The 144,179-nt window shown below is 42.5% G+C and overlaps 2 protein-coding genes and 1 non-coding gene across 7 annotated transcripts; all 3 read right to left on the bottom strand.

The window, feature by feature from the left end:
• Positions 1-503: 503 nt before the first annotated feature.
• On the bottom strand, positions 504-67,660 carry MME (membrane metalloendopeptidase). Of its 5 annotated transcripts, XM_074963741.1 has the most exons (24): positions 63,580-63,700; positions 63,130-63,299; positions 62,016-62,051; positions 56,633-56,794; positions 55,380-55,460; positions 54,284-54,379; positions 54,057-54,175; positions 52,823-52,888; positions 48,095-48,229; positions 45,365-45,466; positions 41,257-41,393; positions 41,062-41,155; positions 37,963-38,091; positions 34,517-34,615; positions 30,142-30,222; positions 28,924-29,027; positions 25,500-25,558; positions 17,269-17,388; positions 16,381-16,514; positions 11,287-11,352; positions 7,916-8,011; positions 7,449-7,525; positions 2,801-2,938; positions 505-2,517 (listed from the first exon to the last, which is right to left on the bottom strand). In XM_074963741.1, the coding sequence occupies exons 1-23, from the start codon at positions 63,594-63,596 to the stop codon at positions 2,839-2,841; spliced, it is 2,280 nt and encodes a 759-aa protein (XP_074819842.1). In that variant the 5' UTR covers positions 63,597-63,700; the 3' UTR covers positions 505-2,517; positions 2,801-2,838. The 5 variants fall into 5 exon arrangements, with proteins under 5 accessions (XP_074819845.1, XP_074819842.1, XP_074819843.1 ...); XM_074963744.1 differs by lacking the exon at positions 2,801-2,938 and having other exon boundaries at positions 504-2,517; XM_074963742.1 differs by lacking the exon at positions 63,580-63,700 and adding an exon at positions 67,240-67,660 and having other exon boundaries at positions 505-2,938.
• Positions 67,661-85,093: 17,433 nt separating this feature from the next.
• On the bottom strand, positions 85,094-85,196 carry LOC141994278 (U6 spliceosomal RNA). The gene has a single exon (XR_012641067.1). It is a non-coding gene; the product is annotated as a U6 spliceosomal RNA (small nuclear RNA).
• Positions 85,197-124,105: 38,909 nt separating this feature from the next.
• LOC141993697 (uncharacterized) lies at positions 124,106-125,845 on the bottom strand. Its single transcript, XM_074963244.1, has 2 exons — positions 125,227-125,845; positions 124,106-124,647 (listed from the first exon to the last, which is right to left on the bottom strand). Exons 1-2 carry the CDS (start codon positions 125,807-125,809, stop codon positions 124,106-124,108), a joined length of 1,125 nt encoding a protein of 374 aa, XP_074819345.1. The 5' UTR covers positions 125,810-125,845.
• Between the last annotated feature and the right edge of the window lie 18,334 nt (positions 125,846-144,179).

Here is a 144,179-nt window from a genome sequence, read left to right on the forward strand (position 1 = left end):
ATGACCTTATCTCCAGGAGGTTTCCTGGAGTTGCATCTTCCATCTCCTGTTGTTAAGAGGCCATCCCCCACACTGGTTTGTCTGATGACTTTACATTTACATGCAAGGTAGACAATTTCATTGTCTCTCCTTGCTCAATTTACTTTGGAAACACATTTAAGCAGGCAGAACCACGTACCTTTGTCTAAGGTGGGGGTGTCTTAAACCCTGTTTGCCAAACACATTTTAAGAAAATATTTCCAGCACATATTTATAATTCTTCATATATCACCTGTACATACACCACAAAATAATATTAATGACCAGCGTGGCACCAGTTTAGATATAATATCTTACAGGGAACCTTTTAGGTACAGATTAGGACAATAGCGAGTTGGAGCAATGAGTGTGCCAAGCCTGATATGAGTTATATTATGGTGTGCCCTCTGCCAGTTGGCACTGAGGGGCTCCCTAGGTCACACATTGCTATCCCCTTTGCTGTGCCAACAGGGGGACCCAGATGGAGTGGAACTGGGATTAGAGTTCTCTTGTGCAAGGTGGGGGGTAGAATTTGGAAAGCCAGCTCAGGGGTCTACACTGGGAATACAGTGCAGAGCCAAGTTGTGTGGGGCTCTGTCAGGATCTCTGTACAATGGGCTTTGGCAGCGCAGAGCTGACAGATGGCCTGGGGGCTGCCACTACGTTGAGCCACTGCTGTTGTCCTTTGTCGAGTGGCGATGCAGTGGCTGGTGAGCTGCAGTAGCATCCACAGAGTATTTTTTCCTTTTGCTCCTGCACTAAGCCTGACTACTTGGGCAGGGTGCAGGAAGAGGACTTGGTGCTCTATGTTTTGATGTATTTTGTTTGTCAGCCTGGTGTGATGAACGCATGTGAGACAAAGACTAGCATAGTCCATTCTGGTGTAATTTCCCTAGGTTCCAAATTATCCCTTTATTTTTTTTAACTATCATCAAATAATTTGAGTTCTCATGTTAATCATAACAGGCACCCCAGGAGTTTGGAATTTCTGTACCTCTACTGCAGACGACACATCTTTGCTACTGCACATCTCCCACAGAAAACACACATACACTGCAGTCATTGTAGACAATAATGAGCAGTTGGCTCATAATTTCAATTTATTATCAAAAGGTTTTCCTCAGACGACAAACTTGGAAAGCTAAAATGAACATAGTTTTACCCATTACAGAAGTCATTGGAGGTATCTGGTGTTTATTTTTGGAAATCTTAACTAGCTTCGATACAAGAAGCAGTAAGTTCCTTGGCAACCTGCAGGAGGGCATTTCATATGTATCATAGTGTATTTAAAGCCTTTTGCCAGTACCAATTAAGGATCCAATCTTGCAAACACTTGTATAACTCTAATGACATAACCAGTCTCATTGACTTCAAATGGACTAGTGACATCAACAAAGTCAAAGTATTTACTGGATCAGGCCCTAAAAATTGAAAAAGTGAGTCTCAAAAGTTGTTTTTTGGTGCATCCCTTTAGAGATCTGTTTTATAGGCTTTGTCATTTCATATCATACTATGTGTAAGTAAATTTTCTCAATTATATGCAGCCACTGATAAAATATATAACAATAACTTCAAGTCATAAGTGTAGCTCAGAATTAAATATAAAAACTATGATTTATATATTATTACAAATCTTTTTAAAAGACCAAGTTTAGAGAAAGCAAGACAACTCTTAGAAACCTGTGAAGGGGTCTTTGATCACAACATTACTGATTGTAAACTCAAAAATTAATGAATTAGCTACATTTTCATTTTGGCTGGAAGGCGGTAAATAAAACCAAGTAAATAGCCTTTAAGCATTGGAATAATTACTGAGAAATTATTTAAGTGAATTACAACAGGTCTTTGGACTTTTCTCATATAAATCACTTCAAGTAAAAATGAAAACAAACATTTGGTAGAACACATTTATCATGACAGAAGAGGGTACAGAGTCTGACATTTTTTAGATGAACTGTTGTCTTATTATACTTTGATGTCCAAGCAGTAGCGTAGCCAGGGGGGGAGCAACCGCTCCCCCTCTGAGCACAAGTGGCTTTTTAATTTATAGGCTCCTTTTTACATTTTTACTCACCCGGCGGTGCTCCGGGTCTTTGGCAGCGGGGGCCTTCACGCGCTCCGGCTCCTTGGCAGTACTTCGGCAGCGCGGGCCTTCACGCGCTCCGGCTCCTTGGCAGTACTTCGGCAGCACGGGCCTTCACGCACTCCGGCTCCTTGGCAGTACTTCGGCAGCACAGGCCTTCACGCGCTCCAGGTCCTTGGCGGCATTTCGGCGGCGGGGCCCTTCAGTGCCGCCAAGGACCCAGAGCGCCGCCCGGTGAGTACAAGCGGGTGGTACCTTTTTTTTATGTCTGCTGCCCTGTTCGCTCCACCTAGCTACGCCACTGTGTCCAAGATAATGTGTTACTTAATATCTTCTTCCTCCATCTGATCAGAAATATCAGTATACATTCTCAAAGGAGTAGGTGATTAAGTGTTCCACAGTGAAAATAAAAAAATCTGTGGACCAAATGGGAAACAGAATTAAACTATAATAACAATGTTGTTTAAGAGTGAAGAAATAGGTAAACAATTAAGTGATTTATATTTTGCAAGGTTTGGTCATAAAAAAGCAGTTTATATATTATATTTGCTGCCTTGGCTATAAACCTTAATTTGAAGAATTGATTGTTTGGAATTTCTGATCTCACAGATATTGTTGGTTTTTTTGCCACTAACAAATGACTTTTGTAGCACATTTCCTTCCCCCAGTCCTCCCAGTAAGTTCCAAATTTCTGTTTGCCTGGGAAGTTTGTCCTTGGGGTGCCTGGTTTATAGCTGTCACCAAACACGGCACTTTTTTGCAGGGTCCATGTACTCTGTTGTGGTGCATGAAAAGGCCTCGGTAAACTCTGCAGAGTTCTGCAATGATCCTATGATCCTTTAAAACAAAAACAAAAAGAAGTTGGCACCACTAATTCTCTTTAAGACCCAACTTAAAATAAAACCGAACTGTTATTTTCTGCACCTCAAAATATTTCAGGAAACATCCATAAGCATTTTCAGGTTATCCCCCTTTCTCCTCTAAAATGGTAGTGGCCCACCTAAATTTTTATTTTTCCAGTTTGCACATTCCCTATCACATACAAAAGAAGGTGACCCGTAGAAACACAGGCCTGATATTATTTCCATTGATGTCTATTGGAGTGAAACTCTCATTGACATCATAGGAACAGGGTAATGGCCTTTTGTTCGTTTTGCTGACAATTTTTCTGACAGCTCCATTTGTGCTTTAAGTCCTCTGTAAAAGTAGGTAAAACCTAGAGCTGGAGGAATATTGAAGATGTTTTTTGTTAGTATTCATTCCATTTGACTATAGTCATGCCCCTTTTTCTGGTCACTGCCCACAAATATTCTAGTGAGCAAGTTTCCTGGAAGAAATGTTGACATAAACAGTAGATTTTAAGTGAATTTTGGGAAATGCTAGTCAAAAGCAATTTTCAGATTTGTATTGTGAAACCTGATTCTGAGAATTACACCCTTCCCAGGGCAGAAATATACCCTGTGACCTATACATCTAGTCAAAACAACTCCAGTATTTAATGTCAAATATCAAATAGTGGCACTGAATTGATTGTGAAGCAAGAATTATTTGCAGAAATCATTTTCTGAATAATTTCAATAACAATTAGATTCAATATAATCAAGAACTGTCTGTGGAAATTGTGAGCAGTAATAGAGGTGAAGCAGTTTATCAGATTACATTTGTTACAAATTACTGGATCGGCCCTGTAAAATCAAAAGGGGAATATTTGGTAAGTATTGTCAGGAGCCATCAGCAGCACATGGGACCAGACAGAAGAGAGAGAAAACAAAGATGGCTTTCTAGTAAGTGATCCAGCAAAGCCTTGACCAATCCCAGGGCTGGAGCTACTGAAGTAGGATTTTGCCAAAAACATAGCCAAAAATATTCTGTGTGTCATAAAATCTTACTTATAGCTGTCATTATTTTTGATGTATTGGCAGTGGAGAGCAAATCCTGCTTGCTTTAGTTATGTCACTAATACCAATAAGGTGAGTCAGATGAGCAGGATTTGACTTGTATCTGTCATTATATCTGATTTGTTTTAAAATGGAATAACAATCAAATGCAAATTATCTGAAAAATTACTTCATTTCTTTTTCCTCCTTTAGAGACCAAAAATCTAAGGCTTCCTTTCATATTTATTTTGTTATACTTAGATATTGTATTCTATTGCTACATTTATTCTAATTGTAACAAATGTAATCTGATCAACAACTTCAGGTATATACAAGCTTCTGTCATTCTCCATCCAGTGCTCAAAACAACCAATCCATACGTTAAAAACATATAATGGAAATAACAAAGCAATATAAAGAACTGCCCATCCCACCTTGACAGAGAAATAAATCAGCTCCAGCAAATGCAATAGGCATAAAATAAACCTATACATTTTGAGTCCATATGACTTTTTGATACAAAGTCATTAATATACTGGTAGTTTTATATATTTAAGTTAAATATGTTGTAGTTTTAGATATAATTCTAATATGTACAAAGATGCTTTAGATTTTAGACCTTTATGTTGGGCCTGATCCTGCAAATCATTACTTAGGCAAGCTGTCCCTGCAATATCAGTGAGATTTCTCATGTAAGATGACTTGTGTGAGTAAAGGTTTGCAGGATTAGGCACGTTTCGTTTGTAGCCACCTATATAGATATAAAAACAGTAGTGAGACTTAACATATGACATTGAAGCAAAGTGCATCCAAATATAAATGCATAAAGACATCAAGCCGATCACAAGAACGAATGAACTGTACAAATTAATAACACAAATATGAGGCAAAGCTATAACGAACTGCCACAGATCCTCATTAACATTGTGCCTAGATTCAGCGGCTTGCAGGAGTTTTAAATATAATTGCCTTGGGGAGAGGTTTGCAGATAACACAGAAACGCCCACACCAAAATGCCAATTAATGACAACAGCAGGAACAGTCACTGCTTTCACCAAATATTGAATATGTTGGATAAGCAATAATTCTCTGGTAAAGAGAGGGGGTTAAGAAAAAAAGCCCTTTGGAAGTGATGTGCTGAACTGTATCAGAAGATAATGCGATCAGCGGGAGTGCAAGTGCTGTAGGGTTCACAATGATTTTTGTGGCTAGCACAGGTATTGTGGCATCTACCATTCTGACGAGACTTAGCTGATCGGATATAGAAGAACAAACGCAGTGTTTTTATGTTGTTCAAACGGAATGTTGTGCTGGTTTAGGTTAAAATTTAAGGGTCCTAATCAGCCCACACCGTCTGTAACTTCTGGGTACCTAAGCCTCATAAGTAGGGCCCTATCAAATTCACAGTCCATTTTGGTCAGTTTCATGGCCAGGGGTTTTTAAAATTAGTCAATTTCATGTTTTCAGATTTTTACATCTGAAATTTCAAGATGTAATCATGGGGGTCCGAGCCCAAAGGTGGGAGGGTCCCAAGGCTATTGTGTGTGTGTGTGTGTGTCATGGGATTGCCACCCTCACTTCTTCCCTGGTGTTGGCAGGGGCACCGCCTTCAGAGCTGGGCAGCCAGAGAGGAAGGCTGCTGGCTGGGCACCCAGCTTAAAGCCAGCACCACCACAGAAGTAAGGGTAGCAGGGTATGGGGACATGGGTTACCATCTCTGTGGTTTTCCCAGCAGTCTCCCACCCGAATCAGGGGCTGACAGCTGGAGCTGCAGCCTCTCCACATGGGGGAGGGTGACAGCTGGAGCTGCAGCCTTCCCGTGTGGGGGAGGAGAGGTGACATCTGGAGCAGCAGCCTCTCTGGGTGGGGAGGACACAGCTGGAGACGTGGAGCTTCCTGCAGCTGGGGGAGACCCCAGAGGTGGGTCTGACCTGCCCTGGGAGCAGCCCCTGCAGGGGAAGAGGAAGTCAGGCAGCCTAGCTGACTCATTAGACTGTCAGGAGTACTGAGCAAATGCAGCTGCAAGGCCTTCCTCCTGACACCCCCTCACACACAGTCAGCTTTCTCCAGAATGGGTTGACTTGCCAGGAGGAAGGCCCTGCACCTGCTCAGTACTCCTGACAGCCTAACAAGTCAGCTAGGCTGGCTGATGGACCGCCCTGCCTGACTGGCTGAGGAAGCTAGCAGGATGGTCCTTAAGCTCAGCAGCAGCAGCAGGTTGGTGGTTGCTCAATGCACGTGTCCACAGAGTCTCTGCTTCCCTGTGCTTGTCTCTCTCCAAGCCCTTCTCCACCACTGCTCCAGCCTAGACCCTGCCCTGCACCCAGTCCTGTCCCAGCTTTGCTCTTGGCTCTGAGCCAGCCCTACTGCTGCCTTCCCTGACTCCTGGTAATGCAGTTCTGAGCCTTGGCTCTGATTTCTGGCTCCCACTCTGTCTTGACCCTTGGTTCTGGCACCTGGACTCTGATTTTGGTTCTGACCTTTGGCCCTGGTTCTGACCCTATTTCACCCCTTGGCTCTGGCATTTGGACTCCTACCATTAGGCATGATCACCTATGACTCAGTTGCCTGATGGGAGGAAAAGTAAACCAACTCTCCATCACGCCACAGTGCGTGGGTCTGTTGTTGCTCACGCGGTGGAGAATCTCTATTACCAGCCTTTTTTTCTTCCCTCGTGTTAGGGAGAGGGAGGGAACAGGGACCTTGTTTCCCTTGTGTTTGTACAGTGCCCAGTACAATGCTGCCCCAGTCCTGTTTGTGGCCCTTAGACAGTGCCTCAGTACAATTAAATAATACTAATGTAGGTCTAGGGATGCAGTCACACTGTCTGTGCCATACCAGTGAAGGAAAAGACCCAATCCAGACAATAAAAAGCAAAACAAAAGAACCCCTAGAGTTCTGGAGGGTGCTCCTGCTTCTGATTTGGTGTGATGCCTGCGTACCTTTAGGCAAAGAGCTCCCACCATAGAAAAAGGCCCATCCTCCTCCCTTCTATTATCCCTGTTTGTGGGGAGACCATTTGATTTCTTCATCTTTCCCTGGCTGAGCCCTCTCTCCTTAGAGCTGTCAAGAGAGACATACAAACTGAAATCCTTGCCCCGATGAAGTCAGTGGGAGTTTTGCCATTGACTTCAGCAGAGCCAGGATTTCAATCCTAGCCTTCAGGCCACGCAGCCCCTTAAGTCACTTCCTTGTCTGTCTTTCGACCATCTTGGGGAGAACCTTAGCAGAGGCTTAAATGAACATACATGATCATAGGAGGCAACAAGGAAAGGCCACAGGCCTGGACGTCTGCAATCTATTCCCGGCTCTGTCACTGACCTGCTGTCTGACCTTGAGATAGTCATGTCACTTCTTTGTGTCACATCCATAAAATGAGGATAATGATACTTGCCCTGCTTTGTCGTGTGCTTTGATATCTACAATGAAAAGCTATCTTACAGCCGAGGGTGATGATTATAAACACTGACCTGAATTTGCCTGGGCTATGCGTATCAGTTTTAATGGAGTTGACAGCATATTCTGGACGGTATGTTCCACACCATATCTAGAAACGTATCAGAAAGAAAGTGATTTGTTGTGAATAAGATTTTTCAGGAGAAGTGCTGCTTTAGTTTTATTATGAAACATTTAATGCTGGAGAACACATTTCAAATTGGACCACAGTGAAAAAATGTGGATTCTATAAAATCCCACATACTGTAGTACACATTCACAGGCATTTGAGCCTAGAAGACTGTGCCTAGCAGACTTACTCCTGCATGAATTCACGTGTGTAGCTAGGATTAACATCCTGTCTGCTTTGCTCTGGACACTGCTCAATTTAACAACCCTGCCAGCTCTTGTTAGAATGAGAAAAGTCAGACTGCTGTTCAGCTTACGGTGAAATTGTAACTCAAAATGACTTTCAAACCTCCAGTCAAGAAGGATACAATACCTGTGCAAAGTTCACGAAGAACAGCTGCTTATGGTTCATGTCAAGCCCGGGAAGCAGTTTTTCTTTTCCGTTTTTTTTGACAAAGTTTTCGTAGGCCTGCAAAATGAATGGAGCAGAAATGTTATGGTTTCCTATTTCCCTTATCAAAATGGCACTTTAATGAGAAGGAACATGGATTATTTGACATACTACAGCAAGACTATTTTAGGTATCCTCTCTGGCTGAATGCCACCCATGTGCAGAAAAAGAGTGGCCAGCATAGGAAAGAAATGCAATGATCTGATTGACCCAGGGCCTGATTCTCCTCTCAGATCAGTTTTACAGTGGTGTGGCTCCACTGAGTTCAGGTAGTTACTCCTGATTTATACTGGGGTAAGTGAGGGGAGGATTAGGTCAAAGGAATGCAATTTACTGGTAGAAAAGGAAACACAGCGATATCATTGTCTCAGTAGGACAGGTGTGATAGCTGGCAATATATCATGCCCTCGGCATCCAGACGTCATGCACCTTTTTATAGGAAAGATAATGTATAGGAGAATTGTGTTTGTATGACAATAACTGTAGAGACACAAACTCTAGACCAGTGGTTCCCAAACTTGTTCCGCCGCTTGTGCAGGGAAAGCCCCTGGCGGGCTGGGCCGATTTGTTTACCTGCCGCGTATAACCTCCCCACTTCAGCAAGCTTTACATTAGTTATTATTTTATCAGATCCCATTTAACTGTCATGTACTCATGCTGCATTTCCCAGCATTACTAATTACCTACGGCTCGATTGTCCCCTGCCATGGTTATATCCAGGGTTTACATTCTTATTGAGTATTTTCTGGAGTCCTCCCCCCACATCCCTCTCCCAAAATCCTATAAAAACTCCAGCGGGTTTGAAAATGTTTACCGGAGCTCTGCTCCGGACAGTACCAGCTGAATTTTAGCCCTGCTCATATCTCCTTGTGGACAGGGGGATTGAACTTCCACAGAAAAGAGTGAGGGGCCAACTTCCAAATCTGGCAGGCCCCATGGAAGCTCTGACCCTCAGCACCTTGGGCTTGTGCGTGTTCCTTCGGAGCCACTCTAACAGGGACTACCCCACCACAGCCCCCAGAGGGGCTATGTAGAAAAGTTAATGCAGCCTGATGTTGTGTTGTCTTCCTAAAGTACAGTGCATGAGCCCAGAATAAGGAGACGATGTTCATCTCACCCACCCACTCTTCCTCTCAGACCACCTGGACTATGCAGAGTGCTCCGCTGGCTAGGTGCATGGACTGCAGCATGGAGTGGACTGAGCCCCTTCTGAGCATGAAGGACCCCTCTGTGCCTGGGCTCCAGGGGGCACAATCTGTCTCCAAGATGATTAATGTGTAAACAGAGGCTTTATTCTGCTGTTTAATCAGCTGACATTTCTAACCTGATCCTTTCCATGATAACTACAGTTAGAGCTGTGGGGTAACAAGTTTCAGTTGCAGGAAAAATCACCATCTTCTCTGATTTCACACAATACACAAATGTGTCATTCTGTTCCCAAATTCTTTGTTTTCTCCATGAATGTAAGTAATTTCAAGTTATTTAATTAAATCCATAGGCTGTTACCACAGGAATTATGACAATGCTTCAGTTATAAGACCTCTTTGATCAGAATCTGGTCTGACTTACATGGTGTAAATGTGGAGTAACTCCACTGCTCTTGCTCCATATTTACACCGTAGGCGATCAGAATCTGATTCATTCCTACGTCTGGTGTAAAACTGATTTTGTGGTGACAAATGCAACATTTCCTTATGAAAAAGGAAATTTTCCCTAGGGCTACTTTTATGAAAATGCAGGCCATTTTTCAGGCTGTAATTAAGTTGATTTGCTAGTTTGTGGATTCTTTTTCTTTTGAAAAGAAAAAAAAGTGTTCATTGGCAGAAATGGTGAAACTTTTCCCTGAACTAAATTCTTGTAAAAAATCTGTTGTCATCAAGTGAAACTTGCTCCTTTCACATGTTCACAATACAGACCATATCTGTGATATCACAGTAACTCTGAAGACCCAGTTCCTTCTTGGTAGTACTGCTGACTTGCTATTATTCCCTGTGCTAGGTTTGCTCTGGGCTCCCATTGACTTGAGACAGGATAATATCCTGTGTATTTGTGCTTTCTTGTTTAAATGCTACATAAACCAGGTCTTGGATTGAGCTTGTATGTAGCAGTATGACATACCAGCTCCTCTTTCTGGCTGCTGCCGCCGTGTCCAGAATCTAAGCTTTCCAGGAACTCCCTAGTGAACTGAGTATAACTGATGCAGTGATTCCTGTGTTTGCAGAACTTGAAACAATAGCTCTGAGAGGTCTGAGCTGCCCCATTTGTTCCAGGGGTGCTCTGGTGTGGAGTGATATTACATAAGGTGTCAACATTGTGAAATATTTCACTCTGATTAAAGTGGAAAAGGAGAGGGCAGGTCATATTATGAGGATCTACATCATCTGCTGTGATGGAGAGCTCACTGTGGTGCCACAAGAGTGGAACTGGGAAAGTACTGCCATTTTACCATCCCAAACCCAAGAAGCCTAGAAGAGCCTAGCAGGGAATCTGGGCCTAGGGTTGCCAACCCTCCAGGATTGGTCTGGATTGGTCCAGGATTGGTCTGAATCGGCATCGACATCAATTTCCCGGTGACTACTGAAAGCAATCCAGGAGATTTTAATAGGGTATTTTAAGAAAATGACATTATGTCATGTTGGAAAAAAAAATCTCCAGAATAGCTTCAGTCAGAGTTTGCAACCCTATTTGGGCCCCCACCCAGGGGTAGCCTAGCACACAGAGCTGATGGGTGTATATGGACCTCAGTAAGGGGAAACCAAGCCCTGAAAGCAAGCAGGATCATATTTTGAACATCTGAGCAATCTACTGTGAATGGCGTTCCATGTGGGCAGAGACTGTTTTGTGGGTGGAACTTGGAAGACTACCATTACCTTTCGCTGCCATTCATAAACAAGAATGCTGGTGAACAGACATAGACAACAGGTCAATATGATCACTTCAGTCAGGTTAAAGTTTGTGTGGGATTGATTCACTAAGTGTTTTCATTCTACAAATTCTTTATGCCCAACCAGTAATAGTGAGAGAGAGCTAGAGAGAGCTGTAATGGGCAATAATAAACAAAAGAGCACTAGGAATAGAAAATCCCTTCCCTAAAGTGAGTAATATACTGAACAAAAGGTAACAAAGTTTCAGTTGTTTTAGAAGCTGACTTGGTGACAGAGAATTACAGTAAAGTGTCCTTCTGTCTTTGCCACACATAAAAACTGCTTCCCCCCCCCAAAGAACTTTAATAAATGTGTTTCAACAGTAATAATCTCAACTGTGAAGACAAAGAGAAAATGGATCTTTCTCACCTTATAAGCTTGTCTAACACCCCCGTTATCAGCAATGTTTTCTCCCAGAGTATTGATTCCACTCAGCTGCAAAGAGAGAAATGAAAAAGTTGCAGGTTTTCTTGCAAAAAAAGCTTCTCTATCCTGGGAATTACAGTGCTAAACTTCTGAATATCTCCTGTTTATTTACCCACTTTGGCCTTGACTAGCAGCCTCAGGTTCCAAAGCAGAGATGAGTGAATGGCAAAAGTTTCAAGCAAGCCCTCCCAAATTTCAATGTTTAACAGAAGATTTATGTTAATGCATCTGAACATTCTCTGCCTCCCTTGTCTCCAAACCCTAACTCCAAACTCCCTCTCGATACAATGAGCATTTTATGGCTGTCATATCTTTCTTGCCCAGACTCTCTGATGTCTGCTGATTAATTCACTCTTTCTTGTTCTTTGTGTCCTTAAAATCCAGCTTCTTATCTTTCTCAAACCCATCCCCCTTACTTCTGCTATAATCTCAACGGTGGGTCTGGCTGATTCTGTTGGGCTCAGTGTGGCTTTTGTCATCACTGCTCAAGGTCTCCAGGCCAGTGGTGGCCAGAATACACTGGAAACCCATGAAGCAGGGAAGATCCAGACTTCATGATGTTGGAAGACATCAGTTAACAGAACCAAGACCGGCAAATCTGCTGGAACCTTACTAGAAATTTTGCTGGATATCAGGCAAGGTGGGTGGCCCCTTAGCTTCATGTTCTAATCAACATGCTGGGACAGATCCTCAGTGGGTGTAAATCAACGTAGTAACACTAAAGATAATGGAGCTATGCTAGTGGAGAACCTGGCTCTTTATTTTTATTGAACAACTTTGCCAGTCCTTAATCCAAAACTGCATGTCATCTGGAGTCATAAAACTGCAACTCATCATTAGATTCAATTCTGAGAGTGGATAAGTATCAGGATAAAAACCTGCGCTGTCATTTCCCCAAATGATTTTAAAAGGATTCTGGTGATCTTATTAGTATAGCTGATAGATTGAAAACTCCTCTGGATGGGAGTTTGTCTTTTGCACGTTCTGTATGGCAATGAACTGACTTGTCAGCTGTCAACAAAGAGACAATAAGAGTCAAAGGTACAGCTGGGAGCAACCCCTCATTCATCACTTGCAGCAGGAGGTTCCATCCCATTGAAACTCTACTCTTTATACAAACAGCTTTCAACACTGCTGAACACTGCATGTGGTTATCTGGAGAAGTCCCAAATAAACAAGACAGATGTTGTAAGTAACTGGCCTTTCACAGTGGAATCAGGTGCTATTGTAAACACCTTCCACCCATTTACTGTCCAACAGTGTTTCAGGGGCTCATCCTCATTTGCTGCGTGGCCTTCTCTGTGAAAGAAACAGCAACACAAACTGCAAAGCACATTCGTGCCGTACAAGCCCTTACAAGCTGTCCACAGAGAATGCAGGCAGCTCAGCAGAAACTTCAGGTGAAAGAGAATTGAAACTCCGTCTTTTAAACGTGAGAAATGCAAGTTTGGAACTCCAAAGGCACTCAGTCTGTTTTACCTCTGTCTAGTTCTATCAGCCTTTCTCAGCTAGTCGAGATTCTTAGGGCTCTTTCTGTGTCAACATTTCTTTGCGCTGTTTGGTTAGGAGGATGTTTTTTTCCCAGTGCATTTTCAGTTTGAAGGAGGTTCACTGGGAGAAGTTCCTTGGGACAAGTCACATACTGCTGTTCTAGTGAACCACCAAAACAAGCCCATGCACATGTATGCATTCCAAACCGTGGATTGTAGATACTTGAGATTTAACACTTATTCATTGGCTTTTCTGTGGTGATATCTGAGTGCCTCACATACATTAATGAATTCATTCTTACAACATCCTGATGAAGTAGGGAAGTGATGTTATCTCGGTTTTACAGATGCGGACTGGGGACAAAGAGAGCTTATATGATTTCCCGAAGATCACACAAGGAAATCAGCAAATTCAAGATTAGAACCCACCTAACCCTAAATCCTAATCCAGGTCTTTAACTGTAAAACCCTTCCTCTATGAGAGAGCCCCAACTGTTTGAATGCCAACTTTGCTTAACTTCACGGCCTGTGAATATATGCAAAATGGTTCTGACAAATTCATGAAGCTGTTCAAATTGAACTTTGAAGGGTTCACAGCTCTGCTTAGACTCTAAGCAAATTCCAGACCAAAAGAGTAGAGGAGACTGCAGCAATGGAAGGAAAATGTGCCAATACAGGTCTCTATTTATAAGAGAAATAGAAATACACTGATATGACTGAGTATCCTTCAATACTTTTTCAACTGGAAATTTTGCCATTTGAGTTAAATGGGCTGGACCCATATTCAGTTAAAAAAAAGAAGACAGATGTTATCGTCACCTGCTTTTATGAGTTAATGGAACGTTAAACGTACACAAACAGACTGAGGGCCTGAATCTGCAAGCCTCTACTTATTCAGGACTCAAGAACTATAGTGATGAATACCATAGCTCTCTCCAGACTCATTGGAGGCCTGTCTCTACCTGGTTTGGGATCTGTGCTGCTGACAATGCAGGGGGAGAGACTGAGTGGGCCAGGGAAAGTAGCAGGTACGACGAGTTTAGACTGGGAGGTACATTTTCCCCACCTCCAGCTCCAAGGAAATGAAGCCAAAAATAAATTATCTTTCCTGTTCTACCAGGAAGTTTAAGTGGGAAGAGATGGCAAAATCTGCAGATGACTCACACATATTTAGGTTAGCCAAGCCCAGAAAAGACTGTGAGGAATCTGAGATACCTAATAAATCTAGGCAAATGGGCAATACAATGGCAAATGAAATTCAATGTTGAAAAATATAAAATAGTGCACCCTGAAGGGAAAAATGTAAACACTTTACAAAGTTCTAAATTAACTGTATCAACTCAGGAAAGGATATGGCATACATGTACACAGCTCAATGAAAACCTTTTCTCAGTGTGCTACTTCAAGGAAGTAAATAAGATGGTAGGAGGTGGAAGGAATAAGATGGAGAATACAGAAAATATCATAATGCCCTTACCTAAATCAGTGGTGAGTCCTCATCTAGAATATTGTGTAAAGTACTGGTCAACCTATCTAAAAAAGTATATCGAAAAACTAGAGGGGGTTCAGAACAGGGCAATGAGAAACCATCTCATGAAGAGAGATTGAAAAAAGATTGAATTGTTTATCTCAGATAGCTGATGAGTAAGAGAGGAGACTGTTCGTAAAATAATAAAAGGAATAGAGAAGGTAGATTGGGGGCTCCCTGTCTAATAACACAAGAACAAGGGCACATTCATTTAAACAAAAAGGTGGCAAATTCCAAATTAATAAAAGGAAATACTTTTTCACACAATGCACAGTTATAGTGTGGAACTTCACAGCAACAGAAAGCCATTGAGGCCAAGAACTTAGCATGATTCAAAAACAAGTTAGACACTTTATATGGAAAACAAGGCCATTCAGAGTTATAATAGTTAATTCTCACAAATTTAGGAAGGGATATTAAACCTCATGCTTAAGGGTTTAAAACAATCTCTAAATATTAGAGATTAGGATGAAACCTAATGTGGGGACAGATTATCTGATGGGTTCCTACTGCAGGGTTCTGTGTTCCTGTGAGAAACTAAACTACCTTTAATTACGTAGAGGTGGTCCCTCTGTGACATTCTGTACCTTGGGGGAGCACTCTGTAACCCTCATATTCCTCATTTTTATATAATCATGATCTTACATATAAAGCGTGCCTTGTAAGGTATCAGGGGAAATGTTATGATCTGCTGAAAGTCATTTTTCTATCCATATATGTATATCATTAATGCATATTAATGCATCAACAATCATTGTCCAGCAAGGGAGTTACAATTCAACGACTCACCTGCATCAGGAGAGGTATTTCCAGTAGGGATAAGGAAGTTTTAGTACCGTTATACAAGGCACTGGTGAGACCTCACCTGGAATATTGTGTGCAGTTCTGGTCTCCCATGTTTAAGAAGGATGAATTCAAACTGGAACAGGTACAGAGAAGGGCTACTAGGATGATCCGAGGAATGGAAAACTTGTCTTATGAAAGGAGACTCAAGGAGCTTGGCTTGTTTAGCCTAACTAAAAGAAGGTTGAGGGGAGATATGATTGCTCTCTATAAATATATCAGAGGGATAAGTACCGGAGAGGGAGAGGAATTATTTAAGCTCAGTACCAATGTGGACACAAGAACAAATGGATATAAACTGGTCACCAGGAAATTTAGACTAGAAATTAGACAAAGGTTTCTAACCATCAGAGGAGTGAAGTTTTGGAACAGCCTTCCAAGGGAAGCAGTGGGGGCAAAAGATCTATCTGGCTTTAAGATTAAACTCGATAAGTTTATGGAGGAGATGGTATGATGGGATAACATGGTTTTGGTAATTAAATATTCATGGTAAATAGGCCCAATGGCCTGTGATGGGATATTAGATGGGGTGAGATCTGAGTTACCCAGGAAAGAATTTTCTGTAGTATCTGGCTGATGAATCTTGCCCATATGCTCAGGGTTTAGCTGATCGCCATATTTGGGGTCGGGAAGGAATTTTCCTCCAGAGCAGATTGGAAGAGGCCCTGGAGGTTTTTCACCCTCCTCTGTAGCATGGGGCACGGGTCACTTGCTGGACGATTCTCTGCTCCTTGAAGTCTTTAAACCACGATTTGAGGACTTCAGTAGCACAACAGCACAGAGGTTTTTTGCAGGAGTGATGGGTGAAATTCTGTGGCCTGCGTTGTGCAGGAGGTCAGACTAGATGATCATAATGGTCCCTTCTGACCTAAATATCTATGAATCTATGGCTTTCAGGGCCCAATGCCGGTGCAGATTTGCAGTCACAAACCAGGGTCTTACAAAGGGGTGGGGGGTAAATCCTGACCCCTGCTGGATCAGACAGTATGTATGTGATCTTCTTGGAGATGTCATCCACCAAAGTCTCCTTCCACAGGTATTTCTGAGGGAGGCTAATCTGGGCCATACACCACAATGGCACTACTCTCATATATAAGAGTTTGTGGGATTGGGCCTTAAATGTCCATCTAATTTCATTTAAAATGACATTGTATAGACAAATTATGAATGACCTACATGTTGTCCACCTGCTAGGTCCCACGAAAAGTTTCCATATTGGTATACCATACACTGCGACTGATCCTTAAAATGTTTTGCTGATTCAGGAGTCCACCAGTCTATGAGGTCCCCATTCTCATTAAAATTTCTACCTGTAAGGATATGTACACAGAATGATGTATGTAAGAAACAAGCTGATGATGCAATAATGAAGGGCAATAAAAGTTACTTTCTCAGTTAGGAGAAAATATATTACAGTATAATTATCCATGCAAATAGGTGTTTCTGTAATGAAGCAATCACAGAAATGATGCCTTTTTCTTCTTTCAAAACAAGCCTGTGTTCTAGCCAGGAGGGAAAGGTACTGTTGCCTAGAACATAAGGCTCTCTCCACAACAGCATACAAAGGGCTTTGGGAATAGCTTAGGGGAAAAGCAGGAGATCCATTGGTCAAAAAACCATGATGGAGGGAGAGCATGTGCTGTGCTACCGCTCAGGAGTGACGGAAGCTTCTTAAAAGTGGAGTGGGGGCATCAGTGCCTGAACCAGGGTCCTGCCCCCTGTGGCGCCCTTTCCCCCCAAGGCCCTGCCTTCATCCTGCCTCTTGTCCCCAAGACCCCGCCTCCTGCTTGCTCCTCACTTTTAAAAGTGGTGGGGCCATGGCCCCCTGGACCTGCCTATTCTGGTGTCTCTGCTACTGCTGCAGCCCTGAGGCTACCCTAGTGCCTCTATAGTGCTTTGGCTGTTGCTCTCCAGAGAACACCAGTGCAAATCACAAGGAAATAGGATTGGGTCCTAGAAGCACCATCTTTTTATCTGCTACCTTGAATGACTAGACTGCAAAGTATGCAGTCAATAATGTAATGTCTACCAAAAGGATTATCCAATAAAAACCCTGAACCTTACCATTGTCGTCAAATCCATGAGTGATTTCATGGCCAATGACCATACCAATGCCACCATAATTCAGTGATTTGGATTGAGAGGCACTGAAGAAAGGTGGTTGCAAAATGCCTGCGGGGAAGACTGCAAAGGAAGAAAACACAGTAAGATGCTGATTCATTATTTCATGCATTCAACTTTAATAAAGTAATTCGTTCATATGGGATCACTTACAAGAAATGTACTTTATTACAGAATCATTTACATGAACTTCAGTGAGGAAGTCAAGCTGTTTGCCCTCAAATACAGCAAAAAGGGTAAATATATTTACATGCGGAAGCTCTGTGAGAAGTGAAGATAAATGAAAAAAAAATCAAACATGGGGGAAAGGGAAACATCCCTTCAAACATTTGCTTGGCAACTCACAACTGGATCTTCGCTGTTTTACATTGGATCTTCGCTGTTATGTGCAGCAAAAAGAAGTAATGGTACTTAGCTATTATACAGCATTTGGCACCCCCAGACCGATCTAGCAATGTTAATTAATCCTCACAACACCCAGTGAGGTCAGAGACCATACCAGGAGAGCGAATAAATTGTTTGACCAAGGCCCCACAAGGAGTCATTGTCAGAGATAAGACCTTATTCTCCCAGCAAAGGATATGAATTGATTCCATGAGAACCAATATGAGTAAGTTATATGCAGTAGGGGAAGATCTGGGCCACAGGGGTTCCTTTCACTCAGTTCTGTGTTCATTTCTTTAGGCCATTAACAGAAGAAGCAATGTCACAAATACATAAATCAATTAAATTAAATGCATGTTTCAATTGTGACGTGTTTCTGTAAAGATGAAGAATTAAAAAAATCTTCAAATATGAATTAGAGAATTCTGTTCTATTTTGTACTCTATGCAGGTTCTTGTTTTCTACACTCATCACTGGGGTTCCCCGAAAACGAGGGATTAATTCCCATTGTGAATGGTATGGTTGTGGAACTACAATATAACAAGGGTGAGGAATTAATGGACAATTTTCCCATAGGGAGAATAGATACATTCAGTATTTTGCTATAAAGCCTAGTTTGGCTCAAGTTCTTCCTCCAAATATTGAGGGAGAGGGAATAAGAAAATATTAAAAGACAAAATAAAAAGCCACAGTAATTGTCCATGAACGCTGCCTACTGAGAATAATCAGCAAATTGATTAATCAACACAATTTGTACTGTAGAAGTAATGTCCAAATGCTTTGATGTTAAATATTTTCAGGAAATGCAGTAGAAATGACAAGAAATTAATGATATTGCAGGTACTTTGTGACAACTTAACTATTGGCAAAACCGGGCAATATCAAACAAAGCATCAGCTGATTATATTCCTATGTAGAGGTGTGGCAGAATGCACCCCTATATTCGCACCCTATACCAGTGGTGGGCAACCTGTGGCCTGTCAGGGTAGTCTGCTGGCAAGCCACAAGACAGTTTGTTTACAGTTGCACGGCCATCCACAGCTCCCAGTGGCTGCAGTTCACCGTTCCCGGCCAATGGGAGCTGCGGGAAGCTGGTGTGCTGGCCGCCGCTTCCTGCAGCTCCCGTTGGCCGGGAACAGCGAACTGTGGCCACCTGGAGCTGCGGGAGGCTGTGCAAATGTAAACAAACTTTATGGAGGCCTGCCAGTGGATTACCCTGATGGGCCACGTGTGGCCCACAGGCCACAGGTTGCCCACCACTGCCCTCTACACTATTGTAATAATATTTGTACAAGGTATGCCTTCCGAGGTATCATCTGAAAAAGTATAACTTGCTGATCAGTAATATGGTAAAATGTGTGCAGCAGCATTATGTGTAAAGTTATAAATTTCCCCCTTTATGATATTAACAATACATGTTCAGACTCACATAGCATCAAACTGGTCAAACAGACCTGTCTTGAACAAAGGAGTATGTGTTTGCCTTAATTTGCATTTAAGCTGTAAACAGAGTAATCAAGCAGAAAGGAAGGGAGGAAACAAAAGAAAACCTGTATGTGAGCAAACACAGGTGGAAAAAAAACCAGCAGGGAACATTCTTCCACACAGACTCTTTGGTTCCTGGTTCTCAGCCAGAAATGCTTTTCAAGAGGGGGACTGAAACTCTAAAAGGGAAGGGCAAATAACCCAAAGGCACCTCTCTTTTCTCTCCCTGTCCATCTCACTCTTTGCACCTGAGAAGATAAATGAAGCAGCTGTTGGACTCTGGGGAGGAGTCCTGACAATACTGCTGGAAGCATGTGGTGAGAAACTTTGCTTGGATCTAATATAGATTGTTAAGTTAGGCACTAGACAGTGTTTTATCTTTATTTTTCTTGTAACCATTTCTAATCCTTATACCTCCTCACTTGTACTCATTTAAAATCCATCTCTTTGAATTAATAAGCTTGTTTTATTGTTTTATCTAATCCAGTGTGTTACATTGAAGTGTCTGGCTAATTCCATTTAAGGTGGCAAGTTGTTGTATATTATTCCCTTAAAGGAATAAGGGACTCTAAATACAAGAAAAATGTATCGAACAAACATGAATCTGTTCAGTGTTTTCACTGATCTCACAAAAGCATCTGATACAGTCAGTAGAGAAAGATTATGGATGATCCTCAGAAAACTTGGTTGCTCACCAAAACTGGTAAAGATCATTCGTTTATTTCATGAGGGGATGCAAGGTCAGATACTTTTTCTCACTGACTCCTTTCCCATTTCAAATGGAGTCAAACAAGGCTGTGTCCTTGCCCCTGTGCTGTTCAACCTCTTCTTCACGCAAGTTCTCAACCATGCTACAGATGGGCTCAACAGTGGCATATACATCACATACAGACACGACGGCTCAGACTTCAATCTTACAAGGCTTAAAGCAAAAACAAAAGTAACAGACTGACTAACAAGAGAAGCACTCTTTGTGGATGATTGTGCCCTCCTAGCACACACAGAGGGAGATCTGCATCGCAGATAGCTTCGCTGAAGCATCAAAATTGTTTGGCCTCACAAGCAGCCTGGAGAAAACTGTGATGTTGCACCAATTATCTTCACGGCTCCATGCCATATCCCCTAGCATGTCCATCAGTGGAATCCAACTAAAGCAAGGATTACCTATCTTGGCAGCAACATCTCCCATGATGGATCTCTTGACAAAGGGATCACAAACAGGATAGAGAAAGCTTCTCAGTCATTAGGAAAGCTATGTAGCAAAGTCCTGAAATCCCACAACATAACCCTCTCAACAAAAATAAAACTTTACAATGCTTCTGTGCTCACATCTCTCCTCTATGGCTGTGCAACCTGGACACCGTACAAATGGCATCTCAAACAGCTAGAGGCCTTCCATCTGCAGTCTCTGCAACTCATTACGGGATCGGCTGGCGGGACAAGATTACCAACTTGGAGGTTCTCCAAAAGTCAAAGACCACAAGTATCAAGGCCATACTGATAAAAGCCCAACTACACTGGGTTGGACACATCATTAGGATGTGTGAATATCAACTCCCCAGAAAAATTTTCTATGGATAATTGGCACAAGGACACGGGAATCAAGGCCGCTCCAGAAAGTGCTGCAAGGACAGCATCAAGAACAGCACACACTTTTTGGTGCAATAAAACTGGATGATGTTGAGAAGGCTGTGTTAAATAGAGCAGCATGGCAAGACACAGCACTCAGAGCTTTCCAAGCCTTTGAATAGGACAGAAATAATCGACTGTTAGCTGCAAGGGAAAAGCATCATACTACTGCTGAAGCTACCAAGACGCTCATCAATTACTTTGTCTGCTCGATCTGCTCACAAGCATGCGCGTCATGCTTTGGACTTCAGAGTCACTCCAGAATCCATAAAAAGAAAGAGCATGAAAATGTCATTGTCGAACTGATGGACTCTACACACACACATATTTGGACTGTCCAGGTGAGGGCTGGACAGTACAAAATATACCGTCAGGACTCATGGGTTTTTACTCACCCTCCTATAAGAGCATTGATTCCATGACTCCTGTTACATAACAAAATCCAGACTTAACTAGAGTTACCTGAGGCACTATTAAAGTTATGGGGTACATTCAGAGTGGAGATTTTAAGACTATGTGCAACTCCTGCTGAGCATTGAGAGCCTGTCTGTGCCCTGCTACTCTGCGGGCTCTTAGGCACCTCACTACACCAGCCCTGTGCACACCTGCACAACACAGCTCTAGTCCCTGAAGCACAAAGCTTGCTTCCTTGAGGCACTCCTAGGATGCAAGATACTCCAGAGACGACAGGGGTGGACATGGGTCCACTGCCGCCTTCCCATATATTTGCCAACAGAGACAACTGGCTGCATGGGGGGATCTATGGTGCACCTTCTGAAGGTCTCAAGCAGTGGACTATTCCCAGCATTCCCCCTGCACGCCCAACAGCTTAGGGAGAATTCTCTTTGAGGCAGAGTGCCTCCCAGAGGTCCTGCTGAGGAAATGTGGATCCATATCACCCCAGCCCTTGGCTGTACTGAAGCACCAGGACAGATCCCTAAATTCCCTAAGCACTGTGCTGAAAGCTCTGCTTTAGAAGAAATCTTCTTAAGTGTGTTACTAAGCTATTCAAGCATCAACTTTAAAGATCATGCTGCTTTAATTATAAAGTGACACGCCATAGCTCAAGGATGAGATAGTAAATATGAGCCATAAATTCTTGTCAGTCATTAGCTTCAAGCTTCCAAATTATGACTCCTGTTCCACTGATTACTAAGCAAAAGCTATTTTAAACAAAGCTCTGTGAGCAGATTTTTAGGCTGCATGTTGAAAGGTACTTTCAGAATGTTTATTTGACTTCAACACCCTTGGCCTCATTCTGCAGTCCTTACCCAAGTGCAACTAGTCAGTGAAGTCAATGGAGTGTTGTCTGTGTTAAGCTCTTACTGTAGTCTGTTTGTGGGAGCTCTTGTAGCTAATGATAATTGTGTGGCAGTTTTGCTTTGCCAGCATTTGGCTGATCGTGTACTGCTGGTTTCAATCTGTGTGGTTGGAACTCCATTCCCCCCACGTTTCATGTTCAAAAACCCCTACCGTGTCAAAGGGATGCTCACTTGGTGCAGTGCAAAACTGCAAATTTCACATGATTTTGATTTAAAGACAGAAATTGACTGAGGTTAACTGGAAAAATTTGTGAGCAAACATTATCTGAGTTTCAAGTGGGTGATGAAACCTGAAAACTGGTGCGTTTGGCATGGTTTCACATGTTCATGCAAATATTTCACACAACCCATCTAATCAAATTGCCATGGGCTTCTACATTGACCCTGGCTCTCATTTAGGTGCACCAGGTGTAGGGTGCCTGGAGGCTTCCTCCTACTCCTGTCAATCTTGCCTTCCCTGTGCCAGGGCCAACATTATTGTAGTCCCTGTGCACTAGAGACTACAAACTTCTAGTGCCTCTCTGAGTGCAAGCCCAAAGGTGATGGGGAGTTTTGGGAAAAGGTGGGGCCACATTTGCGGAGCTGCGAACAAGATATAAACTGGCTCAATAAAAACTATGGACCTAGGACTTCAGGACCATTTTGAAATTGTCTAATTTAAAAAAAAAAGAAATATTCCAATCAAACTAGCAACCTTCTTGGAAGTATTGACCTTAGAATTCCAATTCTCTTTCATTCTGGGTCTGATCCTAGACCTTCAAAATCAGTGGGAGCAGGAGCAGGGTTTATATGATCCAAGATGTAACATTAACTTTTGTTTTCTTCTGGGTAGAAAATACATACTCTCAAAATGTTAGCAATGTAAATATGCCCCAGAAAAATGAAAGGAAAACCGCATCCATTCAGCTCAGTGCAGCTGTGCTTACAGAGTGTGCAATGGGAATCACTTTTTGCCATGCAATGAATTGATATATATTCCTAGAATAAAGTTTCAAATTGCAGTTGAACCTCCTGCTGGAGGTGACTATGTTGCAGAAAAGTGACATAATTTTTAACACTAGCAACCTGAGAACCCAGTGGAAGAAACTGCACACCAGTCTGCATGCTGATTTAATACTTAGTTTGAAAATAGAAGTAAGATTGTAATAGAAACAATTTTTTAAATATTAAACAGCCCTGGTTTAACTGCAATGAAACCAAGAGTGTCAAATATTTTCTACAAAGGCTTTCCATATGTAAATCAGTAACACGTTATTTCTTCTTGTGCAACCAATGCAAGATCAGATCCTATAGTTTCTAAACATGGTACAGCTTTGTTTTCATGCAGTAATAAGAATTATATATGGTTTATGGTGTCTCCATAAGGGGTTATAAAGGCCAGAGTCTGTACCTGTGAGTGTCCCTTCTGTCTTGGTGTCGCATATGAAGCAAAATACTACACAGGGGCACCAAGATGAAAAAAGCAGAAATAACAGATGCTTGAATTGAAATAGACACAAGGGGCCAGGTCCTCTGCTGCACCCACCTAGCACAGCAGACTGAAGGGACTATTAGGGGGATAGTTATATGTGCCCCAGCCCCAACACAGGTTAGAGCAGGCTGGGGCTGCTCTAACTTGCCCTAGTTGCCTATGGCCCCCAGGGTGCCCCACCCATCCCCTTCCCTGTCTTCTTCCTAGTCCTTTCTGCTCCTGACATGCCTTAGCCCTCTTGCACCAGGAGTCATGGAAGGAAAGCAGAAATGCTGACTACACCTGCTCTGCACCCACTTCGGCTTCTTCCTTGCCAGGGGCAATCTCCAGCAGGGGCCCTGTGAGCAGTTTCTTGAATAGTGTAAAAGGAGAAGATCTTCCATTTGAGAATTGAACAAATACATAATAGTAAGGAAGCACCCAGCAGGGTTGGGAAATTAGGAGTTCTGGCTTCGGCACTGATCTCTGGTTGACTGAGGGAAAGCCCCTTCAACTGCCTGAGCTTCAAATTTCTCTAAATTTCTCTAAAATGAGGATAATAATACTTACTGCACCTATGGTATATGCACATTTGAGATCTTTGGATGAAAGTGTCTGCTTTGATGCAAAGTATGTTATTGTTATATAGAAGGGGGAACCTCAGAGGTTTCTCTCACTATTACTATATTCTTTTCTTCAGCCAAAGCCTATTTTTCCATATTCATAAAAATAATTTATCATCTTTTTATTGTTTCTCTTCTATTTCCAAATCATATATAACCAAAGGCAGGCCTGATACGCTGATACTACAAGGTTTCTAGCTATACCCAAAAGTATTGCTAAAGCTATTTGATGATTATTGTGTCTTCTTCTCTTCTTTAAGCTGTTTTTGTGCTGAGTTTAATCTGCCAGGTTGACATTTTCGTTTTTTCCAGTACAAAGGAAACCAGAATTAAAGAGAGATGAAGCATGTGACAGACCAGGAGTTTCAGGTCATCTGATGGATGACATGTGCTTAACAGAAATAGGAACCAAGGAGCCCCCAGACTTCACAAGATTTTACAGAGCAGTACTTTATAGAATGTGCCGTGTTGTAGGTTTAAGATAAAAAAATGACAAATGCCAGCTGAGCCTATTGCAGTGGAAACAGATTTCCTTACAGGCTAAAGTTAGTTACACTCGTATTTCAAGATGATTTAACATGGGGCCATCTTCTGTTACCTTGCCAAAAGGACATTTCTCTGAGAGTAGCCCCGTTGATTTAGATGAGAATACTCCCAGGGGAAGGTACCCCCATGAACGCAAGGGCAGGAGATTTATGGCCCATAAAAAGGACATGAAAAGGGATGTTAAGGGATTGTAAGGAATACATTCAGTAAGTTCATGCTTCCATTATTCACCTGGATGAAATTCACTGTCCCAACTAAAGCTAGAGTAAATAGGCTTTGTGTGAAGGAGCTATGGAGAAGGTGTAAGGAACAGAATCCACCTCTAATCTACAGACAGAACCCTGGGCAGCTCAGGCCACTGCTTCTTCTCTCAGGCCAGTACAGTTACTGAAACTCCTGGGCATCCCCTAGGCAAGGTTTGTGGTCACTGTAATCTTTGACCCCTAGGCCACACCTCTTTCGCTTCCACAGCTGAACTCCAAGCTCCCTTCCCTGCTGGCTTATGCAGAAATGGTCCACTTCCCAGTTCTTCCATGTACAGAAGATGTGGAGTCCCCATCCGTGAGTGAGAGCCCCACAATCACCTAATCCCTAAGTAATGAAACCTCTGTCGATCTGCTACACTGAGGGCCTTCTGCAGTCCATATGCTACTGGGTGCATATCACTTTCAGGGCTTTAAAACAAATAACCAGGCCATTAAAGAACTGTACCTTCAGTATGCTAGTAAACCTTACCTATCTGATTCCTGGTTGCAGAATAAAAGGCATTGACGACAGCAGCCCCACTTATCCACCTACAGAAAACACACAAGAAGTCTAGTTAGAAATGCAATTCTTAACAGCAAGCTCAATGGGGCATGGGAACAGACCAGGAAAGTGACCCTCTCCTTCACCTGTTACTGAAAATATTTAGATTTCCTTTTACTGGCACTAGAAGATTTCGCTGGCAAAATTTCAAACACAAAAAAACATAATTAATCCAGATTGCCTATCTTCAAGTAGTGAGACACACCAGCATAGATTATTGTGATTTCAAAGTATTTATGATTAATTAAATTTGTGTTTACAGTCTTATATGTCAATGTTTTCAGGATCGATCATCAGCTATAAGTCCAGAAATCTAGATAGCAGACTTGAGTCTGTGGTCATTATACAGGGATGTGAGGCCCACACAGGTCTAGAACCCAGTTCTGTAGAGCTACTAGGCAGCTAGCCACTCCAGGCTGTCACCCAGCAGCAGCAGCTATAATTGACTTGTGCTCCATTTCCCACAGCGCATGGAAAGTTTTGCCTCAAGTGTTTGACAGACAGCAGCCCCATGGCTCCTAATTGGCTCCCTTACCTATATAAACGCAAGGGGCATTCCAGGGAGTGCCTAGGCAACAGTGTGATTCTTCTGTGGCTGCCATGACTGGTCCTGCTCCTTGCTGTTGAATTCCTGGCTTGTCCTCAGATTGATTAGGACTTCACTGCCTGACTCAGACTCTGACCCTTGGTATTAACCCTGCCTTGGATCTGACTATGAACTCCCCTGCCACTCCCAGTCTTGGGTTTGTCCCTACTCTGACCCTTGGCCCTGATTGACCTCACTGGAATCCTAACAGGGCTTTCTTCCAGTGAAACTGATAAGAATTGTACCTCCATAAGACCACAGCACTGAACCCTTATTTACTACTTGATGGGTGGTTAGTGGGGAGAAAGGAGAATGTATTCTTTGGGAATGACAGACTTCATTTCTCCCATTGTAACTAACCTAAGAGGTACCTCTCTAAGTTAACACTTAATGAATACAAGGATACATGCTGCTGCTTTTGTGTTAGCGTGATTTTTATTCTCTTCTAAACAGACTGTGTTTTTAATTCTGCTTGAGTCTTACCCCGCTTGGGAGTTTCCTGCTGACCATCCCAGAGACATAAAACAACCTTCAACCTTTAACAAGATGTACTGAAAGAAGGGTGCCTGGAGCCTACTCTGGTCAGGATTCTTGGTCAAAGGGGCACAAACTAGAGTCCCCTCCAAGAAGGTGTATCCCATGCAAAGCTGCAGTCCGATGGATGCATAGGGAATACCTAGTGACCAGGGACAAAAACCAAGTGTAACGTGGTAAGATGACAGGCTGAAAAAGATTACCTGTAGTCTGTTGGACTCTGCCAAAACTGAGCTAAAAACTATAAATCAGCTACAAAGATAAACTGAACAAACCCACTTCTGCAGCTCTTACTTATGAGAATAGTCTTGCATTTTTGGTCGGTGATCCATTCTGGTCATCATCCCCTCTCTGCTTGGGTCCTGTAAGTGGCTAAAGTAGCCAAAAAAGTGGGCAGTGCTGGCAGGGGAGGGATGTGGCCAGGACAACCAGGGACTGGGCTGATACAGCACATGCTTGTTTCAGCCTTTGAGTGGAAAGTAAAGCTGCCCTCCCCCGTGGATGCTAGCCACCCTCTTCAACTGATGAATCCTCACCCCATTTTGCCATGGGTTTTGGTGGAACAGTCCTTGTATGCCAGCAAGGGGTAGATCCGGTCACAAGTATATTATCTCACAATAGGTGAGACAACAGAGACTTTAATGATGCATTAAGACAGTTTCTCTAAATCAGAAACCACAGAGTAAAATTTACAAAGAACATGAGAAACTGTGCTCTGGTCTGAAACAAGAAGCAGCATTAGCTAGTGAATCACAGCCTTTGAACCCCTCCACGACAGGTAAGTTCTTTCCATTCTGGCACTGGTCAATACTGAACATTTTCTCAAAAGATGGACAAAGTTTTTAAAAAGCTAAAGGCTGAAAAATAAAATTGTAGCTTTGAGATATGCTAGTGACAGCAGAGTTTAGCTGAGCCCAGACAAGAGAACTGGGTAATAGGACAGTCTATTGTAAAAGCAGAGTGTAAATGAAATTATAACAAGAGAAGTAGGTAATAGAGCACTGCAAGGGAGCCAGCTGGAGAGAGGGATGTGCACAAATTTAGTCGTTAGCTGCACTCATACAGTTGCACAGATGTCAATGCTTAGATCAATTGCTTTTAGTCTATAGTAGTTACATTCTATGTCATTAAATTAAATGACCTAAGTGAAGTATCATAGTAATATTTCAGGTTGGAAGGAGGCCCCCGTGACCATTTAGGGCGTTTAGCTTTTTTATATTAGCTTCTCTACCTCTAAGGGTATGTCTACAGTACAAGCACGACAGTGGGACAACAGCAGCGCGGCAGCTACACCACACTGTAGCGTAGGCACTTACTGTAGTGATGGAAGTGGGTTTTCCATTGCTGTAGCAAATCCAGCCCCTTGAGAGGCAGTAGCTAAGCTAAGCTAAGCATCACTGGAAGAATTCTTTCTTTGACCTAATGATGTCTACGTTGGGGCTTAGGTAAGCTTCACTACATCTCTCAGGGGTGTTAATTTTTCGTACCCCGTGAGCAACGTTGCTAGGTCAACCTAAGTTTTAGGTGTAGACCAGACTTGAAGTGTTTGCCTAACTCCTTTTTGTGACTTCTTATCTTATAAGATTTGCAAAAAATGTGTACAGTAATTAAGAGCCATTTCCTGCATAGCTAGGTAGACAAACTTCCCATTGATTTCACTGTGCTTCACAGCCGGATCGTATTTATAAGATAAATGTATACATGATGGATTGCATTTGTAATATAACTGCATTATGTTTCAGTTATTCCAGTATCATTCTCAACTCAGTACCTCACAAGCTCAAGCTCCCAAAAAACTCACCAATATACATGCTGCATTCTTTTATATTACCTAAATAAATGTAATCACCTTTCTTGTTTTGATAAACACTCGGACACCGATCTTTCCTGAATTCAGATCTATCTTCAAACACCAATTAATGAGAGAACATCTGGAGACCGTAGATCCCTGGTAACATCTGTGCTGATTTAGGGTGAACAAGCAAGTCAAAGTGCTAATGCTCTGCTTTCAGTGTGTGCAGGAAATGTTAGTACACTGCTCACATAGTGTGGAGAAATGTGCACATTGCTCAGCAATGGTAGCAAACATCTATGGCCATGTGGAACTGAGCCCTGGTGAAAAGAGGAGTGCTGGGGAGGAGTGTGGCCAATCCCAGGTGCTTACCTGAAAGCCAGTTATGTCTTACTTTAAACACACGTGATAAACAATACACAGACATTTAAAATACATACTGTTCCTTGTCCACCTTTTCTCTGAGCTTCTTCAGCCGCTTCCTTTGGCTAAATAGCAAACTTTGAATGATGTTCTCAAAGTACTCGTCCTCTTTGTAGTTCAGCTTAAAAAAGGAGAAATAAAAGAAAAATGATATTGCAGGTTTGTTACTTGACTGCTACCGAAGAGGGACTGGATTTAAAAAGTCCATTTCGAGCATGGTACTCAGAGTGATGAATTTCCTATGAAAATTTCTAAGCTGCAAAAGCAGATCTTGGTTTGCAGTGCTCTGTAACATCATTCCCTGGGTATCACAACTACATCAGCACCAGGATATACGCTAATGTAATGTTGCAGTGCAGTGTACCCCAAAGGATCATTATTTGCCACCACTATTTCGTATTTGTAGATTTAGGGCTGGATTCTGCCATCATTACTTGGAGTGAGTAGTGCCTTATTCTAGGAATCACCTAATTCAAATCAATGGTGCTACTTCCCAGGAGTATGCATGTCAGAATCAGGCCAGTAGGTTATTTTAAGAAGATATTCTGATTTTTTTTATGTCTCTCCATTCTTTTTTAGCTTTAAAAATATTAACAGCACTTTGGACTCCTACCCCACCTTCTATCTGAGGATCTCAACATGCTTTACATACTTTAATGAAAGTAACTCATGATATCCCTGCAAGGCAGGAGAGAATTATGAGCCACACTTTGCAGATGGACAAACTGAGATACAGTTTACACTAGGTGACTTGCAGAAGGTCACAAATGAAGGGCCAAATTCAACCCTGATATGGGCACAACTTCTTTGAATTCCATGAAACTGAAGTCACTTAAAGCAGGACTGTTTAATTCACACATAGTCAGTAGAAATACTGGGCCTGATTCTCCATTGCACTACTCCAATTTTATGCTGATATAATGCCATTGGAATCTGCACTTATGCACCATCCCCTGGGCATGTCTTGGCCTATACCAGCAGCAAATTATACCACTACCCATGCTGGATCAATCATCTGTGCCACACTGCATATCGGGGGGAGGAGGGCAGATGTGCAGAACCTAAACTCCACCCACTCCCTGACTCCTGCTCCCCTGAATTCAAGATCCAGGTAGCCCATGTGGAGGTGAAATCTTACGCCTTATATCCCTGCATAGGCGTGTAGTACAATCACAGAATAGTTCTTAAGAGCCTTTGCTAATCATTGTTTGCATGATGACTTTATGGATACTTACATCTTGGTATTCATTATTCAGTTTATTATTATCCGTTATGATATCATCTGGATAGCCGATCCTCTCTGTAATTGCTGCAGCCTAAAGGACATAATAATATTTAAATGGGTTTGCTATTACATGCCAATCCAAATACAGCTATACCTTCAAGATGATCAGATACTAGTAATGTACCAGATGTTTACAGGCACCTATTTGGAAATACCTGTGTAGGAGCCTTCAGTCTCATTGTACAGAGTTTTTGTTGAGGTATTTTTTTTTCTTTTCTTTTATGGATTTTAAGGATTGTAAAGTCCTATGGTTAATTACTTTATGACTCTAAAAGAATTAAAAAAATGTGTCCCATTCAACAGAAATACTATCATATGCTTTTTCTATAAACCTGTATGCTAGAGCCGGACCCCATATCTCAGCAGCAGTTTCAAATGCAATACTTATTTCAGTGAATGGAAGGTTATCCCAACATATCTGATATTTCTACAAGACAGAAATTAAATTAATAATTTTAATTTGTGTAACTTCAACACAAGGCAGGCAAAATAGTCTTGTTAATATTTGCAGGGATAAGTACATTATATGGAGAGATGGGATCAAACTGAAATCCTGAATCTGAACAAATCCCAGCTTTTGAAGACAGGAATTTTCAGAATCTGAATCTGGATCCAAATTTTAGAGCAGGCTTCTACATCTACCATTGACTGAACCAAACCCCTGTATTTGAACACCCCTGTATGTTGAGGGGTTTGTTTGAAATCCAGATCCAATCTTTTCAGTCCAGACCATTCAATGTCCATTACTTTGTGTAACTGATCAGTGTTTTTTATTTGATGACACGGACAGAAGTTATAAAAATCCTCATGATAGTAAAGGCCTCCTTGGCAATCCTTTCTCATATTTTCAAAATATAAATGCCACAGTGAATTTAACTGTTAAACCGTTAACTGATATGTCTGTAAGTAATGCTCTGACTGGCTATGCACACAAATAAGCAATATAAATAACTCATCTCAGTACATTTGGGAATCTTAAGGCTTGTCTACACTTACGGGGGATCGATGAGCGGCGATCGATGTATTGCGGTCGATTTAGTGGGTCTAGTGAAGACCCGCTAAATTAACCAGAGATTGCTCTCCCGTCGACTCCTGTACTCCAGATCGAGAAGAATAGGGGCAGTCAACGGGAGAGCATCTCCTGTCGACATCGCATAGTGTGGACCCCGCGGTAAGTAGGTCTAAGCTACGTTGCTTTGAGTTACGCTATTCACGTAACTCAAATTGTGTAGCTTAGATCGAATTTCCCCTATAGTGTAAACAAGGCCTAATACTAATTAGTCTGAAATGTAATGATTTGAGTCAAAGGCTCATCCATGTGAATCTGCATAGTCTTGCAAATGTTTCTTAGGCTGGAGAGGCTGAGCACATATCCAGAACTAATTATAGTACAGAGTGTACAATAAGTGCTCAATATACTACCTTGCTTAAAATACCATTCTTGGACTCAACCTACTGCATTGTTGAATTGTTGATATAGATTATAACTAACTATTCTCTACGACCATGGATGTACATAAATATAATATCGTATAATTGCATCTACATTGCATAAGCATGTAATGAAAGACACTAACATAAAGCAAAATGTGCAGGGGAGCATGGTTAAACTCATTGGGGAACATTAACTTTGAACTTCCTGACTGTAATGTTGCAATAATGACATTATTTTATATGTTGCAGAATCTAGAAAAACAACAATACATTTCACAGGAATTTTTCAAAAAAATTAATGGGTTTTTCCAAATTTTGAAAAAATACAATTGTCAAAAAAATTGACCAGCTCGATACTAGGTAGAAAAATCCCACCATTTTCAGGGTTTTCTTTTAAAAAAAATTAGAGAAAGAATTTGATGAAAAATGTCATTAAAATACTCAAAATTGGGAAAATTTCAACCAGCTCTAGAATATTGTTGATAAATGCAAAGTAATGCACATACTCCCAACTATGCATACAAAATGATGGGGTCTAAATTAGCTATTACCACTCAAGGAGATCTTGGAGTCACTCTGAGTAGTTCTCTGAAAACACCTGCTCAATGTGGAGCAGCAGTCAAAAATGCTAACAGAATGTTAGGAACCATTAGGTTTCAGAGTAGCAGCCGTGTTACTCTGTATTTGCAAAAAGAAAAGGAGGACTTGTGGCACCTTAGAGACTAACCAATTTATTTGAGCATAAGCTTTCGTGAGCTACAGGAAGTGAGCTGTAGCTCGCGAAAGCTTATGCTCAAATAAATTTGTTAGTCTCTAAGGTGCCACGAGTACTCCTTTTCTTTTTAGGAACCATTAGGAAAGAGATAGATAAGACAGAAAATATCAGAACACCACTGTATAAATCCATGGTACACCCACACCTTGAATACAGTGGGCAGTTCTGGTCAGCCCATTTAAAAATAGATCTATTAGAATTAGAAAAGGTGCAGAGAAGGGCGACAAAAACAATTGGGGGGGATGGAACAGCTTCCATCTGAGGAGAGATTAGAAAGACTGGGACTGTTCAGCTTAGAAAAGAGTCAACTAAGGGGGGATATGATAGAAATCTATAAAATCTTGACTGGTGGGGAGAAAATGACTAGGGAAGTGTTATTTACCCCTTCACATACCCTAAGAACTAGGCTCACCCAAGGAAATTAAAAGGCACTAGGTCTAAAACCAACATAAGTGTCAGGAATTAGGAACTGCAGCAGAGCTAGTCTCCAAGCAGCCTCATCAGTACAGCTGACCTGCAGAAGCCTGCCTGATTAGCGACACCACCTGATTGGCTGCTGAGGCCAGAAGGCTGACTTTTAAGCCAGCCAGCAGCAGCAGCAACTTGCTGGCTTCTCAGTGATCATACTGTCCTACCCGCCTCCCCCATATGCCTGCTCCTGCCTTCCACCCAGCCTCGCTTCTGTCCTGACCATGCCTTGAACCCCTCCTTGCCTGCTGCCCTGCTTGATCCAGTTCCTGACCTTGTTTGATCCTAGGCTCTGGCTCCTGACTATGGACTCCAGCTTGAACCTTGTATCTGATACTCAGTGTCTGCCTTCTGGTTTGACCCTTGGCTCCCGATGACTGACTATGGCTCAGACTCTGGCCACTAGGCTAGGCTGCCCTCATCTCAGTCTGCCGACAATAAGGATGTACTTTTTCACACAATGCACAGTCAACCTATGGAACTTGTTGCCAGGAGTTGTTGTGAAGGCCAAAAGTATAACTGGGCTCAAAAAAGAATTACCTAAGTTCATGGACGATCAGTCCATCAATGGGTATTAGCCAAGATAGTCAGGGATGCAACACAATGCTCTAGGTGACCCTAAATATCGGACTGCCAGAAGCTGGGACTGGACAATGGGATGGATCACTCTGAAGCATCTGGCACCAGCCACTGTTGGAAGATAGGATATTGGGCTAGGTGGACCACTGATCTGATCACTATGGCCATTCTTATGTTCTTATTAGAAATCATCCCATTTGGTTATCTCCCCTGCAAAAGAAGGATGGTCTCCTACAGTATGTTGTCTAGTGTTTAATTCAGCCTAGTTTTAAACGTCTAAAGCAACAGGACTTTATCTCTGCCCTTAGAAGACTGTTCTACAGATCTCGCTGTCCAGGAGTTTTTCACAATATTCAGCCTAAATGTTTCCCTTCTTAATTCCATCCCATTACTCCTACAGTCATTTTAGCTCAGTGAATTACCTTAAATCATTCCTTTCCATTTTGGTCTTTATAACTGTCTACAAATATTGTATTTGAAAGGGTGTCTACTCCCTTTGTCCCTGCTCAGCCCAGTGATTCTCAACCTTTTCTATACATGGATTTCCTGTTCCATGCCAGGATCCCCCAATGTAACTAGGACTTAACTGAGACCCCCTTCTATTCAGTAATATGGGAAAGGCAGGGTGGTTGTGACTGCTGCCCCCAGTTAAAAACCCATGGATTAGTCGAACCATGCATATTTATCTCTTTTAACCTTTCCTCATCAGTCATTCCCAGTCAATCTGAAAACTGCTAATGTAGCATGTGGAGCTTTAAAAACTATGATTATATGTGTGATTGGTACACTTTTAAGGTCTGGAAAAACTCCGTGTGGTAGAGTCTGAGTCTTATCAGTTGTAGCTGTGTTGACTGGAAACAGACCCTCAGAATGAAATAGGGTTGGATAAAGTTCATAAACAAGGGATCTCCATATTGTACTAACTTGATTGCTGTTATTCTGATCTAACTAAAGTAACAGTAGATAAATGCAATGGTATGACTGTCTGATTAGATTTTTTGGGTCAATTTAAGTTACCACTCTCTACAATAGGGTTATAAAACAAATCAAAACTTGTTTTTTCACTTACTTTTTGTTCTGCTTTCTTTTTGGTTTCTGCATCCATCCAGGTGAGTTCATCTAACGTTGTTATAAAAACCTCACGGATTTGTGTAATCATTTCTTGAACCTGGGAAAAGCCATCAGAATACAGTAAGACCACCCTGTCATTTTTCCCTAAATCATCATCTGTTTTGTACATTCTTGTTGTTACTCAAATGGCATATTAATTGAGCAACAAACAAACAAAATCTTAAGGCCAATTTTATCAGAAAGCAAAGTTTCCAAGTGGAAAGTGTTAATTATAACAATTACCTTTGTTATTTAAAGAATCAAAAATTAAAAGTGGCTATTACTTATTGCAGCAATAATTATTTGGGAAGATGTTATGGTCAGTGATCCTAAAGAATGTATGATTAGACAATAACCCTGTAATAACCACAAAGGAAAAATCATGTATTTTCACATCATTAGCCATAATAAAATACTGTTTTAAATAACTAAATTCACCCTCCTTTCATTGAGAAAATATACCTTACAAAATCATTTTACTTAAATATTTAATTCATCAATTTATTTTAATTAAGTTGATTTAAAAGAGTTGGTTTTCAGAAAAGGTAATCAAATTCAGTGCCTCGCTCTGTAACCTTCTCTGCTTTATGATATTGCCAGCTGCAGTTTGCCTAAACTGTAGATTGCCTAATCTTCACTGACATCCACTCTTAGCGTCATTTGCTAATTGCTTGTTTTACTGTCCTGGAAAAGGTACATAATCCCATCACCACAGATTGCTGACATGGGTGCTTTCCAGCGTATTGCTGAGTAGCATTTTCTTCACTGTTCTTAACCCAACCTGAACATGTGAATGTGGGAAATAACATTTTATGCTTTTGCAATTAGTGTTCCCTCTGTACTGGATGAGGGAACTAAATCTATTTGCTTAGAAACATTAGCAGAGTAGTACTGCATGATGATATACTGTGTAATGTTTGTCAGATAACTCAAAGATTCTCTTGAACTGATAAGCTTGCTTTTCCTTTTCCTGATCTAGCCCTTGGTAGCCATTAGCATGGGAATGAAACAAAGCTACTATATTTTCAAGGAACAAGTTCTGACACTGGATGAATGAGTGATGCAGCTCCCATTTATGTCAGTTGGAGCAGCTGCAAGCATGCCAAGGCAGAATTTGCCCTGGGCATCTGCAATGGAATGAAATGAATATCAGCAATAATTGGCAGGTTTCAGAGTAGCAGCCATGTTAGTCTGTATTCGCAAAAAGAAAAGGAGTACTTGTGGCACCTTAGAGACTAACCAATTTATTTGAGCATAAGCTTTCGTGAGCTACAGCCCACTTCATCGGATGCATAAAAGTGGAAAATGCAGTGAGGATGTTTTTATACACAGAGATCATGAAAAAATGGGTGTTTATCACTTCAAAAGGTTTTCTCTCCCCCCACCCCACTCTCCTGCTGGTAATAGCTTATCTAAAGTGATCACTCTCCTTACAATGTGTATGATAATCAAGGTGGGCCATTTCCAGCACAAATCCAGGTTTTCTCTCCCCCCACCCCACTCTCCTGCTGGTAATAGCTCATCTAAAGTGATCACTCTCCTTACAATGTGTATGATAATCAAGGTGGGCCATTTCCAGCAAAAATCCAGGGTTTAACAAGACCATCCTGGCCACTATGGATGTAGAAGCCCTCTACACCAACATTCCACACAAAGATGGACTACAAGCCATCAGGAACACTATCCCCGATAATGTCACAGCAAACCTGGTGGCTGAACTTTGTGACTTTGTCCTCACCCATAACTATTTCACATTTGGAAACAATGTATACCTTCAAATCAGCGGCACATGGCCCCGCAGTATGCCAACATTTTTATGGCTGACTTAGAACAACGCGTCCTCAGCTCTCGTCCCCTAATACCCCTACTCTACTTGCGCTATATTGATGACATCTTCATCATCTGGACCCATGGAAAAGAAGCCCTTGAAGAATTCCACCATGATTTCAACAATTTCCATCCCACCATCAACCTCAGCCTGGACCAGTCCACACAAGAGATCCACTTCCTGGACACTACAATGCTAATAAACGATGGTCACATAAACACCACCCTATACCGGAAACCGACTGACCGCTATTCCTACCTACATGCCTCCACCTTTCACCCAGACCACACCACACGGTCCATTGTCTACAGCCAAGCTCTACGATACAACCGCATTTGCTCCAACCCCTCAGACAGAGACAAACACCTACAAGATCTCTATCAAGCATTTTTACAACTACAATACCCACCTGCTGAAGTGAAGAAACAGATTGACAGAGCCAGAAGAGTACCCAGAAGTCACCTACTACAGGACAGGCCTAACAAAGAAAATAACAGAACGCTACTAGCCATCACCTTCAGCCCCCAACTAAAACCTCTCCAAAGCATTATCAAGGATCTACAACCTATCCTGAAGGACGACCCATCACGCTCACAAATCTTGGGAGACAGGCCAGTCCTTGCCTACAGACAGCCCCCCAACCTGAAGCAAATACTTACCAGCAACTACATACCACACAACAGAAGCACTAACCCAGGAACCTATCCTTGCAACAAAGCCCATTGCCAACTGTGCCCACATATCTATTCAGGGGACACCATCACAGGGCCTAATAACATCAGCCACACTATCAGAGGCTTGTTCACCTGCACATCTACCAATGTGATATATGCCATCATGTGCAAGCAATGCCCCTCTGCCATGTACATTGGTCAAACTGGACAGTCTCTACGTAAAAGAATAAATGGACACAAATCAGATGTCAAGAATTATAACATTCATAAACCAGTCGGAGAACACTTCAATCTCTCTGGTCACGCGATTACAGACATGAAAGTTGTGATATTACAACAGAAAAACTTCAAAACCAGACTCCAGCGAGAGACTGCTGAATTGGAATTCATTTGCAAATTGGATACAATTAACTTAGGCTTGAATAGAGACTGGGAGTGGCTAAGTCATTATGCAAGGTAACCTGTTTTTTCCTACCTCCCCCCTCCCCCGTTCCTCAGACGTTCTTGTTAAACCCTGGATTTGTGCTGGAAATGGCCCACTTTGATTATCATACACATTGTAAGGAGAGTGATCACTTTAGATAAGCTATTACCAGCAGGAGAGTGGGGTGGGGGGAGAGAAAACCTTTTGAAGTGATAAACACCCATTTTTTCATGATCTGTGTGTATAAAAACATCCTCACTGCATTTTCCACTTTCATGCATCTGATGAAGTGAGCTGTAGCTCACGAAAGCTTATGCTCAAATAAATTGGTTAGTCTCTAAGGTGCCACAAGTACTCCTTTTCTTTTAGCAATAATTGGGTTTCTACAACTCTAATATGAAGCCAATTTCTATTAAATCTTCATCTACGAAACTTAACCACTTGGATGGTGAACAAGTTAAGTGAACTGAAAACATTACCACATGTTTACTATCTCCAGAAAATGCTTCCTCTACATACAGTCGTCCCACTGCGTTCTCCATATTGCCATTGACATAGTTTGCACAGCGCCGCCAAACAGCTGTTTCTGATGTTGTGCCATAAAGTGCCTGTTAAACATAAACATTAGATAAAGGAATGACATCTGAGTCAACATAAACAGAAGGAGAATGGTGGCTGATTGCCAGACTATGAGTTTTGGAGGAGTCTAATCTACCTCACTGACTACATTTAATTATCATTCGTGTTAGTGGGGATGAGGGGTACTCTCTAAATTGAACACCGATTTGAGCAAACATACGGGAGTCACTGGCAACATTTCCTATCCCTCCAGCAGCCATGGAAGGGAGTGGGGGAAGAAAAACACCCCTAATAGCCACAAAGGGGAGAGATAAGGAAGGTGTTGCTGCACATTGCTGCTCTGGTGCCTATATTTGAACTGCAACCCCGTGCTCCACTAAGGGCCACTGTGAGGGCAAATTCACACCCAGAGGAGGAAGGTTGAGCTTTCCACCACAGCCCTGCCAGCAGCTCCATAAGAGTGCCACTGGTGGTATCTGAGCAGGGGATCCACCTAGTCAATACCCCAGATACATAGGCTATACCACCTTTCCAGCGAGAGCCACACATTTTGGGGGCAGCCCTGACTGTTTGAAGGGAGGCTGTTGGTATCTTGTACTATCAATGTACATGTTGCAAAGATTTTGTCATGATATTTCATTAATAAATGATGATGCAGAGATGTTGATGTGATGGTGTGACATCACAAAACGATTACAATGTTAGGGAGTCACACCGTGATTATCTGGTGGCTCCCTGGAGCTCTGTTCAGTGAGGAAAGAGTTATCCTTCTCTTTAAGATTGTAGATCTGGGACTTCATGTATTAAGAGCTACATAGTTGTTGCACTTTGCACTGAATTAATGATAGTGAAAAGGAAAACTGCTGATATTTCCTTTCACCCCAACAAATACATGAAGAATTAGGAGGAGAGGAAACGGCTTCAGTGGGACACAATATAGAACTGTCTACGACAGGCTTCCCTGAAGACCTTGCATTGTTGCAGCTTTTCCATGACTCTTACATGATTCAACACTGCCACTGAATAGAATTGAAAATTCCCCTATTTCTAATTTTGCTTCCTTTTTCACACACAGACACACACGTGTACCCTGCATCAGGGGAAATATGCACGTAATACAATACTGGCACAGTATGCTGGGACTGATTCACTTTAACCACAAAAAGCAGCAGACACAGCAAAAATAAATGGAAAAAAAATTATGCTGTCATGTTATGGTTGAGATTTTTTACTCAGAAATCAGGGGGCTAGAGTCAGTAGGTCAGCCAAGCTGTGCTCAGCACAAGTCCAATGGGAGACCATAAAAGTGACCTCGGTGCTGCTCAATCTTACACGAGCTGCCCACAAACCAAAGCGGAGTGAGAGTTGTTGCTGCAGCTGTTGCTCAGGTGCCCCCTTATACCTGGCCACACGCCACATACATGGCTAGAATAGCCAGGAGAGAGATTACGGTGCTCTTTGTTGCTCAGGGATTCTCCTACACCTGCGGAATCCTCAGGAAGCGGCTATTAAGTCTGTTTTGCCTCACCAGCGTGGCGCAATGAACTGGTGAATCTGGCCCTGGAAATCCAAAATTATGTTTCCTACAACAATGGAAACTCATCCGCTCTGCATGTGATTATCAATGGTGCTAAACTACAATGCATTAATATAGATTCATGTGTGTAAGGTGACCATAATGGGTCTATTAGAAACCATACCACTAACTTTCATTATTTTATCGTGCATAAACTCTTAATTACAGTGTTCCATTAATATAGCTTTTAACATTTAACTTCTGTTTTTTAAAGAATAATAATAATAGAAAAAAGAAGGTGCCAGTGACTTTCTTTAAAGGAAATAACTATACCCACAGTTGTACAGTCACTTCAACTCCAAGTGCTATGCATCACCATACTAATGAGCATGCCATTTTCACTGTCTTTCCAAGTCTCTCAATAACAGATCTGTTGGAGGGGCAACAACTGTGATGGTGCAACCTGACAGTTTGGCCTCAGGGAACAGAATGGAACTCCAGTGAGCTAGGGTCATAGTCCTGCCTTTGTAGCAGATGCAGGTTTATTTGAATATGCAGTCTAGCAATCTGCCAGGCTCCTTCTGCTGAGATTCTAAAAAGTGGTGGCAACAGGTTTGATGGCCTTTTTGCTAGGGTTCTGGCATCTTCACTTGCAAATTTCAAGCATTCTGTCTCCAGCTCCAGAACATGTGAAATTTTAAATCAATAACTGACTGAATGGTCAAATCTTCAGAGAAAAATGCTCAGGGTGAATCGGGGAAAGGATCTTAACGTGGTTATGTTAGGGAGGTAGATTAACTACAGTGATGGGAGAACCCCTCCCGTCACTGTAATGAGTGTTTACACTGACATGCTACAGCATTTTAAGTGTAGACACAGTCGGTACTTGGCATCTTGCAGGTTTGTGCCATTAATGACCGCAATATTGGGCCCATAATGTTTGGCTATGGGTAGGGTGACCAGACAGCAAGTGTGAAAAATCGGGACAAGGGATTGGGGGTAATAGGAGCCTATATAAGAAAAAGACCCAAAAATCGGGACTGTCCCTACAGAATCGGGACATCTGGTCACCCTAGCTATGGGTCATGATACTGTAAGGTGCTGAAAAGCTTGCAGCAAGTCAATAGGAGTCAAGGAGCCATAAAATATTAAATATTACTAAATACTAATATTATTAAAATATTACTGTACTGCCATAAAACTGATCATGCATTCACTTGATTGACTCAGATTCAGAATAACACAGAGACATACCTTAGAACAATATGCTTCCCACCCGCTTTCCAAGTATCAAGGATATATCATATAAATTATAAACGCACTCCAGCAGGAGCATCAGCAAACATCTACAGCTTTGTGTGTTGCAAAGTTCAAAATGTATTAAAAAATGTATATCGTGTAGCTGGTTCTCGGAAAACATTTACCTTTAGTGGGCGTTAAAAAGTCATATTTAAAATTTAAAAAGAGAGATGAATTTCTGCACCTTACGAAAAGCATTCCTTGTGTCCTTGTAGTTACGGCTTAGACTGTTTACAAGATCCATTACGTATCGCCAAATCATGTAATTTTGAATGTCTCTGTGTAATAAAACAATAATAATAAGCTGGTGATGTTTCTAGGCTTTTGGAACTTATTGGCAATAAAATGCAAATTTTAAAAACATACCTGACATACCTACCTGGAAGTATATTTATTAAGAATAGGCTTTAGTTTGGTCAGATATTCTGGAGCATAAACAACCACATCTTCTGCATTCTCAACATTAATTTTCACAGTTGACATTATATTATTTATGAATTCTGACCAGTTGAATTGCTGGAAAAAACATGCATTTTAGGGATAAGTATTAAATAAGATTAAAATAATGTGATTGTTACCCATTTCTTTTTGGGATTCGACTATGTTTGAGTGAAACAAATGTTTCAGTTAATCTTTAGTTTTCCTAATAGTGACACTACTGTAACTGGAGCTATCATGGTAATACTTGATTTTGGAGGATCTGAAATGATATTACTCCAGGCTGACAATTACTGTGCAGGATATGGAATTTGTTGTTTTTTTAAAGTACAGTGAGTTAAATGGTTATGGTACTATAAAATAAATCTGGAAAAGTGGAAATGATACTTTATGCAGCTTCAGGAGCTCTTTTCTTTTCTAATTTCTAGTCAAAAGTTTTTAAATTAATAATTCACTGAGAACCTTATTTTCATTTACTCTAAGGCCCCTCTGTATTGCTTTGGGAGTGTAATAGCATATATACTAAGGCCTTGGTATATATGATAATCTGGTCCTGTACTTTCATATGCACTAAGGTCCTGATACACAGCACAGTGAAATCAATAAGATGTATTCCAGTGGGCTTTGGAACATACCCCAAATCCTTTTACTCTTGCTCCCCAGCCTGTCATATTTTCACTAAAACAAGATACTTGAAAAGGATATGTTTGAAAGCAACACTGTTTTCAGTGTAAAGACGCAGTTAAATCTCAGATCAAGGTTAGTGCTTGTCTTTGGAGACCACATTATAATATCAGTAAATTAAACAATGCCTTTGTATTTACACGGAGAGTGTACAAGGAGACCAAGGCAGGCTACAATAAAAAAAAAAGTCAATGTGAATGGCAGGTACACACCTGCATAAAAGCAAACTGTTTGGACACATCTCTGAATGAGCACCCTAGAACATGGTCATCCCACATTCTGGCTTGTGCAAAATGTCTCCTCTCAGAATTCCATGTCATTCACATGTGAACAAGGTACACAGACTGAAACAGACCATGTCTATGGCTTATGTGGGTGAGTTACACTCTACCATTAGAATAAAGTGGCTTTTCTCCTCCTCTTCTGGCCTCCAACCCCATATTCGTTTGTGCTGCTGTTCACTATTACAAGGTCTTCAGAGCTTGGACGAACAGCTATCAAAGCAATTTTCTATTAAGCAAATTCTTATAGAGTAATGCCTAGGCAGTCTACACAGTGTGTTATTTTAAAGCGTGAACATGTTAAATTTGAAACTGTGTGAAGGTATAAGGGATACCATTCCTCAGGGATCAGAAGCCTGCAGCTGGCTGGCTGATTAGCTCCACCTGTTGCACTGGGGAAAAAGAGCTGGCACTTAATTGGTTGATCCTCATAAAAGAAGGCAGCAGGAAATGGAGGGAGGAGTTGGTAGTACCTTCCAGAAAACTGATGGGTTAGTGGCTGTTTGCAATAGACTGCTGCTGGACCAATTGTGTTACTAAGGCTGTGAGGTAAGAGGCATGACATTTTGGGTTGATGAATTTACTGGTGTGAGGAGCAGACTTGGGGAAGGGACTACTCAGCCTGCACAGACACTGCGGGAAGAGTCTATGAGGTTTTGTTTTCTTGTGTTAAGAAGGCTTGAAATAAAAAAAACAACTAACTGTGTGGGAAAATTGCTTCCCTGGATTCTATGAGAGAGCATCAGATAGAATTACGTTAGGGAATGAGCTGGCTCAGCAAGAGCAAAACCTGGCCTGGTAGGAGGAAGGTGCTGTAAGATAGGTCCCCAATCCTTCATGCTCTGTAATTGTGAACAAGCTTTGAATAAGAAATATCATTGCTTGCCATTATGTTTTCTGTTTTTAATAGCTCTTTGCTCAAGGAACTAGATGAAACTGAACTGGATGAAAGGATTGGTAAGAGGTTATACTATCTTTCACTGAACACTGGATTTGTCCCCCATACAGGCAGTAGTTATAAAAAATTGTTGACAGCTGGAGACTATTTTGTGGATTATGAAGAATGAGTTACTGGTCTCACTCTATTATGTAGTGGGACGGTATTTGTACGACTAACCTCACCAACATGGCATCTTTGTTCATAGTTTCATCAAAGAACAAGGTCTGAGTAAGAATGGAGAATATACTTCTACAACCTATACATGCTCCCTCTAGGTCAGTACTGAAGCATATTGGCAGAGTAATGGCCTTTTCCACAGACAGTTATATTGACAGCACTGCAAAATGTGTTACTTTTCACATGCATTACACTCCTATTGGCCTTATCCTGTGCTGCTCCGAACACTACATGGAAGATGCTTAACTCCTTCAACTACCAGAAACCTCAATGGAAGATGAGGGTGTTCAACACGTTGCAGGATTGAATCCTATGAAAAAACAAAAAACCTTCTCCATTCATCACTTTACCAAATGAGCTTCCCGTGTGAGTAGATATGGCAGTTTCCATTAGGAAAACTGCGACTATACACTGCTTTGTGTAGAAGTTCACATGATCTGTTAAAATCTGCATATTGGCCCATAACTCCCTGTTCCATTGTGCTGGGAATTCAAGATTAAAAGAGGGCTGCAGAGCCTTTGTGGGCCAATATGAAGACTGAGGGGGTGGAAATTAAAGAAGAAGATGGTTGTCATTGGAGACAATAATTGAGCTGCTATTTTCTGGTATTTTCCCCCTGTTCAGTTAAATCTCTTTAAATAGTTGAGGAAAGTTACTGTATCTAGCACAAGCAGCTTTGTACTTTGACACCTGAGGAAGTCTGTCACTCAAAAAGGTCTGCCTCTTATTTTGAAAAGTGGCTTGGTCTTGATTGGTACCTTCTTAAGGCATTTTTGGACAGACTTTCAGGAGAGAGGTGGCTGTTAATTTCCCCATGACATTAGAAATAGCCAGGGCAGTAATGTTTTATGAGCAAACTAAATAAATTCCTGATACCACAGTTTATGTATAGTCATTGTTTAATTGAGATCTGTGAGTGTATGTGATGTTTATGAAATCAGAAGTGCGATAAGCTGAGCTGAATTAAATTGATATTATTTAGGTTGGGACATTTAAAGTCATTGACAGTCTTTGAGATTAAGAAGGATACTATGTAACAGGCAGTGGCAGGAGGTGTATTTCAAAGGACATTACTGGGGTGGAAAGACTCAGTAATAATACACTCCTGCCTAGCATTCCAAGTTCTCTTCCAGTGACCATTAGCTAAGACTGTATGTCCAGAAGTGGCAAGTTTCACCCACCTGCCCCGCCAAGAGTAAATCAAGTCCACGGAATTAATTTTTAATGAGAATTTTCTCTCCTCTTCTCTAACCTTACCATAGGGTGGGTGTGGGTGTGAGATGGCAGGGGCAAGGCCAGCCATAATCTGGCTCAAAATAATGTGTTTAGCTCTCAGATATAGAGACGTGTGGATAACTTTATTTTTCAGGCTGCTGGCTGTTCTGAAAAATAAAAAAAACAACTTGCTTTGGGTCGAACAAAACATTTTGTTCAACCTGTAATGGAACATTTCATCTTGATTTCTGGATATATATATATATATTTTTACTCTGTTTTGAAATGTCCTTGAATTTTATTTTAAAAATGTAACTTTGAATCATTTAGAAAATGAACCAAAACCTTCTGTATTGGGGGTTATCTTTTCAATTGAAACCATTTGGTGAATTCGACACATGCATAAAACATTTTGGTTTACCAAGTCTGCATTTTTTGGTCTTCTCCCCTCCCCGCCGCCCCCCCCCCCCAAAAAAAAAAATTGGGGTTGAAAAATTTTGACCAGCTCTAGTCAATGCTCTTCCAGCAATCCTGAGTGTTGGCTTTAAAAGAGCACCTCCTTGTTTTTAATTTAGTGGCACCAAATCAGCCAGTAATAGCCTATCATCTTCAAGCACTTCATGTACATAGTTCAACTTTAAAATACCTCAGTTCTAGATAAAAGCTTTATTTCAAAAATAATTCTATAATATGACAGTTCCTCTCATCAGGAACTAATAGGACTTGAAAATATTTAAATATTAATCACTCACCTGATGATTGATCTCTAAAGAGAAGTTATTTTGGAGTTCTGTTAATGTCATTTTATTATACAGCAGAACTGGATTGTTTCTGTCTTCAGGTTTAGATGTAGCCTACACATGTTAATTACAGAAGAAGACTATATAAGTTGAGGCAATTTATAGCAATAGCAGGAAAAGGAAGTGACAATGATGAAAGAACTGAAGGTCTTATGGCTTGATACATTGATACATGTCTACTGTATATGGGCAGTATATATATTGCTCAATGTCTTGCAGGTACATGTTGTAGGCTTGAGTCAAAAGAGAGGACAAAATTACACTGACTAAATCTCTGTTAATACTATAGGTCTCTACTTTTTGGATTGGTTTTGGATTAGAGAGTCAGTATCACTGCCTTTTCCAAGAAGCTCTCTTGCTCTGCTAAGATACTTTCAACCCGTGGGATAGACTTCTACTCTTTCTCATGCACCACGGATATCCCCAGTTAAGTTGCTTAAACAGCCATCTGGCACATGTTCTCTTGTCCTCAAAGATCCACTTCATACCTGGGTTTCCATCTGTCCTTTCCAATGTACAGCATCCCCCCCCGAGCCAGATCTGCCCTAAGGGTAGGAGAGGAGCAAGCACTTGCATGATGCAGCACTGAGCAGGGAAATACTGGCTTTTTGCCATATTGCTACTTCCCCTCTGTCTCCTCCTATTGCAGCTTGTCTGACTAGAGAGGGGGAGGAAGTATCATCTGGTAGCATATCATCCTTGTGTCCCTTCTTACCTTGGCTCCCATGACGGTGAGTTGAGAACACAAAACAATAAGGATCCAAGTGATTTCTCAAAGGAAGGTGATCTATCCAAGGCAGAATCCCCTACCTTTATTGGCACTGCCAACTCTGCTGGTGTAGGGTTAGCAAACTTTGGCCTCTCCATTCATTTTTAATTTAGAAATTCTCTCCCCAGCTTCAATCCTTTTTAAGACTTCCTTTATATTTATTTTATTTCATTCCCTCTACCGTGCTCCATTATTCCTCACTCGGCTTCATCATACATTTTTCTCCGCACTCCTTTTCCTACAGGCTTTTCTAAGCCAAATGCAGATTCCACATCCATTACTGTTCAAACTGGAGCTGAACTTTCAAACTTAGGTCAAATGGGTTCAAAATTAGGCAACAGCAGGTTGCTCATCACTAAGCGTGGCATTTGCCAATAGAAATGCTATAGAGAAGCGTCAGATGTGACTTCGTTTCTAACTTCTCATTTCAATCCCTCACTCTTTATCAAATAAACTCCTCTTGGTTGAAAGTTTTCCATCTTTGGTCTCAGCCAGAGGTGACTTTCTCAAGATTCTGAGGAAAATCAAAATCATCTGGTTTTGATATATGGAAATGGGGAAATTACACTTCCTCCACACATGCCATTAGTCTGTTGGTGTGACTCAAATGGCTGAAGCTAGAAAATGCAAACTTGGATTGTTTTATAGTCCTCCTCATTGAGGAAGTAAAAACAACTCAAGGGTGAAGAAAATCAGTCCAGAATCTTCAAGCTGTGAATGTTTTGAGGCTATATTTTTGTGCATGAGTACCAGAATTTTCCATTTGGTTTTCCCCTTTGACACATTTAAATTCTGGCTGCCTGTGTTAGGGATGCTACTGTTGAAGAAAACTCTTGGCTAAGAATCTGTTTGGGACAGCTGACTAAGGGAGGGACTGAAAAGGTGGTGTGGGCCAAATATTACTCTGTTGTAATACCCCCCCAAAATCAAGAAGGGTAGGGAAGAAAGAGACCCCTAAAATGTCCCTCAAAGTGCCTTTTCTTAAGCAGATGGTATGTGAACCAAGTCTCTTCTGTCATTTTCCCACTCCCCACTAGAGCTATGGAGGGCTGAAGTAAACAATGTGCAGAGGGTCAGGATACTACTGCTTGGGAGGAGACACCTAATGATAATATCTCCTCTTTCTCATTGTAATAGGCACCTTCAGGTCCATGTGCCCTTTAATCTCCCATCTTGTGTACCAGGCCTGACCTTCTTCAGGATTGGCCTGGTGCACATCCCGTTTAGTCTCCTGTGTCTTATGAACACCATACTGCCATATAAGCTAGTCTTAGGATTTGGAACCTAAAGCATTGTATAGAGTTGCTGTGTTTAAATGAAGAACCTCTGTGCACACGAATCGCTTCAAGTGGTTTGCAGTAGGCTTGCACATTACATGTGGCATTCTCCTCCTAATTTCCAGCTGCTTTATCAAATTAAAAGACAGCTAAAAATATACTCAGCGTTTTGCTAATAATACTTTCCAGACAAGCAATTGCTATAGTTGCCACAAGGGTGTTATGAAATCCTAACTCATAGGGGAAGGGGTCCACAGGATTTTGAATGGGAGGGAAGGTGGCCCATGAGACAATCTTTCAGGTCCTCACTTTGGAAAAGTCTGACACTTCTGCTCTACTCTATACAGTTGGTATATCAGTTTAAGATTGTAAAATGTTTTGGGATCCTTTGAAGATGAAGGCCATTATATAAATGTAACATGGGCTGCGTTGTCTTGAATACAGCTTCCAGTTACAGGGAGACAATGCCTATTAATTATCTCAGGGCAGAATATGGCTCCATATCTTCTTAGTGTTCACATTTAAGGTAACTTCATAACTGCTTATAATGTTCTTTCCTAAGTATTCCTACTGCTTATCTCTTTCAACCGAGAATAAAGTCAGTTATGTAAAACTCACAAAGAAAAGTTTCCTTACATTGGCAATCTCTATCTCCAGATCCATAACTCTTTCCATTTCTTTAGAAATCTGGCTTTCATTGATGGTGAGATTTTTTTCTTGGAGAATTAACTTAGCCACAGAAATCATGAAAGACACATAGGCTGAACATGCCTGCAAAAAAGAAACCATTTCAAGACAAACCTCTTCAAAGTACTGTGTATCATACATATCTTAGACTAACTTTGATTTCTGTGAATTATTATTCTTTAGAAATGTAGCTAACAAGTGCCAAGAACAAAATCTAGTACTACATTCTGAAATGCTGTGTTATAACGTGGAAATTAACTTTAAAAATTTCCTTATGGCAAATTGCTATATGTTTGCAGCACTAATCAAGGCTAAACATTGCACTCTATTATGCCATGCACTCTATTTAAAATTATGATGTTTACAAGTTCATACTTAAACCCCACTCCTCATTTGTCTGGGAATTACCCTAAAGTTCCTAATCATCTTACTTAATGCCTCCAGGCAGCAGAAGCAGAAACGTTAACATCAGAGAAATGCTGATGGGCTAGTGCTGAATTAGCATTTGGGAAACATCACTCCCAGAAACAGTGATTCATTTTTTTTAGTCAAGTAATTACTATATCTTTCTTGTGAGTCTATAGGAACCTCTGTGATGGCCAGTTTCCTCAGTCTACAGTGATACATACTTTCTATCAGAACATCCTGAGGTCTGGCTAATGGCCGTGCACTCCGTTATGCATTCAAAGGCTAGGGGAAAAGTGTTCTGTGTACAGCTTTTTATAAACTGTGTTGGCTAAATAGTTTGTAGCAGGGACATTTCTGCAGCTCCTGTGGAATTTAACAGAAAATGATAACCTTTCTGTAGGCTTTCAGATCATCCTATTCAATGTAATGAATAATAATATCCCTGCTATGGATATCTATAGGGTGGCTAACATGTAATATAGATATAATTTTCTATTAAATTTTATAAGATTAAATTTCTATAGAACCCTCTTGGTGTCATCTGTTCAGTTCTATGGGACTTTTCCATAAAGGAAAGTAGGGCAGGAATTTCATTACAATGCCTCTTTATAATTCCCACTCACTTTGCTTTACCTTCTCCCTGATAGGAATCCTGCTTTCAACATGCTCCCTTAATGCAAATATAAATAAGTTAAACTAAATAGAAAAACAAAATTTTTAAAGCATATGTGCATTTAAGGAAATATATTGGGATGTTCTTATGTCTGCTCACAAGCTGACAGAATCTGTGTCCTGAAATGAGACATTCAGGTGGACATTTTAGTGACTACCACCAATGTCATTCATCTGCAGTTAGCCTCTCATATGTGTGTTAAAAGGCAGTGCTGGTAACAGTCTGTATGCACTTGGGGCTTAAACCTACAAAGCACTGGGCACCTCCTGAAAATGATGTTGACTTCACTGGGAGTTGGTGGGTCACTGCACCTCACAGGATTGGGCCCTCAGTGATACTTTTCATGAGTTAGAAAAGAACACTTTAACAGGGAGGAAATGGCATGAAGTTCCTGGCAGTTAACATGAAAAATTGTACCATGAAGTGTGCTTATCAAGCCCAGAAACACCACTTAAGAGTACACAGATATGTACACAAATCTTAAGCTTTCCAGGGGCCCAATCCAAATCCGAAGTTAATGGCCTTTAATTGCCTTCAATGGACTGTGGATCAGGCCTAACCTGGAGACCATTGCATGGCACCTAGGAACAATCAGAACAGCCAAGAGGACAATTCAGCTGATCTCTAGCTACAGTTGTAAATAGGTGCTGGATATACTGCAATCTTAAAGGGCATTCAGGGTCAAAAATAACTGTCAGCAGTGGGGTGATATGGCTTCTGAGCAGGGGTGAAAGTGGGCCAGTACGACATACGGTAAGAAGTGGCCGCCGATACCAGCCCGCACTCAGCCGACGTTAGAGCGCTTCTTAAAGCCGCAGCACTTTAACGTCACTGTCCCCTTTGCCCCCTGTGGGTTGCCAGTGGAGGGGTGGAGGCAAAAGGGGCAGCTGCCCCAGGGCCAGCAATTTAAGAGGGCCCGAGGCTCCCAGCCGCTGCTGCTACCGTGGCAGTGGCCAGAGCCCCGGGCCCTTTAAATGGGTGCCAGAGCCCTGGGCAGTGCGGGCCAGGCAGCGCAGATGGGCTGGCTCGGAGAGACTGACCCCCTGCCCCCAAACCCGCCCCTTCTGCCCGAGGCCCCGCCCCTTCCAGGGTCCCCGAGCCTGGCCCCTGTACTGGTAAGTGCTTAATGTTACTTTCACCCGTTTCTGAAGTACCATTAGTTTAAAAAAACCTCACATGTAGTTTTGGAATGAGAAACACCCCTTCTAAAGCTGAAAATGCTTAGGTTAAAGAACAGGAGATAGACTGTTTGTCTGTTTGCCACATACAGCTCAAGGATAAAAGCAGAATGACACAGCAGGAACCAGAGCCAAGAAAAGGCTGCTGGCAGAGTGCAGGTGTCTACTCTGTTGGGAAGAGACTTTTTTCATTTCTTTGAAGTCTTTGTGACTGTGGGAAATTTAGACTCTTCCGGCCTAGTGCTTACTCTTGGCATTGCTAAGAGGTTTGGTTGGTTTGTTTTTTTGGGGGGGTTTCCCCCCCAAACATTTGTCCATACTTTCTTCCTTATTTAGTGGTAGAATGTTTGCGGTTTTGATGGTAGACAATTTTTCAGGTCACAGTGTAAGACCATCTAACTTGTTCACTAGATTCTGTATCAAAACAAATACTAAAACCAAGTATCTTGCATTTAAAAGGCCCAAGAAATAGTTATTGTTACAGCCCAAATACATCCTTAAGGGGGATGGAATTTGGATTAAAATTTGAATGGGGTGCCAGCCCTTCATGTTAAACATTGTACAGATTTGTATATCTGAGAACTCAGTGGCCTGATTCTCCTCTCACTTATGCTTGTGTAAATCACAATTTGCTCCACTGAAGTAATTAGTGCTATACTTTGTAAAAACTATTGTAAGATCAAAATCAGGCCCACAGTCAAATGAAAATACCAGCAAGAGTCACAATTCATACAACTTACATAATTTCCTCATGACCTACTTTCTGGTAGGCTGTAAGCTCTTTGGGGCAGGGGCCATCTTCTTGTTCTGTGTTTATACAGCACCTAGCATAGTGGGGTACTCATCTGTGATGGGCTCCTAGGAACTATGCTAATATGCATAATTAGTGGTTATCTTTATTAGTAAGTAAACTCTCTAATTAAACATAATGTTACAATTTAAACTAGTTAAGTATCATATGTTAGCAAAAATCAACAAAACGCAATCATGCATTTCTCACCACTTCTGCCTTTAATTATATGATGGGAAAACTGGCTAATTAAAGGCACAATTTTAGCACTTAGATGACTTCAGTGAATATATATATATTTAATGCCTGGAGGATTAAGGTGCACCCATTGTTGGCAATGGGGGGAATATACAATTCTAGTAGCAAGGAGTTAATGAAAATATACATGCATGGTAAGTAAACATGAATTAAAGATCAGCTAGAACTATAAACAGCTTTAGTAATTCTAATGGCATGATGTAATGTGGCTGCTAGGCTCTTTGCTTACCTTCAAGCTTAAGACACTTTTAGATCTTTTCTGCTAAACCATGCAATACAATAGTTTGACTGGAGGCTCCTTTTTGACTGTAGGTTTCCTACTCTCTTCATCCCATTAAACATATCAGTGACAACTAAAATTTAACTTTTTTTTTCAAAATGATCAAATGTCATCTCCATCCTTAATCTTGTTTTCAAAAGTCAAATATAGACAGTGTCAATGAATCCACTACCTCCAACTCTAGTCTATAAGCTCCCGGGACAAGGATCTCAAGAAGGTGGCAGCAAATCTGTGAAGCCTGGCCTCCACTGACACCCTAGACTCTTTCCAGTCTTGCTTCATTCAAGATGTGATAGTACAGAAATGGCCTTGGCTGAACTGATGGGACAACCTCTTCATGATGATGGAACACCAAGGCTGAGACCAAATCTTCCATATTAAACACTTTTAACACTGCCAGTTTCAACTATCCTGGTTTATTTTTTGTGTCCTGGCAGAAGTTGATGGAATGATGCTACATTTATTCCTTTCCATTTTTGGCAACTGCTGCTGCTCCATAAGAGCTTCAGCTTGCATGCTCCCACAAGGCTCAGCCTCATCATTGCTCTTCTTTGAAATCTATGTGCAGCCATTAGGGACAACTATGAGGCAACATGAGCTATGTGTATCCTTCTCATCCAGCACAGAGTATCCCCACTATCTCAGTGCATATGGGGAACTTGACTTTGGATAGAGAACAGCTGGCTCAGAATGCACCCAGGAAAACAGAACGAAGTCCCTACCTTCACTACATCATATTCATAGCACCGCCACGGTCCTATGGCTCTTGTCCCCCTCCCCTACTCTAATTTATATCTCCTTGCCTTCTCACTTGCTACTCATTCATATTCAATGTTTCCTTTTTCTGTTCCTGATTTTTGTGCCTTTCTTTGTTTCTTCCACCTTTTTCTCTCTGCTAAGCACACTCTCTGCTATCAGATCAATCTCTTCTTAAAACTCTTTATACCCATGAACCTCTCTGTTCTCCCCACCAGTGTGGTTTCCATGGGAGTTAGATTGCAGGCTCTTTGGGCCAGGGACGGTTCTCCTTTCAGTATTGCCTGTGCACATGGGAGAGAATGTGCACCCCTACTTGTTAGCCATGGCTTACCTCCTTATATGCACCAGTACATTCATAGTAGTCACGAGAAGGCAGACCAAGCCCAGGTTGATCAATCTACAAAAACAATTTAAAAAAAAAATAGCTTACAGACAAAATAGTACCACCCTGTAGCAAACTAAAATTTTGGAAATAATGAAAGTATTCTCTGATTTCATTCTTAATATTGCAAATCCATAGGCTGACTGAGGTGGGTCTCTTTCTCTCTCTTCCTACCTTCCTCTTCTCCCCTCCCCCCCTTTTCTTTTTCCTCTCCTTTTTCCTCCCTATTACTGGAAAACTTTAAATCAAGACTGGATGCATTCCTAAGAGCCATGCTGTAATTCAAACACAGATATTGGACTTGAAGAGGGTTTATACAGGGAAGTCCTCTGGCCTGCGTCCTGCAGGATGTCAGACTAGATAATCACAGTGGAACCTTCTGGCCTTAATTTATGAATCATCTCCTCTTAGCTCTTTCCCTCTGCTGCTGCCCTATAAACAATACAGTCCATTGTGGCATTGTCTTCAGAGGTAAGCAGACAATGCAACTGGTGGCAAAGAATACACAGACAAAATCTATAGATGGGCACCATGGCTCTTGAAGACTCTATATAATGTGTAAAACAGAGTAGATTCACCATTGCTAAGGGTTGCATGAGAAAGCTGGGCTGCAGGTGGATTCACCACTGCCCTTCCCCAGATATTCTCCTAGGGGAGACTATTTTAAATTTATGGCCAGGGCAGGCTGCACAGCAGCTGCTTGGAAAATGTGCTATTTAATCAAAAAATAGACTGGTCACCCTGGCCACATCCCTTTCAGAGCTCTGCTGGCTGACTGCAGATCCCACAGTGGAGTAAGGGGTGTGACTGTCTTGTACAGCTGCAGCTCCCTTGTTGGTGGGTTTTCTGCCTTAGGGTCTTGCAATCCTGAGTTACGCTGGCTGAGCATAGTCCAGTGAATACAAGAAAATACGCTGCATGCATGCTATTTTCATACATATACAAATATTTGTCACAGTCCTATTAAGTGTCATTAAAACCCCTCAGTAACTGAGATTCTCTGTACCAGACTGATAAACCCTTTAAATACAAAGGGTACAAACATAAGATTTGCTATGGCTTAACTGCCAAAATTCAAATCAGTAAATTTTTCCTTCTGACTTCCTTTAGCTAATAATTATAAAAGAGTGAAATGTGTACGGCTATCAGGATTATTTAGTCAATGCCATCCTAGCAGACTTACATGAATGATATGCGCTGTGGAGTTCTTATCATTGGTGCCAACAAAAAAATTAATAAGGACCTTTTTCCCATATTGTGAATTCAGTTGTGCAATAGCTGTTTCAGCTGTCCAACTGGCACCTAAGGAAATGATAGATGCCTTTAGTCTCTTTATTTTTGGAAAATAAAGAAAAAATACAATCATTTAGAGATTTGAACAGAAAAATAAACAGACAAAAGTTGGCCTACCATATGCAGAGTCCCAGTTATCTGTTGCTACAGGCCATTCAGACACATGTGGCAATATATTGATTAAAGGTTTTCCACCTCTACTATCAATAGTAGCTTTTGGAAACAAGAAAATTAATACAGTATGAGTTATATGCCCAGATATTTTAAAACATCCAAATACTATATTGACTTGTATAAAAGGTTCTCCGTATTCCAGGATTCTGCAGCTGAAAAACTTTTCCCCAGAACATACCCACCAGCAGCACTGCAGATTTGTGCTCCAGAATCTGAGATTTCTTTAAAAAAAAAAAAAAAATTCTCTCATGAATGCAAAACAAACCAACCAACCAAACAACAAAACCTTAAAATGTGAGCCAGTGTAAACTGAAGTACAGTTTGCTGCAATCACCTTCAAACAATAGCTCTGAAAAGTTTGAGTTAACATTTCACTCTGACACCTAACAATGATAATTCAAAGGGCTACAGTTAGCTCTTTTACTGATGATCATTTTAGTAGAAACATCTGGCTAACACTCTTATCCCCAAAATCCAAAACTGTTTCCCCATGCCTTTCCTGATGTCAGAAGTCCCAAATGACTGCTACCCAGCACTCAAAATCTCCATCTTCAAGAATTTCTACAGTGCAGTTCTAAGTTGCCTACAAAAGGCTGCAGCACAAAGAACAGGGAAGAGTAATATAAACTGACATCAAAATTAATAACACAGTGGCTACTGTACTGAGGTTCATATTTAATTAAATACAAATCTACATAAGAACAGCCATACTGGGTCAGACCAAAAGTCCATCTAGCCCAGTATCCTGTCTTCTGACAGTGACCAATGCCTGGTGCTCCAGAGGGAATGAACAGAACAGGTAATCACCAAGTGATCCATCCCCTGTTGCCCATTCCCAACTTCTGGCAAACAGAGGCTAGGGACATCTAATCTAGTTCACATGAAGTGGGGTCAGAACTTCCAGTTTGCTTCCCGAGATGGCTCCAGAAGCTGGGGGTCTTGTAGCATTTAGTTACAGCCCCCATGCACTGTGCAGTATATGGATTATGCCCATATTTACATAGAAATCTTATGTACAGTAATTTGTGGAGAAACTTACTTTCATTTATACATGATCTGTACAGAGCTTTTGCTTTCTGCACTGCCAGTATGTCATTAGTGTTGTCCCTGTCAAGGACGTCTGAAACAAAGAACACATACATGGAAAAATATTACAGCATCTCATCTGCAATGGGAGGAGCCTGGAGGAAAACATGATAGAAACCAACTGGGAGCACAAGGATGGGGGATCAATAACTCTTCAGCATGCTCCCTGTTCAGAGCAAATCCCATAGAAGCCCCTCCACTCCAAGTCTGAAAGGACAGGGCCCTGGAGGTGGCATGGTTGGGTGGGGAGTGGTGATACTCTTAAGATAACCACTCTCCATGGTATCACCTCCAGCCTACAGATGTTTACCTGGCAAACATTATTGGGAAACCTTCTATGGAGTCCTCCTCTGTAGAATGAAAATTCCCTGACCCTGGAGGGAGAGTTTGCAGATGGTGGGGAAGCTCTGTGAGTAGAGGGAGCTGTGTTGCCATGCAAGAGGTGAAGCCTAGGAAACAGTACAGGAATATTGGGTTTCCCTGCAAAGGCCCCTGACCATCATGGATGCTTTGAGTTTTGTGGGTGGTGTCCCCCAAATGATCTGCTGGGGCAGCTGGGAAGGGTGCTTGCTCTCCTTCCGCCCCCCCCTGACACACACTGGAATGATTAGAAAAAACACCCTATCCGTGGAAACTCAAGGGAGGGATTATGTAGGCCACAATCCTGAATTTGGTCTTAATACCTTTTGACATCTTGATATGCCATGAACTTAACATTTAAAAAGGGTCTGCCTGCTTGGCTATGACTGAAGGAGTACAGACATGCTGAATGTAAAGCTGGCACAGAGCAACTTCTAGCATGTGGAGCAGTGCTCCAATGGCTCACACAGAGGGAAACTCCTTTTTTCCCCTCACCTGGGACAGCTGTCACTTATAGGTCAGGAGGGTAGTGAATTGGGTTTCAGCTGTTGTAATAGGTGGATAAGTGCACACACAGAATTCAGTCATCACAGGGCTCAGGTCTGGACAAGTCTGCTTCAGTGGTCAGCTACTATTTTTTCAGAGACAACCACATTACTACCAAAACTCAAATTACTATCCGAGCAAATAATCGGGGTTGATTTATGCTGAACTGAATACAGATCTTGACTAGTCTATCACATATAAACCTTTATTACATAATCTGTTTTGTTCTGATTACACACAAGCCAAAGAGGAAACTTTTATACGGTCCAGCTTTCTAGTACATGGACAAACTCCACTGACCTTTCAAAACAACTTCTAGTTCGTCTCTTAAAATGTCAAAGTTGCTGTAACGGGAGCTGGTCTCTGGAATGACATTCTTCTTTAACCATCCTCCACAGGCATATTGGTAAAAATCTTTACAAGGTTCTGCAGTAGTGTCCATATTCTCAATGATTCGGGCTGCTGTAATATGAGACAGATGGACACATGTAGAAACCTTAGAAAATAAATAAATCTGGATTCTGATGTGGAAAGGGACAAATATAATCCCTGAGTTTAGGATACCCTGGCTTCCTCCTTCCCTCTCCAAAACACATACACAATCTTCTTAAGTTAAAAGAATTTTTTTCTAAACCAGGCAGTAAATTTAATAATTTAACACTTTATATCTTTAAAGCCCTGTATAGACAATGACTAACTCATCCTCACAACAGCCCTGTTTGTTGGGTGGATATTATCTCCATTTTACCACTGGGAACACTGAGACAACAAGGTAAAGTAACTTACCCAAGGCAGTGTCAGTGCAAGAGCCAGGATTAAAACTTAGAATCACCTGACTCCCAACCCTGTATTCATTCTTCCAGACCACACCACCTTTCTAATTTATACTGTAACATGATAAATACTAAATTGATATCTGATATTGTTCACTGAAAGATCTTCATCCTCAAAGGGCAGTAGAGATGGACCCACATGTAGTGGTGAGTAGGCAGCCTTAAAGCAAAACTCCAGTGATCGTTATCTAAAAGGTATTAAAAAACAACCCCATTTTTGGGGCATATTCCTACTCAGTATACATTTTTAAATGTCAAAGCATCTTTTAAAAATCCTAGTTGCTTATTCAGTATCAATATTTGCTGGGCCAAATGCTGAAGAACTTTCTCGCTTTGAGTTTGAGATCCCTGGACTAAATTAAATCACCATGAGGGCCACATGAGGACTAGTACATGGGCCCAAGGGCCGCATCACTTGACACCTTTTCATACAAAGATACAAAAGCCCCAGCCCTGCCTCTTCCCACCCTTCCCCGCCCCCATTCCAACCCCTTCCCCAAAGTCCCTGCTCCAACTCTGCCCCCTCCCTGCCCCTATTCCAACCCCTTCCTCAAATCCCTGCCCTGGCCCCGCCTCTTCCCCTGAGCGTGCCGAGTCCCCACTCCCCTCCCTCCTGGAAAGTCCTAAGCTGTTTGGTGGCGGGAAGTGCTCAGAGGTAGGTGGAGGAGTGGGGATGCGGCACGCTCGGGGGGGGGGGCAGGGGGGTGTTGAGGGGAGCTATGGCGGGCCGCCGCGTGTTTGAGACCCCTGATTTACTCCTTACTCAGGTAAATCTGCCATTGATTTTAATGTGCCTAGATGTGGAGCCAAGTACAATTAAACAGCCCACAAAATGCAACACATACAATAACTTTTTTAGTTACCAGTTTTTTCTAATGGAAAAATTGATTTTTCTAATTGTATTTAGCATAACCAAATTGTCAAGATGATGACTCCGTGACTGATGATTTGTTTTTAATTATATACAAGGTACTTGTGTTTCCTTTACTCATTTACACTTCTGTGTAACAAAATGTGGCTAAAATAGCATTTAAATTACACACAAATTTTCCCTTTAAGGAGTGGGAGACATTTTCAGAGGAGATTAGAGTCTGGCAAATGAAGGAAACTAGAGATTGGAGGTGAGTGTTAGGAGTTAAGTCTCCTAGAAAGCCTGTGGCTCATGCCTTTTTTATGCTGTTGGTAAGTTGCATGTAGGGCCTAGTGTGTGTGTGTGTGTGTGTGTGTGTGTGTGTGTGTGTGTGGTGTTTTTCTGTTTTCATGGACTTTTTAATGACTTGAGACCTTTTTGAAGCCAACATCTGGTTTTTTCACAATGCCCCAATTCTTGGATCATGCAAAAACTATGACAAGAACAAATCCTGCATTATTTGGCCCCAAGAAATAGCTCCCATAAGCAGTAAAGGTCATGGAAACGAATAAAATACAGCACCTGATCTTTGTACCACTGAATACAACGGCAACACTCCCATTGATTTTTAAAGCATACAAGATTGTGCCCACCATACAGGGAAATTGAAGTTTGGTTGTGTTTCCCCATGTTTGGGTGTTTGTTAAGGTTCTTGTAGAATCCAAAACCCAACTCTACTATCAAGTACCTTTTGGTCAAAGGGTTGCCCACTTTGGCTGTAATCTCTGATATCCCGGTCACTGTCTAGATTTCCCACCCCGCGCCCTACTCCCCCAAGGTGTCATGAATGTTTTGAATTGTGCCTTTTATCTTGTCATGGCTCCAGCTTCTTTCTCTAATAGGTTTGGTAGTGCCCTGTCACAAGCTTGCAGTTCCATCTTCATCCATTCCTTCCTTTGTTTTTGTGGTCCACCATTCTGCCCCAGTAAAATCTCTCTTGCTCTCACTTTTTTTGTTTGTTTGTTTTTTGGTCCTTGTCCACCAGAGTCTAACATTTCACTGGCTTCCATTACTTGACAGCTTCTGTTTTAAGATAGTAAATTACCTTTTTTTTTTTTTTTTTTTTTTTTTTTTAAGCATGACTTCATGAGTTTCACTGGCTGGGCAGAAGCTCAATCCAAAAGGCAGTATTCTCCCCTGTATTAAGTTGGAGTGTGCTAGCATCACCAGGCACTTCACTCTTGGTTAGCCCAGGGGACAAGAAAGTTTTTAATATCCTAGTCTGCACCAAAGCTGGCTGACTTCCATGACAGTGCAAAGCACCAGCCATGTCGCAAAATAATTTTGTACTGGAAAAATCTCCTGTTGAAAAGAGTGGATATGAAACTTTTTTTTGTTTGCTTTTTGCAAAAGTGACACATCTACATCTTTCATGCATCCGGCAAATCATTAACAGGCTACATAAGAGCAAAGTCTGTTTCACCCTTGGAATTAAACTCCTATCTGCATGTATTATGACCTACCTGCTATTGAGATATACACTTAATCACAACACTTTTACTGAAAAGCCTATATTGGCCAATGTGTTAATCAAAGAGCTGTTCCTCTCTACCCCTGCATGGCTTTGCAAAAGTTGTTTTTAGGAGCAAGACTCTGTGACATGCAAATGGTTCATAACCTCCTGTTGGGCTCACTCACCTCTAGGCCCCCCTTACTTTGCAAAGCAGAACCACTATGGGGAGTCTCTACAGCCTGAATGATGGATTTGTGTCTCAGTTAAATTTGAACTTTATCACTTTCCCCAAAGCACTACTGCTCTTGTTTTTCCTTTATTTGTCAATACTGCATCTCTTGGTTTATTGGGCCTGCTCCTGCTCCCATTGAGATCAGTAGCTAAACTCCTATTAACTACGGTACGAGCAGATCCACAGAGCTCGGTTAATTGGCATATATAATGCAAGACTTTCATTTTAACCCTTTTCAGGGGCTTGTGCATATTGCAAAGTTTTTGAAAATGAACACACACAAACTGTCCCAGTGCATTGTTCATATCTGGTGTAAGTTCAAGGCTTTACCAGTTTATTTAATTTCTATCCCTAATAAAATTGTCCTGATTCAATTTCTTTTGGGACCTCTGTATAATTTCCTTGCGTTAGTAATTTGATCACTTTCCTTCCATGTGTGTACCGCTGCCACAGTACTACTGAAAGTAACCTGAGCAGTTTATCCAACTAGCCCTTGATACCAGAGCCCAATCAGATATTGAATGGACACCAACTGTTGATTTAAATACTGAACTCAGAGTTATGGTTCATCATAGTGGAAACATTAATACGTGGTAACTAATATGAATCGACAACTATTTCTCTGGTTTAAGGGTTTTTTTATTATACTAGTCTTTCACAACAGAGTGAATTTTATCATGCCATTGAATCACTTCATAACTGTGGAAAACCCATGAAAACCACTATATTGCCAAATCTTTTGAAGATCTGGGTGCCTTGAACTCCCATTGACTTGCCAATACAGAACACTGATTTAGGGCTGGAGCGTGGAGTCCCCATTCACAGTAGTGAGCATTTAAACCCAGGAGTAGTCCTGTGAGTGAATGAGTCTGTACTCACAGACGTGAGCAAGGACTCCACAATCTGGCCCTTAGGTCATGTGGCATATTTATAGGTCTGACCTCCTACATAAAATAGGCCATAGGACTTCCCTGGAAGAAGAATTCAGAATACATGATGGGTTATACAGTATAAGGTTTTATAGGTGCTTGCTTGGGATGATCTGTGTTATTCACAAGGCTCGTCTCAAATTTATACTAATTTTAAAACATTTTGTCTATGCTTATTTAGTCACATAGCACTGAAAGCATATGTAGAAAAGATGGAATGTTCTCTGGGTCTCTGTCCAGAAGAATCTGCAGTCTAACTCTCTCAAATATGATATATGGACAACAGTTCAAGGATGAGTAGGTATGGAGATAATTGTATTTTTGTATCTCAATGAAAACCAAGTAAAGGCGAGACTGCTGGACTGAGTTAGTGATAGCTCCCAGAAATATAGGGTTAGGTCCCAGAGACATTGGAGTCAGTGGCAAAACTCCCATTGACTTCAGCTGGGCCAGTATTTCACTAATTGTGCCTCAGGCAATACAATGTTTCCTGAAGCATTAGGTGAGTGTCCACAGCAAAGGCATCTGCTACTACCACAGTGCAGTATGTGCTTCCTATGCCAGCCAATGATGAAGGAATGATGATGAAATTCTATTGCTCCTCCTTACAGTATTGTCCCCCCAGTCCTTTTACTCTAAAGGGCCAATGACTGGCTATACTTAGAGAAGTTAAGTGGGGTACAAGGTTCCTTGCTTCCTCTTCACCCCAGCCTCTTTCGTGTATGCATGCAGGGCAGTGCACAATTTAGAAGATAGAGGATGAAATTTGGAAGATATAGGGTAAAATCCTGCCCCACTGGAATCAATGGGAGTTCTGCAATTGACTTCAATGGGGCCAGGATTTCACCCATAAAATATAAATCACTACCATGCTAGAGAGCTTGAAGGTTTGATCCTGATCTCAGACACTCAGAGAAGCTGATTGTTGACTGTCTTGCAAAAATGAAGGCCTGAAGGCTTTGAGATCAGGACTGAGGTTTTAATGTGCTTTTAAAAAAGTAAGTGAACCATTGTTGCTATATTTCATGAATTAAAAGTATGATATACAATTAAATCAATTTATTTTACCAAACATTTTAATTACTTAAATAAAACTGAAATTATAAAACTCCCATGAAAGTATCTACTACAAACACATAAAGACCATATGAAATCAGTACTCTCAGTGCCTTTGCTTTCCTGAAACAGCTAAAGTGTTACTAAATAAAGGATAGATTTGTGACGAGGAGAATATTTCAGGTAAGCAGGGTGACAGTGTAATGGATTCTACAAAGTACTAACACAGGCAAAAGTAGTAGAATCAGTTGAAAAGCTATATATCCTTACCTGATTTTACACAGTCTGAAGACTTGCAAACACCATCTGAAAAAAGTTATGGGAAAAAAATTCAAATCCTTAATTTCCATTTGAAAGTCTCCTTATGTACACTACTCTAAATTATTGATTTTCAGTGCTACCGTCATTTCAGAATTGAATTTAAAGGCAATGCAGAAACTAAACACCACCTAAAATTTTAATTAATTCAGGGCCTGATCCTTGAAAACACTTGTACATTTGAATATAATGCTAACTACTATGTCCTATTGACATCAATTGGATATTCACAATAGTTAGTGCTTCAACTGCTAAGTAAGTGTTTTCAGGATCAGGCCCTAAGATTGCTAACATCTTCATTTAGTTAGGGTCATGCACTGCTTTTGATCCTTCTGATGAAATTCCAATTGACAACAGTGGGAGCTGTACTTTAAATCAAGAGCCTTAGTTAGGAAGAATGGAGTTTTCATGCTGGGTACAGTAAGAATGAACAGAAAGCTTTCCTATTTCATTTATCTTTTCACCAGCATACTGTGTAATTAAATTATAGCATATACAGTAAAGCACAGACTGTAAACTACAGAATTAGTATATTAGAACAAATCGGTGTTTTTGTTTTAAAAAAAAAAAATGTAGCATTTGCCACATTCTGTTACTTGAAGTAAAAATTCTTGGAAAAGGAACGTTCATAGTAAATCAGAACTTTAAATGAAATATTAAATTTGGATGAACTTTTAAATTTCAGTTGACCATGTAATGCTGTCTAATGACTCTTTTATGGTCAGCTGCCAATAAATTGCAGCTGTTAATCAGCTAATTTTATACACAATACTTTATATGATTATAAAAAGTATAACATAGTAGTGACAGGCAATTTAATTCGTGGCTGAGCCCCTCTAGGTCAAACATAAAATGGTTTTTCTTTTATTAGCTAAATTATTTAGTTAGCAATATATATATGCACTCAGACATACTGAAACTTTAACATCACATTTGAGCCTACCTCACTTGAGTAGTGCTATCTCTTATCTTATTCTATCAGGTTCATTCTATTCTTGAAAACATTTTTTTGCAGACTATTAACAACTTTAACATTCAAATTGCAATAAGATGAACATCCACTTACCATCATATGTTGCATACAGAGCTATCATTGTGATAGATATAATAGTTAGGAGAATCACTACAACAACGAGCCCTATTTCGAGGGCGCTCCATCGCAGTTTTTTCTTTGGTTTTGGAGTGTTCATTTCAGTTATATCCATCTGGCTTTCCGACTTGCCCATAACCCAAATTCTGAAAAGGAAAAAGCCAAATTCACTAAGAACCTAATTGAATCGTATTTCCCAAATACATCTAGCCATTTAGCTCATCAGCTACCAGGATTTTTCCATGGTGAGCTTTCCCAAAAGGAAAAAAGGTTGGCTTGTTGAAAAATCCAAGTAGCATGTTAGTCATAAAATTAAAGTGACTATAACCACACAGCTTTTTGCCACTCACAGTTCCCAGGACAGTTCTTTCACACATACAAGCCACCAAAAAGGAAAGAACACAAACCCATGGTTTTAACACTTACCCTTGTGATTTAATCATATGTCTTGGGACAAGAGTTCATAGGCAAGCAAAAGGCAACTATTACTGTCTGAATAAAAATTAACTTAACATTCCACTCTTTGATCTAATGCCAAAGGTCAAATATGTTGTTTTTATCTCAGTGGCATTTTTTAAAAATCTTCTCAGCAATTAAAGTTTGTAGTGTTGAGGCTATGACTAAATAGAAGCAAGAAAAATGGGCTTTGTTCTGGGCTCAATCCCACTCACACTGAACTTAGTGGGAGTCGTTATTTTAATTTTCATGGGAGTAGCATCAGAACCACCCATCTAACTTTAGATGGGTGTAAATTAGGAATAACTCCAATAAAGACAAGTAAAACTAGTGGAAGTGAGATCAGAGAATGTGCAGGTAGTAGGATATGATTGTGGTGACAGTCCTTTTTGTTTATATTTCTTTAAGGGCAATTTTTGGTTTACCTCTTACAGTACTGCTGATCTTATACCCACTCCTTGCATCCTCATTTGAATATTGTCATTCACATAGGGCCCTTTCATTCCCTCTGCTTCTGCAATACTGGGTCAGATTCTCCTTGATGCAGGGTAATTCTCCCTGCCACAGAATGGGAACTCTAACCGTTTCAACTCAGAGTTTCCTTGAGATTCTTTTATTAGGGGGCAGAGTTCACCCCCTGCCCTTTTCACTCTACAGGGAAGAATAATGGATTTCTACCAGCAGGAATGGTGGAAATCCTCAAACTCTTTGGGTTTGTCCCCCCAAAGTAACCAACCAAGGGCACAGCAGTAAGTCAGGGCCTTTGAGTCCTCCTGCCTCCACCATACCGAGAGGGACCCACCTGGGGCATCTGGCCTAGTGGCCCCGCCTTCCCATCATCCAATAAGGAACGACAGCTGGTGGCGACCTTCTCAGCATCTTGTCATTATCACTCAATCAGCTCTGAGGCTTGTATTCTATCTATCTATTATTTGCTGTAATGCTATTGGTGGCTGGTTCTGCTTCATCCCTATCCTCTCCTACCACCATAGCCATTCAGCTGCCCAACCTCACTTCCTTCCCCATACAGATTGAAATTCTCAGTCATTCCCACTCTTTTAAACCTATGACCTCTTCCTCCCCTCCTTTCAATTTCAAGATCCTCATGCCCCGCCTCCCCCCCAGACTAGCCCTCTATAACTAGTATTTGTAAGTTAATAAATAAAAAAACATGTAAAAGAATTCAACAGCCTGGAGATACCTGTCCCATCACCCTGATCACTTTGTGTGAATGTTCCCCAACTCTTCATCTCTTTTAGACTGTAGGCTGTCCTGGGCAGGGCCAGTGTATGTTTGTCCAGCACCAAGCTCAATGGAGTCTGGGGCCCTGAGCCTGACTGGGGCCTTTGGGGACTAATAATAACAACAGTAAATAAATGAATAGGATGATATGCCCTCCCATCATCTCCCAGTTCTACTTGCAGTCCCCAGACGTCCCAGTACTTACAGGCTCTCCTGACTCACAGCTGTTCCCTTAAGGGATAGTTCTTGAACCACAGTGCAGGGAGGCACAGGTCATCCATAGGAGACTGAAATCCTGCATAGCCTGTCTAGCCCCTCCCTTTCCAAACATATAGACTACCAGAGCCCTACCTCCTGGCCAGTCCACATGGGCCCCCGTTTTACTGTGAATTACAGGTTTTTCATCAAATAAGTTACAGCTTGCCACACATAAGAGTGGAATCCCATAGAAAATGGATACAGAAGAGTGAGAATTTCCTATGTTTGGGAGAACTGGGACCTATATTAAACTGTGAAATCTAAATTCACAGATACAAATGTATAACTTTTTAAAATTGCTTTTATCTTTTCACCTCCACATACAGCAAGCAATAAGACTTGCTCTTTATTTATATTAAGAGCTGACCAATTCTCAACACTCTCCTCCTAAATTAGAATATAGTGCACTCTTCTGATTTTGGAAGTGTTTTTAGTGCTCTGGAAATGCTATATTTTTTCATGTGCAAATGTGCTTTTGCAGTCAGCAACTTTTTGCAAGTAAACTAGTCTTTCTGTTGCTACAGGAGTGTTCCTCTTATTTAAAGGTATCCCACTGATTCATTCTTACTTTTAGTTCTTTGTAAAATCTACAAAGAAAACCATTAAAGAACACCTAGTAAAAGCCTCTTTATGCGTTAATTGCAGACACAACAAAAGGGTAGGAGTAATTTAAGCAGATATGAGCTTAGGTATTATAGTTTCATTATGTTTCTCTCGGTGCTCCTGTGATCCTCTACCAGCTGCCCACTAAAGCTTAGACAAAACAGACAACCATAATTATTTTGACCGACTGTGGCCTAGGTGGCAGAGTGAGTTAATGCATTAGCTTTTCATTTCTGGATGCGTATGTTTAAAACTGACTTCTGAGGTGAGCCACATGTTCTCGATCAAATCTCTAAAGAAATGCGAGTGTGTCCCAAAAGTACCACACACTTCCACATGAGTTAAAACTTATGTCCTGAGGAATTGAGGAGTAGACACACCCTGGCTGTTACGATAAGGGTCGGAAAGGATTGACAGAGATGACTAACAAATGCCTTCAGCCATCGCTCAGATAAGCATGAACTCTTGGGCTAGGGCTACTATCTCTTCTACATTTTATCAGACATGTGAATGTGATCTTGGAGTAACAATATATACCTGCAAAAACCTTTACCATTTACAAATGTAATTTGTTTTTAATTAAAAAGTGAACACAAAGTATTTGTTACAGCCATACCACTTTGTGCTATGATTTTGTCAGCTCCAACAAGCTAAGTAGTGGCCTGGATCAGAAAAAGGATATCAGAATCTTATTGACACTACAGTTTGATTGGTTATGGCATCCATTGCTCATCCTTTGGAGGAGATGTAAAACCAAAGTTATCAAAGGTGTAAAACCAGAGTCACTTATGATCATTTCAGTAGGATGCCTTCCATAAGTAAAGGATGCAGGATGTGTCCACTGGAACACTAAGCTGGATCCTGCAGGGTAGTTAGCTAGGAGCTGGTACTTAGCATCTCACTGGTGGCACTAAGCTTCTTGCAGGTTCAAATCCATAGTGATTTAATACATAAATTTTATGAAATGTGTAACATCAACTTTTATGGAAAAGACAATGTGAAAAAATAACTAAATGCCATCAAAGCATAATCAGTATCACTGTAAATTACATTTGAGTCCAATGGAGGAAAACAGGGTACTTGAAAATAAGGTATGACTTCATGATGACAAAGGTAGCAGAAGGAGAGCATAATAACATAAATCTAGACGGTGTTAACTATATGCTGTATATAATTAAAAATCACAGTCCAATGAAGGCTTGGCCACCATAACCTCAATATCCCAGTAAAGGGAGACTCTGCTACAACAAGCTCTCGCGCACCTTTGTTGAAGAGGACAGCCAAGTAACTGTGTAGAGGGAGGTGTGATAAGAGTTTAGAAAACTGCATTCTCTCTGTGCCTATCTCCATAGCTCTGCAGTTGCATTTTCTCCCTGTCCTCCTCTTCCTCCCTCACCTCCAGAACCTCTCCCTGTCCGACCCCACTCTCACTCTCTTCCCCTTTTCCAGTCCCCGTCTCCTCGCCCCCCTCGCCCTGTCCTCTCCCCCTGCCAGTCCCGCTGCCCCGTCTCCTCTCCCGGGACTCACCAGCTGATGTTCGGAGAAGTTCGGTGCTGATGTAAATAGACACATCACCGACCAATGAAAAAGCGAAGGCAGCCTCGGGTGTCCCCGGCTGAGCAGTCGCCGGGAGCCGGCGGGAAAGCGGCTGGGGAGCTAGAGCGGGGCAGAGACTCTGCTCCTGGGGCGCCGGGCTTAGACTCCGGGTGCAGCACGGCCGGGAGCGAGGAGCTGCGGCATCTCCCAGACATCAAAGCCCGGCAGAGCTCTGCCTTCTTCCCGCACCGGCTGCGGTGGCAGTTCGGCGGCGGCGGCTGCAGAGCCAGGCTTTGCTGGCGGCGATAAACCAGCCCTGGTCTGCCGGCGGAGCCGTTCTCTGGGGGAGCCGAAGGCTTCCCCCGGGCGATCGCACGATGGGATGGGGGCAGGACGAAGGTCACCTCGCTGCCCCACCGGGCGGGGGGGTTACCCAGGCGCTCCCGCCACAGCTTGCTCAGGGATCGCGAGGGAAGGAGGCGCCTGCGGGTGGCCCTCAGCGCAGGGGAGCACTGATCCAATGGAATTGCCCCATTTCCTGACTTCGGACTGGAGGCTTGGGGCAGACTTTAGTCAGCTGCTCTCCCTCTCGCGTGTGGCAAACACACACACACACAGGCCGTATGCAAAGTGACAGCTGAGCTGCAGCGGGAGCTCAGACTGCACCTTCCTTCACGGGGTTTTCGTGTCTCCCCAGGCTCGGGGGGAGAGAGAGGGGGGCGGAGGATGCAAAAGCGGGGTTAGCAGTGGAAGTTCTGCCGTGCACAATGCCTGTTTCGTGCCGGCGCGTTGCCTTTGTCAAATGAATGCCGTCACACCGCTTCTCTGCAAGCTTCCCTTCCCCACGCGCACTTCATGATTTCTGAAGAGGGAGAGACAGACAGGGGAGACTTTTTGCATTCAGAAGGGGGCTGGGTATGGGAATGGCCCTGACCTGTACTTGTCTCAAGATTCTCTGGCAAAGTAAAGATAGCCATGTGCGTGTTTGGCGCCTTGCTAGTGGGAATCACGCTACTAGCTACATCGTTAACGGCAGTAGTTTGATTTCTGTTACTAACGTGCCAAACAGGCAACGGATAGATTTTTATTACCATTCCCCACACCCCCTTTCCTAGAAGCCCATATAGTGTTTCAGGGATGCAAGTGCCAGTTGAAATGTCTCAGCTCTGATATTACCAGCTCCGCAAACGAAAGTATCTGCCACCTCAGAGCTGCACCCTTTCTTTAATGGGGAAGGGTGAACATTAAGAACTAATTTCCTTTCTGAGCTGCACAGCAAATGGTCCCAACCACCCATCAGTAAGATGAGGGTGAACAGCCTACAATTAAGTAGGACAGCCTATTAAAGGAATAAAAACGAGCAGAAGTTTTTTATAGACTGAGCAGAAAGGCAGAGAAGCATCCAGTGAAGGCAAGAAAGGGGCACATTCAAAAACTAACAGAACAGAGATACCACATTTTCTTCCAGTGTAAAACTAAATGCAGAGTAATAACCACGCTACTCTAATCTTTTCTAGAGACTTATTAATTCAAACGTCTCAATTTCAACCTCTCATGCATTAGTCTTTCATTCCTGCCACTTCAGTTATTACAGCAAGCCATCTGCTTCCACGACTATCCATCTTTCTACTGCCTTAAAATCACCCTTTACACAGTCATAATTCCAAGCCTTCTACCCATTATCCTTCTTACAAATGGTGGCGGCAGACGAGCCATTTAAAAACATTTTAAAATGAGTCTGATTATGTGAGTGTAGTAGGTTCCCCCCCAACCGCCTGATATTTAAAGTACAGTAAAGTTCCAGAAGTAGAGGGAAATGGGAGTGGCCTAAGTTAAAATGAGCCCCAAGGTTTCATTTTTCAAAATGTTCTGAGGTGAACAAAAGAAGTGCCAATACTTTGGGGCCCATTGCAGAGGGAGGAAGAGGGGAAAGTAACTTTAAAATCTGCTTAAAAGAGACTGAAATACCTAAGTCTGCATCCCTTATTTGTCCAGTTGTTTTAGAGCCCCAAGTTTGGAGGGGATGGGGGAGAGAAGAGATTACAGGCTAGCAGATGTAGGGGTTAATCAGTTGTATAATCTGTGGATCAAATTCTGAAGTTCTTTCTCAGCCTTTATTCAGGCAAGAATCCCATATAAATGTATCCTGCTTAAGAGATGAGTGAAGAGGTAACAGTTTGGGCTCAATGGGCCACATCTTCAGCTAGTGTCAATTTGCACAGCTCCCTTTACTTCAGTAGAGCAACATCCATTTTCACCAGCTGAGGATCTGGCCAGTGCAGTAAAGGGTACCAATATGAAAGGATTGCTAAGACGACTTCAGGACTACATTCTCTAATCTTTTTATGCGCTGCATTTTTTAGAGATAACAAAAAGGTCATTCCATTCATGGAAAAATTAAATATGTTTATTAGATATGCCTCTACTGCCATGATGAACCAAAGAAATGACAGCATAATGCTTTAACTCATGTGATGTTCTCTCAGAATATTTGTGTGCATGATCAGATTCCTTACTGTAATTCAATTTGCTCATTTGTTCATGTTATTTAAAAAAAAAACAAAGAAAGAAAAGAAACAGAAACAAGTTCTCCCTAAATTTTATAATAGTTTATAACAGTTTATAATCCTAGGCATTTTAGTGTCATAATAAATGGCCAGTCCTCTCAAATTGTACTCATGTAAGTAACACTTAGTCTCTTGAGTAGTCATATTGGTTTCAGTGAGAATAACCACAGGAGTAAGGGTTTGCGGAATCAGGCACTATGTGGTAACTTTAATGGGATCTGGGGTTACTCCCTGATAACTTTCTGTATTCTAAAAGATGACTACTAAGTTGAAGCCGATACATGAAAAAGTGGTAATTTGGTAGTCAAAGAGAATACAGCATGCCACTTACAGAATCAGAGAATGGAAATAGTATTAATAGAATGGCACATTGCCATTGAATCAATGTCTCTGGCTTGAAACATACAGGTTTCTGTGCCAGCTGTTTGTCTAAGGGAGATCTGATGGCAGTCCTTCATACTAGTGACATGATCTCTTCAAAAGAAGAGGTTAAAGAAATCTGCTTCTTCTGAAACTTTACTTCCAGGTACTTTCCCCCCAGCCCCATGCATCACAAGTCATTATCTAAATTGTTCAGCCATCTAACTGTTGCATCATTGAGGGTAGTAAGGTGTTGCTGTCGACCATCCAATCTTCTAATTGTGCACTCCACCACATTTGACTGTCTGCATCACTGCCCTGCAGTCACACTGTGAAGACTGGACTAAGCCAAATTTCTGCATTGTGGGAGCCACTATGTCTATTCTAGTCAGTAGCCTATTAAGCCTAGTTCAGGATAAGCATCCCAGATTGTAAACTAGGGCTTCTGAAGTTCATCGGCATGCCTGTCTCTCTATCCCAGAGTTGGTGCCACTCCATAAAGTCATAGCTGTCGGCCGTGATATGTTGTTGTTCATTTGAGATAGGCACTGGACTGGCAGCACGGGACATGAATGCACGAATGGCCACCTCAAAAGAATATTGCAAAGTCAGGTGTGGAAAGTCAGCAGGAACTACAGGGGTAGGTGTTTTCCTCTGGAGGTGGGCAGATCTTCTTGTGGGAAATGTGAGTTGCTTATTTGCACGTATTGGAACCATTGTCAGGCCTTGTGTGTAGCAGATGGTTTCATCTGTCCTATCCCTCCATGCAGTTTTATGGGTGATGGTGTCTCTGTCACATTGCACTCTATATGATTTTATAAAAATATGCTAATGAGTGTGAAGATAATGTAATTGGAATATACTTCATGCAAAAGGTCTCTTGTAAGGTATCATTACAAAGCTTATAATCCACCGAGTGTGGTCATCCTATTTGTATAAATGTATCACTCTTGTGTCTGAAACTAGAAATGTGAAATATAACTCTGAGGTCCTATTGTAGTTATGCAAAGTGTGGGCCATTAATGGTGGTTTGGAATCTTAATGGGTCCCATTAACCAGGACAATTACCTGTCGATGGCTCTGTTTTACTTGTAAGTCTTCCTGTATACCTGTGGGCTGGCAAGTGGGTAATGAAGTGTTACAGTGACATGTGATAATGTCACCTGAACGGGAATCCATCTTTAACCTGGTGCTTTTCCATTGAGAAGGAGGGGCGGCAACCCAGAGGGACAAAGGATTCCCGCCTTATGCAAAAGATATATAAGTGGGTGGAACAGAACAAAGGGGGCAGCAATCATGAGAAATCCCCTAGCTACCACCTGAACTGGAACAAGGGCTGTACCAGGGGAAAGGATTGTGCCCAGACTAGGAAGGTATCTAGTCTGTGAAAGAAACTTATTGAAACATCTCTGAGGGTGAGATTTTATCTGTATTCAGTTTTTTTACTGTACTAGACTTAGACTTGTGTGTTTTATTTTATTTTGCTTGGTAATTCACTTTGTTCTGTCTGTTACCACTTGGAACCACTTAAATCCTACTTTCTGTATTTAATAAAATCACTTTTTACTTATTAATTAACCCAGGGTATGTATTAATACCTGGGCAGGGGGGACAGCTGTGCATATCTCTCTATCAGTAAAAAGAAAAGGAGTACTTGTGGCACCTTAGAGACTAACAAATTTATTTGAGCATAAGCTTTTGTGAGCTACAGCTCAATGCGTCCGATGAAGTGAGCTGTAGCTCACGAAAGCTTATGCTCAAATAAATTTGTTAGTCTCTAAGCTGCCACAAGAACTCCTTTTCTTTTTGCGGATACAGACTAACAGGGCTGCTACTCTGATCTCTATCAGTGTTATAGAAGGTGAACAATTTATGAGTTTACCCTGTATAAGCTTTATACAGGGTAAAATGGATTTATTTGGGGTTTGGATCCCATTGGGACTTGGGCATCCGAGTGTTAAAGACAGGAACATTTCTTAAGCTGCTTTCAGTTAAGTCTGCAGCTTTGGGGCACGTGGTTCAGACCCTGGGTCTGTGTTGGAGCAGACTGGCTTGTCTGGTTCAACAAGACAGGGTGCTGGAGTCCCAAGCTGGCAGGGAAAGCAGAGGCAGAAGTAGTTTTGGCACATCAGTTGGCAGCCCCCAGGGAGTTTCTGTGATCCAACCCATCACAATCTCATCAAAGTTTTGGGGGAGCTATGTGAGCCAACACATAAATTAGATGTTAATATATGGTTAAGGCAGCCACTAATGATATGGGTGACAGTGTTCAGCTCCAAATCAATGAGATGCTATGCCATCTTTTTCCCCACACTGCTGCACTGCATTCCTCTGAAGCGAACACTAGTACCAGAACTGAGGTTTGTAGAACATTTGCTTCTGCTTCCCAGGAGGTTCCTGCTAGCTTTTGGATCAAGGCTGTGTAGGAGATGATCTTTTTCTTTGTGTTCTACATGGGACCGTTAAGATAGACTACAGTCCAGTTTTACTCCTAAATAAGTGGCAACTAGCTAAAAAGGGAGTGAACAATCCTCAGCAGAGACTGTAAGCGGTAGATTGGTTATAATAGGTGAAGAGTTGGGCTGTTTTGAGGGAACTCTTGGTAAACCCAGGAGGGGGCAATAGTTGAGCTATTCTGGGGGTACTTAACTTCTGTTTTTAGGGTAACAAGTAGATTCTAAGATGGTGGCCACAATCTTCCATCTGAATGATTACCTGGCCAATCTGTTCTCCTCAGGTACGGGTCTCCAGGATGTCTAAGGAATTTCTTAGAGGATACAGATACAGCCCTCTGATAAATGATTGACACAAGCAGTGTTCCAAAACAAAGCACCCTTTATTGGTGCAAACACAAATAACACAAATCCCTAACACAATAACAACCTAACAACACCCCTTACTGATGCTATAAAACACAAATCCCTCACAACAAGCTAGAGAGCACCCCAAACTCAATTGCCATAGAGTTTGAAGTGATGCTACGTGGCTGCGCCTTGCTTCAGATGGCCAGTCTTCCACAGGTTGCTGACAGCTGCTGGTAACAGTCTTTCAGTGTCTTTCATGTTAAGTCTCATCTTTGGATCCTTCTCTGGTTTCTGCTCCTCCTGTTCCAACTTCTACATGCACTCTAGCACTCTTACTCTTTGCATAGTCTCTACACTCCTTGCACCTTCTCTTCTGCTATCTGTTTCTCTGACACTCTCTTTATATACTATGCTGACAGGCTTGACTGACAGTTGTTTTGCTTACTTTTGCTAATATTTTCCTGTCAGAGTTCTGCAGAGCACCTACCACATCACAATATTGTTTTTAATGTACCCAACCTCATGATCAACAACTGCCTCACCTCTGCTTTTGTTGCCAATTTCTCTCCTGCCAATTTCAGTGCTAAGTGACCTACAGCTTTCATCTAATGGTGGAGTGACTCTTTCTCATTCAAAATAGAGGCTAGGGGTACAAGATGGAGTCTGGGGACTTCAAAATGGAGTTTCTCTGGTATCACACGGACAAAGGTAAGTGGCCAGAGCATTCATGTCTTGGCAGAGTAACCCTTCAACATTGCGTAGAATGTTACCCCCATCAGTGGGATGGATGTCATCTGCATATACATACTAATTGGCTTAGGTGTTGGTAGTTTCTAAGTATTTATGTTGAAAAAGAGAGGAGCTAGAATGGATCATTGTGGGAGTCTGTAACAGAGATGCCTAAGCCAGCAGACTTTGTCTCCTGCTTGCAAGATGAAGCATCAATTCATTATGATGAACCGTACCCCATGGGCTTGTAGTCTGGAACAACTTGGCAGTCAGCCTTGTATGCCAGACAGTCTTATATGAAGCTAACATATCCACCAGAAGGGAAGCAACTTTTTTGCCCTTCTCAAAGGCATCTTCAATGTCTTGTATTAAGCAAATGACTTGATCCTCGGTACACCATCCTCATTTGAAGGCAGTTGTGGTTTGATAACCTCATTGATGGACATCAGAATCTGTCTCTCCATAAGCTTGCATAGGCACAAAGGAGAAGAATTGTTTGATAGCTGTTGGGATCTGCCACTAGTTTTCCTGGTTTCAGAATCGCTACATTTTTTTCCCTGCACCAGATTTTTGAGATGCAGTTGTCCTGGAAACATGTAATGTACACACAGTAATGTGCTTCCAGATAATCCAGCACTATCTATAATAGAAAGATGCACTTTACTGTATACTTAGAACAAGTTGCATCACAATAGGTCAACTCACAGTCACATGCAATCAATGGAAGAACAGCGAGTAACCCATTCAATATTGTATTGGCTCATATGACTAGGGCAGCAACAATCAGGCATTTTGTTGTCAAGGTACTCTCTGAATGACATTTAACAAAATGAGTACCCATTTAAAATGACTATGAGATAACGTTGAGAAAAGTTGATACATTGCATTTGAACGCTGGTCATTTTGATGAGATCTAATGTCCACCCTTTATATATAAATTATATTACAAAAAAGTACATCAAAAGAACATTAGGTTGAAAAGTCAAGCATTCGAAAGTTAGGAAAGGCCAAAATTAGGGTTGCCTAGACTGCTTCCTCTCAGGTCCTGCGTGCAGTGCCAGAGCGATCCGCATCAGCAAGAAACAGCTATTGCAAGGAAAGTCCTGCTCAGCCCTTGCATTCCCAAGAGGGAGCATGCTCAGTGCAGATGGAATCTTCAGAGAATGGAACTGCTAATCTGCAACAAATCTCTATTGAGCACGTGCAAACAGATTTTTCAGAGGCTTATAACTTGTCCAAATTTGTGGGAATTTTCATGGGGACAGCAAAAGTCACAACCCTGGCACCATGTCAACTCCTCCCACCCACCACTAGCCAAATTACAAATCTTTGCTCCAAAGTATGGAGGTACTAGAAATTCTCAACAAAACAGTTGTAAGAAATTTTAACATGGGAAAAACAACATATTGCTGAACTAGTTTAGCTGAAATTTGAATAAAATAAAATAAAGTCAGCCTGATGCAGTCACCTGGCATGGAAAATTTCAACTGAAATCATTAAAGTTTGGCAACGTTATAAACAACTGAAAATAGGGTCTCATAATGGAAATTGTCAAGCAACTATAGGCATTGCTGGCTGTGCTGCCTATAGTAATAAAAGTTTTCCACACTCAGATAGCATTTTCCACTTGAACCTCTCAAAACATTTTGTGAATGTTAATAAATTAATCTTCTCAGTGAGGTACGTTATTATTATTACAATATTACCTCCATTTTACAGTTTTGGAAACTGAGACACAGACAGGTTAGATTACCTGTCTAAGGTCACACAGCAAGTGAGTGGGGAATTGAATTTTCATCTCCTGACTTTCCATATCCCATTTTTTAGCTACTAAACCATGCTTCCTAAATGATCGCTTTCCACACCAAACTTAGGGACACAATTTCTCAGTAAGAAGCTGTCAGCTCACTCAGATAGTTCTTTCCCTGCTGTCCCCAGCACTGCAGCTTGTTTTGATTGAGGTTGATTTATTTATTTTTCTTTCCCAGACTTTAATTCAACTCCTGGCTACCGATGTTGCATTCTCCTACAATATTATATAATTGTAATGTCTCCTTTACTGTATCTAAACAAGTCTGTGGTCTGAGTATTTTGCTTTGTAAATTATTCATTTAAGAAGACGGTTTCCTCCAAATGACTCAGTGTAGAGTAAAGCAAAGCAGGTTTAACATTGTCTATTTTGGTATGAGGGCCTTGATTAAATCTGTCAGCTTCCTCTTGCTTCAGCAGCAGAGAAATTATCCAGGAGGCTGACGGACCCGATGATGGTTGCTGTAAAACAGATTGTGAATTCATGGCTCTAGGTTCATCATATACAAGATTCAGAATTCCTTTCTTTGTGTTTCATATGATTGCAGACTAACTGGGTTATAATCCCCGAATTCCAAAGAGATCACAGCTCTCAAAAGGTTTGTTAGAATTTCTAAATGATTCAGGCTTCAGTAGTAGAGTACTGTAAACCCCTCCAGGGCTGGTGTGAGCAGGTTGATATGTTTTATACCACAACTGATTCAGATGAGTTTGCAATCCTTGACGTTTGAAAAGGTTTGGCTGCAAACACATCTGGTTTGCTGTATGTTTGAATCTCACTGCAAACCCACAGGCAAAGTTTGAGTTAACATTGGCTCACTGGGACCAGAAATTGGACTAGTGACCATATTGGAAAATATGATTGTAAGTGTTTATTAGAAGACAACACAGAGGCTTTTTCTTTTGTGAGACGAGAGAGCAAATTAACTATAGATAATAAGTGACACACACACTTTATACATGGGGAAGAGGAGACACCACATTGGAGGAGCATAATATAAATGCAGTAAGAAAGAGAAGGAGAAAGCAAGCATTGTGGGAGATTGTAGTAATAAGGACAGTAGGCAGATGGAGTGATAACCTGGGAGGCAGGTGCTGTCTGCTGGGGATCAGATTAGAGTGTGGTCTGTCTTTGGAGACCATTTTCCTACGGGAGATACCAATCAGATTGTCACTCAAAATCAGTGCTGCAAAGAGGTGAACTGTGGTCTGGAAGGATTATAGGAACTATAGGTAAGTGGGAGGATAAGTAAATATATGAATATGTTACAAGGGTAGTGTGATTAGAACAGTGATCGTGGGGTGACAGAGCAACACCGTGGCCAAGGGAAGAAGCTTGTATGTGCACCTGCTGGGTAGCCAGAGCAGACAGCTGGAGCTGTAGGAAAGTTGGACCTGGTTGGCACAGGAAATAGTGGCATTAGCTGAACCAGGATTTTGAGTCAGAGAACTTTTCTCTTGCAAAGCTATACAAGTAATATATATAATTAGGCTAAATAATAATAATTTAATTTTCCACTAACTGATGGAATGAAGGCTAGTGACATACTGGCTTAGACTACTGCCCAAGTCTGAGTTGAAATGTTTATTTTCTCTGACTTTTCTGTCTGGACAAGCGACATAACCTTAACTGCAACCTAAGAAACAAAGTGATATAGTTTCTGCCTTCCCTTCTGAATGCTCACAGTCGACACCACTAGTCACGGACACTGGGGAAATGCTGTGTAACTTGTCTCACTTCAGAACTGAAATGCACAATAGCCTCAAAGTGTCTGTGAGCTGGGATAGAGTAAAGAAACTCCTATCCCACTTTGATAGAGCGTTCACAGACTCAAGCAAATTTGTGTGAATCATTGCTAGTTTCTGAATGCAGGCTGGATTTGATCAAAGGTTTATTTGTATGTGTGTGTGTGTGTTAAGGTTCAAACTGAATGTGTTGCATAGCTCTGCTTTTAAGTAGGCAGTAGTTGGTGAGTTTAAGAAAGAAACCAGACAGCTCTCATCAAGTGAAGGAGATTACAGTGAGAATGGGCCCTCCTACTTTTAGGATGGGAGTTGAGGGATCTGGGCATGAATCACTGGAAATATTTTAGATACACAGTAGCTTTGTCCAGGATAATAACTCTTCTTGGGATTATAACTCTTCTTGTGGTTGGGGGTTGACTTTTAGAGGTTGTGAAGTGTGATATGCAGTCAGAGGGTTGACAAATCCGTGAAATGAGACTTTATTCAAGTATGTAAACTGCAGACTTTGTCAGCTCCTTGCATCGTGTATGCTGACTTCATGTCTGCAAATTCAATTATTCAGGGAATCAGGGAAACATTTCATGATATTATCCATATCAATACAAATCAATTCCAAGTCACACTTACTCTGTACCTATTGGACATGAAAATTAGTTGATAGTAAAACATAAAAGAATCAGTTCCATTAACCTAGTTGAGAAGGAAGAAGTTGATGTTTCCCAAGGCGTTTTCTACTGAGGACTTACAGTACTGGCTGGTAAATGAAGCTAAAACTGTATAACGAAAAAACTGCTTGTTAAGGGAACATTATTTCTGCAAAATGCTAGAATTAAGTTCTAGAAGGTACCTTAACTCAGGCACAGAGGACTTGCGTGGTTAGACTTTATAATGTGCAACATCGCATGGTATATGTTTGAATGAGGAGAGTAGTTTTATAGGATTTTCATTAATATTTTTTATTTAGCTGCTTGGTATTCACAGGCGTGTGCTTAGTATTTTTCTGTGCCAGTCCTGTGGTATTATACATTGTTTGTATGAAAAATGAACAGCACTTCAGTATTGTATTTGCCCTTGGTTTGAACTGTTTTCATTTGTTTTATTATCACTACCTTTTAAACTTTAATATTTGCATATACGCGAGCAAACCTGGAGCAATGGCAGTGTCTTTTTTTGGTTAACAGTTTCTGGCATATCAACATTGCAGGGAGGGAGCTTGTTGTGAACTCTCTTTTATAGTAACTGGCTTTTAAATGCTTATCTGCTGTATACTAGTTTAGAGACACTTGCAGTGCTTCACCTAGTATTTTCAGTGCTTGGCATATTAAAGTTAGAGTCATAGAGTTTAAGGCCAGATCACCCAGCTTCACCTGCTATATATCACAGGCCACCAACACCAACCAGTACCCACACACTAAACTCAACAAACAAAACGAGACCAATGTATAACAGTCCACCGGAGACTAAACTATTATGTTCACAGGGAGCGAATAGGAGGGATTGGGGTGCACCAGTGCCCAAGGCCCCCACAATGGCAGGGTAATTATTAAGTGAGATATGCCCAGGTAATCCTCGCAAGTGACCCACATCCACACACTGCAGAAGAAGGGAAAAACCTCCCCCCAAGATCACTGCCAATCTGACTTGGAGGAAAATTCTTTTCTGAACCCACACATGGTGATCAAGTTGCATTTGTTCCTTCCTAGTTATGCAGTAGCTGACTGAATTTTTATATTGTCTTCCTGCTCCTCTCCTCTTTGCAATCAGAGGCCACTGTTATTTTGATGTTTGGATTCTATTCTTAATTCATTAATCTATTCTTATCTATTTAAATTATAATTTAGCTGTCTTGAAAGACTGTATGTGCATATTTTCCCTCCTGTTTATTTTTGGGGGTGGGGTAATACTTCCCCTTTTGTGCAATCTGTACATTTCAAAGTCAAAAATTCCTCTTTGGTATTTTTACTGCATATAAATTGTACTCCTCATTTCTATAGCTCCTAATCCCTGTGAATTCTCTAAATTTAGTAAATATCATGTTCACTTTTTGTTATGCTTAGCACTTTTCAAGACCTAGCAATTTTAAGTGCTCAGAGCTGCATGCCACGTACAGGCAGGATCTGCCTCTTTCTCTGACCATGCACTCTCTCTAGGGGCAGATCTGCTTCTGCTTGCTACATCTTGAATCAGACAGTCCGACTACCAATGAACATCAACAAAATCTAGGGGAGCTAATAGGCTACCCTATTGCTGCCTCCTTAAATGGTGCACCTGGGAAAATGCCTCTTTTTTTTTTTTAAACACAGGGATGTGGCAATAATTCATTTGGGCTATAATGCTGCAGAAAAGAAGTATTTTCTTGTGCTGCATTGGATGGCTGAATAACTAAATTCAAAGAACAAGCTCAGCAAATTCAGTTTGACTCAAAATAAAGTCTGGCCCAAGTACATTCTGCTCTTTAATACACCAAAATAACTGGTTTGGTGGATAGGGGAATGCAGTGGACATAATATACCTGGATTTCAGCAAGGCTTTTGACACAGTCCCACATGACATTCTGATAAGTAAGCTGGAGATATGCGGACTTAGAGGAACTACCATTCGGTGGATACATGATTAGTTAAACAACCACAAACAAAGAGTAACTATTAATGAAATGATGTCAGATTGGAGGGAGGTCTCAAGTGGGGTGATAGTACTGCTCTTCTCAGCACTGGTTAGGCCTCAGCTGGAGTAATGTGTCCAGTTTTGGTCACTACTGTATTGAAAGGATAGAGAGAGACTGGAAAGGAGCCATATGAGCAAAGGCTGAAGGAACTGGGAATGTTTAGTTTGGAAAAGAGGAGACCGAGGTGGGGACACGATAGCAGTCTTTCAATACTTTAAAGGCTGCCATAAAAAAGATGGAGAAAAGTTGTTCTCTCACAGAAGGCAGGACAAGAGGCAATGGGTTCAAACTACAGTGTAGTAGATTTAATCTAAATCTCAGGAAAAACTTCCTAATCATAAGAACAGTTTCCCCAGTTGTGAAAAGGAACGTCGGGGGTAACCATTTCTCTCCACAACTCTACATTCCCTCTTCTAAGTAGGGCACAGAGAACCCCAATAGCAGCTTACCTCAATCCCCATATCTGAGAAAGGAATGAATAAGTCCAGCAAAGACAGCAGGAGGCCAATGGCATCTCCTTCCTCTATCTAACAACTCTATCATGAGACAAGGGCAGGAAAATCCCCTAGCTTCCCATTCCTCCAACTTGAACCCAGGGTTGGAAAACCCAGCAGATCATTTCTCTTCTTCTGATCTCCTGTTGGACAGAGGTTGGGAAAACGTAGAGGTTAGGTGCTGCAGGATTCTACTAGTTATTAGTATGACTTTTGGGGGAGAGGGTGAGTCCCTTTACAGCCCACCTTGCCTGCCTCTCTCTCTCTCACTCTCACTCTAGTCTTCTACTACACCTAATCACAGGAGGTAAATATACTGTTAAGCTGGATGTTTCTACTAAAATGGGCAGCAGTGAAATAGTTAACACTGGGTTTTAAATTGTAATCACTGAGTTTCAGCACTAATACCAGGTGAGATTAACGGAAAAGTTTATACCTCTTATATTGTGTTTTTAGGGACTCAGTAGGCAGCAGCAGTGGCTCATATTTGAAGCTCATATTTGACTAGAAGAGCCAGGAACTTAGGCCAAAAATTTCAAATGCCTGAAGTTAGGCAGTTAAATCCCCTATCTGGGGACCTAAGCAAGTGGCTGGATTTTTAGAGCTGTAGGTCAGGCCCCTTAGGCCTGCACCTTGAAAGTCAATGGGAGCTTTGCCATGGACTTCAAAGAAGGTAGGATCAAGCCCTTATTTAGATGCCTCGCTATGGATTTGGTTGTCTATTTTTAGGCATTCAAGTATGCATATTTTGGCCTTTAAGGTTTTTTTAAGAGAATCTGCAGAAACTAACGTGGGCTATTCAGAATGGCCATTCTTTTCCTCTCCCCAGATCTATTGCTGGAAGTGATGTAAGAAGCATGATTTGGACTTGATTACATGAGAATTCTCACTGTGGTCTAACAGCCAGGAGACCCAAAGGGACAGGGATTTCCATTCTCTTTTTTTTCCATTTTTGTACAGGATTTATGCTGTGCAACATTCTCTTGAATGGCTGCACTTATGTGAAAGCATCCAAGTAGCAGCTGATGCAGGCAACATCAGAAACATGTATGACGGGATCAAGAAAGTCTTGGGTCCAACTTCAAAGAAGACAGTCCCATTGAAATCAGCAACAGGGGAAACAATCAACGACTGCATCAAGAAGATGGATTGCTGGGTAGAACTCTACTCTGAGTTTTATTCTCATGAAAATATTGTTACGGATGCAGCCATCAATGCCATCAAAAGCCTGCCTGTTATGAACCAACTCTATGATGAACCAACTGTCGAGGAGCTTAGCCTTTCCATAGATGGCCTCCTCAATGGAAAGACCCCTGGAAAAGACTGCATACTGTCCGAGGTCATAAAATGCAGAAAACCTATTCTACTGCAACATCTTCATGAGTTGCTCTGCTTGTGCTGGAAATGAGAGACACCAGCATCATCACTCTCTATAAAAACAAGGGTGACGAGCGACTGTAACAACTATCATGGCATTTCCCTTCTTAATATTATGGGAAAAGCCTTTGCCCGAGTTGTCCTGAACAGACTTCAGACCCTTGCAGACAGAATCTATCCTGAATCACAGTGCAGCCCCCCCCACCAAGCTCTTAAGCATGATTCGATCCTTCCATGAAAACATGTACAGCACAGACCAATTCGACAGCTCAGTTTTTGAGGCTTTTCAGATTCGTAGCAGCGTTAAGCTAGGTTGTGTACTTGCCCCAACTCTGTTTGGGATCTTCTTCTCTCTGCTACTGAAACAAGTTTTTGGTTCCTCACCTGAAGGAATCTACTTGCACACAAGATCTGATGGAAAGCTGTTCAATCTTGCAAGACTCACATCTAAAACCAAGACTTGGGAGGCCCTTATTCAACACCTCCTCTTCGCTGACAATGCAGCAGTGACAACCCACACAGAAACCCATTTCCAAAATCTTATGGACAGTTTTTTCCAAAGCCTGCCAGGACTTTGGGCTTACTATAAGCCTAAAAAAAGACTAAAATAATGTGCCAAGGAGTTGAGGAAGCACGCTCCATCAAGATCAACAAGCTTGAAGTGCTGAACGAGTTCACATACCTGGGGTCCACTATCGCAGTCCACCTTTCACTTGAAACAACTCAGCATCCGCATTGGAAAAGCCACCACAATAATGTCTAGACTGAACAAGAGGGTCTGGCAAAACAACAAACTGACAGAACACACAAAGATCTGTGTATATCATGCGTGTGTTATAAGCACACTTTTGTATGGAAGCGAGACATGGACACTATACTCTCATCAGGAAAAGAGGCTCAACAGCTTTCATATGTGTTGCCTTCATTGAATCTTTCAAATCTCCTGGAGGGACAGTCACCAACACTGAGGTGCTCAAACGGGCCAGCATACCCAGCAAGCAAACACTGCTGAAACATAGATGCCTCCACTGGGTTGGGCATGTGTGCTGAATGAATGATGGGCACATCCCAAAGGACATCCTCGACAGCGAATTGGTATCTGGAAAAAGACCCAAAGGACATCCAAAATTGCGTTTCAAGGATGTGTGCAAGCGAGACCTCAAAGAAATGAATATGGATGTGGACAAATGGGAAGAACACAATCAAGGCTGCAGCCTTTGGAAACAAGAGCTTAACAAAGGTCTCTGGAGTTCTGAGAGGAAGCTGTCCAGCTTGGCAGAGGAGAAAAGAGCTCGGAGAAGGCAGAGCCCAAAGGGTCGAAACATCACCTTTAAATGTGACAGATGCAGCAGAGATTGCCTCTTTTGAGTGGGTCTCCTCAGCCACGTTCGTGGCTGCCATAAAACCAACTGAGTAAATTCTTTACCTCTCGGGGGCACATATCCATGGACTGAAGGATGCCTTCTATTTATACTGTGCAAGCCTTGTATTTTGTCATCTGGGATAAAAAGACCCAAAAGGGACACTTAATTGGAGCAAAATCCATTATTTATCTCATTGTGCACGGATGTACAGCCGCCTAATCTGTGACATGGAAATAGAACTCATTCTTCTTTCAGGCTATTTGCTTACATCATTGGGAAATGAGACTACAATATAGGTTTTAAGCACAGTGTGAAGGATGTGGGTTGAAATTCTATAGTTGCATTGATTTGTTGCTGCAGTGGATGAAGTGCAGTGGTTTGTTATTTTGTAGGGTTGTGCAATATTTGTCCAGTGCTCTAGATATTACTTTGAAACAATTTATATATTTTTTTCTTCCTATGTTTAGGCCAGATTCTCCTAGGGTGACCAGATAGCAAATGTGAAAAGTTGGGACGGGGTGGTGGAGAGGGGGTAATAGGAGCCTATATAAGAACAAGACCCAAAAATCAGGACTGTCCCTATAAAATCGGGATATCAGGTCACCCTAGATTCTGCCCTCATTACTCACATCAAGCAGTGCCATGCTTCCTGAGTAATACCATTGAATGTAATGGTACTCAACAGGAGTAAGAATGGCACAGTGTAGCCCTTAGTATTTAGCAGCTATATAAGTGTACAATCCATCCATGGCTCATTGTATTATAACAAGGAGAACTGTACCCAGTATTCTTAAACTCTGTATAAGGCTATGTCTACACTTATTGCAGCATGTACAATACATACACTGCATGCCCTCCAGCAGGAGTATATATAGAATATATACAGTGAAGCACTGCTTATGCCAATAGATTAATGAGACGACAGATCCTTAGGGTCCTACACAATCCTCTGCATGCAGAGAAAGGCTCTGGCTGGGGAGAGGCAGCAAAGCATTGATAAGTATTCTCTGAGTATGGTCTTTCAGACTTTGACAATCTGCCCCGCTTTGCAGCAGTCAGTAAGAAAAATCTGTCTTTTTTCCTCTCTTCTCAATTTCTGTCATATTTTTCTCCTTTTCTTTTAAAGATTAATATCTAGAGCATATTATACACATGAATTTACTACAGTTATGCATCTATAATACTGAACTAGTACACTATCCCTTATAATGGGTCTAAGCCTGATCCTTAGACTGTGATCAACTTTTTTTGAATTACCAAAATCATAACTCACACTCTGTTGTGTTTGTTTTTGTTTCCATTGAGATCCATGTTAGCTTATCCTGATATATGTAGCAGGATAATCTATCACTTTTTCTATCTTTGTTAGAAGCCATTCCGTAAACTTTAAAAAGTAGGATAATTAAATTTGTACTGTAGATTCCAAGGTGTTTTTAACAAAGAGTTGGAAAGATAGTTTGTGAATACAAGTGGCTAATAATTTGATTACATCAGAATAATTTAGGAGTAATTCTACTAATGTGAATGATTTACTTCAGATTTATTTTAATAGAATCATAAGGTTAGAAGGGACTGCAAGAGTCATCTAGTCTAACCCCCTGCCAAGATACAGGATTTGTTGTGTCTAAACTACCCAAGACTGATGGCTATCCAGCTTCCTTTTGTAAACCTTCAGCAAAAGAGCTTCCACAACCTCCATAGGAAGTCTGTTCCATTGCATGGGCTCTGAGGGTGGCAGCACACATCCCTGTCCTATCTCTTTTCTCCACTTCCTATGTGGACACCCAACTGAAGTGAGAATTGGGGATGGCTGAACCCTGTGGAGTTTGAGATTTGGCACACTGCTTGAAGTACTCTTTTGGGTTAACAGAGTTCACAAAACTTGCTCTAGTATATGAACCTTTTATTTCTGTAATTTAAATCCTTTAAAAAATAAAAGGAATGCTTTGCAAATATTCATGTCAGGCTTGTGCAGAGGCCATGCTAATTGTCTCCTCATTGTTCCAGCATCTTTTATGGTGCCAATCAAGCAGGGTTATTTCCTAAGGGTGATTCAATTAAAAAAGTTATTCTAACTGAAAGAGAGCCCGTGCAATTTATGAAAGCAAGACAGAATCCCTCCCTCCACTCCCACATAAAGATACGATATGACAAATGGGTACTCACTGTTGTACATTGTTCATTTTATAATTAGAATTTTTTCACTCCCAACCCCCAAACTTTCAGGGGAGTTCAACCTTACTCTTGTGTTTTCAGTCTGCCCACTCTTAGCACCAATATTCACTTTGTTTTCATATTGGCTATGTCCTCTCTCACCCTCTCTTCTTCCCTTTTTGACAGCATCTCCTAATTATGAAGTGAACCAAATATTGTTCAAGGTTAAATCAAACCCTTGAATTCACAATGTTTAAATAGGTTTGTAATTAGCCCACCCACCCCTACTGAGAAAAGGACAGCCTTGGAATTTGCCTGGATTTTCAGGGGGATTTAGTAGTCTACTTACAAGCCTCTTAAATGCCCCTCAGCTCAGCTGACAATAAGGCATTCCAAAGACACCACACACTGAGACCAGAGAGGATTTTGAATGAAGCTACCTTAGCCTAGACACAAAAGCCTAAAGGAATAAGGAAAAAAGTTATCTTTTTAGAAAAATAGTTTAAGAAAATAAGTGAGAGAGTTTTAAAGTTTTTTACATCTAAAATGGAAAATAGCATCTTAAAACTTTGTAAAAGTGATAGGGGACTTTCAAAAATCAACTGGGCAAAACTTTGCCGGTTTGGTTCCAAATGGTATGATTTTTCTGTTAGTATTCAAACTGGCATATGAATAAAAATGTGCATGTTAAAGTGTATGCCTGCCAGACACTGCACCTCACACTATCGGTCCACTAAAACACAGTGTTTGTGAACAAGGAATTTCACAAATTCTCTTTTCTCTGGTGACGCTTTGAAATGGGTCTCAGTGTTTGTCCAACTCAGGAAGAGACCTGCTCCCAAAACCTTCACCCTCTTAAAATCCTCAGATGCAAGGTGTCTGTTAAGCGTCAAGTTTTACTGCTGTGCTCGTATTATGAAAGTAAGAACATATGAATCACCATACTGGGTCAGAACAATGGTCCATCTAATCCAGTTTCTTGTCTTCTGACCATGGCCAGTTCCAGATGCTTCAGAGGGAATGAACAGAACAGGGCAAGTATTGAATGATCCATCCTCAGTTGTCCATTCCCAGCTTCTGGCAGGTGGAGGTATAATGCACACCTGGAACATGGGGTTGTGTCCCTGACCACTCAGCTACTAGCAATTGATGGAACTATGTTCCATGAATTTACCTAATTCTTTTTTTGAATCAAGTTGTACTTTTGACCTTCACAATATCCCCAGGCAACAAGTTCTTGCCCTTATTTGTCTCTCTTTTCTAAGATGAATAGTCCCAGTCTTTTTAACGTCTCCTTGCATGCTCCATGCCCTGAAACAGTTTTGTTGCCCTTCTCTGTAGCTTTTCCAATTCTAATATATTTTTGGGGAGATGGGACTACCAGAACTGCACACAGTATTCAAGGTGTGGGTGCAACATGCATTTATATAGTGGCACTTAGATATTTTCTGTCTTCTTATCTATCCTTTTCTAATGGTTCCTAACGTTCTGTTAGCATTTTTGACTGCTGCTGCACATTGAGTGGATGTTTTCAGAGAAATATCAACAGTCACTCCAAGATCTCATTCTTGAGTGGTAACAGCTAATTTGGACCTTAGCATTTGTATGTATAGTTAGGATTATGTTTTCCAGTGTGCATTACTCTCCATTAATACCATTAAAGAGTAATTAGCCCAGTCACATTCTTCCTGACTACAAGGGCAGACCTCCATTGAGCTTTCCTGGCCAGGAAGAGAGTGCAATCCAAGTTCTTTATCTGGGATCTAAGTGAGTAGCCCACTTTTCAGTGTGGTTAGTTGAAAATAGCAGTGTACGTGTGTTAGAATAAAGGGATAGAAGTAGAGCAAACGGTTGTTTTTGAGGCAACATGTCATTGCTTTTTCTTCCAGTTTGGGCCTAGACCAAACTGCAAATGGGCTGTTCCTCTTTCACTTCCAGTCAATGCCCTGTTAAAAGACCAAAGTCACAGAAATAAGAGGTGGAGAATTTATACATCAAAGAAACTGTATCAGAGTGTGACTTAGGTTTGGACTGTCCAAATCTGTGTTCTGATTAGATATGGACTTGAGCTGTAAAATTCGGATCCAGATCCAAACCCAAATTTTCCCAAAGTCCAATGGGGAGTGGGATCCAGGGTTCTGATTTGGGCCTCTCTCTAGTTTTATTGTCCAGCCAGACTTTCTTGCTGACGTAAGATCTCTCCATTTGTTCCCACTGAATTCACAACTCAGACCTCATAAATGAAATGAAATGAAACGGATGTAAATGAATGAGGAATCATTAAGCTTTGCTTCAACTACTAGCAGTGCTTCAATCCATCATGTGTCTGAGTCATGTAAGATGGCATTGCATCCAAAAAGAGTGTATTTAAGAGCTAATAACTCATCTGTTACAGTGGCCACTCAGTGTCTCCCTCAGCTTCTCCATTACTGGTCTGGTGACATCCGCAGGACTGAAAGTGAACATGCCTAATAGTATTAATATACATATTTAATGCTCTATTGTGCCTAATATTGAGGTATACAGGAAAACATTAGGGTTTTTCACTTGGCTTTTGGCCTATGCCTTGGATGTATAAAGGCATAGATCCAAATTCTGTGCTCGTTTACCCAGGTGAAACTCCAGAATTTCTCTATTACCTGCAACTGAAGATATTCCATTGCAGTCCTTAGTTATATTGGATTTACACTCACAATCATATAACCAGGAGTATAGTTTGGCCCTTATTATTTAAATAGTAGTAGTAGCAGCAACAGCCCTTAGTAGTTCATTGTGTCACACTGTGAATTCCCAAAATGTAGCCTGAACTATAAATCTGAAGAGTTTCTGGAAAATAAAATTGCTGTTTGAACATCAAGCACACACTGTCCCTTCCTCTTCCTTCACTGAATTAGTTTTTAAAAGGCCAAGAGCTGCTGCAGAGATAACAAGGACTAAAGAATTTACAGCAGGTGGTACCAACTGTGCAAGTATAACTCCAAGCCAAAATAATATGACACCAAGCTGTGGAGAAGCCTAGGGGATCTGAGAGTGACTCAGTTAGGTGGAAGTGAGAGTAGAGGATATGCTCGAGTCCCCAGCCTTCCAGAAGTGTGTTACTATTCTCTTACTTTGTGAGATAATCTGGGGGGATGCTATGTTAAAATTAAAATAACCTCCTGGCTACGGAGCAAGCAGATACAGTCGAGAATACTTGTGGACCAGTTAGACAATCTCAATCTCTATACATAGAGAAATTGCAGAACAAAGCTATAAAACATTGTGTCAAACAGTGGTGCTCCCAGTATAGTTTGAGAAGTAGAAGTTCATAAACATTATAAAATCATGCCATTCCATACATGATGCTTAAAAACAGCCATAAATCAGTAACAAATATGTTACAGGGAGCCAGTAAACTCCTCCTGAGTTTGCATTCTGCCTCTGCCACTGATTAGCTATGTGGACTTGAGTAAGTCATAGTGGTATCGTCCAGTGGATAGAAATAGCAGTGAGGAGGTTTCTGCTCTATATGTGGCTCTGCCACTGAATCATAATATAGTCTTGAACATATCACTTAACTGCTCTGTGCTTTGGTTGTCTCATCTCTAAAATGAGTATCTTGGTACTTTTACTGTATCCACCTCTTCAGGTCGGGGGTGGGGTGCTAAGTGTTAGCAGTAAGAAGAAACAATATTATTTTTATATTATTAAAACCTCTCTGTGCTTCAGTTTTTCCTTCTGTAAATTGGGGATTCTAATAATTATCCACCTAGGGTGTACGAAGATAATTCTCACCTTTTGTGAAACTGTAAAAAATTCATTTTTAAACCCCAGGAAATAGGTGCTTTGTGTGAAATTCACACAAATTGTATGTGGATTTTACTGGCAATTGCTATCAATTTTGTGAAAATAGTGGAAATTAACCCACAGTACTGTGCTGGTCTAAGTCCATACATTTGCACAAGCATTTACCTTTCTGCATGATTAAAATATTGTTAGTCTCACCATTTGACATTGACTCCAACGGGATTACTTGAGAAGGAAGGGCAGGTGAATCAGTGGGATAAAGAGAAATGAATAGCCTCTTCCAGATATAGTTGCTGGCTGCGTGACAGCCAAATATTTTACTTTTCAAAATCTTGTCTTAAAGCTTTTTGGGGTGTTTCTCAGAGGACTGTTGTAGAAGTGGGGGCAAGACTATGATTCCAATCTAGTTTCCAATGGCATCAGATATGGGAGCTTGATTCTGCTCTCATGCTGGGGTTCTATGCCCATGTAATTCTTTCAACTTCAGTGAAATTGCTCCTGAGATAAACAAGTACTTCTCTCTGCTGGTTGCAAAATAATATATGCTTTAATTACTAAATAGTTACTCTTTATTGCAGGCCTTATTCCAGGGGTATGCTTTCTCAGTACTGTAAATCTTTCCACAATTTTCAAAGTAGTGTTCTTTCTAGCTACTTTCCTATTTTTATTTTTGCATGGGGATATTAGGTCTCTCCAGAAGTTCTTTCCTTCTCTGAGTGATCCACAATGTGTACAAATGTTGAAAGCATCTGCTAGAAGATATCCAGTAGAATGCTCACCCTCAGGAAAATCCTACATAAGCTGTGGCAGACAGCTGAGAAAGCAAAGCTCATGTGTGAGTTTGTTATCGCACAAGGAGCTTACAACATTGTCAGTGATGATGAAACTGGGGGAAGACTTTGGGAGGTACGCCCCATTTTTGTTTAGTCTTTCAGAGCAGATGGTACAGTTGTGCTGAGAGTTGTGTGGTCTTGTTATAACCAGAGGTGCACAGTGCAGCTTTCACCTGAAAGTCAATGCCAACGGTTGAAACAGATACTTTGTAGAATGACACCCTAATGAGCTCAGACAATATATATATAGTCTGTTCCACCTATGCCTAAGACCAGATATATAAGGGAGAGAGCTAGTTTGGGCTAAGTTGCCTTTATGTTCATCTTATTCTGGGCCAGTCCTCACTACTTATTCCAACGTGGTTCTGAGTGAGGTATCTATATGAACAACTAACCTGTTCTGCAGATTCTTTTCCCATCTCAAACATAGCTTATATCAATCTTTGCTAAATAAGAGCTGGTCACATTATTTGTTGCAAATAATTTATTCAGAGATTTTAGCTCAGAGGCGACGTGTGGTGGGAGTCACGTGTCCCTCCAGGGTGGGAATTGGACTCAGCACAGCTTAGCAGGATGTACCTTGGGAAGGCTCCAACACCTCGTGCTCCTGCTGAGCCCTGCTAGGAGGCACCTGGAGTAGAGAAGAGAGACCGGACTGGCAGCGCAGCTCTGCCAGAGTGGGTGAGGGGAAACCCACTGAGTCCCATCCCTTCCTCACCCGGAACTGCAGTTACCTGCTTGACAGTGTCTGGAGCCTGTGCCATGCCCGGAGGGAGGCGATAGAAGCAGTGGGGAAAGAGCTCTGAGGGGAGTGGGGGCAGGGTAGTGCTGGCTTGGAACAGGTGTGGGAAGTACAGGGCAAGTGGGAAAAAGGACCCTGAGGCAATGCATGGGGTAGTCATGTGTCTCCCACAACCCTTAATTGTGCTCCCCCACCATCAGGTTGTCTCCGTGTTCCGCTCACAAATTGTCTAGGAACATATTACAGTTTTCAAAGTTTGTTCTTTGTTCAAACTCATTTACTGAACGGTTTATATGAATACATGTCAGTTAGTGGATTGTTCACATATTGTTCAAAGTGGTCCTTCAACTTTTGGACTTTGCTGTTCAAGCTGCATGATGAGTCATATGATGTTGCTCCTATTTTTGGCTGACTGGATGCCCTAATATTTATAAACAGCATCTACTTCTATGCAAAATGTATTTTGTGCCTTGGTTCACAGATCCTGACTCCAGCTTTAAATTAATTTTCTGTGAGCTTCTCCTCCTGTGAACAAGGCTGAACTGAAATGTAATTCAGAATTCACAAAAATGTTCATAAATACTTTCCCCCCACCCCCCATTTGCCCAGCTCCAGCTACAATGTATTATGATTCACTTGAGCTCCTGGTGTACCTCAGATAGCTTGACCATCCCTTTGACTTCTGTGGTGAATCTTTGTGGGGAGACTGACCGATAAAGACAATACTTTAGTACTTGCCCTTTCTCTTTTAAGTTAATTGCATGTTTAGTCTGGCTGGTCTGTGTGTTAAATTCAAGGTGGGAGAGGGGAAAACAGATTACCTTCTTCTGATACAGACCATGGATCTATGAGATAAACAGGAGCAAGTCATCTTGTCCACATATGGTGCAGGACCAGATCAAATCAGTATTACTGCTTCTGATATGGTCAGTTTCTAATTGTATCGTATATTCCTCTAATTATTCACCATAGTTTGAAGACTGTACAGTTGCTTTTTGTTCACTGCATGATTCCTGATTCCTTCCCTGACTACAGCCTTGAATACGTCCCACATAGAGCTATTTGGAAACTCCTGGCTCTCATTCAGCCTATTGAAATCTATCATTTTAGAAATGTTTCCACATGAAGTCAGACCCTTTAACAGGAGTGCATTATGAGCCAATGTGAATCTTCCTATTGACTGCAGTGGGCACTGAATCAAGCCTTATACCTCCTTCTACAGTCACTGGTATTGACGATATTCAGTGGATCAGGTATCAGCAGGTTCAGGTATTCATTAGGATAAGCACACTGCTTATCTGAACTATCAGAATTTTTTTGTATGCTTCATGCTGTTGGATGGCCTGGAAATACCGCAGCAGCATCTTTCTCATGATATCTTGGTACATCAAGTTTGTTCCAGTTAGAAAGAGGATGTGTGGAAGTAACATCAGTAAATTTCTATATCATTATAGCACTCAAAACCCTCAATCCTGACTGCGGCCCCTTTGTGCCGTATAAACACATAGAAGAGACCATCCCTGACACAGAAAAAACACAAACAAAAGGGCAGGTGATGGAAACATGACACACAAATAAATGTGTGGCACAGCTTTGTTAATTACATGTGGTAGTGGTGGTATTTAATACAGGGTAGAAGTAGGCAGTAAGGGAATAGGAAAAAGAAAGAAAAGGAAGAACAATCATAGATTGTCACCTATCTAGACATTATGTATCTGGATTCAGAGGCAACACAGCTGAAATGACTAATAAGGAGGAATTTCAGGAAAGATAAGGTAGTGGCTGGACAGATTTTGTCAGGGAGTTTTCCCCATGCATAAGGGTGTGTGATGGGGTATGTAAACCCCACACAGGGCACAGAAGGTTAAGTGGATCTGGAGAGCTTTATTCGCCTCACCTAGTGCACCTGAAGTGTGTGTGGTAGGCTGAGGGAGGAAGCTAAAGTAGGGAGTACAGGGCAGTCAAAGGGAGAAGACCCTGGGGAGAGGTGGTTTTGGATCCTCTCCTGTAAGAGGATTGGCAAGAGACAGGGATAACGGGATTCAGGAAAGCTGCAGGAGAGGATTAATTTTCTGATGATCCTGGGAAAGGACAAAACTTGAGGGGAGAGGCCTTGTGAGTCAACATCCTGAGAAAAGGATGGTGGACTGAGAGGAACAGGAAAAGAGACTGGAATTTCATGCCCCGCAGGGCTGGAGGTTGGTTTTTTGTTTGTTACTTCTCAGCAGAGACACTGGGACTGAAGAGAGACCTCAGGAGGTACAAAAAACATTGGAGTTGAGTATATGTAATTTGCCAGCTGTGGTGGACATTTGGAATTCTAAAGACCAGTTGAACCCAGGAAGGGGTGGGGCTAGAATGTGACCTGGCCAAGACACCATGATGCCATATCACGGAAGTCCTGAGGCAGAGCCATGGAAATGTCATGTCACATCACAAGGGGGTACACTGGGATGATGAGACAGTTACAGGGAGAAAGTGTGAAGGTATTTAATGGAGAAGGCAACTGATGGGTAATACAGGCTGGGAACATTGGAGGAGTGGTGGTGAGGTGGTTGTAATAAATTACAAGATTAGCGAGATAAAATGGGCTTAATTGTGAAGGGCCTTAAAGACAAGGACGAGACACTTATGTGGAACTGGTTTGCTTCTTCTCTTTCCAATCTGATCTATATTTCATAGAGGGATACCAGACTTGGCTGACTTTCATATAAATACAGGAACAATCTACAATGGTAATGATAATAGCTGCAGTTTCCCCTTTTGTTCCACCATGCTACCCTTCCAGGACCTAACTCCTATCTAAATCATGCATTAATGCATAATATTTTCTAAAGCTTTAACTTTGTGCGCATTTGTAATTGGCCAGATTCTATACACACATTGATCTGGAACATTCCTAGTGGATTCTTTGAATGCCATGAGGGTTTTTCTATCTGGGTTAGTCAGTTGGTTAGTAGAGGAACTTTTATTGAACTTCTAGATTGATATTATTCTTGGCCTGACTTCTCAGGTGATGATTATCTTGGAAGTATGGTCAATTAGAGATGGAAGTAACCTGGAAAGCTATGCCTACAAAAGCAACTGGACCGATACTGGCAAGGAAAGGGTACAGATGGGGAGGAAACACTGAATATAGGTGTGTTCTCTGAGGTTTCATCCTCTATCATTCACTAGGCAAATTCACTTGTTTGGTTAGGATATATAATTTCTGAGGAGGGATGAATTACACTAAATTAATATTGGATCACTTCAAATGTCTGAACATTTTTTAAAAAATTGTATCATGCCTAAAATTACAAAATTTAGGAAAAGGTTGAGGATATGCAACAAGATATTTAGAGCTTTTACAAGAATGGACTCATATGAAAACTAATTGAAATACTTTAAAGACATGACCTAAAGTTTTGGCAAGCGATACTCTGTTCTTGACTGTCTGCCCTGGATGTGACAGAATAGCATGTTAATGTCACTCCATCAGAGATGAGTGCTACTGTTGTCAGATATGATCTGTCAGATTTTTAAAAAGAAGAATCCATCTACATTAGGGGACTCAAAATATATGTGGACATGAAGTTCAGATGTATTTGTTCAGCTGCTCAGATACCCTGGTGAAGAGTGTGGTAGAAATGCACAGATAGATAAAATCTGCCAGTTGGTGGTCAGACACTAGAGCAAACATAACCAAATATCAAGATTCCTCTGCCGCTGACCATGCAGTATGGTCACCCCACATATGACCATAGTGGAGACTCAACAGACTAAGAGGCTCTAAGGTTTGGTTTGTGGAGAGTCAGGAACTTCTGAATTCTATTGCCACTACTGCTATTGAGTTTCTGTGTGGTCATGGGAAGTAGCTTCACTTCAGAGTCTGTTTACTTTTCTGAAGAATGGAGATAAAAATTATCTACTTTACAGTGATGTTACAAGAGTTAGTTATTTAGGCCCTGATTCAGCAAGGTGCTTAAGCATATGCCTGACATTAAGCACATGAACAGACTTATGCTTAAAGTTAAACTCATGCTTAAGTACCTTGCTGAATGTGGGCCTTAAGGCTTTTCTAGACAAATAGTGCACAGCAAGCTGGGTTATAAGTCTATAGCACACTAGCATGTTGCACACCATAGACTTGTCTACACTATGGGGACTGTAGTGGAATAGCTACAGTGCTGTAGCCATGCCAGCATAACCCCATAACATAGACAAAACCTACAGTGACAAAAGGGGTTTTCCTTCATTGTAGAAACTCCACCTCCTGGAACAGTAGCTTAGGTCAATGGAAGAAGGCTTTTGTTGACCTAAATCTGCATCTACACCAGGGGTTAGAGTGGCCTGCCTAACTGTCCGGGAAGACCATGTGACTACACTGTAGCAGGGCGGCAACTCACCCCTGCAGCACCTCCTGCTGGTCATCCAGGGAATTAGCATTCCAGCCTCCAGAGCACCCTCTGCAGGCCAGTGGGCCACTTGCTGCTGGGCCCCCCCAAGTCCCTCCTGGACCCCAGTGCCCCCTTTCACACCAGAGTGCTGCCACCTGCAGTACCCCACACAGATCTGGGAACCCCCAACCCTCTACCCCCACCTCATCTCAGTCTGTGGCCACTGCCAGTCATCACCTAGCCCCCATTCCCTGGGGCCGACTACAGCATAAGTACCACTCGTCATAGGCAAGGAGGGTTTGGACCTGCTACCTCTGCCTACCCCTTGGGCTCTCCTCTGCAACCCCAGTACCTATTTGGCCTTCCAGGTGGGGGGTTTCCAGGCTGGCGCGCCCCAGCTCCTCTAGCCTTCCCCTAGCCCTGCTCTACCTCAGGTACCTTGGTACACTCCCAGCAGCCAGGTCCCTTCCTCCCAGCAGGCTTCACTGGCTTTTATAGGGCCAGCTGGGTCTGTTTGGCGTCTGGCCACAGCTGAGGCTGCCTCCCAATCAGCCCAGCTTTTCCCCTGCCCCTGCCCCAGCCCTCTCCCAGGGCTGTTTTAAGTCCTTCCAGGCAGGAGCAGGTGACCACCCCGTCACACACACATTAAAAGTCCTCTAGTGCTTTGAAACAGGAGTAGGTCATTATGCATTAGGGATTTTTTAGTGTGCAGCAGCAAGGTCCACATGGACAATTAGTGCACAGCATGTCCGAGCACTGTAGATTTATATCCTAGCTTGCTGTGCGCTAACAGTTTGTCTAGAAAAACCCTTAGTGCTTGTACAGTGCTTTCAAACTGGAAAGTGTTCCATAAGTAGTATTACTGAAGTCAACAAACAGCGAAGTAGCTGTGCCAGACAAGCCAAATGGAATCTCTTTCTAGTTGTTCTGAGTTCAGCTTGGCTCCACTAGAAGTTACTTTTCCCGTCTATACTGACAATCCATTGTGCATGCCCAGTTGCTGCTTTGATTTGATCTTTGCCAATCAAAATAGCCAGCCCAGTTTTTCATAGAGTCAGTTATTACCCCACTTCCCCCTAGACTCCCCCAGTGAGAATCAACCTCAGAGACCTATTACCTAGTTTGCTGTGAAGATTTCTGGGCATTGAGATGCATTTTAAAATAAGAGCAACATTGTATTGTTTTATAAAAATGTCAAGAATTTGTTATATTTTATTAGGTGATTTTCCCTCTTGCATTCTAGGATTCCATATTCATAGAGGAAATGAATGATTTCTGACCAGTTTCCTCTGACCATTCTTTTTAGAATCTAGCTTTTCTAAGCACAGTATACCTACTGCAAGACAAAAAGCAGCATACAGTATAATACTGAGGTAGCTGAGAACAAAAAAGGCATAAAGGGCATTAATATTTGACCAGCTGTGAAAAGGCATTTTGAGTGCACATGACCTGTCAGTCCATTGTGCAGGCTCTTGGCTACTAAGTAATGAATGAAAGAAAAAGCTCTTACAGTCTATGGCTATCCAACAAAGCTCTCAGTGCAAAAGAAAGGGCTTAATTCTGATCTCACACCAGTTTGCATTAACATTAATGAGATTACTCCTGATTTACTCGTGTGAGATGCCCAGAATGTCCATGATGACAGTTGCTATGGTTGCTCCTTAAGGAATAATGATAGCTTTTCCATACAAGGATTTTCATTCTAAAAGATTGTAGCAATCCATTATATAAATGGACAGGGCTGGCTCCAGCTTTTTTGCCACCCCAAGCAGCGAAGGAAAAAAAACAAACCAAGCCTGGTTGAGCTGCCACCAAAGTGAAGAGGAAGAGAGGGCCCGTTGCTGAATTGCCGCCGAAGACCCGGACGTGCCGCCCCTTTCTGTTGGCTGCCCCAGGCCTGCTTCCTTCACTGGTGCCTGGAACCGGCCCTGTAAATGGGCCCCCAGGGTCTGAGATGAATTAGCTAACATTCTATATATATGTTTAGGCTAAGATTTGCAGAGCTGCCCAAAGGACTTGGACACCCAATGCCCATTAAATTTAAGTGGAAATTGAGCAGCTTTGAAACTAGTTACCCTTAATAAACTCTGACTCATGTTTGAATATTGTCATGAAGATATTCAGTCAGGAACAAATTTACCCTAGACTGGATGGTTAGGAGACTGTTAATGGGGTATGGATGTAGGTCTCTGGATGTGTGAGGGTCCCAGCCATCAGCTGGTCCATATTTGGTCAAATATTGAGCCTCATCTCATCAAAGTATTCAGGTAATAACCACTTTGGCTGAAGACCCCTCAGTCCTGCTCATCTGCCTCCTTCCCACAGCCTTGGGGAAGGAATCATCAGGTTGTGGATATCTCTCCTCACACACTCTCTCTCTCCTGTCCTCAGGAAGACGGGCCACATAACCTGGAGGGAACTTCCTTCTTCCTTTCCTTCCTGGAAAAGTGGAAATTGAGAAGATTCAAGCTGTCTGAGTAATTTTACCTCCTGAGGCATCAGGAGTCTGGCTTGTCAGGATCTTACTCCCTTTGCATCCAGGGAAGGGAGCTAGACCACTTGAATAGTCACTCTCTTCCCACTGGAACTAGGAGAGCGGTAACTGAAGTATCATTTTCTCCCTCTCCCCCTCCCCCTCCAAGATTTGGTGAGGTGAGCGGGAGAAGGGGGTGGTATAGATGAGCCACTGCTGTGCTTACAGTTGTGAGCTAGCTGAATGAGGGGTGGATCTATGCTTCTTTGCCTCTCCCTGTCAGATTGACATCAGCTGGGTATAAAGGAACACCAATCAGCCTGTCATTCTTCCTGGTGGTCCCTGGCATCATGCTCTCCTGAATCTCGTTTCCTGTCCCTGAATCATAACTTATCTAAATAGCCCTGAATATTAGTGATGTTTGGGTATTTCTCTGAACCCAGTTGTCACCAATTTAAGATTATTTGGGTAATTTATTATTCACTCAGCCTACTTGGAGTCATAGGTTTAAATCCAACGCAAATCAGCTGTAACTGTAAGGGGTTGTCTCTGAAGGCTGTTGAGTGGAACGAGCCATTGGTCAGTATCGTGATGTTAATGGACAGGTTGCCAAATTACCCAAATCATAATAAAAAGGGAACTTAAAGCTACCTTAAAAAAGCAGCTGAAAATTCCCTGCCAACATAGGAGGTATGTTGAGCAGGGAGAAGACATGTCAGGATGGGAAGGGGTGGAGTCAGAGTGCAATATGTTAAGGTGATCATGGGCTGGCTCAATGGTCCATGGAACTGCTCCAGCAAGTGTAAGCTTCAGCAGTCCTGTGGCCACTCTGACTTACACCAAGAGCTGGCTATCGGACTGGGGCAAATGGAAAGATGGCTAAGTGCCCAAAATGTTAGAGGCACATTACAAACACAGAGGAAGGTATAGTCCCTGCCCGAAAAAGCATAGCATGGTTTTTCAGCAGACCATAACTTATGCTGTGCTGTCTTTCAAGAGAGAGTTTTGTTTTGGTGGCTGTACCTTAATTACATTTGAAAATATGCAATTCATTTGTGGAGGGGGGAGGAATAAAATTATAAATTTTTTTAAAGTAGTGACTTTGGCTTACAGTGTTTTTGGTTGTTTTTTTTTAAAGAGACTGTTCTGACACTCTCATAAATACTAATATCATTTGTTTTTAAAAATAAATTAACAAAAGGAAGACACCTGAGCTCACAGAGCTACAAAAATTCTTGCTCAAAAGTGTCTGATAGTGCATAAATAGGCACTATGCATTAAATGCATATATTATTACATGTATATGGAATCCACTATCTTGGTATACAGCTATGTCCTAGATGGCTTGCATGCATCCTGATTTGTAAGATCTCACATATAATTAGGATTATCCATGGACTGGGAAGGAGTGGGCTGGAGCTCTGCTTGGCACCACAGATACCCAGCTGGCATAAATTAGACCAGCCTTGAAGCTGTTCTAATTCATGTTGGGGCTGGCACCAGTAGAGACTAACCCATGGAATCAGGGAGTTGGAATCAGATTTGTGATGACTTCCTTGACCCTGCGCTGAGTGGATCTCAGACGCAGGAGAGAATCAAGCCCACCTTTGTAGCTGGAATATCCATTTTGACTAACATTCGCAAAAGCATCCATTAACTTTGGCTCTTCCATTTTTGGGTGCCCAGCTTGAGACACAAAATAAAGGCACCTCAGATTAGGTGGCTGTTTTTAAAATTTTTGCCATAGGTTCTTCATGTTAGATGCCCCAAAACTGAGGAAATCCAAAGTAGCGGACACTTTTCAAAAGTTTCTCCTTTATGTTTTAATAGGAAAGCACCATATTACTATTCACCATATAGAAAATTATTTGTATTACTTGTAGCTGAAAGCCCATTCTGTGGCACAGGTGTAGCATTTAAGCCAAGTAATCTACCATCTATGCAGTCTCCCTCATATAACCAATGTAACTGTTACATGCAAATTAGCTGTACAATGAGGGTGGTGATTGGTTGAGTTACCTCTGATATCACAATGGTCTAGAACCCTTGGCCTTAGATACATGCCTTACTGTAGCTGTAAATGGCATAGGTGTAATTCATAAAGACAAAATAGCTGAGAATTTAAAATTTGGACAGTAGTAGACAGCGAATTTCATTGATGGTTGAACCTGGTGATATTCTAAACAAAAAGAGCTCTCAATTTTTTTTTATTTCTTTTCATTGCTTCATATTGACTCAGATATCCTAGACTTCAGAGTCACAATCCTGGAATCTTATTCTGTATGTGGAAAGGGGTAGCTCCATGTTCTAGGGTCTCAGAGTTGATTGCAATAACACAATTCAGCAATGTATTATTACACTTTTAAATGTATCAAAATATTCACTGCATCATAGCAAACATGTTCAAAGCGAAGAAAAGACAAAGTGCCCTTATATTATCATACAATTTTAAAATATTACCTTTGCTATATATAGATTTGCTTGTTCCTTTACTAAAATAATACAGTTGGTTTTTTTTCCTAGTGTGGTTTAAAAAATGCCTATATGTAGAATTTTTCCTTCAACACTTCCAGTTTCCATATAAATCATGATGTAGAAAAACATTCATCTGGACGTTTGGGGTCCACTGTAACACAGTTTCACTGTGCTGCTCAGAAGATGTTCTTAATGACCTTGAGGCTATGAGATTTTAGATAGCTGAAGAGACTGCAGTCTGAAAGTATGATAGGACTTTAATAAAGACACTTTTCCCCATTCATCTCAGCTAGCCTGAAACATATAGTCCAACAGACACCAATAAACATAGATCTAGAAGGACCAAAAAAAGGAATGTGTCAGATTTAAATTAATGAGGAAGAATAGAACATGGTGACAGACATAGGATGGATTTTGATGCCAAGTGGGGAAGGTAGCACCCACATTTTTAATATTAGATTTGAATTTACAAAGCGTTCTGATTGAAAATATAGTTCTTCACAAACCTGGTTTATTTAAGGTATAATTTCCCATCAGCACATCTCCTTTTTTCCCCCCTGGAAAATATAATAATTAACCACTGATGAATTGAATCATCACCTCTTGAAATGGCCAGATATGCTGAATAATTGAAACAAAACAAAGCTTTTTATCTGAATGTAAACAAAATAACAGAAAATTATTCATACATTTCTTTTTTGCATAGCATATCAAATTCAATTGACCTGCTAACTAAGGAATGTTAATTTAGTTTGCTATTTCTTCCCACTGTCCATCTTTTTCTCATCAAATACAATTAAAATGAAATCTTAAACAAATTGCTATGCACAGTAATGGAACAGGATGAACTAAACTATAATTTAAGCACATGTAAGTGGACTGAGTGAGCAGATCAATTTCAGTGATTAAAGTTATCACAAAAGAAAGAGTAGCGCCATCTCATAACCTAAGCAAGTAACAGAGAGGTGTAGGGAGCCAGGGTGGCTCCCCTCCGAACCAGAGGGTAAAGAGCCACCCTCTCAGCCTGAGTGGGCGGGGCCAGACCAAGCTTACACCAATCCCCGGAAGGGGAGGGGTGGGACAGGAAGTACAAAGGGTGGGGCCCTTTGTCCAGTGAAGAGAGCACCAGGGAGGGAGACAGACACAGGCTGCTCCCTCGTGATCCTGCTGCTGACCCAGGTGAGGCCCTGGGCAAGGAGGAACCTGACCGGGAGGAAGGCCTGTGGCAACCAGGACTGCCAGCTGCTGAATACCCAGAGGACCTGGAGGGGCCCGGCTGTAGTCCAGGCCAGCATGAGTCCGACACAGAGGGGGAGCTGGAGCTGCCAGCAGCGGAATACCCAGATGAGCTGGAGGGACCGGAGAGACCCGCTTGAGAGACCAGGCTAGGAGGTAGCCCAGGGGCAGAACTGCACTGTGGGGTGGGTGTGTTTGGTCAGCGGGCGCCGACTGCCCCGCTGACCCAGCGGCGGGACCTTTGCCTCCCGCCACTGACCGGGCCCTGGGCTGGAGCGCAGTGGAGTTGGGTGGGCCTGAGTTCCCCTACCCCAGCCAGCCTGCCTTGGGTAGCAGAACTGTGCGCGGCAGACCCGGGCCGGCGCTCCCCCTGCCCGAGGGGCGCGCGGCAGACCCGGGCCGGCGCTCCCCCTGCCCGAGGGGTGCCCGAAAGATGTGACTAAGGCCTGCGAGTGGGACCGTAGCTCTCCATTGCCCCCTAGGGGCTTGGAGGACTGACTGAAACCTGTCACAGAGGATATAAAAAGAACAATTCTTGTGATCAACATTAAGTTTGCATTAGTGCACTATTTGCTAAATTTAGAAAGGGAGCTCACATTCCAGTATAAAAAGGGCACGTTGATTAAACAAGAAATCATCCAGGGAGATTATGTAACTGACTTTCCATGAATAGATATTTAGTTAAGAGAAAATTAATGACTTTGTTTCACAGGAAATATTTTTTTTCTGTGACACTGAAGTTTAAAGGAAGAAAAAGTAGAATCCATCAAAATAAACTCAAAGGAATACAGCTGGGATACTTACGTCGGTATATTAAGTGCTTGCAACTAGCCATAATAACCTTTACTAAATGGTTCCAAAAAGTTGCCAACAGGCTTTCCGGTCTCTGAACTTAAACATTCATAGTATATTAAGTAGACTTATGGAGAACTAGGGTGCTACAGTATTCTAGTGTGCTAGGAAAGAAACCCTGCCTCCCAAAGGCCCCTAACCACTATCACTAGGAAAGGTTAAACAAGCACACTATTTGTACTGGTTTTTTTTTTCATTCTTGGAAGACTATATAAATGTTCTCATTAAATATTTACTATTGCCAAATGTAGTCATCCGGATTATCTCATGACTGTTTTAATAGCATTACCAATAAGGCTTTATACAATATTTAGTTTCAAAAAAGTTTGTTACAGGCTGTTACCATAAATCTCATTGAGCCTGATTCTTATTTATATTACAGCTTCTTTACACTGCTCTGGCAGTGTAAAGGGGATGTAACCTTCCCTTTCAGAGAGCAGTAAAGGGGCCTTAAGGGTAAATTGCAAAAAAGGTGTTTAACCTTAGTGGTTTAACCTGAGTTAGCTAACCTGTGTTTTAACTCATGTTTGCCAGCAGTGTAAATATGGCCACTTGGCTTTTAAACCAGGTTAACCCATTGAGTTCAAGCCCATAAGGGCAGCCTGGGGTGAACTCGAGCTGCTCACTCAAGTTAAAACCCGAGTTTCCACGTCTTCCCTACTATTTTAACCCAAGTTAGCTAACCTGAGTAAAGATTTTTTTTTTACAGTGTAGACCAGTAATGGGCAACCTGCAGCCCATCAGGGTAATCTGCTGGTGGGCCGCCAGACCGTTTGTTTACATTTGCACAGCTGCCCGCAGCTCCCAGAGGCCACGGTTCACATTTCCCGAGTGGCGGCCATCACTTCTCCAGCCTCTAATTTTCACTGCTCTCTTTGGCTGCCCAGATAACTCCCAAGTAGCTGCTGCTTGCATTCATTGCTAGAACTCATCTTCTCTTTCCTCCCACCACAGTGGCTCCATGCGATAGCTGCTCTTCCTGGCCCTTACTGTGACCCTGAATCAGAAAAGCATCCCTAAAGCCAGTACTTAATTCCTGCTTAATTCAATGGGACTTAAGCACATGGTCAAAGTTAAGCACATGCTTAAATGCTTTCCTGAATCAGAGCTTGTATTTGCTGTGGGTCTCTGCTGCCATATCCTCAGCTAGATAGGCAGAGCGCTGGAAAGTCCAGTGGGGATTTGTTTCTCCTTCCTTTTCTACTCACATGGGCTGAGGAAGCCCAGAAATAATTTGTTTCTTCCCTACATACCTCCTTTACTGAACAACGTTTGGGAGAGCTCAGCAGTGATTCATTTCTCTCACTGTCCCCTTTCTGGGCAGCAGATGGGGAAGCACAGCACTAGTGGCCTTTTCCCTCTCATCTGTCTTCCCGATCCCTCTCCTGGGTATGGGCTATGGAGGTCCAGGCCTTGCTTAATATAAACATTATACAATAAGAATTTTGATCATCAGCAGGAAATTTAGGTTTTTTGTATGTCCCCTCTACCTTCCCAAATCTTGCCCAATAATCTTTAGCCAGATCATTTTATATTTATGCTGTTCCCTTAAGAATGACTGTTTGATTTCTTCTCTGGGTATTTTGTCTAGCTCTGTGGTTTTTTGTTTTGTGTTTTGTTTTGGTTTGTTCGCATTTGTTTTGCTTTTAAACACCCTTCCTGTGCCAATGCTGGCACACAGGGCAGAAACCAGTCTCTTCTCTTCCTCTCTGTCATTTTGCTGCTGCTTCCATTTGCTCTCTGGTGTTGAGATCGACTATTCTTTCTCTCCTGCTGTGAATGGCTCATGAACAAGGGTGCCAAACTCAGAGGAGACTGTCAGGAAATAGGGCACAAACCCCAAATTGGTTATATGTTCTATAATTCAATTTCATCAACCAAGTAACAAGTGTGAACTGAACAAGCACTATAACAGCCTTACCGTGGAGTCACAGACAGTCCCCTTGGGCACTCTGATCTATCTTACCACTCTAGGCAAGTCTGCCTCTTGGAGAGATATAGTCTCTTATACCAAAAATCACAACAATAGTCAGCTTACTCCTAATCCCAAAGGACCAGTCTCTTACCCACGTCAACTGTACTCAGATCTCAAACCAAAGACAATGCTTGTAGCCAATCCTGTGGAAATTAACTAACATTTATTAACTAAGAAAGAAATGAGTTATTTACAACATTAAAGCAGGGAACATACACACCCAAATGAGTTACAGTCTTAGGTTCTAAAAGATAGAAACTTCTATAATAAGCAAACTCTGTATGTCCTTTAGGGCTAACCCAGGCAAAACAGCTGGGGGTCTTTTGTTTAGGCTTAGTGATTCTTGTCCCTTTAGAGTCCAAGCAGCAAAAAGAACCAAGTTTCTCCTTGTTGGGTTTTTAGCCCCTTCACCCCAGAGCCCACGCTGAAGGGATGAGTTCATTCGCAGGTCTCCTCTGCCTGGAGCAGGGAGGAGTGCAATTAACAAAGCCTCTGTTCTTTTAATGGCTTGTGTTGGCTCATTTGGTTTTAAAGGCCTCCTTGTTGGTCAGAACCTAGCATCTTCTGTAGGAAGCCAGCATTTGCACTAGAGAAGGCTTCTTTCCTGTTTGATGAGTTACACATTTACAGAGGTTTACAATGCGAACATTTGCTAATGCTTTATAACATTGGGTACAGATAAGTGAGACTAATACAGCATCCTACAAGCTATTCATAAGGTCTAAACACCAAACACATTCTTACAACTCTAATATCTATCTTAACAATACTGCCATACAGATAAGCCAGACTGGTTTCCATGCTGATTTGTTCTGTGAGGCAGGGGCCCTTGGCATGAGCTGGCACCAGGTCTGCCAGAATCACACTGTCCTGGCTCCAAGAGTTTTTCTTAAGGTTTCTCTTGGGCTCCCTCGTTTCCTCACCCTCAAGTGGTTTCCATTTGACAGCTGCATGATGGAAATCTGTGTGTTGGCCTCCAGAGTACATACCCTAGATATGTCCAGCACTTCTTTCTGATGGAAATGAGCTGCTGGTTGGTGATTTCTCAAATCTTGTCATTGGTGATGAAGGCTTTCCAACCAATGCCCAGAATCATTCTTAGGCATTTATGTTCGAAGGCCTCTAGTTTTCTGCCCACTGTGTTAGTAGCTGTCACAGCCACATGTTAGCATCGAGATTATGGTTAAATTGAAAATTCTCAGTTTCATTCTGGTACTGTATATCTTTGATTTCCAAATGTTGAGTTTAGTAAGTGCTGTGGATGCCTTTCCTATTCTTGATGTCACTTCCTTCTTGAGGTCTCCACTGGCTAATATGATGCTGCCCAGATGAACTGTTCTACTTCCATGATATTTTTGCCTTCTAATGTGCTTGACATCTGGGTTTCAAGGTCTTCACATGAGCTAGGAACCTGATAGCCAGTGAATCATATATTGCAGACTCCAAACCAGATTCCTAAAGATGGCCGTCATACAGAAGAACATAGTGATGAGGAGTTCTATGGTTGCCTCCAAAATGTGATTGCCAGAATACTTAAACATGACTGACTTCTTGTGATGGGTGACTTTAATGCTGAAGTACAATATGGCAACCAAAGAACAGAAAGGACAGTGGGGAAGCACACAATAGGAATCATCAGCCAAAATGGCAAGACAGTAATTGAATTGTTTGGTGTCCAGCTTATTTCTTGCAAGTACCCTGTACTCTCATAAAGGTCCACACAAGGAAACATGGAATTCACCAGATGGCAAAACAAAAAATAAGATTGACACATCTGTGATAATTTGAGATTCAGGTCATCGATTCACATCACAAGGGAATGTTGAACAGCAGATGTTAGCAGTGACCACAATCTTTGCAATCGCAAACTGAAATGCAATTTGAAAAAGATCAACTTTAAGCAGAAAGCAGGAAAGAAAATCAACAGTACATAACTGAAAACAAAAGATTACTGTGAAAAATTCCAATCTGAATGAAGGAATAGTTTTAAGCTCTGTTGTAACCTTCATTTATTAGTATTCATTTCAAAATTGCACTTGTCTTTTACTTGGCTTCTGGTTTTCTAATAGTATGTCTTGTCCACTGCCTTTTGTTTCTTCTCAACACCCTCTGTCAATTCAGCTTGTGTTTTAGTTGTAGTTTTTACTATTTCTCTCTTGTGAATTAATGCCCCTTTTAGCTCTTTACATGTGATCTTGGTTCATCCTGCTGCTTCACTTTTGTGTTGAAGGACAATATTTCCATCATATTATATGCTGTTCAACAGAGATCTCCATATTTAATTTCTAACTGTTTCTGTTTCTCTAAATTCTGGTTTAATAGTTTTCCAGTATTCTAAATTGCAGGGATATAAAATGATATTTTAATTGCAGCTGGAAAACCTATATGGAAGATTGCAGCCATAATATAAACATGGCTTACAAATGTAATTGTACCCTTCCTTTCTTAAGTGTGATTTATACATTGTATAAATGCTTTCATGAAAACTTGCATTAAATGCCCAGCTGTGAAATCATGATTATAATGGGACTAATCAGTTTAACTAAATGGAATAATTCAAAAATACCATATTAAAGGAAACTGTTGGTGTATGTCCTTTTTGAAATAGCACAATATCTCCCTTTTTCATGAAAGCCAAATAAGATTCAGGATGGAAGTGAGTGGAAACTCATGCCTCTGGAAACACAGCTGTTTTTCTTTTCCTTGAAATTCTTTTCTTTAATAACCTTTATGGGAATTCTTTTTCCCTTCTGTTCATGTGAGGGTCTGCAGGGACAGTTTGCCAGAAACATAGGACACACCAGGACATTATTTTCAAATGTGGGTGCTAAGCATTAGGCACCCAAATAACTAAATAAGTGGATGGGTGTTTAGAGGTGCTGAGCACCTTGCCTTGAGATCAGTGGGAGCTGTGATTTCCCAACACTTCTGAAAATCGGATCCCCTTCTGAAAATATTTGTCACAATGGTTTTCAATATACTTTCCTCAGCCCCAGTATAACACACATGTGAAGGTCTCTCTGCAATTCCATCACTACATCTGGAGGTTTCCCTAATAGTGCCAAGTTTTTCTAAGATATTCTCACCTGCAGTTTTTCTGTACTCTTCTATGGGATAGAAAAGCAATCCAAGAAGGTCTGCAACCTGCAGTGGCTTAACTCCTAAATGGGGTGAAAGTCCCTGTGAACATATGGCTCCAGTACTTTATGATCTGCAGTGGCTTCCTGTTTGTTTCTGGATACAATTAAAGGTACTGATAAACCTTTTGAGTCTAGCACTCAAGTATCTGAAAGATAGGGAAGAGGCAATCTCTTGTCACAACAGTTGAGATTTGCTGATACATTCTTGCTGTTTCCTGAAATGGAATTATCCAGGAGTAGGTAGCAAGACATTCTCAGTTTAAGACTCTTGGGTGGGATTTTCAAAAGCTGTAGTCACATATAGCATGAGTCCCACTGAGTTTCAATGGGCCTGCATAGATTACATTGGTAGTTTATAAAGCCGCAAGGGACCACTGTGATCATCTAATATGATCTGCTGTATAGAACAGGGATTGGCAATGTTTGGCATGCGGCCCGCCAGGGTAAGCCCCCTGGCAGGCCGGGCCAATTTGTTTACCTGCTGTGTCCCCAGGTTCGGCTGATCGAGGCTCCCATTAGCTGTGGTTCGCCGCTCCAGGCCAGTGGGGGCTGCAGGAAGCTGTGGCCAGCACATCCCTCAGCCCACGCCGCTTCCCACAGCCCCCATTGGCCTGGAGCAGCGAACCGTGGCCAATGGGAGCTGCGATTGGCCGAACCTGCGGATGCAGCAGGTAAACAAACCAGCCCAGCTTGCCAGGGAGCTTACCCTGGTGGGCCATGTGCCAAATATTGCCAATCCCTGGTATAGAACTTCCTTGGTGACTTAAGTGCTTTTGAAAAGTCCACTCATCTCCTATACATTTTGCTTCCTCTGATCTATCAGAACATGAATTCAGCAATATCAGAATATGGTATGATCAAGTTCTTAATTAATCAACCAACTGTCACCATCACTGAGGGGTTTGTGTTTGATTTCATTGAGTTAACTGTTTGTGTAGTTTCTTTCAATGTATTTAACAATTTTGTTTTAATTGCAAGTGAGATGCCCAGCTAGTATGGAATGGATGCTGCATAACAACATCAATGAATGAATTGGCCTAAATATTCTTTGAAATTCTCCAAGGACATTTCTAGAAGTGAAATGGGTGCTTTGAAAGAGGGGATGCTGTCACAGCAATAGGAACCTCTGTGAAAAGGCATTGTCCCATAGTAGTGTCAGATTCATTTAGCAAGACAGTAGGATGACTGAGAAGCAGGCTCAATCAAAAGCTGATTCTAAAGACGGTGGGATAGCTGGAGTGGAAACATCATCACTCAGTGTAAAATTAAAAAAGGCATCAGTGGTAAAAGTGGCTTGGGGCAGAAGGGGTTTCATGCATCCCCATACCACAAGAACTTAATGACTTAAGGTCTGAATACTCAGTTAGTTTACACAAGCTGAGGATCTAGTCCTTATTTTACATAAATCAGTTTGTATGAAATAATAATGAGGCATGTTAAGGAAATCTCAGAACCGTTAGCAGTTATCCTGAACACTCATGGAGGATGGGTGAGGCCCCAGAGGACTGGAGAAAGGTGATACATTTGCCTATCTTTAGAAAGGGGAACAAAGAGGACCTGAAGAATTGTAGACCAGTCAGCCTAAATTGAATACCTGGAAAGATACTGGAACAAATTATTAATCCATTTGTAAGTACCTAGAGGATAATAGGGTTACAAATAATAGCCAACAAGGATTTGTCAAGTACAAATTATGCCAAACCAACCTAATTTCCTTCTTTGATAGGGTTATTGGCCGAGGGAATTGGGGGGTGGGAGGAAGCTCTAGACATACCATATCCTAATTGTAGTATGGCTTTTGACACAGTTCCAGATAACATTCTCATAGGCAAACTAGAGGAATGTGGTCTAGATTAAATTACGATAAGGTGCATGCAAAATTGGTTGAAAGACCATGCTCAAAGAGAAGTATCAATGGTTCGCTGTCAAACTGGGAGGACCTATGTAGTGGGGTGCCACAGGGGTCTGTCCTGGGTCTAGTACTGGTCAATCTTTTCATTAATGACTTGGATAATGAAGTGGAGAGTTTACTTATAATATCTGGGGCTTACACTAAATTGGGAGAGGTTGCTAGCACTTTGGAGAAAAGGATTAGAATTCAAAATGACCTTGAGAAGTTGAAGAATTTGTCTGAAATCAACAAAATGAAATTCAGTAAAGACAAGTGCAAAGTACTACACTTAAGAAGGAAAAATTAAATCCCCAACTACAAAATGGGGAGTAACTGGCTCAGGAGTAGTGCTGCTGAAAAAGATCGAGGTGTTGAGTGGATCACAATTGAATGAGTTGACAATGCGATGCAGCTGCAAAAAAGGCCAATATAATTCTGGGATGTATTGATAGAATTTATGTATGCAACATCCTGTGGTGGTTGTCCAGCTCTACGCAGCACTGACAAGGCATCAGCAGGAGAACTGTGTCCAGTTCTGGGCACCACACTTTAAGAAATATGTGGACAAATTGGAGCGGGTCCAGAGGAGAGCAACAAAAAATGATAAAAGGTTGAGAAAACCTGACCTCTGAGGAAAGGTGAAAATATCTGGGCATGTTTATTCTTGAGAAAAGAAGACTCAGGGGGACTTGATAACAGTTTTCCAGTATGTTGAAGGCTGTCAGAAAGAGGATGGTGATCAGTTGTTCTCCATATCCACTGAAGGTAGGACAAGAAATAATGAGTTTAATGAGCAGCAAGGAAGATTTAGGTTAGATATTAGAGGTTGTAGAATCCCCATCATTGGAGATTATTAAAGACAGATTAGACAAACATCTTTCAGGGATAGTCTAGGTATACTTGTCCTGCCTCAGTGCAGTGGGCTGGCCAGGATGACCTCTCAGGGTCCCTTCCAGCCCTGCATTTCTATGATTCTATTTTAGGAATTTTCCTCATGCTCCACTAAGAACTGTCAAAATCTTTGGTATTGTTACCTCAGTTTCCCCAGTGTCCCTAGAAACCAACCCAGGGCTACACTTATATTGTTTTTATTAAATGCTGCTGTTGGATCAAACAGAAAAGGCATGGGGCTTATTCACGCATGCACACATTAGAATCATAGAATATCAGGGTTGGAAGGGACCTCAGGAGGTCATCTAGTCCAACCCCCTGCTCAAAGCAGGACCAATCCCCAGTTAAATCATCCCAGCCAGGGCTTTCTCAAGCCTGACCTTAAAAACTTCTAAGGAAGGAGATTCTACCACCTCCCTAGGTAACGCATTCCAGTGTTTCACCACCCTCCTAGTGAAAAAGTTTTTCCTAATATCCAACCTAAACCTCCCCCACTGCAACTTGAGACCATTACTCCTTGTCCTGTCCTCTTCTACCACTGAGAATAGTCTAGAACCATCCTCTCTGGAACCACCTCTCAGGTAGTTGAAAGCAGCTATCAAATCCCCCCTCATTCTTCTCTTCTGCAGACTAAACAATCCCAGTTCCCTCAGCCTCTCCTCATAAGTCATGTGTTCCAGACCCCTAATCATTTTTGTTGCCCTTCGCTGGACTCTCTCCAATTTATCCACATCCTTCTTGTAGTGTGGGGCCCAAAACTGGACACAGTACTCCAGATGAGGCTTCACCAATGTCGAATGTCGCATTCATACCCTCATGTACCCACACACTCACACAGGCTGACAGTTACCGGAGACAGCAAAGGAAGCAGAGAAGCCGAAGCATAGTAGATCTGGTGTGTCTGCCTGTGGTCACGGATCCCGGACGGCGAGCAGGTCAAGAAGCAGGGGGCTCATGTGCATGCCTTCTTCCTTTTATTGGAACTGGCAGCTCCTGTCACGTACACTGAGTTTCCCTTCTGCGTCTGTCACCGAGAAGTATTCCCAGGCCTCGCTCCTTTCATGCATACCAGGTTCTTCTTTTCTTTGCGGCACCCCATGATTGCCTTCTCAAGGCAGATTACATCAGACACATCTGCCTCCTGTCTCCGGGCTTTATTCTCCTTGCAGTTCCTCTCCGCGCAGTCCCACACTCACTCCTTTGTTCACACTCTCTCTGATTGCGTGACAGGGTATTGCAAAGCTTGGAGGTTTATACAAGTGGTAACTGAAAAGGCTACAAAGCTTGCAAGCGTTACGAAGCTTAAAAGGAACAATAACTAAAGTTAACTTTCTGATCATACTAGCAATGACTGAAAAGTTACAAATCTTACAATTGCATTCTGCTGGATTGAGCCGAGGCTTTACATAACCGGTACCACAAGAGTCTTCCCTTACAATGGGCTATAAAGTAGAAATACTCCATTACTTGCAAAGGAAAAGGCAAATTATGTATGAGACCACCAGTAGTGTGGAAACAGAATGTAGACTCAACAGCTAGCAGCAGGCTACGGTTTTCCAGCACACACAAACTTCTGGGTTACTATTTTATTAAAAATGAATGGCCTGGTTTACAGAGGTGCTGAGCCCCTGCAACTCCCATCAGAGTGCTCTGTCAGTCTGAAAATCAGATAAAATTCTCAAATCAACCAGTTTTTCCCAGTTCAGAGTCTTGGATTCCCCCCCCCCCCCGCCCCATATTCTCCAGGTTTTTTTTTTTTTACAAGACTAATATGTCCCATAACTGTCACACTTTTGTTCTATGGTTTGGATCTACCTAAACCTTCTTATGAATGCACTTTACTCCCATTCCCCCACTTCTATGGGCCTTTTTATCTTCCCAAGTTTATCCTTGGGGATGGGAAGAGCAAAAAGAAAGAATCATATGTGACAGATGCTAGACACGTCAATTAATGTATTTCTGGAAGGTTCTCAGATGTTACAGTGATGAAAGCTGTATAAGCCCTGAATAGAGTGGAACGGCATATGTTTGGAGCAGGACCCATTTTCCAGTGCACCAAATGTTCTTACTGTCCTTCACTTTTCTTCTTTAAATGTCTTCCGCATTTTATTTTCTCTTCTGGGCAGAGTGGTCCTGTGGGAAGAGTACAGAGATTTGGATTCTATTCTCAGCACTGCCACAGGGTTCGTGAGTGAGCCTAGGCTAGTCACTTAGGGCTAGGTCCACAAAAAGACTTAGGTGCCTAACTGCCTTCTTAGGCGACTAAGTCCAACATTTAGGCAACACTGAGATCTTCAAAACCCTGACTCAGTGGATGTCTTGCTCTGTAGGTACCTAGATTTCTGCCACAACAGCCTCCGTCTAGCGACCACTCACCTACCTCATGCCGTAGCCCCAGTGGGATCCTCAGACTCGCATTACCTGCAGGGCCTGATCTAGGTGTTCTCGGAGCTATCCTAACCCCACACAAAACAGCCAGAAGAAGTGGTGATGCCCTCATAATGGTTAGCCCAGTAATGAGAGTGCTCATTTATGATGTGGGAGACCTAGGTTCAATTTCTCCTTCTATAAGTCCAGCTTCCAACTTTCAGCAGACAGAATGGTGCTTTCAAAACCCCTTGTTAGTACTAAATCATTCACTGGGGTTGCTGCTGAGTTATGCAAGGCTCATATTTCACCCTGACCCCTATGTGCTTTACCACTAAAACGCTGAAAAACAGAAGATCGGTCTGGAAATCACACTTGGGTCTTTAACATGTCCTCACAAAGAGTTACAACCAATCTGTATTTAGAGATCTTTGAATGCTCTCCAATGTGTTTCAATACTATCTTGCTTCAGAAGTAAATATCACTTTTCCTATCTGCATAACATTTTAGTGACATCAGTAGAATAAAATTTTAAAAATGAAATATGCTAATGTATGAAACCCCAATAATTTGGCTATATACACATCTCATTCTTTGCTCCTCCCACATTTACTTATTTAATTTACTTAAAGAAAATGTACCACAGATTTAGTTTAGTTTAATGTTAATGTCTGATGCACCTTCTGAGCAAGGCTTTGCAATGTACTGCTGCAGCTCTGACCTTGAAGAGTCGATTTGCTATTATGTTTGTATTTTGTCATTTTCTTTATCCAAAAACAAAATAAAGAATAATACAATAAAATAGCTTGTTCCAAAGTGATTCACGTAAAGGTCTGAAAACATGAGCATGCAATACAATCACTTACCATCTATTAGTTTAAATTTGTTTGATGGAACAATTGTTGTAGGTCAGGGGTGGGCAAACTTTTTGTCCCGAGGGCCACATCTGGGTGGGGAAATTGCTTGCGGGGCTGGGGCAGGGGGTTGGGGTGCGGGGGTGGAGTGTGGGAGGAGGTGCAGTGTGCAGGAAGGGGCTCAGGGCAAGGGGTTGGGGCAGAGCAGAGGTGTGGGGTGTATAAGGGGGCTCAAGGAAGGGGGTTAGGGTGCAGGAGGGATGTGGAGTGCAGGAGGGGCTCAGGTCAGGGGGTTGAGGTGAAGGAGGGGTGCAGGAGGAGGCTCAGGACAGGGAGTTGGGGTGCAGGAGGGGTGTGGGGTGCGGCAGGGGGCTCAGGGCAGGGAGTTGGGGTGCGGGGTGCAGGAGGGGTTCGGGCTCTGGCCCGGCGCCACTTACCTAGAGTGGCTCCGGGTGGCAGTGGCATGCACCTGGGCCAGGGCAGGCTCCCTGCCTGCCCCAGCTCCAGCCCCGGCCTCATGCCGCACCACTCCCTGAAGCAGCCAGCTCCACATCCCTGCGCAACCCCTGGGAGTGGGGGGCGGGTGGTGGCACAGGGCTCCGCGTGTTTCCTTTGCCTCTGGGTACCACCCCCGAAGCTCCCATTGGCCGCGGTAACCTGTTCCTGGCCAATGGGAGTTTTGGGGGAGGTACCCACAGGCAAGAGCAGCATGCGGAGCTCTGTGCTCCCCCACCCCCAGGGGCTGCAGGAACTTGGTGTGGCCGCTTCCTGGAGTGGCGCAGCGCCACGGGGGTAGCAATCCCGTGGGCCGGATCGAAAGCCCAGAGGGGCCGGATCTAGCCCCTGGCCATAGTTTGCCCACCCCTGTTGTAGGTAGTCACATTTAAAGGATCCATATCAAGGACACCTATTATATAAAATACAAAGTAGTATTTTCAAATATACAATGAATTCAAGATAGCTGGGCGGTCTCATGCAATTATCATAGAATCATAGAATCATAGAATATCAGGGTTGGAAGGGACCTCAGGAGGTCATCTAGTCCAACCCCCTGCTCAAAGCAGGACCAATCCCCAATCAAATCATCCCAGCCAGGGCTTTGTCAAGCCTGACCTTAAAAACTTCCAAGGAAGGAGATTCTACCACCTCCCTAGGTAATGCATTCCAGTGTTTCACCACCCTCCTAGTGAAAAAGTTTTTCCTAATATCCAACCTAAACCTCCCCCACTGCAACTTGAGACCATTACTCCTTGTCCTGTCCTCTTCTACCACTGAGAATAGTCTAGAACCATCCTCTCTGGAACCACCTCTCAGGTAGTTGAAAGCAGCTATCAAATTCCCCCTCATTCTTCTCTTCTGCAGACTAAACAATCCCAGTTCCCTCAGCCTCTCCTCATAAGTCATGTGTTCCAGACTCCTAATCATTTTTGTTGCCCTTTGCTGGACCCTCTCCAATTTATCCACATCCTTCTTGTAGTGTGGGGCCCCAAACTGGACACAGTACTCCAGATGAGGCCTCACCAATGTCAAATAGAGGGGAACGATCACGTCCCTTGATCTGCTCACTATGCCCCTACTTATACATCCCAAAATGCCATTGGCCTTCTTGGCAACAAGGGCACACTGCTGACTCATATCCAGCTTCTCGTCCACTGTAACCCCTAGGTCCTTTTCCGCAGAACTGCTGCCTAGCCATTCGGTCCCTAGTCTGTAGCTGTGCATTGGGTTCTTCCGTCCTAAGTACAGGACCCTGCACTTATCCTTATTGAACCTCATCAGGTTTCTTTTGGCCCAATCCTCCAATTTGTCTAGGTCCCTCTGTATCCTATCCCTGCCCTCCAGCGTATCTACCACTCCTCCCAGTTTAGTATCATCCGCAAATTTGCTGAGAGTGCAATCCACACCATCCTCCAGATCATTTATGAAGATATTGAACAAAACCGGCCCCAGGACCGACCCCTGGGGCACTCCACTTGACACCGGCTGCCAACTAGACATGGAGCCATTGATCACTACCCGTTGAGCCCGACAATCTAGCCAACTTTCTACCCACCTTATAGTGCATTCATCCAGCCCATACTTCTTTAACTTGCTGACAAGAATGCTGTGGGAGACCGTGTCAAAAGCTTTGCTAAAGTCAAGAAACAATACATCCACTGCTTTCCCTTCATCCACAGAATCAGTAATCTCATCATAGAAGGCGATTAGATTAGTCAGGCATGACCTACCCTTGGTGAATCCATGCTGACTGTTCCTGATCACTTCCTCTCGTGTAAGTGCTTCAGGATTGATTCCTTGAGGACCTGCTCCATGATTTTTCCAGGGACTGAGGTGAGGCTGACTGGCCTGTAGTTCCCAGGAGCCTCCTTCTTCCCTTTTTTAAAGATTGGCACTACATTAGCCTTTTTCCAGTCATCTCGGGACTTCCCCCGTTCGCCACGAGTTTTCAAAGATAATGGCCAATGGCTCTGCAATCACATCCGCCAATTCCTTTAGCACTCTCGGATGCAACTCGTCCGGCCCCATGGACTTGTGCACGTCCAGCTTTTCTAAATAGTCCCTAACCACCTCTTTCTCCACAGAGGGCTGGCCATCTACTCCCCTTAAATCTACTTAAATTAACAATCTCATAACTGAAGAAATAGGACTTAGTATTATAGATAAAGCAATGCCTGGACACTGGATCTAAAACCCTTGAATTCTGGGCCGATTCTGGCTCTGAACTTAGCATTTCATGGCCATTTATTGCTGAATATTAAACATTTTATTTAACTATGGTATGTAAACAATTAAGAAAAAAGTATTCAGTTAGCAGTAGTTCATATTAGAAGAAAAACAAGTAAACGGAATGCACAGATTAGTTTAAATCAAAGTATAGTGACCTATTCTGAACATGTGATTGATAGGTAACAAAGACTTGCATTTTTTGTAGAAAATAGGAAAAATTGCAATATGATATTACTGTACTGTGGACAATAGCAGATGTAGGAAGTTGTACAATGGATGATCCTAATCTGGTCTGCATGAAATAACTTCATCGTTGTCTAAAAGTGCTTGTTCACTGCTGACTGTGGCCACGAGTAAGAAGGAGCATACTGTTCACCAGCAATTTGAATTAGCAGGCTTTCTAACATTTAAATGAAGAGCACAGATTAGCTTTATATACACAAACATTTCACTATTTCACAGTTTGAAAGAAGCAGTAGGTGACACACAGCAGTGCAGGTGTGGTGAGATGTGCAGGTCATTGGGTGCTACTTGGGGCCCTGGGGGCGGGGCTCACTGAGCCAGATAGTGGTGTGGGGTTTGCTAGGTTTCATTGCAGCAGGGCTTCCAGAGTCCCAGCTGGCTGTGCCTCCCAGAGCTGAAGCAATCAGGGGCAGCTGAGCCTATTTGAGCTCAGACCCTTAAAAGGGGTGAAAAGAGGCTGGCCTGACCTTATGGGGGCAGATATGGATGTTTGCTAAGTAGAAGCTAGGCTAGGGAACTCTGGAGGAAAAACAGCTGTCCCATTTAAGTTGTTTTGTTGAGTTTTATATTTTGTGCAGTTTACAGGGAATGTATGAAGGGAATGTGGCCACAGAGTTTGCTTTGTGTTCTGTTAGTTTGGGGTGGGCAAACTTTTTGGCTTGAGGGCCGCATCGGGTTTCCGAAATTGTATGGAGGGCTGGTTAGGGGAGGCTGTGCCTTCCCAAAACAGCCAGGCATGGTCCTGCCCCTGCCCCCTATCTGACCCCCATGCTTCTCGCCTCCTAATGGCCCGCCTGGGACTCCTGCCCCATCCAACCCCCCCCCGTTCCCTAACGGCCCCCTGGGGACCCCTTCCCTATCCACCTGCCCTGCTCTCGGTCCCCTGACCGTCCCTGGACTCCCCGCCCCAACTGCCCCCCGCCGCCCCATCCAACCTCCCCCTCCTTCCTGACTGCCCCCCGGGACCTCTCCCCCCATTCAACCCCCCTGTTCCCTGCCCTCTGACTGCCCTGACCCCTATCCACGCCCCTAACCACCCCCCCCGAGCTTCCCTGTCCTCTATCCAACCCCTCCCTGCCCCCTTACCGTGCTGCCTGGAGCACCGGTGGTTGGCAGCGCGGCTGCACCAGGACAGGCAGCTGTGCAGCACAGAGCACTGGGTCAGGCTGGGCTCTGCAGCCCTGCCGCCCGGAGCATTGTGCTGGAGGCAAGGTGAGGCTGCAGAGGAGGAGCCAGGGGCTAGCCTCCTGGGCCAGGAGCTCAGGGGCCAGGTAGTACAGTCCCGTGGGCTGGATGTGGCCCGTGGGCCATAGTTCGCCCACCTCTGTGTTAGTTGAACAAAATATCTAAAGCAGAAAAACGCAGAGAGGGAGTTTTGGTTTAATCTGGGCCTTTTATATCTCAAGCAGCTGAGCCTCTGGGTCACATGTAGTGGGGCAGATGAGTGGGGTCCCAAAGTAAACCTTAAGAAAGCAGGGAATGGTTGAGCAGGTAGGTTCCATGGACACATTCCTCCAGTCTTGAGGTTTTCTTTGTCCTAAGAATCAGTGCCTTTCATCACATCTCTTTCTGTGCAACTTATGACGCAAATGACATGCTTTATTAAACAAGTACCTTAGAAAAACAAGAACGAGAAGACCAGCCACTGACAAAAAATCAGAGGGGAAAGTGGGAATCCTGGCCTTCCCACAAGGACTCTTCAGCCTTTCTTTGAGTTGTGGGTCTGGAGCTCTGAGTATAGATCAGTGCAGGCTGCCATGGCCCACTGCAGGCCAGACATTTGCCAGACTAAACCAAAACCAGTCTGTGAAAAAGGAGCAAAAAAAGAAAAAAAAAAGTGATTCTCTTCCCAGTGTAGCTATAAACAAATAACAGGGATGTGACACTAAAGGTAGTGTGGACCGAGTGTGGTCTACTGGCTAGAGGAGGGGCCTAGAAGCCAGGTACTTGTGTGTTTTAGTTCTTGCTGTGACTGACTCACGCTGTGGCCTGGGGCAAGTCACACATGGCAAAAGTTTTGAATGTGGCTCCTAAATTTAGATACCTAAATCCACCCCACTTAGCTGCCTAAGAGGTGATTTTTAGATTTTCAGAAGTACTGGGTATGTGTCGTTCCCATTGACCTGTTTAAACATGTTGCTGTAACCTCAGGATGGCTCATTTTCGCCATGTGAAATGGGGATGATAATTCTTCCATGCAGTGTTGTGAGACATCACTCATTAATGGGCAAGATTCACCCTCCAGACATGGAGTCTGCGGAAGTACAATTTGTATCCCCCTATGCCTGTGGGGAAGTAGATACAGAGAATTCATCCCTGGGTGAATAACATACCTCATAGTGATAGACCCAAGGAGCTCAGTCTGTTTAGCTTAACCAAGAAAAAGTTACGGGGTGATTTGATCATAGTCTATAAGTACCTACATTGGGACCAAATATTTGACAATGGGCCTTTCAGTCTAGCAGACAAAGGTTATAACAAGATCCAACTGCTGGAAATTGAAGCTCAATAAATTTAAACTGGAAATAAGGCATAATTTTTAACAGTGGATATTAATCAATTAAATAATTTACCATGGGTTGTGGTGGATTCTCCATCACTGAAAATTTTTAAATCAAGATTGGATATATTTCTAAAAGAATTATTTCAGGGAGGTACTATGGCCAGTGGTATACAGGAGATCAGGCTAGATGATCACAGTGAATCTATACTGATATTGCCCTTTCCCAGGAATTCCCTGGGAGGGCAGCTTTAAAATCCTCATTTATTAAAATTCTCACTCTTGAGACTGCAATAGACAATTCAAGGGTCCTGGCAGGATGGTGGTTGTAGGCAGCTTATACCAATGAGCCTCCATATTATATGTGCTTATATGGGGGCCCATTTATGGAGCTAAGTAATAATGAGACAGTGCAGCCATTGTTTTCTCACTCTACTGTAATGGGAAGAATGTCAACAAGTAGTTCTACTGAATGGTTTGACTACTGAGCCTTTAGTTAAGTGTTTAGTGCCCGCAGATAGTCTTTCTGTCTCACACGCTTACACATCTTTCCAACATAATCATTTTCTATAAATTTTTTTCTTCAGAAGTTTGGGGAGTGGAGATAAGTCTATTATTTTAGGCTCTTAAACCAAGAAATAGTAAAATTATATTGAAGTGAAACATAATGTTAATATTGTCCAATCATGCCATAAAGTTCAGAAAAAAAACCCCCAAACACTGGCACACATCAAAGAACTCCAAATCCTCTTTATAAGAGAACAAGGCATCCTTTTTCCTGATAACAGATTTCAGATCAGACTCTGAAAACAATAAGCTGTTAATTGTCAGCACTTTATTGAGCATTATGGCAAGTCTATCCTGCAGAAAATGAAGTGCTTGTCTCTTCCTCTTATCTTCTAAGCACTCTCAGGGTATGTCTACACTACGGAATAAGGTCGAATTTATAGAAGTCGGTTTTTTAGAAATCGGTTTTATATATTCGAGTGTGTGTGTCCCCACAGAAGTGCATTAAGTGCATTAACTCGGCGGAGTGCTTCCACAGTACCGAGGCTAGAGTCGACTTCCGGAGCGTTGCACTGTGGGTAGCTATCCCACAGTTCCCGCAGTCTCCGCTGCCCATTGGAATTCTGGGTTGAGATCCCAATGCCTGATGGGGCTGAAACATTGTCGCGGGTGGTTCTGGGTACATATCGTCAGTCCCCCCCTTCCCTCCCTCCCTCCGTGAAAGCAAGGGCAGACAATTGTTTCGCGCCTTTTTTCCTGAGTTACCTGTGCGGACGCCATACCACCGCAAGCATGGAGCCCGCTCAGGTAACCGTCACCGTATGTCTCCTGGGTGCTGGCAGACGCGGCACGGCATTGCTACACAGTAGCAGCAACCCATTGCCTTGTGGCAGCAGACGGTACAATACGACTGGTAGCCGTCCTCGTCATGTCCGAGGTACTCCTGGTCGCCTGTGTGAGGTCGATCAGGAGCGCCTGGGCAGACATGGGCGCAGGGACTAAATTTTTAGTGACTTGACCAGGTCATTCTCTTTAGTCCGGCAGTCAGTCCTATTGAACCGTCTTATGGTGAGCAGGCAGGCAATATGTCCTTCTGCACCGTCTGCTGCCAGCCAAAGATGTAAAAGATAGATGGAGTGGATCAAAACAAGAAATAGACCAGATTTGTTTTGTACTCATTTGCCTCCTCCCTTGTCTAGGGGAATCATTCCTCTAGGTCACACTGCAGTCACTCACAGAGAAGGTGCAGCGAGGTAGATCTAGCCATGTATCAATCAGAGGCCAGGCTAACCTCCTTGTTCCAATAAGAACAATAATTTAGGTGCACCATTTCTTATTGGAACCCTCCGTGAAGTCAACCCTGTAAGCCGTGTCCTCAGTCGCCCCTCCCTGCGTCAGAGCAACGGCAAACAATCGTGCATCTGAGTTGAGAGTGCTGTCCAGAGCAGTCACAATGGAGCACTCTGATTGGGCTAAAACATTGTCGCGGGTGGTTCTGGGTATATATTGTCCGGCCCCCGTTCCCTCCCTCCCTCTGTGAAGGCAAGGGCAGACAATTGTTTCGCGCCTTTTTTCCTGAGTTACCTGTGCGGACGCCATACCACCGCAAGCATGGAGCCCGCTCAGGTAACCGTCACCGTATGTCTCCTGGGTGCTGGCAGACGCGGTACGGCATTGCTACACAGTAGCAGCAACCCATTGCCTTCTGGCAGCAGACGGTACAGTACGACTGGTAGCCGTCCTCGTCATGTCCGAGGTGTTCCTGGTCGCCTGTGTGAGGTCGATCAGGAGCGCCTGGGCAGACATGGGCGCAGGGACTAAATTTTTAGTGACTTGACCAGGTCATTTTTTTTAGTCCGGCAGTCAGTCCTATTGAACCATCTTATGGTGAGCAGGCAGGCAATATGGATTGCTAGCAGTCCTATTGCACCGTCTTCTGCCGAGCAGCCATGAGATGTGGATGGCATGCAGTCCTTCTGCACCGTCTGCTGCTAGCCAAAGATGTAAAAGATAGATGGAGTGGATCAAAACAAGAAATAGACCAGATTTGTTTTGTACTCATTTGCCTTCTCCCCTGTCTAGGGGACTCATTCCTCTAGGTCACACTGCAGTCACGCACAGAGAAGGTGCAGCGAGGTAGATCTAGCCATGTATCAATCAGAGGCCAGGCTAACCTCCTTGTTCCAATAAGAACAATAACTTAGGTGCACCATTTCTTATTGGAACCCTCCGTGAAGTCAACCCTGTAAGCCGTGTCCTCAGTCGCCCCTCCCTGCGTCAGAGCAACGGCAAACAATCGTGCATCTGAGTTGAGAGTGCTGTCCAGAGTAGCCCAATGGAGCACTCTGATTGGGCTAAAACATTGTCGCGGGTGGTTCTGGGTACATATTGTCCGGCCCCCGTTCCCTCCCTCCCTCTGTGAAGGCAAGGGCAGACAATCGTTTCGCGCCTTTTTTCCTGAGTTACCTGTGCGGACGCCATACCACCGCAAGCACGGAGTCCGCTCAGGTAACCGTCACCGTATGTCTCCTGGGTGCTGGCAGACGCGGTACGGCATTGCTACACAGTAGCAGCAACCCATTGCCTTCTGGCAGCAGACGGTGCAGTATGACTGGTAGCCGTCCTCGTCATGTCCGAGGTGCTCCTGGCCACGTCGGCTGGGAGCGCCTGGGGAGACATGGGCGCAGGGACTAAATTTTTGGTGACTTGACCAGGTCATTCTCTTTAGTCCTGCAGTCAGTCGTATTGAACCGTCTAATGGTGAGCAGGCAGGCAATACGGATTGCTAGCAGTCGTATTGTACCATCTTCTGCCGGGCAGGCAAGAGATGACGATGGCTAGCAATCGTACTGTGCCATCTTCTGCCAGGCAGGCAAGAGATGAGGATGGCTAGCAGTCGTACTGTACCATCTTCTGCCGAGCAGCCATGAGATGTGGATGGCTTGCAGTCCTTCTGCACCGTCTGCTGCCAGCCAAAGATGTAAAAGATAGATGGAGTGGATCAAAACAAGAAATAGACCAGATTTGTTTTGTACTCATTTGCCTCCTCCCCTGTCTAGGGGACTCATTCCTCTAGGTCACACTGCAGTCACTCACAGAGAAGGTGCTGCGAGGTAGATCTAGCCATGTATCAATCAGAGGCCAGGCTAACCTTCTTGTTCCAATAAGAACAATAACTTAGGTGCACCATTTCTTATTGGAACCCTCCGTGAAGTCCTGCCTGAACTACTCCTTGATGTAAAGCCACCCCCTTTGTGGATTTTAGCCTCCTGAAGCCAACCCTGTAAGCCGTGTCGTCAGTCGCCCCTCCCTCCGTCAGAGCAACGGCAGACAATCATTCCGCGCCTTTTTTCTGTGCGGACGCCATACCAAGGCAAGCATGGAGTCCGCTCAGCTCACTTTGGCAATTAGGAGCACATTAAACACCACACGCATTATCCAGCAGTATATGCAGCACCAGAACCTGGCAAAGCGCTACCGGGCGAGGAGGCGACGTCAGCGCGGTCACGTGAGTGATCAGGACATGGACACAGATTTCTCTGAAAGCATGGGCCCTGCCAATGCATGCATCATGGTGCTAATGGGGCAGGTTCATGCTGTGGAACGCCGATTCTGGGCTCGGGAAACAAGCACAGACTGGTGGGACCGCATAGTGTTGCAGGTCTGGGACGATTCCCAGTGGCTGCGAAACTTTCGCATGCGTAAGGGCACTTTCATGGAACTTTGTGACTTGCTTTCCCCTGCCCTGAAGCGCATGAATACCAAGATGAGAGCAGCCCTCACAGTTGAGAAGCGAGTGGCGATAGCCCTGTGGAAGCTTGCAACGCCAGACAGCTACCGGTCAGTTGGGAATCAATTTGGAGTGGGCAAATCTACTGTGGGGGCTGCTGTGATGCAAGTAGCCCACGCAATCAAAGATCTGCTGATATCAAGGGTAGTGACCTTGGGAAATGTGCAGGTCATAGTGGATGGCTTTGCTGCAATGGGATTCCCTAACTGTGGTGGGGCCATAGACGGAACCCATATCCCTATCTTGGCACCGGAGCACCAAGCCGGCGAGTACATAAACCGCAAGGGGTACTTTTCAATAGTGCTGCAAGCTCTGGTGGATCACAAGGGACGTTTCACCAACATCAACGTGGGATGGCCGGGAAAGGTACATGACGCTCGCATCTTCAGGAACTCTGGTCTGTTTCAAAAGCTTCAAGAAGGGACTTTATTCCCAGACCAGAAAATAACTGTTGGTGATGTTGAAATGCCTATATGTATCCTTGGGGACCCAGCCTACCCCTTAATGCCATGGCTCATGAAGCCGTACACAGGCAGCCTGGACAGCAGTCAGGAGCTGTTCAACTACAGGCTGAGCAAGTGCAGAATGGTGGTAGAATGTGCATTTGGACGTTTAAAGGCGCGCTGGCGCAGTTTACTGACTCGCTTAGACCTCAGCGAAACCAATATTCCCACTGTTATTACTGCTTGCTGTGTGCTCCACAATATCTGTGAGAGTAAGGGGGAGACGTTTATGGCGGGGTGGGAGGTTGAGGCAAATCGCCTGGCTGCTGGTTACGCGCAGCCAGACACCAGGGCGGTTAGAAGAGCACAGGAGGGTGCGGTACGCATCAGAGAGGCTTTGAAAACCAGTTTCATGACTGGCCAGGCTACGGTGTGAAAGTTCTGTTTGTTTCTCCTTGATGAAACCCCCCGCCCCTTGGTTCACTCTACTTCCTTGTAAGCTAACCACCCTCCCCTCCTCCCTTTGATCACCTCTTGCAGAGGCAATAAAGTCATTGTTGCTTCACATTCATGCATTCTTTATTCATTCATCACACAAATAGGGGGATGACTACCAAGGTAGCCCAGGAGGGGTGGTGGAGGAGGGAAGGAAAATGCCACACAGCACTTTAAAAGTTTACAACTTTAAAATTTATTGAATGACAGCCTTCTTTTTTTTGGGCAATCCTCTGTGGTGGAGTGGCTGGTTGGCCGGTGGCCACCCCACCGCGTTCTTGGGCGTCTGGGTGTGGAGGCTATGGAACTTGGGGAGGAGGGCGGTTGGTTACACAGGGGCTGTAGTGGCAGTCTGTGCTCCAGCTGCCTTTGCTGCAGCTCAACCATACACTGGAGCATACTGGTTTGATCCTCCAGCAGCCTCAGCATTGAATCCTGCCTCCTCTCATCACGCTGCCGCCACATTCGAGCTTCAGCCCTCTTCTCAGCCCGCCACTTACTCTCTTCAGCCCGCCACTTACTCTCTTCAGCCCGCCACCTCTCCTCCTGGTCATTTTGTGCTTTCCTGCAGTCTGACATTATTTGCCTCCACGCATTCGTCTGTGCTCTGTCAGTGTGGGAGGACAGCATGAGCTCGGAGAACATTTCATCTCGAGTGCGTTTTTTTTTCTTTCTAATCTTCACTAGCCTCTGGGAAGGAGAAGATCCTGTGATCATTGAAACACATGCAGCTGGTGGAGAAAAGAAAAGGGACAGCGGTATTTAAAAAGACACATTTTATAAAACACTGGCTACACTCTTTCAGGGTAAACCTTGCTGTTAACATTACATACATAGCACATGTGCTTTCGTTACAAGGTCGCATTTTGCCTCCCCCCACCGCGTGGCTACCCCCTCAACCCTCCCCCCTCCCTGTGGCTAACAGCGGGGAACATTTCTGTTCAGCCGCAGGCAAACAGCCCAGCAGGAATGGGCTCCTCTGAGTGTCCCCTGAAGAAAAGCACCCTATTTCAACCAGGTGACCATGGATTATATCTCACTCTCCTGAGGATAACACATGAACGGATGTTGCTTGAACGCCAGCAAACATACACTGCAATGCTTTGTTGTACAATGATTCCCGAGTACGTGTTACTGGCCTGGAGTGGTAAAGTGTCCTACCATGAAGGACGCAATAAGTCTGCCCTCCCCAGAAACCTTTTGCAAAGGCTTTGGGAGTATATCCAGGAGAGCCGCGAATGCCAGGGCAAAGTAATCCTTTCACATGCTTGCTTTTAAACCATGTATAGTATTTTAAAAGGTACACTCACCGGAGGTCCCTTCTCCGCCTGCTGGGTCCAGGAGGCAGCCTTGGGTGGGTTCAGGGGGTACTGGCTCCAGGTCCAGGGTGAGAAACAGTTCCTGGCTGTCGGGAAAACCGGTTTCTCCGCTTGCTTGCTGTGAGCTATCTACAACCTCGTCATCATCATCATCTTCTTCGTCCCCAAAACCTGCTTCCGTATTGCCTCCATCTCCATTGAAGGAGTCAAACAACACGGCTGGGGTAGTGGTGGCTGAACCCCCTAAAATGGCATGCAGCTCATCATAGAAGTGGCATGTTTGGGGCTCTGACCCGGAGCGGCCGTTCGCCTCTCTGGTTTTCTGGTAGGCTTGCCTCAGCTCCTTCAGTTTCACGCGGCACTGCTTCGGGTCCCTGTTATGGCCTCTGTCCTTCATGCCCTGGGAGATCTTGACAAAGGTTTTGGCATTTCGAAAACTGGAACGGAGTTCTGATAGCACGGATTCCTCTCCCCATACAGCGATCAGATCCCGTACCTCCCGTTCGGTCCATGCTGGAGCTCTTTTGCGATTCTGAGACTCCATCATGGTCATCTCTGCTGATGAGCTCTGCATGGTCACCTGCAGCTTGCCACGCTGGCCAAACAGGAAATGAGATTCAAAAGTTCGCGGTTCTTTTCCTGTCTACCTGGCCAGTGCATCTGAGTTGAGAGTGCTGTCCAGAGCGGTCAAAATGGAGCACTCTGGGATAGCTCCCGGAGGCCAATACCGTTGAATTGTGTCCACAGTACCCCAAATTCGACCCGGCAAGGCCGATTTAAGCGCTAATCCACTTGTCAGGGGTGGAGTAAGGAAATCGATTTTAAGAGCCCTTTAAGTCGAAATAAAGGGCTTCATCGTGTGGACGGGTGCAGGTTTACATCGATTTAATGCTGCTAAATTCGACCTAAAGTCCTAGTGTAGACCAGGGCTCAGGGTAGTGCAATTTAAATGAGTAACCACTGAAATTAGGTTAATCCCATGATGGGTGAAAGTGTAAGTAAGATTTCCACTCCTGCTTCAATGGTGAGTTAAATACAAATCCAATCCATTGCATGTGTTGACAGAAGACCAGACTTAGAACCATAAGACCGTAACAGCTTTTGGTCACTACCAACCTGAACTGGTTTCTAGCCAGGGACCTGGATATGAAAGAATCTGTATCCTGTTTCAAAGCCCAGTGCCTTATAATAGACCTGATAATCAAAGTGTTATTCATGCTGTTATGTGGACATGCATGTCTGTATAGCTGGACACTCATCACTGCAAGTACTTGAAACTCAGGTAGTGAAAGGCATATCAGATTTCCACAAAAGAAGACTGAGGAAGTCATATAATGCAGAATCAAATACTTGAATGCTATTGACTGTAGGGATGGGCTTCAAGAATTTCAGGAACAATTGCTATGTTAATCTTAAAGTTTTAAGTCTAATAACAAATGGGATTTACTTGATGCTGTTACAAAAAAAGCTCAAATTCTCTTCCAGTGGTCCTGATGCTTCATCTGTCACTTATCTTGGGTTATTTTTCAGAAGAGGATGACAGGCTGTTTCCCTTTGGGATGACAAGTAGGTATGGAGGGCTCCCCATGGTATGACCGTGGAATGTCTGGCACTTCAGAGCTGGCAATGGCCTCACATGCACTGGTTAGCAACTGACACCTCCAGATTGGATGTGAATACCAGGAGAATTTAAATCCCTAAACTGGCAAGTTGGGTTCCTCCTCTGAAGTCTTTCCCCCTTTTTCTCTCTCTGTCCAGAGTCTTCAGCACAACCAGTCTTTGTGATTTACATGGTTCCTTCCTCTCGGGTCCTAGTGGCAGGCAAGACTACCTGGAAATGAGTTATTTCCTACCATTGTAGGAAAGGGAGTTAGGGCTGGACTCTGAGTTAGGAGAGTTTGCATGGGAGGTTGAGCCATCAGAACAGCAGAGTCCTAAGATCTGCTTGCTCTGCTTGTGCTTTAAAGCCAGCCCTAATCAAGAGACTACAAAGGCACCACCTAGTTTTCTTGACTGGGATGTCAGACTCCCAAAAGCAGACAGCTTCAATTTTCCATTGGAATGGTTGGAGGCAAGAAACAAGAGGAAGAAGTGAGGGGGGAGAGAGAGATTCTTACAGAGGCAGAAACTTTGCCATGCCTGACTCAATCCTGTGAGGTGCTGAGAGCCCTCCATTTCCAGATGCTGACTGGGAGTTGAACAGGGTTCAGCACCTGGTGGGAAACACTTGGCATCCACTAGACCCAGAGTTTGTGCTGAGGTTTTGTGTAAACTAATCTTTCACGCTAACTTTGGTTTCCCTTTCTTTTCTCCCTACCCACTTCCCCTGCCACCACCTGCACACTCTTTCTTGCAGTGCAACATTATATTATATTATATCTGACTTCTTTGACCCTTGTCATATGGAGTTTGAATCTGGGTAGGACATAGAACCTGCACTGGTTGATGATCTTTCTGGTGTAGGGTAAAGATCAGGGACCAAATCTCTGGTCTTTCTTAAATCCTCTTTGCTCCCATAATCCATGCCTTTGTCATCTGTAGACTGCACTACAGGAATGTAGGCGCTATACAGTTCAGACGCTGAAGCTAGTGAAGACTATAGTAGCTCATCTGAAGTGGAGTACCCCAATGTGAACACAGGACATCAGTGATCTGTGACCTGCAGTGGCTGCCCATTGGCTTCTGGGCGGAGTTTAAGATTATGACTGTTGTTCTATAGAGCCCTTTCTGAGAGAACCTTCCTCCTCTGGGCCACAGTACCATGGCTGGGATCAGTGGAAGCACTCAAGCTGGAGCTCTCTTGATCTATAGAAGAGAGGTGGATGCACTCAGGGCATTCTCTGTGAGTGCCCCTTCAGTTGGGGGACTCCTCACCTCTTGGGTATGCGGCCTAGTTTATCTTTTTGAGCAGGGCTGAAAGGACTAAGATTAGGGTTTCTTTGCAAATCTATAGGTTGCAGGGAGGAAATGTAATTTGGTTTCTGCTCTATTTTGCTGCCTGACAGTGTTATGAATAGGGAGAAACATGTTGCTGTTCTGGTTTTGTAATGATTTTTCTAGTGTATTTTAATTGGTGACAGGGGCACCTGGAGCCTGGCCATGGGTTTTTTATAAAATCCAAACAAATAAATGCATACATGTAAATGCGTGGTGTTTATTTTATTTTAATGTTTTAAATGCCTGCTAAATAGAACCAACAGAATGTTTTTATTTTAAAGCAAATGTGAGTGTGCTTTCCTTGCCCCTTCTGTACCTGAGCCACAAGAGGATACGAATCGGTTACAGCCAGACTTAACACTCCTTGATTGTTTAGCTCAAACTAGAGTAGTTCATGCTTTTCGTTCTGGAAGTCCCTAGTTCAGTCTTTGTTGTTTCAGCCAAGATAGCATCTGCGATGTAAGGGGACTCATCCAGGATTCAAACTGCTATGGGCCTCTGACACTCACTATCCAGTGGGTTATATATGTATGCTGCACTCACATACACACAAATGATATGGTGGTGATATCCAAATTACATGTATCATAAACCTCTGACTCAGAAACCTCTGGAACTGCAGTACTTCTAACATTGCTTGGGGAATGTAATATGCCAATATTTCCTTCTTGTCTGCACAAATATGGAATTTCCTTCCAAAAATACACTTACTTGAAGCTCAAAGTACCAATATTTTGTGCTGTACCACTGATAGATTTAAGGTGAAATATATCATGATCCTTCAGCCTAGCAAGTGGCATTTTTATTGATAGAAAACCTAATTTTTAGAGGCATTTAAAGTTTATCAGCTGTAATTTTTTCTCTCCCTCACTGCTCTGTAGAATTCAGCTCATGGTACAAAGGGACCCTAGCTTTATTTAGCATATTGGTTTATTTCTCTTTCTAGATACAGGAGATGCCATCCATAGGTCTGGGCACATCCACACTATTGCAACCAGTGTTAAATATAATCATCAGCAAACTAGAAACCTTCAACAATCTCCAACACTGGCCAATTAGTGACTGTCTGGATTAAGGTCAAAGAAACCTCCTAAATACCTGAGAGAACTGATGATCTTTTCAATATGAATGGAATGGCAACAAATCTGGGCCCCAGACGATCCAGGAGAAGCACATTCCTGAGTCAAGACTTGATGGAGAATACCCTGCCAGCAGCTTTCTTCCATTCCTCACAAGGGAGCTCTGTGCTGAGTGCTCCTGTGGATCACAACTCTGGATGTATTGTATGGGGAGTAAGATGATCTCTTAGGTAGCTGCATCCTAAACCATTTAGAGCTTTATAGGTTAAAGCTAACATCTTAAGTTCCACCCAGACAGCTAGTGCAGCTTATAAAGGGTATTGGTTTTATGTATCTGAGTGACGTTTCACTTAAACAGCAGGCAGCTGCATTCTGCACTAGCTTCAGTCTTCAAGTGATCCCAGGATTTAGCCCCAGGTAGAGCACATTGTAGCCCCGAGGTGAGAAACACATGATTAATTATAGCAATCAGACAGAAATACATACACACAAGTGAAAAATAGAACTCTGCTACAGCTATCCCTTGGGCATCAAGAGCAGATACCTGTATCATGCAAGATCGTATAAAAGGTTGTTACAAGGAGGAGGGGGGTAAATTGTTCTCATTAACCTCTGAGGATAGGACAAGAAGCAATGGGCTTAAATTGCAGCCAGGGTGGTTTAGTTTGGACATTAGGAAAAACTTCCTAGTTGTCAGAGTAGTTAAGCACTGGAATAAATTGCCTAGGGAGGTTGTGGAATCTCCGTCATTGGAGATTTTTAAGAGCAGATTAGACAAATACTCCCTCAGGGATGGTCCAGATAATACTTAGTCCTGCCATGAGCTCAGGGGACTGGACTAGATGACCTCTTGAGGTCCCTTCCAGTCCTACAATTCTAAGTTTCACTGTGCAAGATTTCACAGATGTTATGGTAGAGGTAAAATTTGATGACTTTGAGAATGAACCTAAGCATGATGACATTTAGAGGATACTGCGTCAATGATCAGTGGCCCCTAAGTAAAAAATGGTTTTAGAATCAATTCAAGACATCAACTGAGTGGTCTGCTGGCAAGGTACATGAATTGAATACAGCCACTACGCAAACCATGCAAACAGTTAACTTTTGAGGGGTACAACAAAGCGGAAGGGAACATGTCAGAGTCATTCAGTCTTCCAAAAAGTAATGGAACGTATACTTGTGGGGCTAACAATTATATACTTTGACAAATTCAGATGTGATATTGATGGAGTTGTTTGTTTATATATGGTTGACTTTGGTCCAGTGACTCAAATGACCTTAAACTCTTAGGGAAACGTAATAGTGAGTAAAAAAGCCTAGATAAAGAACCTTGGATCACATGGTCCCTGCTACAACTATGACTCATAGAGACAAACTGGCACCCTACAGCTGTTCAGAGCCCTATGTCAAATGAGTTCCTTAGGTCTGAGTACTGTCCGTTCCTTGTCGACAGGTGTCTATCACAAAACCCACTGCCATAACAGACACTGATTGGCACTCTTGTTGGCAGTGTCAATGGAGAGGCCAAGGACTGAATAAGAATGAAGTATAAATTGTTCTTTTCACAAGACGTGGCTCAAGGCCTACTGACAGGGTAGGAACACTTGCACTTCAGACAGCAGATTTTGGTATGCTCTTCAGTGACCTGGGAGTGCTATCATGCGCTGTGATTTTCTTAATGGAAAGTTTAAAAAAGTCTATTCCTCCCACCGCTTTTTTATTAGCTAAATTTGAGGCCACTTGGATTTAATAATTAAAGGCCAGCTTGTGCCCAGTTGCTTGGTTGGTACACCAGGAGGGAGGCAGGGCCGGCTCACAACATTTTGGCACCTGAGGCGGGGAGCTCAAATGATGCCCCCGTGCTCCCTCGCTTGGGCCAAAACTTTGAAACTCTGGGTCCTAGTGGTGCCCCTCCACAGTCTGGCACCTGAGGCGGCTGCCTCAGTTCACCTCATGGTCAGGCCAGCCCTGGAGGGAAGGTAAGTGTACAGAATCTCGGATCAGTATGTAGCTGGTGTGCACAATTCCCTGTGCAGCCCATAGAGGACAAGACACCACAAAGAGGGTGGGGAGGATGCAGGGGAAATTATCAAGCAACCTCTGAAAAGTTGTATCCGCAGGTGCACTCCTCTTCTTGTTGGTAAAAATCCCATATTTCCACAAGTTCCCTTTGGAGTGCTGCAGCTTCTTCATCATCCCCAATGTATGTCTGAGACCTAAGTATTTTCTTACCATAATTCAATGCGTTAGCATGTATTAAAATATATCAGAGATGTTGATTGTACACATCTGAATCTTCTTCTAAAACATGTAGAGCTTATGTTTCTTTTAATTTAGTTTAATTTAAACATAGATGTGGAATGACTGTGGCTATGTAGTTTTAATAATTAAAGATACCATCACAAACATATTTTGCAATCTGCACAGTGCTTCCTCTGGATACTACTATATTTATCTTAAGAGAACAAACTTTGAAACATGTAAAGAGCTTTAGGATCTTTCTTGATTAGAATATTGGACCATATTCACCGGAATGCTCTGGCAGCTTTATGCATCTGGCATTATAAGGCATTATTGTTAAAAAAACCCAAAGTGAGTGTGAACATAGTCATATAGCCAATGCCTATTGAATAGAAAATGTTTGGCCTTTTAAATATTATGCCTTTCAAATATAAACAGCTAGTTGCATCTATAGGGCAGAACCTCAACTAGTATAAATGGCCATAGCTCCATTTAAACTCGTTGAAGATCTAGCCCTCTGGCTTTAAAAAAAAGATTACACGGCAACTGAAATACTGTACCATGAACATTTAAACATCTGCACAGATTTCTTTCTGAGTGTGCTATCTCTGACGTATTGGAAGAGCAGAGCAAGATGGAAATTTTACCTTGTTCCCTCTCTTTTCTCTAGCAAACTGAATTTCTAATCTTCCCTCCCATATTCAGGCCTCTCCCTTTCTCCAGCCTCATCCTCCTCCACACCACAGCTCTCAGCTTTGGAGTGATTGTTGACTCCTCTCTTCATTTCTCTCTTCACACCTAGTGTGACACTTCCTGGGGGTGACCAGGGCTGTGAGGCATCTTGCTACCATCTGTTCTTAGCATGAGGAAGCCTTGTCTGTGCACGCTGTGGGTCAGCTGCCCCACTCCACCAGCCAGGGGCCACACAAGTGCTCCCCTCAAGGCCTCGCAGGCCCTGCTGTTACTTTACAGGTTAGTGATTGGCACAGCCTAAACACTGAGCCCTCCAAGCATCTCCCTCTGGAGTCTCCAGTCTCTGGTCCACTGGACACTTGCAGTGTTCACAGGTTTGCTGATTCTAAAGAAGCCATGAATCCCAGCTTGCCACATTCACATCAGATTGCTGCTTGTAGATTTGTATTTAGTGAAAACAAGTATAAGTTTATTTAACAAAGTATAGAGATTCAAGTAAATGTATTGGACAAAAATGGTAACAAAATAAAATCATAGCGTACATTCTAGAGCCTAAACTTAATTAACAGGACCCCCTTTGTGTCTCGTAGAGTATTGCTCACCCAAAATCCTTCCAGCACTTCATAGCCAGGCTGGCTGTGATCCTCCTTTCATGAAACACACTGTCAGTTTGCCTCATAGGTGAAGGATTCTGTGTGTCTTCTTGTATTCCAGGATATACCAGAACAATCCCTTGTCTTTGTCATAAACAGGACAACCACTGCTGTTTGTTTCATCTTGTAAATTTCCTTTCTTGTAGATTTGAAATCTCTCATTCTGCTCCTGGCTCAGTATCCATATAGGCCTATGGTGTGAGACATACAATATACATTACACAAAGGGACAGACAGGGAGATAGGCATCTGTTACCTACTGCCTGACAGGAACATTTCTGAGGTATGTCACTTCCTGGTGGCTTTAAGAATGCAATTTTTAATATTGACGCATCATTTGTACACACATATCACAATGATTATGACAACCAGTGGGCTATGGGCTGTTGGTAGAGACCTCACATGCCACCTTTAAATGAACTATTACACATGTATCTGACCCAAGGTGTCCCTGTAAAACCCTATGCACCTCCTGTGCCTTCTGCCAGTTGGCACCAGGGGATTGCTGGGTCACATTCAGGCTCTTGCCAGTTTCTGTTACTACTGCCTCTACCATAGCACCGAAATCCACTCCATCCTTTCCTAAAGGCTCATCCATGCCTCTCTATCAGCCTCCTCTGGCTGCTCTCAATGGTGCTGCGGTAATGAAAGATCTAGATGCCACCATCAGTGCTCTCCACCCCATTCCCTGCCACCCCATTCCATGCCATCAGGTTGCTGGAGACAAGAGGGCAAAGAGAGATTTTCCATAAATATTTTTTGTCTGAAGAAATAAAGGGCAGGAGATGTAATTGGTTTATACCCCTCCAGCCCCATTACCAGCTGTCATTTGTAGCAGACAGAGAGAGGATTCACAGTTGGACAACAAAAATGACTAGAAGCATGGAAAAACTTCTGTATAAAGAAAGGCTGAAACTAATGGGATTGTTTTGTTTAGAGAAAAGATAATGACTGGAATAGGAAGGTAAACCAGACAGCCCTATATCTACTTTCTCATATACAAGAACAAGAGGCACTGAATTAAATTTAAATGAAACATTTAAACTTGATGAAAGAAAATACTTAGAGAAATACAGTTTTCTATTCAATGTTATTAAATTGCATATGACATATGTCTTTTTCAAATACAAAAGGAAAAACATACACTATGTAAAACACCACCAACAGCCATATACTACATATAATACATTAAAATGTCAATCATAACTTGAAAAACTCTCTTTGTCAGCCCAATGCTAAAAGGGCAAAAATTACCATGGATTTAATTACTATCGAGGATTAAGAAAATATTTAAAACATTATCTTTTGCGATGGTAATAGATCCTTTTTTATACAAAAGAGGTAAAATCCAGTGTGCTCTCAGAAGCTGAAAAATCCTACAAACCAAAAGATAATAAGGTAGTTCTTCCAATGCTCCAGATTTATGTGGGCAAAAACACAGATTTTAAGGGAATTTTCCACATCTACCTTTAAGGACAGCAGTTATTTTAAAAATACAAAATCTTTATGACAGTTCCCTTTATTTCCCCTCTTCTCTCCTGCAATGCAGTATATCCATGGAACTCATTGCTACAAGAATTCATTGAGGCCAAAAGCTTTAGAAAGAGTCAAAGAACGTTTATATGGATAATGAGAAAATCTGTAGGTAGAATAAAACAGCATAAGGGATATAAAGTCTCATGCTTAAGGGCATAAACCAACCTCTGACTGTGGGGGTTTGAAAGTAACTTCCCTTATGGACTGGTTATTCTGTAAATGTATTAATGTCAAAAACCATGCAATAGAACTTAATTCTCTATTATCAGCAGAATTTAATTAAGTCTGAAGCTAGTCCAGAAATATTCAGGGATGTACTAATTGTGTGTTTCCATTCAGCATGCCAGGTGAACTGTTCTATTTTCCTAAATTGCAGAGATAGAATAGTCACAGATCAGGACAAGTCAGTCTATCAAAAAGTGAAAGTGACAGGAGGGCAACCGGTCAGGTAAGAGTCTAAATGTCTGATCTGGCTGTGACATCTTCTTGTTGTGAAGAAAAACTGAGCCCTAATGAAAGGCTCTCAGTTTTCATTCAGAGAGGTCCTACAGGCCAGTAGTCACACACATGTGCATAACTCCACACCACTTCTAAACCCCCACCCCGAGGTCAATGATATCATTGCAGTTATGCAGGTGGGTGTCAGAGCACTGAGTTTTGGCAGCAATTCTATCACAACCTCTGCCTTTTTTGGAATGAAAATAGAAGAGGAGATGTTGTTGGTGCCACAGGCGCAGAACAGGTTGACCTTAATTTTCAAAGCTGATGAAGAGCACAATTAAAAAATGATGACTAGCTGCATAACCAATGCCCTGGCTGCACGACAGGAAAGGAATAATTTAAGATATGAAGTAACTTTTACACTTGATCCCTGGTGGCATCACTGAAGTAAACTTGTTGGAACATAGCCTGAGAAGGCAATTCTGAAGTTTTTCCTAGCACTCCTGTTGACCCAGTACTTTGCCAAGAAAGCCCAGCAACTATGCCTGCATAGCTATTAGATCATAAGGGTGAGTCAGAATATTGGTGTCTTTAGATGCTTTTCATATTAGCTTTTAAGCTGGTGAGATGTTCTAATTCCAAAAAATACTATTTATTTAATACATTTTAAGACACTTATCATCTAAGTGCAGCACAATCAGATCATAAATCAAAAGACAACAATAATAATAAAAAAAATCAAACAGATCCCCAGCCAGCACCAAAGGGCAGACGTTGTAGTTCTCAGACAAGCCATCTTGCCAAATAAAATGCAACAATTCTCAGTTCACATGCAAAATATTGAAGAAATGCAAAACTGAAGAAATCTAATTCTCTCACACCACATCCCTACCATCCACCCCAACAACATCAATGACAGAGTCAGGATTAAAAAAAGGAGTACTTGTGGCACCTTAGAGACTAACAAATTTATTTGACCCCCATTGTCCCACCCCCACAGCAAGGGATTCAAGGTTCTTCTCTCCTGTGGGAGAGAATTCCACAAGCAAGACCCAGAACAAGAAATCTGTGCTGCTGGCTTAGTCCTGGTCCTGAATGGATTTAGGGCCCAGGACCCAACCCACTGATTGACTGACTAACTACTGGGTAGTGATTTATGGAGAGGGAACAATTCTTGTCCTTAAGCCCCAGATTATGAAAGGCTTTATATACAATATATGAAAACCTTGAATTGTACTGTATTAATTTACATATGATTCAGATCCGCCGTGCAGTTTTATGGGTGAAGAAGAAGCCTACAAACCATAATGGTGATTGAGGGAGAAGCAGAATCCTCATTGACATTTTTCACTTAGTATTAAGCTGGCTGCTAAATGTTTGGCATCTGACCAAACTGATTCGAATCATTATTAAATGATTCTTTCGCACATGTGTCTGGGTCAAGTGCAGGTGGTTGGCAGCATAAGCCTCAGAGAGCACAAACACCCAGTCACAGCAAAGCTCCTCTGGTTGAGCAATTCACGAAATATCATTGTCTTGAGTGAGCAAGATTGTATCAGGTTATGAATTGTTGTTGGGTGACTTCCCTCCTTTCATTAAAAGTTTCTTTTCTACACTCAGAGTCTGTACTTGCGAGAGGGGAAGTATTGCCTCTCAGAGACCCCCAGGAGTGGTGTGTAATTTTCCCAGGTTATTGGGTGGGGGCTCGAGCCCGGTTCTGTGATGTATCGATGGAAAGGAACCCCTAGATATTGAACCCAGCCCTGGTTGCTGCTGGCTCCACTTGGCAGAAGGGTTACATAATAAACACAGCTATACACATTGTATGATGGGATAACATGATTTTGGCAATTAATTTAAATATTCTTTAAATATCCATGGTAAATAGGCCCAATGGCCTGTGATGGGATGTTAGATGGGGTGGGATCTGGGTGACTACAGAGAATTCTTTCCTGGGTATCTGGCTGGTGAATCTTGCCCATATGCTCAGGGTTCAGCTGATCGCCATATTTGGGGTCAGGAAGGAATTTTCCTCCAGGGCAGATCGGAAGAGGCCCTGGAGGTTTTTCGCCTTCCTCTGTAGCATGGGGCACGGGTCTCTTGCTGGAGGATTCTCTGCTCCTTGAAGTCTTTAAACCGTGATTTGAGGACTTCAATAGCTCAGACATAGGTGAGAGGTTTATCGCGGGAGTGGGTGGGTGAGATTCTGTGGCCTGCATTGTGCAGGAGGTCAGACTAGATGATCATAATGGTCCCTTCTGACCTTAACATCTATGAATCTACATTTTTCCTGCCACAATCCCCTTACCACTTGGGAAAGTTCTTTGGGCATAGTCCAGAGTCCTAGGAAGAATCCACTATCCTTTCACTCCCCTCTGCTCTCCTGCACGTGATTTTTCATCCAGAATATAGAATCTCAGGGTCTTTGTCTTTGTCCCTTCTCGCTTTCAAAATGGCTGCTGAGAGACCCTCTCTTTTGTAATCTCCAGCCAGCTTTGTCAGGTGACTCCCTGATCAGCCTCAACACAGTTTGCTTTGAAGACAGCAGGAGCTTTGAGTGCTCAGCACCCCTGAAAGTCACTGCTCCGGTGCCATGTTTCCCTCTTAGAAGTGGCTGCATTTCACTGGGGTGTGGCATAATCCTCATGCATGCAGGGTGAAATTTGACCCACACATGTAGAGCAGAGTGTCTTGTAAGGGATCTCTGAACGAGGGAGTCTATTTCACTCACAGTCTGCAGAATACTGGGTTGGCATTGTAAATTATTATTAGTTCACGTCAATATATATTCTTTGCATGAATCGTATTAGCTTTATTACACCATGTCATTATTAATACAAAACTAATGTGCACATGTCAGCTGAGAAGGTAATAGACTTGCTACCTTTCTTTGACAGCTCCCATTAAGTTGCTATCAGGTTGTTTGCACTGAAAGATAAAACAAGTTTTCCACCAGGAATAACAATTTATTTTTCTGTTATTAACCAGAAATGTCTTCAGTCTGAGTCTAGCATTTATCCAGGAAGTGATAAGCCCAATAAGTTTTCTTGTATTAGGCCTTTTTATTTTGAATGGCTTGTAGCCAATCTGGCTAGTTGTACAAGAACAAGAAACGGTTCTCATGACATGTGCATCTATGTTCACTTTGCATTTAATATTAATTCCAAACCAGTGTTGTCTGAATAAAGTTCAGTGGTGCTACAAATAATGTAGTGTGTACTAAGCTCTGCAATGCATTGCAGCTACATCCCATCCTGTGTAGACTATTCGCTGACAGGATGCCCACATATATCCCACTAGAAAAGTATACCATCAGGAACTGAAGAATCTGTAACATTGGCTACTTAGGATTCAGGAGTTGCACCTCTAGGGAGGGAAGGCAGGATTCCTTAGAAGAATTTCATTTAAATTGTGTAACAGCTGGTCATGGACACTACAGTGCCATAGGCTGGTTTGGTTTTAAGCTTTATTGGGCTTTTTCTCTTATGGTAGCTTGTTTCTTGGACTAGCTAAGCTCAACTCTCTTCTCAGCTACACCACATTGACATCAGCATTTGAAGCCCCATCTCCCTTTCTCTCTCTTTTCCAGCTCTCGTCTCTCCTTTCTGTGGCTCCATTAGAGTTTTCCTTATTATGGGTCTCTTGTGCTGCTGTTTGTGATCTTTTTTCTGCCATCACATTTATTTGGCTGAATAGGTTTTTTTCTCACTCTCCCTCCCCCCCCCATTGATCTTATTTCTATCTGTTGGCTACTTCTCCCCCTTGGCTCCACTAAGTCTTATTGTCTGGAATCACTAGATTTCCACCTTGTTTCTTTCCTTTGCCCTGGCCAGTCTCTCCCTCCATTTACACGCTCCGAAAAAGAGCACTAGATTTCTGGTTGTTAATGTTATTTGTGCAGTTGGATCAAAGGAAATTAAACAAAGACTGTCTCATTGCCCATTTTAATTTGATGGGTTTGCAGTAAAGCAGCTATGGCTGAATCCTGCCAGAGAAACTTTGGGGATTTTGTTCTGGAAGTGTGAAATGGCATAAATTCTTGGAAGCAGAGAAATTTTCTACCTGAAGTAGTTATTATAAAACCTGCTTGAACACAGAAGACAGTGCTTATAATAATAGGCTGATATAAGCTTTCTCCAGGAGTATTTTACCTAAAAGAGTTCTCTCTGATCAGTTGGGTGCCATGAGTATAACTGAGGGCAGATGCCCTCCAATGAGTGTTTCATCGTGAAATCCCATTTAATACATCAGTATGAATGTCATTCTTCTTTTTACTCTTATAGATAACTATTATCATGACTTTCTCAACAGCACACTTGAACCGAAGAGAAATGGGATGATGAAGGATACAGCATCAAGATTATTGCTGCTGGATGGACTACAGTCACTGCAAACCAAGGCATCCAATTAAGGAAGATCTAGGAAGCATGATGTGCTTTATTGGCTTGGCTTTGTGTTCAGATTTAAATGATATTCTATGACATACTAATAGTTGGTGGAGTTAGATGGACAAAAGATTTCTGTAAGTCTTCCATGTTCTACTCTTATCTAGCTGGCAATCTCCTTTGCTTTAGTTTCTGTAAACAGGGAACTAATCAAACTGTCTTTCCATAGTAACATCTTGGGTTGTCTTAGTATTTCTCTGAAAAAAATCCATCTCTTACATCATCTGTAGACTCTTTAGTTGTGGGCCAGATAGTGTGGTGAGTGTTAAGAGCCCCTCTACCTTCCTGTGTGTGCAGATCCCACTTTCCTCCGTGGAAGTGTATGGGGGACTGATACCTTCATGGCATCAGTACCAAACCTCCTGAATTTCCTCTGTGGGATCAGAGATCTGCAGCTTGAAGGTAGGTGGGAAGGGAGGGGGGCGCAAAAAAGGGAGGGAGAGGATCATGTGTGAGAGAGACAGAGAGTTAACTCAGCCTTACTTAATTTGTCAATGGTTTATAATACCAGTGTAACCCTTCTTGTCAGCAGCAAGAAGATCCAGGTTCAGATATCTAGGGATTCCTCTTAAAATTAACATACCATTGTCTCAAGCCCCTACCTAGAGACCTGAGGAAATTAAACACCTTCCCTGGGCACCCTTAACAGGCAATACTTCCCCACACACAGGCACTGAGTCTGTGTGTGAAACAAGGAAAACTTTATAAAGGGACAAGGGGACATGGCATTAACTTGGGAAAACCGCAACAGTAAATCAGCAATGTATTTATATGAACCATAAATAAAACCCTCACGCCAGTGGTAATTTTGGGAGTCATCCTTTACCTCAGTTCCCCACTAGCTAGTGTGAACATCTGATAGGCGAATGCCCCTTTAACATGTCACATTCCACCTTCACTCTGAGCTACACCCTACTCCATGGTTGGTGTCAGTAGTTAGTGTAGTTCCAGAGTGCACCTGGGCAGTCCTGTCTGCAGCCACTAGGCAAAGTGATGGCTGATCCAGTCCTCAGGTTCCACCACCTAACCCTGCTGTTGAGATTTCAGCTTGATTTGATGCTGGGGAGGGAGGGCCTCAGCAGAATTTGTGCAGCTCTGTTGCTGCCCCCGTGATTTCAGCAAAGAACTACCTCAGTGCTGTGTCTCACTGCAAAGCATGATCCTGTCACAAAGTCTTCAGTGGAGGGGGTAAATGGCCTATAGGACCCCTGAGCAGAGTCCCTTTCCCCTCCCTCTGTCTCTCTGTTAAATTCCACTACCCCACCAATTCCCATCACTCACTGACACCCCATCTGACTTGCATCACCACTTGGATGGTTTTGGGTGGAAAGCTTATGTAAATGAACTCTCTGGCATACATTTCCCCTGGCAGTACTGAGATCCCTACCTCTAGAGCAGCGGTTTTCAAACTGTGGGTCAGGACAGTAAAGTGGGTCGTGACCCCATTTTAATAGGGTCACCAGGCTGGCTTAGACTTGCTGGGGCCTGGGTCCAAAGCTGAAGCCCGCGGGCCTCAGCGCTGGGTGGTAGGATTCAGTTTACAGGCCCCCTACCTGAGACTGAAGCCCCTGGGCTTCTGCTTTGGCTCCCACACCCGCAGTGGCGGTGCTCAGGCAGGCTCAGGTTTCAGTCCCCCTTCCTGGGGTCGTGTAGTAATTTTTGTTGTCAGAAGGGGGTCTCAGTGCAATGAAGTTTGAGAACCTCTGCTCTAGAGTGCGGACAGGGCTCACACATTATTTGAATATGCTATATCATTAACTTCTAACTCGGCATTTCCACTTCTAGGAAGGTCTGAGCGGCTTCAACTCTCAATGACTTCAGTAGGAATACAGTCACTCTGCATGATTGGACCCTTGATTGTCAGGAGTCATAAACAATAAGTAAGAAAATGATACGAGAGCATGATAAAAAGTGAAAGACTTTCCCTAGTGATCAGCCATCTGCCTTCTCTGCTTCCCCATGCCAGCTTGTTTCTGAAGCCACAGTTTTTACTGAGCTGACTCAAGGCACCAAAAGAATTCAACAGTTCTGCAGTTACTGCCAAAGAAGAGAATGCTGTAGGAGGATAACTTCAGAAGTCATCATGACACAAGAAGTGCAAGACATCACAATCACTGACCTCCAGAAGACTGCGCTCTTAGGCACTGTGAGAATTTTGAGGCAAGTGAAGAATGAGTGCCTTTGAGCACCTAAAACGCAGGAACTCTCTGGAGGGTTTAATAAAACTCCTGACTACCCAAACCTACAGAGTCAGTGCATGGTCAGATGTATTGGTGACTCCAGGGGATAAATTTAAGACAGTAGCTCCCCCTTTTATATGCTTAAAGATCTTGTATGTTATGAAGGCTCTTTGTCTGAAACAAACACATCACATGATGTAATACTGAGGGATAATAATAATAGTAAGTTAGAAAGTAGAGAATGGGATGATTTCTGCAGTGTAATTACTTTATTCATGCTAGCTGTACTGGAGTGGCCTTTTGGAACTGGAATAACTTCTCCCTTTCTTTACATTTTACCTTAAATCTTTTATTACCAGTCTATCAGGAGTGATGATTTGAAGTAGTTCATTTTAACAAAGTCTGTTCATAATTAAGAGCTATGTTGTGCCTAGTTTCAGAGTAACAGCCATGTTAGTCTGTATTCGCAAAAAGAAAAGGAGTACTTGTGGCACCTTAGAGACTAACAAATTTATTTGAGCATAAGCTTTCGTGAGCTACAGCTCACTTCATCGGATGCATAAGCTTTCATGAGCTACAGCTCACTTCATCGGATGCATCTGATGAAGTGAGCTGTAGCTCACGAAAGCTTATGCTCAAATAAATTGGTTAGTCTCTAAGGTGCCACAAGTACTCCTTTTCTTTTTTTGATGTTGTGCCTAGTATCATTTCATAAACAAAAACGTATTTAAAAAGGGTTAAGGTTAATTGTGTGTTTCATTGGACTCTGGCTAACACTCAATTACATTTCTTTACAAAAATTCTACAACCTCAACAAAAACTCCCAACACTGGGGATGAACCATAAAGGGATCCAGCCTCTTGCCCACTGCCATCACTCACTGACACCCCATCTGACTTGCACTACCAACCTAAACTTTCCCCACTAAAATTTGCAAAATTATATTCAAAGTAAAAAATTACCAAGAGGTTTACATAATCCCACTTCCTACTCAAGGGAACCATAGATAATAAAATTAACATGTTACAATATTCCGAACTGTAAAAAAGCCTGACCTATATTAGTTGCTACAGAATGTTGTTTAAAAAAGCCCACCAAATTAGTAAGCTCTACATGCACTTATTAAACGTACAACATCATATAATCAATGGATTTTGTAAACTCAGACAGATAAATTGTTACATTTCATGTCCCTCACTTCTCAATTCAAAATTGCTGTTTTTATTGTACTGTATTTTTCCTTTTCATTATTTGTGCACTTCCATTTTAAAAGTCAGTGTTAATTCTTTGTCTTAAAGGATTGAGAACTGAGTAATGCATATATTGTGGTGTACCTTCAGCCAGGTTGAAGGTGGACCTTCCTCTTTGTGTGTGCACTTTGTGCTCACAAATTTTGTGCTAGCAATTTTCTGCCAGTAAAGTAAGTGGCCAGCACAAATCTATGTTGTTGTGCCTCTAACCACTTGCCCGTATGAAAAAGTCATGTAGAAATTATTAATGATGAGGCCAATAGGGTTCTATAGAAATTAAAGTGGTTTCTGTAGAAATTACTTTAAAAATACCCTAGAATTTATTAGTGGAATATATCTTTCTGTTGAATTTTTAACACAAACTATAGCAACTAGGGTGCAGGGAGTCTCTGCAAAACTCAGTTCCGTGGCTCACAGTAGATAGAGATCTCCTGCATGAGTTCCTGGCATCCTGCTCCTGCCTGGGCAACAGACCACTGTGTTCAGAACACATCTATGCAGGACGAGATTTCTCCATCCTTTTATATCCAGAACTCCCACTCACTCCGCTAAAGACTTCTATTAATTAGAGTAGCACTGCAGCAGAGAAGTTTTAAAATAGGTTTTTAAAATATTTTGGGCTGGAGGAGATGTCATCCCTGTTGGAACTAAAATGGCTGGTGAGCCCTGAAATATTGCAAGTGTCTGGGCTCTGGGGTGGGCAGAAAAGGAGAATTCTCTTAGGTGGAGAGGTAATAAATGAATACTAGAAGGAATCATAAAAGACTGGACAATTTTCTAAATTCTTGCTGAAAGGCATGTGAGTGTTCTAGGACAGAGCTTCTCAAACTGTGGTCCATGGACCACAAGTAGTCCGCAAGCTCCATTCAGGTGGTCTGTAGATAGTTCCCTCTAAGGTGCATGCCTGGGCAGCTGCATACAAGAGACTGAAAGGCCACCCACCTAACTAGTGGAGCCACACAGGCGTGTCTCCACTAATTAGGTGCCTGAACCCTGGAGAAGATGTACTTGTGACATAAATATACACAGGGCAACTGTACTGAATTGCCTTACCTGTATTCAATTAACCTAGTTGGCCCCTGACCAAAAGAACCAATGGGGAAAGAACATACTTTCAAATCTTTAGGGGGGGGGGTTGTTTAGGCTCTCTTTGTTTGTTCCCTCTCTGGATGGAGAGAGAGACCAGGCAGGAAAAACATCTCCTGAAAACATACCTGAAATAAGCATCTAAGATTACAAAAATTGTAGGTAAGGGCAAGGAAATACATTAGATAATCTTTTGTTTTAGCTTGTGAATTTTCCCTATGCTAAAAGGGAGTTTTATTCCTGTTTTTGTAACTTTGAAGCTGAGCCTAGAGGGGAATCCTCTGTGTTTTAAATCTTATTTACCCTGTAAAGTTACCTTCCATTCTGATTTTGCAGACGTGATTCTTTTACTTTTTAAAAAATAAAATTCTTCTTTTAAGAACCTGATTGATTTTCAGTGTCC

This window comes from Natator depressus, chromosome 9 (assembly GCF_965152275.1).
Source record: "Natator depressus isolate rNatDep1 chromosome 9, rNatDep2.hap1, whole genome shotgun sequence".
In the NCBI taxonomy this organism is placed as follows: Eukaryota; Metazoa; Chordata; order Testudines; family Cheloniidae; genus Natator; species Natator depressus.

Bases quoted from the DNA above. Each gene is read 5' to 3' on its own strand.
- MME (XM_074963741.1), bottom strand. The intron at 29,028-30,141 runs GTAAGTATCCAT...TCCTTTTTTAAG, and splicing joins TGAATAATGAATACCAAGAT to CTGAACTACAAAGAGGACGA. The intron at 7,526-7,915 runs GTATTGTATCCT...ATACGTTTCTAG, and splicing joins TCTTCGTGAACTTTGCACAG to ATATGGTGTGGAACATACCG.
- LOC141993697 (XM_074963244.1), bottom strand. From the start codon at position 125,809: ATGCAGAGCTCATCAGCAGAGATGACCATGATGGAGTCTCAGAATCGC. The intron at 124,648-125,226 runs GTGAGTGTACCT...TTTCTCCACCAG, and splicing joins AGGCGGAGAAGGGACCTCCG to CTGCATGTGTTTCAATGATC.